General features: G+C 42.3%; 1 protein-coding gene across 1 annotated transcript; it reads left to right on the forward strand.

Annotated features, from left to right (window-relative positions):
• Positions 1–16,704: 16,704 nt before the first annotated feature.
• On the forward strand, positions 16,705–80,950 carry MREG (melanoregulin). The gene is made up of 5 exons (XM_057745306.1): positions 16,705–17,130; positions 36,312–36,471; positions 77,060–77,150; positions 78,357–78,520; positions 79,063–80,950. The coding sequence occupies exons 1-5, from the start codon at positions 17,036–17,038 to the stop codon at positions 79,195–79,197; spliced, it is 645 nt and encodes a 214-aa protein (XP_057601289.1). The 5' UTR covers positions 16,705–17,035; the 3' UTR covers positions 79,198–80,950.
• Positions 80,951–144,179: the final 63,229 nt, after the last annotated feature.

Raw genomic sequence — 144,179 nt, forward strand, 5'->3', positions numbered from 1 at the left:
TGCTGGAGTCCCAACTGCCTGGATTCAAATCCCAGCTTCTACCACTTACTTGCTGTTGTGACAGCTTCGAGATTATTGAGGGATTTGAGTATGGATTGGGTATTAGTAGGTAATGTCAAAGAATTACTGGTCATTTTATTAGATGTGATAATGGAATGGCAGTTACATTTTTTAAAAATGCCTTCACCCATTAGGGAAGAAATGTTGATATTGGGATTTGCCTTAAAATACTCCATTTTAGAAAAACATGGTGGTGGGGGGCGGGGCGGGGAAGTAGGTGAAATACTGTTGGAAGCATAGTAATAATTGTTTAAGCAAGGTGAAAGCTACGTTATATGTAATATGGCTAATCCTACTATTCTCTCTACTTTGGGATAAGTTTAGAAATTTCCCAAATAAAAAATTGTAAAATAAAAATGGTCTCATTAATTACTTGGATAGAGGATAATATGGGCAAGAGTTAGTTGATTATAAATAAAGTTTATTTGGGAGAAACGGGATTTGCACTGGACAGCCAGTGGTGTATGGGAGTACACAGGTGTGGCAGAGGGCGTGGAAGACCAGGTTCAAAGCGGAATATGTATTTAGTGGCATAAAGCCATTGCTTCTTTTTTTTTTTTTTTTTTTTTTTGAGTTGAGCTTTCCTTTATGAAGCCAAAGCTAACTCCAAAGCCATGGCTTCTTAAACTGAATTCTGTCCTGCAGACCCTGGACATAACCCATGTGCTCCTGGCCAGCCTCCCACACTGGCTTAGTGAATATTGCCAGTTAGCTCCAGCACAAGCCAATTGAGTAAACATGGAGGGTTGCAAGAGATGGGCTCTAGTCCAATTATTCTGGTAGCACCTGAGTTCATATATTTGAATGGGGAAATGATATCCAATGGGTAAATGTGGAAAAACTCAAACAAATCAGCAAAGTAAAAACGATATTCCTGGTTTCTTTTGCATATTTTGGATCACTCAGTTTCTTTTTTCATCTGTCTTGACTGAAGCACAAATTTATTTAGAGTTTGTAGTTCTAACTGTGACCCAACAGAAACACCTTTCAAATGCTAATAATTATCATGGCCTTAAATAGCAAAGATTTTAAAAAAGTCGTTTCTATGAATGATTCAGAGTAGATGTTAATCAGTATTCTTTACCCTATAATTTTAACATTCTGAAGTAAGAGCTGTATATCAAAGCTTGTTTTGTTAGATTTCTTCAGCTTGTTTTCAGATGAACCAAGAGGAATAGTCTATTTCTTCCTGGAGGAAGAATCACCTGTGAGGCACTGAGTCTGGATTTGGGGTTGGTGGGATTGACTGTGGAGGGGAGGGAGAAGAGATAGTGCAAACTGCACCTCTCTTGTTGGGATGGAGATTAGGGGACCTGGGAGGGTGGCTGCCTTTATCCGATTCGTTCTAGTTAGTTCTTACTATTTTACTTGGAGAAAGGAAACTATGGTGATCTCAGTGGTATACAGAAAAGTACATTTTGATGAGCAAGCAAAGTGTGTGTGTGTGTGTGTGTGTGTGTGTGTGTGTGTGTGTGTGTAGGAGTGGGTCTTGTAATTGGCTTATGAGTTCAAATTGGAGAGGTTTGAGTTACTAGACCTGGAGCGCCAGCCTCTGGGCAGTGGGACGTGTTTATTACACTTCCTGCCTGGTTTTAATCATTTGCCTTGACTGCCCTAACTTAGCAGCCTCAATCCTTCTTTATATCACCTTCCATGAAACTACCTGCCTTTATTTTAAAAGTAAATTATTAAGAATACAACATGTCCTTCTGATTTTACTACTATTTTTATTGGAATTGCTATTTGTAAATGTTGAGTGGTCTACATAGTTCTATATTCTGATGGGGAAAATAATCAGAAATACCTTTTTCTTTCTCAGATAAATAGATCCTTATTTTTTCCTCTTTTTAAAATGTGGTTGTATATATATATTTATATACATTATAAAAATATATATTTGTATACATTATAAAAAATATATGTATGTACTTTGCCATTTTACCCATTTCTAGGTTATGATCCTTATTTTATTTATAGGCAACCCTAAGGCAGAACTCCAATTTCTCAAATAATGGAGGATAAATTCAAATATGCTATACAAATTCAAATTTTCAAAATTCAAGTATGTTTGAGAAAATATCCAGAATATATCAAGATCAAGTAGAATTAAATTAATACACAATAACTGGGAAAACATAAAGATGTGGCACATTTAAATCCTGCGTAGAAAGATCAAGTGGAAACTTTGCTGTTGATTTGTATATATTTTTGGATGTCTGAGTTTTTTGGAGTCAATTTATAAAAGACATCTTTGGTTTACAAACATAACATACTTAAAATGTAGTTTATTTCAATTTAAAGCAAATGTTTTATATCATATTTACATGAAACTTTAGCTAGTTAGTTTTAGTGCAGGAATACAGATTCTTGAATGGAGTTCAAAATGCCATGCCTCAAATTTAAAATTTTCAGTCTGAAGTAACTGTGCTGAAGAGAGAAAAAGAATATTGCATTCTTGAAAATTTAGGTAAACATTCAAATTTTAAATTTCATTATATAATAGGTTTTAAATGTGTTTTGAAATTTAGAAAGCATTTTATACAAAATCTTCAAATTTGGAATGCTTTAGAAAAACAATGAAATTTATAAATGCTTCTTTTATTGGAGAGGGTGAGGGAGGGGACAGTTGATTTGACCCTCACTTGTCTAGAACATGGACTTGGCTATTAGGCATATTTTAAATCGACACTCGAAGGTCCTGGTATCTTAACTGTTTTGTGGCTTTTGGACTATTCTTTTTACTTCTGAGTTAAATTTCTCTTATGGAATTTCAGACTATGCTGGGTAATAGTGGTGGAGTGAGGGTGGGGGTAAAGGGTGTTATTTGCTTAAATATAGCTTAATTCACACAATGTTCAGCTTCAAACAAATATATTTACACTGTTATTCTGTCTTTCTTGTCACCAAACACCAAACACATTAAAGCAAAGTATCTGGATGCAGTTCTTCATGTTTTACCAATGAAAGATGAATGATTTTCATCAAGTATTTTTAAAAATTGTTTGTTTGGATTGTGCCTTTCCAAATCATTTTCGAGATTCTGAAATCTCTGAAAACTATTTCAACAAATTTTTAAGGCTGTGTTAATCACAGTACTCCAAACTCCTTTTGAAGGAAAATATGCTTTAGTTGTTCTGTTTAGTTGCAAACAGAAATAACTTGCCATGTTTAAATGAGTTGCTTATAGTTATACATAATTTTGTTTCTATTCAGTGTCTACTTGACTAGGATGTTTGATTTTAAATACAAGCAGTTTTACCTGACTTGCCTTATGTAATCTAAATTTACTCTAAGGACGAAGTAACAACATTTTGATAATATCCAGTTACTCAAAAGCAAAGGCTCCTACAGGAAAGGGTTAATTTTTTTTTCTTTTCTTTCTTTCTTTCTTTCTTTTTTTTTTTTTTTGCCTCTGCGTTCCCCAAGCCAGGACTGAACCTGGGCCCTAAGCAGTGAAAGCATGGAATCCTAACCACTGGACTGCCAGGGAATTCCCAGTAGAGGGTTACTTTTAACATTACAGACTGCCTCCAAAGAAGAGGATTTTTTTTAAACTCATTTGAAAAAATTGAGGTGAAATTGACATAACATAAAATTAACCATTTTTAAATGAACAATTCAGTGGCATCTAGTATGTTCACAGTATTCTGCAACCACCACCTCTATCCAGTTCCAAAATATCCCCAAAGGGAAACTCCATATTTATTAAGCAGTTGTTTTCCATCCCCCACGCCCAGCCCTGGCAACAACCAGGCGGGTTTCTATCCCTATGGATTTAGCTACTCTGGATATGTAATCTAAATGGAATCATACAATTCGTGACCTTTTACGTCTGGCTTTTTTCATGTACCATAATGTTTTTGAGGTTCATCCAAATTGTAACGTATTTTTAATCAATTTACGTAGGTGAGACTGCCTTCACTGTTGTGCAGAATTCTCTGAACCTTATTTCTAGAATACACCCTCCTAAGAGCAAAAGGCTTTTGTGATAATGCCTGGAGGACTTAATATATTTTACCACAATAAAATCAAGGAAGGAAAAAAATAAAGCTCTGCCTCTCTTACTTTGAAGTAATCTGATGCAAGAACTCTCGGCATTTCCAGAGGAAGGAAATTCTGAGCTCGTGGAACAACTACAGGGGCTGCCAAGCAGTGGATGCTGTGATGTGCCACGTAGATCCTCCCTCAGCAAGAAAGGAGCTACTGGGCCGCCTAGTAGAAGTGCTGCCAGCAGCCAGCCCTCAGTTGTCAGCCTCCTGCTGGAGAACCTAGGCTGGAGAAAGTTGCCCTAGCCAAGGCCATGTTCCCTTCCCAGGTGGTCCTCATCCAGAGGTTCATTATCATGGAGGTAGAAATGCTCAGCCCTCTCGTACCAGCTCCAAACAGCTCAACCATGAAGTCCCCCCATAGGGCGGGCTGAGGCCCAGCCCTGTGCCCCTTTCTTCCCTTCCCTTACACAGGTGTTAGTTCCATGAGGGCTCCCCGCTAGGCCTCCTGCAAGACCTCCTGTAAGCCCTGAGTGCTCCCCTTTAGATCTCTTATACCCATGAGTGCTCCCCACTAGACCTCCTATAAACCATGTGCTCTTCACTAGGCCTCCTGTAAGCCACGAGTGATTTCTGCTAACCTTCTGTGAGATCATTCCATCTCAGAGTCTGCTTCCCTGGAAATCCAATGCATGATTCCAGATTTCTTGTATGGTTACATGAGGTGTTGCAGTGGAGGAATGAAGGCCTGCACCTCCTTTATCCTGAGAAGCTTTGCTTTTTTCTTACTGGAAACTTGCTATCGTACCAGAGGTCTCCTCTCCAAGTTAAAAAATTTTTTCCTCTCAAGGTCTTTAAAACAACCTCTCTTCTGGGTATCAGGGGTCGGGAGAAATTGCTTTTATTTGTAAGTCATTCTCCCATCTGGCCAAGATGTGCATGTTCAAGTGTTCTTTCATCTTGTCAAGGACATCAATGGTGCCAGGAATCACGAAGGGGATATACTCAAATTTTGGGTTAAATTGTTATACCAGTTCTTCATGTTTATAATACATTTTCTAGAGGTAGGAAATCATCAGTGTTGATCAAAGTACCTATGGACAAAAAAACAGAACACCTCATCTTCTTATGGGGTGTGCAGGAAAGATGTAAGAGCTAAAGAGGGTGGTTCCGTGTAAAATCCCTCCCCGAAGTGACAAAGGCCTTTCTAGATTGCAAACAGCTCAGGCAGAGCTAATGAGGGCTTTAGCAAGGGAAGGGAGTGTGGAGTTTACAGACTTCAGTAGCACACCTTACAGTCATAGGAAAGGACCCTCATGGCATATACTTAAAAGAGCCTCAACTTTGGCCATGTAGAGCATTAAGCGTCTATCACTTTGTTGAGAGTTTGACTCTTTCCCTGTCTAAGTACTGGCATGCACTGTCTCGTGATGGATTCGTGGAGGACCACCTTCCTTCAGATACAGCTCACTGCTGATGCCTCTCTCCTTCCTGCTCCATCTTCTCTGTTCCAGCTTGTCCCCATTCCCTGCTCCTCACACTCACATTCTGCAGAACAATGGAGTTCTCTTTTCCCCCCTCTTTTACCCCATTTAGCAGACGGAATCTTTACACAATCCAAATGGCCTATCAACACCTTTCACCAAATGAAGACAGTTCTTTCCCTGGGAAATTGCACACCCACCTTTGAACTTATGTCATCCAGCTGTTTCCAAGATGGATTTATTTAAGTTGATAAAAAGCAAAATAATAATAATAAAATGTAAAACCCAAAACACTTCCATTTTAATCATTTATATTTAAATTACTCCTTTTAGATAAGTCAAGAAATATATGTAATAGCCTCTGCTCTTTTTCATGGTTTTCAAGCTAATAAATCAAGTAGCAATGCTTAATAAGATCAAATGAAAAAGTAAGACAGTAATCAGTGCTGTTTGGCCCATGCTAGTCAAGAGAAGAGAGGACTTACTGCTCAATTTAGCAACAATAACCTCAACTGATAGGTTTAGAGTTTAACCTCGAGCCAGTTTAAACCTCCAGTTTGAGTATTGCAGTGGCCCTTCAAGATCTAAGTCTGCATAGGCATTGTAGCTGTGGCAACTTTCCCTCTGTTGAGTGAAAGAAAGCTTTCTAACTTATGTCAGATCCTTAGCCCCATCTCCAAAGAAACTGCAGTTCACTTACAAAAGAAGCCCACGAGGTGGCAGCATGGAGAATTACAGGGGGGTTTATACACAACTTTTACATTTGTAGAGCCTACGTGGAAAATTTCCAGGGTTCTGGCCTGTTTATGTATCCCTGTGAGTGTTATGGAGAAAGAAGTAATATAAATGAATGGGAAAATAAAAACCCACTGGCATAAATTTGGTTGTCTATTAACACTTGTATTGGTAGGATCTGGGCTTAGGTTGGGGCAAACCTTTGAGGGGCTTTCATAGCACATGTGAATGGTGGTCATGTTTTCTCCATTATTATAGTTTTTGATGCGTGTCTTCTATTTTATAAGTTGTGTCACCTTGTGTATACCTGATGCTTAATAAATGTTTATTAAGGTGAGGATTATTATTTAATTGGATTAGAAATAAATGTGGCATGATTGATAGGTCCAGGTTTATGTTTAATTTTAGTTAGGTAGAATATAGAGAAACTTTGGAGATATATAGAATTCTTGGGATTATAGGGGGCGTGGTCTTCCAGAGGTGGGAAAAGATCCAAGTCCAGATCATACCTGAAGATGTGAGAATTGAGGCTGTTCTGGGCATCTGAAAAGTGTTTGTTGTAGCAGGATAGTTAGCTCTGACAGTAGAGTCAGGTAAACATATAGTTAGATGTGGGAATATAGTTAGAGTGGGAGTATTGTTAGAGGGAGCAGTATAGTTAGCTGTAGGAGTCTAGTTAGGCATGGCAGGATAGTTAGCTATGAGAGCATAGTTAAGCATAGCAGTATGGTTAAACATGGGAAAGCCGGGAGTGAGGTAAGGAAGGGCATGCTGCAGGAATCAAAATGATGGGTGCATTGGGGCACAGATGAACATTTCGGTTTCATAATTTTCCAGTTTTTTGCTCTAGGTAGTGCCCTGAAGACAAGTACTGCTTATTTTTCATCTTTGATTTCATAAGAGGTTGAGCAGAGTGTCATGTTTATACAGTTGACACCCAATAAGTACTTGTGAAATTAATAATTTTAGGTGGTCACAATTGGTTGTGTAAGGTGGTGGGTTAGGAGCAGACTAAAGTACATATGTTTTATCAACAACAGTGATTATATCTAGCATTTACAGGGTGTTTCCTATTTTTCATGAAACTGTATGAAGTGCTTTCTGTGTATTATCTTACCTAATCCTGACTGCAGCCACAGAGGGGCACTGTGATACCAGAGCCCCTACTCTCAACAGCCTCTCCACGAGGTCTCAAACATGGCTGGTTTGTTGGGGCTGCCATAACAGATAACACATTGGTGGCTTAAGCAACAGAAATGTATTTTCTTATAGTTCTGGGAGCTGGAAGTCCAAGATCAAGGTGTCAGCAGGGTTGATTTTATTCTGAGGCCTCTATTCTAAGCTCTTAGATGGACGTCTTCTCCCTTTGTCTTCATATGGTCTTCAGTCTGTGTCTGTGTCTGTGTCCTAACTTCCTTTTCTTATTAGGAGACTAGTCATGTTGAATAAAAGCCCTCATTTAATCTTTTAAAAAATTTTTTAAAAATTTTTAAAAATTAATTTATTGGCTGTGTTGGGTCTTCATTGCTGCACATGGGCTTTGTCTAGTTGTGGTGAGCGGGGGCTACTCTTCGTTGTGGTGCACAGGCTACTCATTGCCATGGCTTCTCTTGTTGTAGAGCATGGGCTCTAGGTGTGTGGGCTTCAATAGTTGCAGCACATGGGCTCAATAGTTGTGGCACATGGGCTTAGTTGCTCTGTGGCATGTGGAATCTTCCTGGAGCAGGGATTGAACCCCTGTTCCCTGCATTGGCAGGCAGATTCTTAACCACTGCACCACCTAGGAAGTCCCCTCATTTAATCTTAATTACTCTTGATAGGCCCTATCTTCAAGTACAGACACATTCTGAGGTACTCGAGGGTAGAACTTCAACATAGGAATTTTGGAGCAGATACAATTCAGTTTATAACAGTGTGTTTCAGAATTCACAAGCCTTGGGAGCAGGGCCAGGACTAAGGTGAGGGAAGTGAGGTGCTAGGGTGTAACACTTAAGGACCTGCTCACTCTTAGGGTTGCACAGATGCAGGGTCTGCCCCCAGAGTGAGCGCCCCCTTGACTGCTGCACCCCAAGCACCTCGTTAGCCTCACTCTAGTCCCAGCCCTGCTTGGCAGCCTGATAAAATGGCAGATTCTGGGGCCCCAACCCTAGAGCTTACAATTCAGACATCTCAAGAAGGGTCTTGGAATCTGGAGTTTCAGTAAGCACCTCAAGGATTCTAAGGCAGGAGTTTTGTTTTTTCTTTCTCTTTTTAAAAATTAATTAATTAATTATTGGTTGCATTGGGTCTTCGTTGCGTGCAGGCTTCCTCTAGTTGTGGAGAGTGGGGGCTATTCTTTGTTGCAGTGCGCGGGCTTCTCATTGCGGTGGCTTCTCTTGTTACGGAGCATGGGCTCTAGGCTCGCGGGCTTAAGGAGCTATAGCATGTGGGCTCAGTAGTTGTGGCTCACAGGTTCTAGAGCGCAGGCTCAGTAGTTCTGGTGCACAGGCTTAGTTTGGGAAGATCTCCATGTGATCTTCCCGAACCAGGGCTTGAACCCGTGTCGCCTGCATTAGCAGGCCGAGTCTTAACCACTGCGCCACCAGGGAAGTCCCTAATGCAGGAGTTTAAGATCACCTTTGAGAAACTCTGCCTGTACCAGCAGCCTCATGTAAGAGTTTGTTTACAGCCAGTGAAATAATTTCTGTTTTTCTCTTTGGTTTTGGGAGTAGATGTTGCTGAACTTATCACTTACCTACCTGCATTTTTAGGGGCTGCAGTGGGATACTGAAGTCCCTCTGGTATACAGCTCCTGTGCTCTGAGTTCCTAGGCATTGGATTGGATAGAACCATCAGTTGGTTCTTCTTTGTGGAGTCCTTTCTGTCCATCCCATGCGGCACACACAACCATGCTTGGACCAGTGCATCAGCAGCTGCCACTGCTGAGAGTAGTTGGCATATGTTGTTTTTCCTTGCCAGAATCCTTTCCCTTTTTTGGTGGCTCCATCTGATTTTCCTTAGGAAACTCTCCCACTCTTAGTTCAATTGGCTTACTTTTTCTGTCTCCCCCATTCCTCTTCACTTGAGCACTGTAGGGGTATACATGAGACTCAGTAGGTGTATTCCTCCTCTGAAAGAGCAACTGGTTCCATTTCAGGCCAATTAAAGTTGGGCCCAGGCCTGCTGATCAACTGGGAAGGAGCTGTTCTCTTTCTGCTGAGATTTTCAGCAGAAAAGATGGTGAAATCCAGGGCTGCCGGGACCTTGAGAGTGTTACCAACTCAGAGCCCAGAGAAAAAAAGAGAGTGTCTTAGTCTGTTTGGGCTACTATAACAGACATTCTATAGACTGGGTGGCTTATAAACAACAGACATTTATTTCTCACAGTTCTAGAGTCTGGGAAGGCCAAGATTAAGGCACCAATAGATTCAGTGTCTGGTGAGGGCCTGCTTCCTGATTCATATGCAGCTATCTTCTCACTGTGTCCTCACATGGCAGAAGGGATGAGGGAGTTGTTCAGGTTCTCTTTTTATAAGGGCACTAACCATATTCTTATGGGCTCTATCCTCATGACCTAAATCACCTCCTGAAGACCTTACCTTCAAATTCCATCACATTGGGGATTAGGTTTCAATAAATGAATCTGGAAGAGACACAAACATTCCATCTCTAGCAGAAACCAACCCTTATTTTTTCTTTTGAGTGCCTGGATCCATTTATGTCTAAACCTAGCATCACTTCCTGAATTTTCCAGATATTTGAGCCAGGAAATTTCCCTTTACACTTAAACTAGTCTGAGTGATGTTTTTGTCACTCACAATTAGTTGCTGATTAATACCCAGAGAATTATCACAGAGGTCACAAAAATCTAGACAAAAAGAGTATTATATAGAGTTGATACACAGCAGGGTTAGATTCCCTTCATATTGGGACTATAAGAATCCAGTTTTCTTAAAGAACTTCTCCATATGTTTTATACCTCTTCTAGCTTACTTTATGTGCTTTTATTCTCTACAAGGGCATCCTTTTAAAAGGTTAGACTTATTCCTAAATATGAAGTTATTTAGAAAAGATATTCTACTAAATTTTGAGGAGAGTCAAGATGTTTGTTGCTTGGAACTAAAGAAGGAACAAAGACTGATTTTTAAGGTTTTCTCAGAGTATACACTTGCCAGGAGGGAAGGAAGTGAAATTGACGAGCAAACTATACCAAATAAAAATAGTTTGAAAATTTAGAAAGTATTTTGCATTATGGGAAACCACAGAGAGATATAACTGAAGGATTCTCAGATGGCCGACAGTCTCTGTCTCTCTTCAGAGAGAAGCCAAGCAGAGAAACAAATAAAAATCTCACCTGAGTGAATCAAACTAGATTGTCTTGCTTGGCTTGAAAGAGAACTCTTCTTTTTTTTTTTTTTTTGAGATATAATTGACATACAATAAACTGCATGTATTTAAAGTGTACAATTTGATATTTTTTTCTTATTAATAATGTATATGGCAATCCCAATCTCCCAGTTCATCCCATCCCTCCCTGCCCTGCCCCACTTTCCCCACTTGGTGCCCATATGTTTGTTCTCTACGTCTGTGTCTCTATTTCTGCCTTGCAAACTGGTTGAAAGAGAACTCTTCTTTCATAATTCTCTCTCTCTCTCTCTGTCATCACAATTACCCTTTTTGTCCCTTGTAAACCCCTGCAGTGGGACTGTATGGGTTTAGTTCTGAAAGCAACAGAAGCTGATTCTCATTTACTTAAGCAAAAACAAAGAAAGAAAGAGAGAGAGAGAGAAAGAAAGAAAAATGTATTGATCAACAAGTTATGGAGTAAAAATACAGGAACAGGAAAGCTCCAGGTATAAACATGGCCATTGCTGTTGGACCTCCTCTTCAAGATGCTGTCCCCAAAATAATTCATATCTCAACGCAAGCCATTTTCCATCTTTGGGTCCTTGCCCTTAAGTTGCAAATTTCAGGATCAGTGTCTGATTGGTCCATCGTGGTCACATGCCCATCCCTTGTTGGGGGTCAGGGGGAGTACCTTCATTGTCTGCTCAACTCATGGTACCTTCATTGTCTGCTCAACTCATGTAACTGAAGGGGGGGTGTTCCTCAAAGGAAAACAAAGAGCTGTTACCAAAAGGAGGGGTGAAGTGTACTGCAGAGGCAGAAACAAGAGACCCAACGGGAACCCTTGCCTGGCTTCTACCTTGGTGACATCCAGTCTATGGTCTGATGGGACCTTTCCAGAGTCCCATAGGAGGCATGTGAGCTGTCCATCTTGGGCCCCTTGGGGAGAGTGATAATGCTGGCCTTGGCTTGGGGTGCTGGCTTGCTTCAGAAGATGTCTTTTTTCTCTACGGAAAACAATACTTTTTAACTCTCTGCTGGATTTGGTCAGCTCATTAATAGACTATCCAGAAATGGTAATAATGCAAACTCTGTGTTCACTAGCTTTTCTTCTGTTTTCATACACACATTTATTCAACACATTAATTGTCTACCATGTGCCTGCACTGTTCTAAAAGTTGTGATATAGCGTATCTTTCTATTTATTAAGTCTCTGTGATAGTCTATACTATTTTAGATGCTGGAATATTACAAAGAACAAACAAAGTCCCCGTCTTCATGAGTGGAAACTACATTCTAGTTCATCATTGTATTCTAGTACCGGGCTCTATAAATATTTGTTGAATGAATAAGTGAATGACACCAGCTTGTGCTATGTTGCTGCAAGCATAGCTTTTCTGTGGAATGCATTAATGATGTGGTGTTGGAACTTAAGAATTTTGATTTTCTAGTTTTACCCGCCCTGTGTATGCGTTTTCCTCCAGCTCTCAGAAGTCATCAGTATGTTCTTAAAGAAAGAGGACTTCAAACTATACTACTTGTTTTCAAAACAAACTATAGAGTTTCCCCTGCCATGGAGAAATCTGAAACTATAGGCCGGCAGTTCTGCGGTGTAAACAAGCAGCTGATGGATCTGTGAGTCACCAGTTGCCCCAAGGGACTGCCCACTCCCCCGACATCAGGTGCCCAAGGGCTCTTGGTAAATGTCAGATGTTGCTGCCAGTGGTGGGTGGTGTTGGCGTCAACTCAGACAGTAGGAACAATCTAGCATCACTCTAAAAAAGGGAAAGCTTGTTGCTCTCCTGCTAATGAAATCTGAAACAGGAAGTGGGGGTGCCAAAATGTGGTCCCAGCTATCTCCAAGCTGAAGCTGCAGGGTTTGGTAGCATTGTCATTCTCAAGTTTCCAAAAAACAGGACAATCATGAAGGTATTTAACTTCTGGGAAGGCGAATACTTTGAAAACACAGATATAATAATCCTTAGAAAACGAATAAATAGAATACTCACATCAGTTAAAAACAATGAGGTAGTATTATGTGTACTAATAAGGCTAGATCTCCAAGATATATTATTAAGTGGGAAAAGCTTGCAGGTAGATGAATGCATAACTTATGTAGTAAAACCAAACTCACTACCAAAAATTAAAACATAGGGACTCCCCTGGCCGTCCAGTGGTTAAGACTCTGCGCTTCCATTGTTGGGGGGGGTGGGTGGGGGGGGAGTCAAGGGTTTGATCCTTGGTCGGGGAACTAAGATCCTGCATGCCATGTGACACGGCCAAAAAAAATAAATGACAACACACACAATGATGCTATCATCACGGGGCACATATGTGTATGTGTCCAGAAAAAGATTTATAGCATACTGATAATAACGGTTACCCTGAGGAGGCTGGAAAGGAGACAGGACTGTGGATTGTGATCAGGGGGATCTTTAACTGTAATATTTTGATTTTTTAGAGGAACGTTTCATTTAGAAGTTTTAACACAACATTAATTTTAAAAGAAAATATTAATAGTTGTTAGAGCAGGCAAACACTACATGTGATCCTTAGTAAGGCACAGCATTAACCTCCTGATCAAGTTTGTTAAATAGGCATGGTTCTATGGCTTTCCAGAAATATCCTGTCTGAAACCGACCACATGAAAGATGCCCACACACTGCACAGGTACAAATGTGAAAAGAAATATTGTCATATGTAAGCCAAGTGGTACTGGAACTGACATTTGCTCAACAGGCCTACACTATTTGGATTTAGTCAACTGTATTGAGTTCTGCTATTTCTATAGTACCTTAAGGCTTTCAAATGATCTCATTTGAGTCTCACAACTGTGTCTAGTCGGTAGGGTTCGACTCATCATTCCATTTCACAAATTAGAAAATTGAGGTTCAGAAAAATTAAGTGACCTGCCTAAGATCAAGGTTAGTAAAGGGGCAGAGTACCTGTATTTTCCAGGAGCTGAATGCCTTCTCTAATTTCTCCATTCTCAACAAATCCAGCTTCAGTAGTTAATAGAAGCTGTCAGACCCTAGCTTTCAACTTCTCGCTGGCAGTCCCCATGGCCCACTTTCTACTTCAACCTAGGTAGGTGGTCTCAAATCCAAAATCCATTTTCAGAACATAGTACATCCACCAAAGGGACTGTCCGGCTGGGAGGAAGTTTGCTGTCAAGAGCAATACTCAGGGACTTCCCTGGTGGCACAGTGGTTAAGAATCTGCCTGCCAATACAGGGGACACAGGTTTGAGCCCTGGTCCGGGAAGATCCCACATGCCTTGGAGCAACTAAGCCCATGTGCCACAACTACTGAGCCCACGTGCTGCAACTACTGAAGCCTGCGTGCCTAGAGCCTGTGCTCCACAACAAGAGAAGCCGCTGCACTGAGAAGCCTGTGCAGCACAACGAAGAGTAGCCCCCGCTCACCACAACTAGAGAAAGCCTAAACGCAGCAATGAAGACCCAATGCAGCCAATAAATAAATAATATAAATTAATTTAAAAAAAAACGCTTAGAAAAAAGAAAAAAACAATACTCAGCCTCCATCTTGGCACAGTTGCAAGTGATAAATGACATGGTGCTGGTCTTGATACCACAGCCCTGTGCTGCCTGGTGATAGCTGGTACTGTCACGTCCCTTAACTTCTCATGATGGGTCCATATCCTGTCTCCCCAGCTAAGTCAGAGCCCTCAGGAACTTTCTCTTATCCTTCCTTAACTCTCAGTAGCGAGCCTCTCCATGAGTGTGCACTTGATAAGTTCCTTCAGCCTCATAATGTAGCCAGAACAGGATAAACTTAGGTGTCATAACACACTTTTAAATGAACACCCTGCCCATGAGAATTGACACTTCTGAAAATAAACTCTCACTCTTCCCCCTCACCCCTCCAAACCCACCCATCCCACACCCTTCTTTATCACAATCAATGACAGTGTGACTTTCACAGCTTGTAAACATTAAACCTTGGACTCACCTTCTTTTATGCTTTACTTCCAATCTGTTACGTCTTGTTGGCTCTGCCTTCAAATTCCATTCAGAGTGCAACCATTTCTTCCCACCTCTAACTGCTTCCTCCCTGGTCCACGTCATGGTTATCTGTCACCTGGGTCATTAGAATGGCCTCTATTTGCCTCTCCCTAAAACAGCCCTTGACACCCACTTTCTTCTCAAGACAGCAACCAATGGATCCTATGGCCATCTAGGTCGACCACTTCTCTCCCTATAATCAAAACCCTCCAAAAAATTTGCTCAGCTCACATGAAACAAAATCCAGAGTCCTTGCCACACCCTAAAAGGTCCCACATCCTAGTACTCTTCCTCCTGGCCCATTGCTCTCTAGGGTTCCTGGAACCCTGGCTCTTTCTCAGGTACCCTACTGTTTATCCTCGCTCCTCTTGGGTTTTGCACACAGCCTTCACTCTCCCCGAAATACTCTTCCCCTTGAAATTAGGGCTACCTTGCCCATCATCTTTAAGTCTTTACTTAAATGTCACCATATAGGGAGGCCTTCCCTGACCCCCCCATTTAAGACTGCAGCCACCACCCCTCCTCTCAGTACACTCGCCCACACACATGCACAGACACACACAGCTTCCTGGCACTTCCTATCCCCTTTTCCTCCACAGTATATATCACCTTCACAGTACACATCACCTTCTAACACACTCAATAATGTATTATTTCGTTCATCTAACTCCCCTACTAGAATGTTTGCTCCAAGAAAGTAGGGATTTTTGTTCCTTTTGTTCACTGCTGTATACCTAGAGCCTAGAACATGCCTGGCATGTTACAGATGTTCAGTAAGTATTTGTTGAATAAATAAGATTGACAAAGGTCTAAATCCTATAGTATTAGTGGGGGGGGGGTCTAAGGAAAGGTACTTTCATTTGATGCCAATCAGAGTTTAAACTGGAACTACCTCTTTGGAGGGCAATTTGGCAAAATCCATCAAAATTTAAAAAGACATCTTACCTATGACCCAGAAATTCAACTGCCAAATATTTATTCAAGAGATATACTTATCCAGGGACTTCACTGGTGGCACGGTGGTTAAGAATCTGCCTGCTAATGCAGGGGACATGGATTCCATCCCTGGTCTGGGAAGATTCCCACATGCTGCAGAGCAACTAAGCCCATGTGCCACAACTACGGAGCCTGCGCTCTAGAGCTGGCAAGCCACAACTGTTGAAGCCTGTGCATCTAGGGCCTGTGCGCTGCAACAAGAAAAGCCGATGCACTGAGAAGTGCACACACCACAAGGAAGAGTAGTAATCCCGCCCCCCCAACTAGAGAAAGCCTGCGCGGCAGCAACGGAAGACCTAATGCAGCCTAAATAGATAGATAGATAGATAGATAGATAGATAGATAGATAGATAGATAGATAAATAAATAAAGATATACATGCCCAAACACATAGTTCAAGGATATTCACTGCAGCATGATTTTAACAAAAGGCTGGAATGAACTTCAATGTCCATCCATAGGGACATGGTTAAAATAACATAAGGACATCAACTACATAAATGCAACTGTTAAAAATGATAGAGGAAGTTATACATGTACTGGGTGGAACAGCCTCCATGGTAAACTGAGTGAAACAACCTAGGGACAGAAATGTGTGGAGTATGCCACTGTTTGGGTAAAAAGGGAGAGGACTATGGAGCCTATACTCACAAATCTGCACAAGCGTAAGTAAATATATATATATATATATATATATATACATAAACAGCTCTGGAAAATCTCAAAATACTCATGATAGAAGTTGCCTTTTTTGAGGGAATTATTCAAGGACTGAGAGGCTTGAAAACGATTTAAAAAAATGCGTTGCGAATACAGTACTTTAAAAAACTCAGGTCTATAATGCGTCAATGCTTATTCTTTTGCTAACTTTTTACTCTGTCTGGGGCCGACATGCTAAAAATACGCCTGAAGCTCCGCTTTGAAGGCGGGGGCGGGGGTGGGGAGGAGGACTTTCTGTTTCCCGGGGAGCGAAGCTAGGAAAACGTACGGACAGAGCCCGCCCAACCTCGTGCTCCGTGGCTCGAGGGCCAGCCCCTCCCTCCGCCCACCCCGTCGCCGGCGGCGCCCTCGGATCTCGCCGCCTGGCGGCTGGAGTCCCCGCTTCCTCCTCAGAGGGCAGCAGCGGAGCGTCTCGGGGACGCATGCGTCCCAACTTGCGCCCGGGGAATTAGAGAGAAGAAAAGCCCCGACAAAACCCGCGCCCCAAACAAAACCCAAGTGGAAGGAAGCGCGCGGCCCTGCAGCCCCGGGGCCGCGAAGGCGCCTCCCGCCTGGCCCGCGTCCCCGGCCGCGGCGTGATGCGCACGGACCGGCCCGCGACGCCCTGGCCGCCGCTGTCCCCGCACCTGGACGCCGGTCCGGTGGCCGCGCCCCAGCCGACTGCCTCGGAGTCGCCCGGCGCCGGCGGGGCACCTCGCTCTCCATGGGGCTGAGGGACTGGCTGAGGACCGCGTGCTGCTGCTGCCCGTGCAAGTGCCTGGAGGAGCCCGCCGTGCCCGAGAAGGAGCCCCTGGTCAGGTGGGTGCGCGCCCCGGCCGCGATCTGGGGCTCCCTGGCCGCCGCCGGTCGCCGCGGAGTGGGGATGCCCGTGTGCTCGGCTGAGCCGTGAGGGGCGCCTGCTTTGAGGTCACACGGAGGCGCAGACTCAGCCCCTGGGTTCCTTCCAGGAGATCCTGCTTCTTGGGTTTGTTCCTCGGGTAAAATCTCTGCCTGAGAGCACAGATCCTCGGAGGCACCTGAGACTCAAGTGGATGCCTGCGGAAAACGCCAAGAATTCGGCTGCCGTGCCCGGGCAGGGAAGTATACGGGAGAGAAGTTTGCATGGGGGTCGGATTAAATACAGCTGTGACTGTATTTCATAGGCATATTTTAGTGAAATGGGCAACTGTGAATTTCTGTTTCACCCAGGAAAAAAGTTGGATACGTTGCATTCAGTGTTACTACTAAAAGAAGACAATCGCAGTGACTGAGCACAAGGAAATCTTTTTCACGTTAAAAAAGTACATATGTTTCTCAAGGGACAGCCTGTTCAGTGGGATGTTGATTCCTTACAGACTAAGCTGTGAAGTGTGAGGAAACTGAATGCACATTAGCAATGTGCCCAGTGGCTTTGTGAAGGGACCATACAGCACAGCTTTGTTCAGGGCTGTGATTGTAAGCAGTTATTTTATATCTTGACTCTGCTGAAATTAAGGTTTCACTAGGGCATGACTTGGGGTAGATATGATAGAAACAAAATATTAAACATGAAATTAGGAAATAGTAGATGAGGCAGAATTCCAGGATTGGGTAAGCAAATGTGGAAGCCAGTGTTTGTTATGAAGTATGTAACTAACATGATAAAGCTTTCACAACTTTTTTAAAAACATGATTTACCTTTTCTTACTCTATCAAGTCCAAGCACTTCTCTTGACTTTTGAGATCTTACATAACCCCTTCCCTCCTGTCCACTTTTATTTTCTGGTACATTACACACTGTACACTCCTTGATTTAATCAGACAGACATCCTTACTGCTCTAGGAACAATCCAACCTCCTTTTTACCTCCAAGCTTGCTTCAAGTAGTGACCTTTATTCTTTCTGCCCCTTCCTAAATGCTAGTTCTCAAGGTCCCCTCAAGCAGTATTCTTTGATTTTTTTGCCCTTATTCATCTCCTGTGAGGTAGGATTTAGAACTTGCCATCTGCTCCTCACCCTTTTTAAAAAATTAATTAATTTAAATTAAATTAATTAATATTTATTGGCTGCATTGGGTCTTCATTGCTTCACACTGGCTTTCTCTAGTTGCGGCGAGCAGGGGTACTGTTGGTTGTGGTGCACAGGCTTCTCATTGCGGTGGCTTCTCTTATTGCAGAGCATGGGCTCTAGGCACACAGGCTTAGTTGTTCCAAGGCATGTGGGATCTTCCCGGCCTAGGGCTCGAACCCATGTCCCCTGTGTTGGCAAGTGGATTCTTAACCACTGTGCCACCAGGAAAGTCCCTGTCCCTCACTCTTTAGTGAGCACACATATGTAAACATATATGTCCTGTTTGTTTTCTGTGCAGAGTCATACACACAATACCCAATGTTTTTGTTTGCTCTTGCAGTGGTGTTCCCACTTAGATTATTAGATTGTCGTGGGGAGGGAGAAACCCAGTATTCTACCCCTAGTCTTAAAAGTAGTGGATAACAGTCTGGAATTTCATGCTTGAGTTTTACACTCAACTTATCAATATTCATAATAATATGAAATACAGCCCTCAGCTTGGTTTCATTCTCAGAGCCTTGGGTCTTTCCAATATTCTTTCCAGAATTGCTATTTAAGATAATGGGGTTTTTTTGTTTTAAAATCTCAACCTTCTCTTGCCTTGGTTTACACTGTGAGTCGGTGAATTGTGCAAGTGATTTTAAAAAGACAGAGTCAATTGGGGCACAATAGCATAGTGCTCATGAGTCAGATTGCCTGGGGTTAAATTCCAAGTGGGTGATCTGGCACAAGTTATGAAACTTTTTTGTGCCTTAATTTCCTCGTCTGTAAAATGGGAATGATAATAGTATGTACCTCAAAGGGATGCAGTGGGAAACAGAATGAGCGAAGCCATGTAAAGTGCTCAGTATAGTGCCGGACACATAGTAAGCAGTCAATAAATTTTAATTATTAATTAGTATCATTGCTATTCCTCTGAGCATGTGCATATGAGTGGACTGGTCTTTTGTGGTTTAATGTCATTCTGGCATCATTTCAATATAATATTTGGGAAGAACAGCCTATTAATGGATATGTAGAGCAGTGATATGTGCATGTGTGTGTGTGTGTCTGTGTGTATACCTGCATGTTCTTTCCTGCCCAAGTCATTGGAAGGTCTAGTTTGAAATATTTTTTTAAGTGTGAAGTTCAGTGCTTTTTAATACATTCACAGAGCTGTCCGGTCATAACCACTATCTACCTCAGAACATTTTCCTCACTCCAAAGAGAAACACTATGTCCATTGGCAGTCACTTGCCCTCCCCTCCTCTCCCCCCATCCCCCAACCCCCACAGTCAACCGCTAATCTACTTTCTATTTTTACAGATTTGCCTATTCCGCACATTTTGTACAAATGGAATCATTCAATATGTGGCCTTTTGCCTCTCACTTCTTTCACTTAGCATCATGTTTTCAAGTTTCATCCATGTTGTAGGGTGTATCAGCATTTCATTCTTTTTTTTTTATCGTTGGGTAATATTCCATTGTATGACTATATTACATTTTATTTATCAACTGACGGACATTTGATTGGTTTCTACTTTTTGGCTTTTATAAATAATGCTGCTGTGAACACTGGTGTACAAGTTTTTGTGTGGACGTATGTTTTCAGTTCTCTTGGGTATATACCTAGAAATGGAATTGCTGGGTCATGTAGTAAATTCTACATTTAACTTCTTGAGACACTGCCAGGCTGTTTTCCATAGTGGCTGGTTTGAAATCTTGCTTTGGTGAAATCATATGGGCAGATGGTCTTAATTTTTATTTTATTAAAAACTTCATTCTTTATGTCATTTTTTTCATTTATAAAAAAAGGTTTTGTACAGACGCTTCCTCCTCCCAGCTAAATCCTTTATTCTAGGGTAAAACAGTGGTTTTCAAGTTTTATCTCATGCTCCGAGGCAGTAGTGCCTGGAAGGGGTGTGTCAGAGGGAAGACATTTGACATTTGTGTGCCTGACCACCTGTAGTCCTTTTCTACAATGGGCCAGGGACCCTCGTTAGTTCAGGAAAACCAGTTTTTATTTTTGGCTCCTTTGCCAATCGGACATTCCACTTGTGTTTTTGACCTTGTTCCTTTTGCTTTTTCTGGAACCTTGTACCTGCAAGAGGGTAGCGATCCCTTGTCTGGTTCGCATCTCTGTGCCACTAGTTCTTTCTTTGCCTTTTCTCTAGGAATACGCTGGGGCCTCCCCTGACTAAAGGTTTCAACCTGATATTGCCATTTTCTTTAGCTGCCATCCTTTGCAGCAGGTTGCACATGTCTTTAGAGCATAGTCAGCTGCACGCCCACCTGCTTCTTCACCTCCCCCTCATCATGAGATCTGGATCCTTCCCCTGCATGAGTACATGAAAACTGTTCTCTTGACAGTTGCAAGAGGATGAAGTCTGCTGTTCTTTTCTCGGTGTGCACGGAGTACCCCTGTGCTGACCATCCGTGCCTGATTCCCCGTTTGCTCTTTCCCTGGCCTTTGATTTCACGGTCTCTAGTCTCTGTGCCCGTGATCTGTCTAATCATGCGGGTTTCCCTGCTGGTGCCTCTGTCAACGGCGTAATTGTTAGCTAGACATCTTTTTGTTTTCTCTACTGCTGAAGATTCTGCTTGGTTTTTAAAGCCCATTTCAGTTGCCTCCTGTATGATGAAGTCTCCCCAAGGAGTTATGGTGTCTTTTTTCTTTCTTTTTACCCCTCAGGTCACGTACTGCATTCTGCCTGGTATTATTACACTTGTAAGGTGGGTGCTGCAACCCCTGCCAGACTAGAAGGGGGAGGAATGACTCTCACTCCTCTTAGCGTCCCCTGTTGTGTTGCACAGTCCTCCATATGGAGTAAAAACCGAATAAATACTTTTTGATCAATAAAAACCATAATAGCTGTGTATTAACGTCTTCCCATGTGTAAACTTTAAGAAGTGTATTTAAAGCAAAATGTTGTGAAGAATAACAGAACAAAGGCCCACATACCCAGCAGCCACCTTAAGAAAACATGGACAGCAGAGTGGAAGCCCCCCCACGCATCCCTCCATGGCTGCAGCCTCCTCCCCCCGCACAGGTGACCTCTGAATTGAATCTGTGTTTAGCATTCTTAACTTTATAGAAAAGGTGCGTACTGTATGTAGGCGAGTGCGTAAGTTTTTTTCTTTTACATACATTCTGTCATTTAATTGTCACTGTGTCCAAATGAGATAGGTGTTATCCCCATTTTATAAAGAACTCAGGGCTTCGAGTGTTCAAATAATTAATTCAGACTCATAGCTGATAAGTCAGTGAGCCAGAATCTGAATCCATGTCTGTCTGACTTCAGAGTCCATGCCTTGCATTGCAGAAAATTCAGGAAACTACCCAACAGTTTCCAAAATTAAGCTGTAATATTTCTATACTAGACACTGGTGGATAGCACTAGCCTTAGCTCGTGCCCATTGTGGCCTGTGTCTCCCACCCTTCTTCTATGTGCTTCGTTAGTATAATTCTTCTACCTGGCTGTAGGAGCAGCGTGGCCCTGGCAGCCCAGCCCAGGGGGAGTTAGAAGACCTGAGGCCTGAGTCCTTGTCCCACCTATTAACTGCTGTAGGATTTTGGGGCAGTCTCTTAACTTCCTTGAACCTTAGTTTCTTATCCTGTCCAGTGGAGAGATCCGAATTTAAGGCACAATCTTGAAGGGCCATCCCAGGCTTGATGCAGACTGTCCTCTCTCTGTGGGCTGGTGTCAGCTGAAATTCTGTTTGACATGGAATACCAGGGCAGTGAGGCTGTCGGTAGTCCTGGGAAGGAGGCTGAAGGCCCAGGACGTGTGAATCGTGACCATTTGTCAAACTCTTTAGCTGCCAAGGTTTGCTTCACCAGCAAGTAGGTGAATAGTTATTTCTAACTCCAGGAAGCTTAGAACAAGTCTGGGCCTGGAGAAATGACCCACAGCCTGACCTGGGCTTGACACCAGGCTTCGGCCCCAAAGAAAGCCAAAGGTTTCATTCTATCTCACTGTTTTCTCACCATCACCCCAGTTTTAGGCCTGAGCCATCTAATGTTCATCTTGTCCGTCATCTATGTAAGGTTTGAGGTTCTGAACGCCATTCTTCTCTGCACTGACTGTATTTCTAAAGTAGGGTAAATAGTGCTCAAAATGAAAAAAAAAAATCAGTATGCACTGAGGACAGGGCGACAGTGCATGTAGATTGTCTTGGAATGGCTGGATTACTATGTATTTGCCTGTAAAATAGTGAATGACCTTTTGGCTCAAGATTTCATGTTGCTAATTCAAAGGAACATTGGGGTATATGTTATTAGGTTCTAGGGCTGCTGCCAAAAATTACCACAAATTTTGTAGCTTAAAAACAACAGAAGTGTATTCTTTCAGTTCTGGAAGCAAGAAATCTGAAATCAAGGGCTTGGCAGGGCCATGCTCCCTCTAAAGACTCTTGGGAGAATCCTTCCTTACTGATTCCAGCTTTGGGTGGCTCCTGGTTTCCTTGGCTTGTGGCCGCACAACTCCAATCCTTGTCTCCATCGTCTTCCATGTGTCTCAAATCTCCTTTCCTCTTCTCTTGTAAGGATACCAGCTGTTGGATTTAGGGTCCACTCTAAACCCAGGATGATCTCATAAAGTCGCTATTTCCAAATAAGGTCACATTCACAGGAACTGGGGATTAGGACTGAAAGATATCTTTTGAGGGGACACTGTTCAACCACTGCAGGGTACTTTTGGGAAAATGTTTGAGCTCAAACATTTTTTTTCACTTTTACAGCAGAGCTTTCTTCCATCAGTGATGAAAGTGTGCTCTTGCCTTATACAAATCCACACCTAAGCATGAGTGGTGGCCCTTGAATTTATGTGATTCTGGAGGTGCAGCTGCAGTCGCCTTTCCTCAGAGAGACACCCAGGTCCTCTGTCCACTAGAGAGTCTGTCACCAGATGCCATCCAACACAGACATCAGAGGCCTGGAGAAAGCTAAAATGGAAAGAAGTGCAGTGTTAATGTCACTCACTAAAGCATCTTCTACTAGGCTTACTTGGAACTTTTCAGGGAAGCATAATTCTTACTCTCTGATTTATTGGCTATTAATAACTAATAAGCATCCCATGTCCAGTTGTTCAAAAGCAGAAGAAGAAAGGGAGAGAAGGAGCAACCACGGTTGAGTTTTTATTTGTGGCTGTCTCTTCAGCTGTCTGAGTGAACCCAACAATCTTAATCTGTTTTGCTTCCTGCTCTTCTCAGTGTCCACCTGCAGCTTCCATTCCTGATGACAGAATTTACAAACACATCTATGGGCAGCGAACGGAGAACAGATGTCAGTGTTTTATTTTTCTATGGTGCCTGGAATTCCCATTAGGGGAAAAGAAAATAAAACCTCAGTTTGCTCTTGATGGTTGTTTTATGCCCATGAAGAGGGGCTGTTCCGAGGAGGAACTGATTGGGGCCTGTGAGTGCTGGCAACAGAACTGAATTTCCCTGACGATAAAGAAATGGTTCAGCCAGGACTTCCCTGGTGGTCCAGTGGTTAAGACTCCAAGCTTCCACTGCAGGGGACACAGGTTCAAACCCTGGTCGGGGAACTAAGATTCTGTATGCCGCCATGCAGCCGAGTGGCCAAAAAGAAATGGCTTAGTGTGAGTTGCAGAAGTTGTGACATGTGCCTTCCCCGCTGAGCTCTGCGGATCCTTTGGAGGCTGTCTGTAGCACTTACGCCATACCAGGCACTGTCATGAGTGCTTTATATCTATTAACTAAATCCTCACCATAACCCTATGAGGCATGGTCAGTTCTTGTCAGTCATAGTAGTTACGTTCTGTGGTCACCGCAAATACTGAATCATGACTCCAAGGGGAAAATCCAAGGTTAGGTCCCTGAGAGCCCATTCATCAACTAATCAATACATAACCTTGTTTTATGTGTGTGTTTCTGCTTAAAGACACCTTATCAAATATATATTGTTGATTCATTAATATTGAACTGACAGCCAATAGTACAACTTGTGCCAGAACGAAGCTTATCTAACACGTCTTTTTAGCGCTTCAGCACTATGCTTGGGGGCTAAACAGCGAAATCACCAACAAAAAGCACAAAAATGCAAATAACGCGGCACTAATAGACCACAAAAAGGACACGTGTTCCCCAGTACAAGAGTGGAAACGTGAGAACCTGTGCCTTGGATACTGCAGAAGCACCACGAATATTGATTTGGGGATCACAGATAAATTTTAGCAAGTGGGCCAGTTTGCAGATACGAAGTCTGGGAATAGTGAGGCTGGACTGTAATTCATCTGTATTCCCTGTTGACCGTTGAAGCAAGTGAGGCCCAAGAGCTTAAGTAGTTTGCTCAGAGGCACGCACGGCCGAGGTGGAGTTTAAGTCCTATTCTATTTCAGTTCCGTAGAAAGAGTAGAGCCCTCCTAGGGTGCAGGGAGGTGTGGATCTAGCTGCTTATGCGGTATATTTTGGACATAGTGTTTGAAGTCAGAGACTTGCCCTGAATTGTTATAGTCTGGGGCTTATTTTTCTGTATTAAGGCTGTGAAGTCAGGAGCCAGTGGGAAAGAAGGGTGGTGGCTTTAAGACATTTAAGAGGCATCATCACCAGCTTTAGAAGGACAGCAATCTTTCACACATCTAGAGTCTTTCACCGTGTGGACTCACATGACCTCTGAGCTGATCAAATTGTCTTCTGCCTTTGGAAGGCTTTAAAAAATGTTGGCTGATATGCTAGTGTCAGTAGGATCTCTCAGACCGGGGCCCAGATGGTCTGGCTCTTTTCCTGTGATCTGCTGCTGGGTTCCCTAAGCTGACACAACTAACTCACCCATGTCTTTCTGCACTCCCTGTAGTTACAAAGCCCGTAGCCCTGGACCAGGCAGTGACTCACAGGAAGTGACTGCAGAGGCACCAAGGATTCCTACTGCAGGAAGGTGCTCCTGGCTCGGAGAATCCATTCCAAGCATTGTACTTTCACTTTCTTGAAAGACAGAGGAGAGAAAGGGGAGGGTCCCACATGCTGTTCCCAGAAACAGGGCCTTAGGTCCGATAAGTAGGAGGTAAATGCTTTACCAAGAAATCAGCTGCTCAAAATTCACATGAGGATGACTTTTAAAGATTTGCTTCCCCGGCAACCCCCAGCATCCCTCTTCCCTTTTTTGTGAGTTGTGTTAGTCAGTCTTGGTGACATTGGCAGTTCCTGAGATTTTTTTTTTCTTGTACGTATCATGTGATCTAGGTTTCCTGGAACTTTTCATTCTCTAGATATCTTGAAGTGATCTTACCGCTACACCTTTGTTTAAAAAGCAAATCCTGCTGAAATGTTGGGTAAAATAGCTTATTCTGTTGGCAGTGGAAATCCTTTTCAGTCTGGTTAATATGTATTTGTTTTGTGCCAGTCATATGCTATGCACTCTATTCTTTGGTGTCTTTTTTTAGGAAATAATTTTGGTGGGACAGTATGTATTTAAAGAACCCCTGTACTACCTGGAAAAGAATGTTTACGGAATTGCCTCTCACTGATTTTTTTTCTTAACTTTAAAAATTTTTGGTTTGTATATCAAAGACTAAAAACATACAAACGTGTACGGTATAAAGAACAACTTAAAGTGGATACTCCTGTAACCACCACTCAAGGCAAGAGATAGCTATCGGGGCCCCACATCCCCCAGGCCTGATGGTATCTAGACTTTTGTGATAGTCACTTCCTTGCATATCTTTATAGCTTCACCCCCTATGTATGCACCTTAAAAATGTTCTTTAGTTTTGCCTGCTTTTAAACTTTACATACGTAGGAGCAAACTGTGCGTGTTCTCGACTTTGTGAGCTCCGTCCAAGTTGGTGGTTCTCACAACTTTATTTTCCCTTTGGTTCACCCATTCTTCTGTTGGTGGACTTTTGGGTGGTTTCCAGTTTGGGGCTGTTACGCATGGTTTAGATTTTAAAGTCAGTGCCTAAGGGGAAGTTGTTCATCCTTCAGCCACACTGGCCTTCTCCTGTGTCCTCAAATACACCAAGCACATACTGTCTCAGGGCCCTTCCTTTCTATAATGTTGTTTCTCCACTTACCTGTCTGGGAAACTCGCTCACTTGATTCAGGTCTCTGCTCAAAGTCATTTTATCAGAGAATTCTTCCCTAACCACCCTCTTTAAAACAGTACTCTTCGCCCTCACTCTGTCCCTTATTCACCATGTATTCCTTCAGAGCCCTGATCACCACCAGACATAAACATATGTGCTTATTGTCTGCTTCCTCTGGAAGACTCTGAGCCCCACCTTGATGAATTTAAACAGCTCACACATCTTAAGAGCTTGTCTGTGAGTCTGGAGAGTGGATTCCAGCCTCATTTCTACCATTCAGAGCCCTGTGAGGTTGAGAAATTACATTTCATTCATTCAGCAAATTGGGCATCTGCTGAGTGCCAGGTCCTGTTCTAAGCACTCCAGATACATCACTGAGTGAAATAGATACAGATCCTATCCTCGGGGCGGGGGCTTTTATTGTAGTGTGCGTGGGGGGCAAAATAAACAGTAAATATAATAAGGAAATTAGAAGATAAATAAATACAGTTTCCCTTTGGTATCCACAGGGGATGGGTTCCAGAAACCCCACCCCCACCTCCCTCAACCCCCGGAGGCAGAACCTATGGATAAGGAGGTAAAGTAGGGGCAGGGGAACAAGCTTGCAATTTTCAATTGATGGGTCACAGTAGGCCTCATTGAGGAGAGGATGTTTAAACAGAGATTTGAAGGAGGGGAGGGAGTGAGGCATGTGGATATCTGGGGGAAAATATTTCAGGTAGAAGAAGCAGCCAGTGCAGGGTCCCTGAGATGGCAGTGTGACTGGTGGGTTCAGGGAATAGCAGAGAGGCCAGAGAGGCTGGGCTGTTATGTGGGTCCTTATAGACCACCGTGTGACCTTGGCTTATATTCTAAGTCAGTGGGAGCCACTGGAGGGTTTTGAGGGAGGGGTGACAGGATCTGATTTACATATTAAAAGGGTTGCTTTGGTTGTTGTGTTAAAAGAATTGGGGGAGGCAATGGTAGAAAGAGGTAGATCAGTGAAAACAAAAATTGCAGGAATTCTATTGCAAGACAGAGGTGCATTGTCCCCAGATGGTAGTGGCAGAGGTGGGTATTTGTTTACTGCATTGTCAATAGGATTTTCTGTTGGATTAGATGTCAGGGATGAGAGAACCAAGGATGACTTGAAGGGTTTTGGCCTGAGCAATCGGAAGGATGGGTTTCCCATCATCTGGGTAGGGAGACTGCTGGTGGGGAGGTTTGGAGGGAAGGTCAAGGCTTGGTCCACCTTGTTGAGCTTGAGCTGTCCATCAGCCGTCCACATGGAGAAGATGGGAAGAAGGCAGGTAGATGCAAGAGTCTGGCACTTGGGAGTGACGTCTGAGCTGGGAAAACAGGTATGGATTTCAGAATCTTTCTCCAGAAAATGGTGTTTAAAGCCATGATACTGGGATGAAGTGACTGGGAGAGAGTGTAAACAGGGAAGAGACCAAGGGCTGAGGCTCATCTTCCTGAGCCCCAGCGTGTCCTCAGCTAGGAGACATAAACCTCACGCTTCCCCTGCCTGCTTCACAGGCTTCTTGTCGGGACCATCTTCAAGCCATTGAAGCACTTAAGGCAATGAATGAAACGCGTGATCGCATGAGGCTGTGTCTCAGCTGTGGGATGGGCAGGCATGAAGGGGGTGGGAACGTGTCAGGGAGAGGGGCCCCGAAAAGTACCCAGAGTTTTTCTTCGTGCACATTGAGGAAGTTGGTATCTTTGGTGTTGAAGAAAGTCATGAGCCTAGGTGGTTAAACAAGGAGAAAAGCTCTAGAATCTATGGAACAATTTTTAGACTTGGGGTTAAGTAATGTTTAGACATTGAATTAGCTTAGTAAGAGAAAGGAGCCAGAGATCTGTCTTAGAAGCAGTGAAGTAAGGAAGGAAGAAACAAGGGAGGGAGGGAGGAAGGAAGGGAGGAAAGGAGGGAGGGAGAAACGGAGAGAGAGACATAGAATAGAGGAGGAAGGGAGAAAAAGGAGGAGAGGGTAAGGATCTTTGCTTCTTCCGCTCCTTCACCAGGAAGTTGCCACAGAGGGAGGAAGGGAAAGGTCTGGAAGCCAGGGGTGAAGAGGCAGGCCAGTTTCTAGTGGGGAATCAGATAAGGAGGCCTTAGGTAGTCAAGGCGGTCACACCAAACAGACTTTTGGGGTTTGTTTTTGAGACTTTCGTTTGCTGTTTACTGGAGATGTTATCTCTTCATTGTCAAAGCTTCAGTCTTGGACCAGTGAGGGCTGACACCCGGCCTGTCTGTAGGAAGAGCAGTAAAGTCACTGGAACCGCTGCCCTCACCAGCTGGCCTGTGTGCGTGTGTCTTGTTTTGTGGGGCTCTCCAGACGGTTTCACACATGGTCCTCGCTGTCAGTGAGCAGCTTTAATGCCGAGTGGCACTTAGCACGCAGTCCCAGGGCACGGAGTCCAGTGTTTCTAAGCCCAGTCTCCGTTTAGCCCTAGATGGTATTGAAAGAAGAGACTCCCCAGCGATTTGGTCTTGCGACCTAGGTGGCATTGGGGGTGGAACCTGAGACTTTGCTCTTCCTACCTTTTGGGAGTAAAAGCAGCCTCTGCTTCGCTTGTGTGTAACTTCAGAGCAACCTCTCGAATGCCCGAGGCTGATGAAGTATTTATCATCAGCAGATGGTGGCCAGGGCTGAAACGGCCGCTCTCCCTTTCTCAAAACCTTTCAGAGATTATTTTTTGGGGGAGGGAGGGAAAGTGAAGCTCCATTTCAATGCCCTCTTCCCCCTGCCTTCTGTCCTCTCCTGGTGCTTCTGGCTCAGACCCTCAGAGCCTTTGTACGGAGCTGTCTTTACACAGGTCCCATGGTCCTTCACAGTCTCGGGTACACAGACGTTCCCAAGCTGCTTCTTTACTTTATGCTTTTCTTTGCTCTGCTCTCTCCATCCTAAAGATTCAAAGTTTTAAAACAAAATGGATGCTGCCTTGAGTGGGTGGTGGAGCAGGACGAAAGGAACGGGAACCAGGGATCCCAGGAGCCAGGCTGGGCTGACAGGTCCTTCCCAGTGAGTTCAAGCCTTCATTTACTTTCACCTTGACTGGTGTTTTGGTGAAATTATTAACTTAATGATTTACTTAGCAATGAACCCCACCTTGTCTATGCCTTCAAAGAAACCTGACTTGTAACTCTAATGGATAAGAAAAAGGTGGTGGGAGCGAGGTCCAGATGAGGGAGGCCGGGGAGCAGAGTAGGGGGCTGCACGGTAGAGGCGAGCAGCCCAGATGCCAAGCTCGAGAGCATCACCCTGGGTGAGAGTCACTGCTCACCCAGGGGCAGAAGCCCTTAGTACGCTTCCTGTTTTGTCTCGTTCCCCAGGGAGGGGATCAGTGACTAGGCAGCGTCTGAGGCTCATGGGACGTCAGGCGAGCACTGCTCCTAATTAGGGAGAGCTGGGGAGGCACTGCCTGTCTGGAGACATTCACACAGACCCAGGGTTGGTCTGCCTACAGTGTTTGTAGGTTAAGGATGAGAGGCTACTGTTTGACATTGGCTGGAGTCACACGTGTGTGTGTGTGTGTGTGTGTGGTGGGGATGGGGTGACGGGGAGAAGAGAGAAAAAGAGAGAAGACAGAGAGATTGATTGATTGATTGTGAGAAAGTAGGAGCGACTGGCCAGGGAGGCAGCTGTCTTCTCAAAGCATGCAAAGAAGTTGTGGGTTATCAAGCAAAAAGTGACTAGATTATTCACAGTCAAATGTTGTCTATCACTGATTTTTCAGATGAATACTGGCTAATGTTTAAACCTCCTGCTTTAGGGAAGTTTTAATGAGTTCTGTCCGGGCTTTCCTTCAGCACGTTGGGGTGACAGCACAGTTTGCTCCATTTAAGGACTTTTAAAGCAGCTACTCTGTGTTCACCCCGGGCAGGTAATGTAGGATGTGAAAGAAATACTGGGTATGATCCCTGCCCTAGAGGAATGTATCAACTTGTTGAAGAGACAAGATGCGTGCAAATGAAACAAACTTAGGGAAAAATAAGACTGGTTTCAGAACATACTTGTGTTTTAGGACCCAGAAGGGATGTGTGCTACAGTGTCCGCAGCCTGGGCTGCAGCTCCTGGTGAAGGCTGTGCCCCTGGGGTCTGGATGCCTTGAGGAGAGGCCCCAGGGGAATTTGCCGGTTTGCACAGGGGACACTTCACACATGTAGGCGTTGTCTGAGCCTCTGCGTCTGCGGGTGCATTCCTGTCACAGCACTTGGATTCAGTCCCATGACTGTGGCTGCTTGGAGACGCCCCAATGGGGACCTCGTGCTGGGGGAACTCCCCGCTGACTGCCTGTCCTGGGAGAAGTCAAGCAACTCGGCAGTCTTGTCCCTGCCAGCAAAGTGGGGTAGCGTCACCCACCCTTCTCACCTCAGATGGTTGTATAACAGGAGGGATGGAGCGCGGAAGCCCTTGGGTAAAGCACTGTGTGGTTTATCACTGGCCACAAAATCTATTTAGGCAAAAAGAAGTTGGACTTAATACTCTTCATGCTCTGAAACTCTGCAGTGCTGCCTGCTCTTGGGAATTCCTCTTCGTCCAGCGTTCTCTCTCTCTGGGCTCTCACTGCTCTCTCCAGTCTCCCTTCCACCCCTGGTCTTTAGGTCAGCCGTTCCCCTGAGGTCTTTCCTCACTCCCGTTTGTTCCCAGATGCTTCCTCTGATGCCATGGCTTCTGCGGTGATGGAGATGCACGAGCATTTCTCCCAGGTCTAAGATCTCCCGCCCTGTCCTTCCGCCTAAGCCCAGATCCCAACTGCTCTCTGAATGTCCTGCAGGCACGCAGGTCAGCCTTGGCTTCCTCTGTGCCGTCCCAGGTAAAGGCATCGCCCTCACACGGTCAGCACTGACTCCTCTCCTCCTGCCTCTGTGCTGCCGTCACCAGTCACCGGGGCGGCCGCGTCTGAGAGTCTCTGATGCTTCTGGAACCCAGCCCCTCATCACTATTCCCACCGCTGTTTCTCTAGCCCACATCCTCATTCACTCTCACCCCAGCCAGTGTTTCGGAATGTGTAGAATTAACACGTGCTTATTTAGCAATAGAACCCCACCTTTCCTATGCCCCAAAGAGATCTTCCTCGTAACTCTTAACAAGTGAGATGTAGACAGAGCAGCTGTGCTGGTTGTGGTTGGTTTGTGGCTTTCTTTCTCTCCCTGCCCAGGCAGCCCTGCCCATCTCCTGCCCCACTCTTCCCCCACAGTGGCCCCGAGGCCCCCTGACACTAGGAACTCAACATGACGGGAAAGCCACACCTACCCTCTTGTGACAGTTGATTGTGACAGCCTCCTAAGCCATCTCTCTGTTCCTTCTTTATCCAGAGTTGTTTCTGTAAAACCCAGACCTGGTAACTTCTCACCATCCACAGAACAAAGCCTGAACTCTAGCAGGTCCTCAGCCGGACCCCCAATCACCTGTTCTTCCTGTGGCTCCATTTCCCTCCCCGTGGGCCAGCGTGGTTATCCCTGCGTGAATGCTTGGAATTCCCCAACCCTGCAAGCACTTGAAGCCTCCATGCGCTACTGGCCCTGTTCCCTCTGCCAGGAACACCTTTCCCCTTGCTTCTCTTCCTGGAGAAAGGCTGTGTACTCCTCAGGTCTGGGTTAGATGTTGTCGTCTCTGTGAAACCTTTCTTGAATTTCCTTCTCATCACACATAATGTGCCACTCCTTCTCTGTTCCTACAACTTTCTGTTTGCACATAAAAAAAAATCGCTTACCTCCTTACATTATAGTTGCAGTAGCAGCAGGGACAATGTCCTATTTATTTTCGAGGTCCCAAAGCACCCCAGCCCAGCACCAGTATATAGTTGTTGAATAAACAAACAACTGAATGAATGAATGAATGAATGAATGAGTTTGACATGCTCGTTAAAGCCTGTAGGGGCACCAAGGCATCATTTGCCTCCCCTTTCACTGGCTCATCATTCTTTTTTTTTTTTTCTTCTTCTTTTTGTCCTGTTCATCAGCTTTTTGTCAATTTTTTTTATTAGTCCAGCCACAAGAACTCATGAAGGGTAGAGTGGGAAATTTACGCCTCCTGGACACTCTCTTTTTTTTTTTTTTTTTTTTTAGAACTTTTATTGAGATATAGTTAACAGACAATAAACAGCATATATTTAGAGTGTACAATTTGGTATCCCAGTCTCCCAATTCATCCCCCCCAACCCTCCCCGCTTTCCCCACTTGGTGTCCATGTGTTTGTTCTCTACATCTGTGTCTCTATTTTGTCCTTTCTTGTCTCTTGTGACATTTTTTATTTTTTTTATTTTTATATATTTTTTTATTTTTTATTTTTTTGGGGGTACACCAGGTTCAATCATCTGTTTTTATACACATATCCCCGTATTCCCTCCCTTCCTTGACTCCCCCCCTCCATTTTTTATTTTAAAGTCTATTTTATTGGATATGAGTATTGCTACTCCAGCTTTCTTTTGATTTTCATTTGCATAGAATATCTTTTTCCATCCCCTCACTTTCAGTCTGTATGGGTCCCTAGGTCTGAAGTGGGTCTCTTGGAGACAACATATATATGGGTCTTGTTTTTGTATCCATTCAGCCAGTCTGTGTCTTTTGGTCGGTGCATTTAGTCCATTCAAGGTTATTATTGATATGTATGTTCCTATTACCATTTTCTTAATTGTTTTGTTTTTGTTTCTGTAGGTCCTTTCCTTCTCTTATGTTTCCCGCTTAGAGAAGTTCCTTTAGCATTTGTTGTAGGGCTGGTTTGGTGGTGCTGAATTCTCTTAGCTGTTGCTTGTCTGTAAAGCTTTTGATTTCTCCGTCGAATCTGAATGAGATCCTTACTGGGTAGAGTATTCTTGGTTGAAGGTTCTTCTCGGTCATCACTTGAAATATATCATGCCACTCCCTTCTGGCTTGCAGAGTTTCTTTTGAGAAATCAGCTGTTAACCTTATGGGAGTTCCCTTGTATGTTGTCATTTTTCCCTTGTTGCTTTTAATAACTTTTCTCTGTCTTTAATTTTTGTCAGTTTGACTACTATATGTCTTGGCGTGTTTCTCCTTGGGTTTATCCTGCCTGGGACTCTCTGTGCTTCCTGGACTTGGGGAGCTATTTCCTTTCCCATGTGAGGGAAGTTTTCAACTATAATCTCTTCCAGTATTTTCTCAGGTCCTTTCTCTCTTCTCCTTCTGGGACCCCTATAATGCGAATGTTGGTGTGTTTAACATTGTCCCAGAGATATCTTAGGCTGTCTTTAGTTCTTTTCATTCTTTTTTCCTGATTCTTTTCTGCATCAGTGATTATCACCATTCTGTCTTCCAGGTCACTTATTCGCCCTCCTGCCTCAGTTAATCTGCTATTGGTTCCTTCTAGTGTATTTTTCATTTCAGTTATTGTGTTGCATATCTCTGTTTGTTTGCTCTTTAATTCTTCTAGGTCGTTCGTAAACTTTTCAATCTTTGCATGCAGTCTTTTTTCAAAGTCCTGGATCATCTTCACCATCATTATTCTGAATTCTTTTTCCGGAAGAGTGCCTATCTCCTCTTCATTTAGTTGTTTTTCAGGGGTTTTTATCCTGTCCCTTCATCTGGTACAAAGTCCTCTGCTTTTTCATTTTCTCTATCTTTCTGTGGCTGTGGTTTTCAATTCCACAAGACGAAACACTGCTGATACTGCTGTCTGGCTCATCATTCTTAAAAGGAGCGGGTGGTGGGTCCCTCTGTGTTTCAGCCTTTGTGGTGTCAGGCAGCTAAGGAAAAACAGGGCAGTTCTGAGAACACTGTGGCTGAGCTCTGTCTGGTTCCCTGTAAGTTGCTCCTTCTCCATACTTCTGATCACTCTGTCCAGTCCCAGACCCTACACTTCTGAATTGCAGCAGGAGAGATTTAAAGAGCACTCTTCAGCATCCATTCAAGTAGCTGGCTCCTGCCGGCCTTGGTTCCAAGATCCCATCCCGTTTGCCCCAGTTTTCACAAGTGGGCCGTTGTTGGCTCTCCCAAGCCTGAGCTGTACCCCATCACACGAGTGCTGGAGCCCTTCCCCTGCTGGGAGGGTTCCTGTGCTGAACCTCAGTTTGGTGCCCAGGACTCTGCTTTTCGTGGTGAGATCTTCTTAGTGCCAACTTTTGAGTATTTCATGTTTGTTTAAACCTTAACATTTACCTTCAGCCCAGCTGTCAGTTACTCTCACCCCTCCTTCCCAGGTGTGGTCTGTTTGTCTGGTGTCCACTGTCTGTCCTCATTTGCCATTCCCTCATGTCACACCTGCAGGTGTGTTTGCTACCCCATGGCCATGGGGCATCCTTGCTCTGCCTCAGACAAGGGCATTACTCATCATCCAGGTGAGAAGCCAGAGAGCTTCTACCCTCTCCTGCTCCCAGATAATGCACTTTTCTTCAGCTGCACACTGCCATTCTCATCCTCATACCTATCCTGTCTCACCTGAGTTACCTCATTTGCATCTTAATGAATTCCCCAAGTCCACTCTTCACCCCTCTGTAGCATTTTCCACACATTAGCCAGAAAGATCTTTAAAGATGTAAGATTGGACTTCCCTAGTGGTCCAGTGGTTAGGACTCCAAGCTTCCACTGCAAAGGGCACAGGTTTGATTCCTGGTCAGGGAACTAAGATCCCACATGCCACTCAATGTGGCAGAAAAAAAAAAAGATATAATACTGTTCATGTTACATCACAGTCCTGCTTAAAACCCTTCCACATCTTACCTTGTTCTTAGGAATAAAGACTACATTTCTAAAAATGTTAGAAAACACAGCCTACAAAGCCAAGGGTGCTTGGCCCCAACAGCCTCCTTAGCCTCTTTTTCACTCACTAGCCAATGTCCCCCTTCTTCTCATGCATACACCCTGCTTCCTCCCACCCCAGGGCCTTTGAACATGCCATTTCCTTTGTTTGGCACTCTGTTCTTGCTTTCAGCTTAAAGCTCAAGCATCTCTTTTTCACAATGCCTACCTGATGCTACCCCTGCTAGCTCTCACGGCTCCCTGAAGCCCCCTTTATAGCACTTTTCACAGTTTTTAATTGTATAGTCATATGATCATTCATTACTCTGTTTCCTTCCCTAGACTCTAGGGAGGTCCAAGGACAGGGACCACATCTGTGTTGCTCACAATTTTATTGAGTCCTGTGATTAACATGGAGTCAGTCTTGCATACATATTATTAGATGACAGGGATAACCCCAGCATGACCCTACCTGACCCGTCCCACAGAAATTAACCAGGTCTGTGTATAAGCATGTCCTAGGGATGATGCTCAGCCACTCAGCTCCTCATAAGCCCAAGCATGGACACTGCCTCATAACGGGTAAATCGTGAAACAAACGTCCAGCATGGGGCTCCTGAAATCCTTACTCAGCATCCCACATTGTTTATTGAAAGTATTTGGATGTGTGTATTTATTATTTAATTTTCTTGTTGTAAGGATTTGATATTTTATACCATAGCACTCTACATTTATTGTATTTCCTTAAATTCAGAGCCAGTAAAAATTTCATCTCTTCATGTTGTTTTCTTCTTTTAATCACATGAGAATTCTGTTCCCCATTGGATTTCCTTTTTTTTTTTTATTGTCTTAGCTGCTGGGGTTCTCAGTGCTAAATTTCATGTTTAACATTGTAAAATTATCTCTGTCCCGGTATCCTGTTATATCTGTCCTGTGTTGTTTTTAAAGTGATTTCTTTCTTGTTCCATTGTGTTATGCTTAATTATTAAAGACAATTCAGCTTCTTTTCTTAGGAATATATATTTATTTGTTACATTATATAATATATAATACATTTTAATTTATATTATGAAGGTGAATCAAAAATTATCTGCCCTCCAGTTAATTAAAACTTCTGTAAATTCTACAGCCAGAGTGCGGATAATTTTTGACTCACCCTTGTATCTATTGCATACATATGATGTGTATATTTTGTGTAATATATATTACAAAGCCCTTATGCCCCCTTTTTTATCCCATAGTGGTAACAATCCGTATTCTTCGTTTGGAGCCACGCTGGCCAGGGATGATGAAAAGAATTTGTGGAGTATGCCTCACGACGTGTCCCATACGGAGGCAGATGACGACAGGGTCCTTTACAACTTGATTGTCGTTCGTAATCAGCAGGCCAAAGATTCAGAGGTAAGCACCTTTTGAGATCTTGCTGTGTGCAGGTGATAATGTCCAGTGAAAAACAGCAATGATGGAGAAGACCAGCTTGGAATAGAGAGAAGAATGAAGGATGAGATGTGTGAAAGGAAGAACAGGTCTTTTAGCAGCATCTAGTTGCTAATTATAGCTGGTCTTTGTACACCTGCTTAATGCAGGATAAGACTGATTTCTAATTGTTACTTTAATGGTACAAATTACAACTGTGCTGAAACAGCAAGTCAGGGCTGTTCAGAGCCTGAAGATACTTTATGGTCTTAAATGGCTTAACCAGTCCGCCTCTAATCTTTCCAGTTGTTTAGCAAGCCCCTGTTAAAGATTCAGATTGATGGTTTGGGATACTTTGCATCATCACTAATTCTGAATTAATGGGGCTTGAATTATTATTTTTTTTCTTCTGTTTGTATCTTTTTAAATTGTGCTTATTGATCAAACAGCATATCTGCCATATTTGAGATGATTTGTGTGATAAGGCTTGAAACCACTCTTAATGGACTTTTAATCAGTGTTATTGATATGGGAACACTAGACTGTTGAACAACAGACGACCTCATAAATTAAGAGAAAATAGCAAAAGGGATCGTGTTTTATTTTCTCCTTTATTTCAGAAGTAGTATTATATACTGTACATGATACAATATAATACAATATTACGGATGTCATTTCCCATATAATACAACCTAAGTTTTCTAACTTCTGTGTTCATCTGTTATTTCTGAGTAGATACCTATATTAAATATGACTTTATGTTTTCCTTTGTGTCTTATGGTAATTGAGAAAGATGGGACATTTAAAACCTTAGGTGCTGGCTCTGAAGAAAAGCACCAGCGTGTGTGTGTGTGTGTGGGGGGTGGACAGTGGGGGCGGGGGTTTATGGCGAGGGCATCTGTCTGTTCCTTATCTAGGTTTCTTTATTTTTGCTAATTAATTACTAACTATTTTTCCCTGAAAAAGCATGCTTTAGCGGATGATAACTTTTAGAAGAGCTGTGTGTCCTGGTCCGTTTATTCTGGTGTGACTTGGGATACCTTTGGGGGTTTAGAGGTGGGCTTAGAGGGGGTGATCACAATTTCCTCTGGTTCTTGAGGCCTGGGGGAAGGGTGGGCTGGAGAGTCCCCCAGTGGCTTCAATGACCATCCTTTCTTGGGTGTGGGGTGCTGATGAGGACAGCTTCTACTAGATACTGGTCACAGGGCTTAACTAGTGGCTGTGCACCATGATGCCCCTGGTTTCCCATGTCCCCCCTGCAATCCCCTCCTCCACTGGTAACATTTAAAGGGCATCATAGAGGCTGCTCGGGCCAGGAACAGCCGTCCTGGCTGCCCTTCCTGAGCTTATGCACAGGAATGCAAACATGACCTTGTTTTCCCTTTAATGGGAAGAGCTAATTCTTACCCCGCTGTATTGGGCTGACCAGTTACAGTTTCTGTTGGTGAAAATGGAACTAGTTCTTCTCTTGTTTTCCTTTTCTTTCCCCACTCTGCCCAAAGCTGTAACGGCAAGTGGGAAATACATATATAGTGCACCTCTCTCTCCCCAGGGCCTCATGCCAGGTGGAAAAGGGGCTTGACGGGTGTTTGCACTGAGCCTGGCAGCTCTCTCTGGAGGAGCTCCTGCCTCTCTGCCCTCTTTGCCTTTACTTCTGAAAAGTCAGTAGAGGAGGCAACGTGAGCTGCAAAGCACTCTGAGTAAGCACAGCCTGCCTCCAAAGCGGCCGCTCTCTCCTTTCTGTGCTGCTCTGGGAACTTCTGTGAAGGGCCTTCCAGAAGGCTTTTTCTTCTCCTTGCCTAAGAGATGAAGTCAAGTCTAACTCTAGAGGAACTCTGGAACCAAGACAGGCCATCGGGTCAATAACATGAAGATGTGGTGATGTTGATGATTATACATCAACAGAGACTTGAAATGTCTCTGTTTATGGTGCCTCCTTTTTTTTTTAGGTGTAAAAGAAAAAAATATATATATGCATAAAAGTATATATACAACATATATTTTAAGATATGTAGGTATACATACATACACAATATATGCACATAGTTTAAAAAAGTTTCTTATATTTTCTTCCCAAAATTTGAAATGCATATATAAAAGTATATGTTAATATATCTATTCATGTTCCCCATAGATTGGATCGTACATTACATATCATTCTGCACTTTGCTTTTTTCCACTTATTTTGGACATATTTCCATTTCAGCATGTGTAGATTTACCTTATTGTTTTGAGGGGCTCTCTATTCTCTTGCATAGATTTACCATCATTGATTCAGCCAGTTCCTATTGATACTTAGGTTGATTCAGGTGTTTTGCTGTTAGGAGCAGAAGCAGTGCTCCAGTGGGTATCCTTATATACTTGTATGACTCACCATAATTTTTCCAGGAGTAGAATTGCTGGATCACAGAGTATGAGTGTACTTAAAATGTTGGAATTGTCACAGTGCTTCCTTCTTGGAAGAACCTAGGAAAGACACTTAGGGTGCAAAACTGACTAGCATTGGAAATTCATACCGTGTTTATAAATTTATTTATTTATTTATTTAATTGGCTGTGTTGGGTCTTCATTGCTGCACACGGGCTTTCTCTAGTTGCGGTGAGTGGGGGCTGCTATTTATTGTGGTGCACGGGCTTTTCACTGCAGTGGCCTCTCTTGTTGCAGAGCATGGGCTCCAGGCGCGTGGGCTTCAGTAGTTGCGGCACATGGGCTCAACAGTTGTGGCTCATGGGCTCTAGAGTGCAGGCTCAGTATTTGTGGCGCACGGGCTTAGTGCTCTGCGGCATGTGGTATCCTCCTGGGGCAGGGATCAAACCCGTGTCCCCTGCATTGGCAGGCGGATTCTTAACCACTGCGCCACCTAGGAAGACCTCATACCGTGTTTAAAAGCAGCGGCTGCTAGGCTGCCGGGAGCTGTTTTCCATGTGGATCTGGAAGTGCCAGAACTTTGGATTTTTAAGAGAAACTAAAAATCCAAATTTATGTATAAAATGTCCAGATTATTCAATGATAGCTCACATTAAAAAATGTGTCAGCTAAACAAAATATGTTTGTGGGCTACTGATGTGTAAGGAACATTTACAATGCGGACTATGACTACTTAATATTATTATTTTGTTCAATATGACTGAAAAATGAACTCATCATTGATTTAGGAGGTAGAAGTGGGAAGTTGGTGGGGGGTGTTTTAAGTTTGAATATATCTATTCATATTGCTTATTTTCTTTTTCATGCAGTATAAAATTGGTACAAATTTTAATAAAATAGAGGATTTTAATCTTGAAAGAAAACCAAATTCCACCTACTAAGGAACAAGGAACCCTAGATATTTTTGCATGATATAATTTAGAAGCTCAAGCAGGGCATTAAGGAAAACTGAACATTGTATTTTTCCCTTGAGTAGCAATAGCGTGAAAGACCTAGGAATGTCCATGTCTGGAATTCTCTGAAAAATGAAGAGTGGTTTCAAAACAGTGTGTGCACCACCTACATCCCTTACTGAATCTGAAGTTTGTGGAGGAAGGGCTACAAATATACTTAAGGCTAAATTTGCAGTGTTGACCCAAAGTGGAAAAAATTCAGAAAAAAAGATGTATATATAGGAGAGCAAATAATGAAGCAAAGGTGTGAACTTAAAATTAATTGCAATGTCAGAAAATAAAGCACTAAAATTACTTAATACTAATATAATCCATTTTCATTTTCACAAGCCTTCAAAAGCTTGAAGACTGTTAGCAGAACTGATGCATTTACAGACCTCCAAGTAGGGGAAAAGTTTTGCTCTTGTCTTTGTAAAATACTTTTTTAAATAATAAATTTATTTTATTTATTGGCTGCATTGGGTCTTCGTTGCTGCACGTGAGTTTTCTCTGTGGCAAACGGGGGCTATTCTTCGTTGTGGTGCGCGGGCTTCTCAGTGCAGTGGCTTTTCTTGTTGGGGAGCACGGGCTCTAGGTGCACGGGCTTCAGTAGTTGTGGTTCACAGGCACTAGAGCGCAGGCTTAGTAGTTGTGGCACATGGGCTTAGTTGCTCTTCCCGGCCCAGGGTTCGAACTTGTGTCCCCCGCATTGGCAGGCGGATTCTTAACCCCTGCACCACCAGGGAAGTCCCATGTAAAATACCTTGTGTTTAACTAAGAAATAGTAAACAACCTCACAATCATATCACTAAATCATTATCCTTATGTTCATTTTTCTAAGTTCATTAACCTAGTTGTACTTCATATAACACTCCGTTCTAGGGAGCTTAATAATGGTTAATGAAATATCACTGCACCGTATTTACTTATTTTGTATAAATAATTCTAATCATACTGAATGATCGTGTCCTCCAAGATAATAATGTAAACAGTGCCAAACACTGTTCAACAGCTTGACATATATTAATTAAGTCCTCCACACAACAGCTGTGTTGTGGGTGCCATTATTATTTCTATTTGAAGCAGCTTGTCCAAGGCCACACATCTGAAGTATGGGGCCAGAATTCGAATCTGGGCTTTGTAAATCCAGAAACAAAATATATAATGAGCACGGTGATTGAAAGCGTGAGAGGGGCCTAGATATTGTCTGTGGTTCCATGTAGATTTCAAAATGCATGAACAGAATCTGTGTAAAGCCTATTTCTGTGACCTTTTAAAACCAATGACGTGGAAGGGACTCTCACATCAGTGGGATGAGAACTATGTTTGGTTTGGGGATAGTGATTGCAGTTCAGGAAGTGGTCCCAGTCATAATACACCTTTCCCAAATTATGCATTTACACGGTGAGTGCAGCTGGTTAAGACTCCAACCCAGGGGGTTGGGTTGGAGTTAAGATTTGACTCAAGAGTTAACCCTTGAAGTTAAGACTTCAAGATATTTCATCATGTTTCTTTCCATCCCTTCTTCTCTTTGTTTAGTGTTCTCTGATGTGTTATTTGGTGCCTCTTCCGATAGTTCAGTAATAGTTCTTTTAGGAGTTTGTGCATGGCTTCAAGATTTTGTCTTTGCTAAAAATGGCATTTTTGATTAAGAATGTAAATGCTGAAAATCAAATTGTTCTCATAAAACACTTTTGAGGACTATTTTGGTTCAAAATAGGTGATGTTTATTTGGCATAATCGGTGATAGAAATTCTAGGCTTAATTTTAAAGCTGTTAAGCAATTACATGCTCAGAAATGTATGTCGTCCTGATAATGAGTGCCTGTCACTGAGCAAAGTAGTGTTTATGCGCCGGCAGGAACCATGTGAACACCAGATGCTTGTGTGGCTCCAGCCATTCCGTGAAAACCTGAAAACCTCCCTCTGCTGAACCCCTGGGAATGGGAATGGCTACCTGTTATTATTTTTTTTTAAAACAATAGAGGCAAAACCATAAAATGTTCCTGGTCTACAATTTGTTTGCTTTTCCTGTGTGTCAGGACTCCCTGCTGGCGGAGTGTTGCCAGGCATGCAAACAGTTCCTGTAAAATGTTTAAAATGGCAATAGATGTTCCCAGGGGGTTGTTTGCAAGTATCTGGATTGTACGCTTAACCTGTCATTTCCCCGGTACTAAAAGAAAGGATAAAACAGAGTTAACTGGAATGTGTGGTTGGAGGATGTGAGGAGGGGGAGAGAGGGTTGGATTGGTTGGGTACCAGCCACATCACTTTGAAGCGCTTGGAGGCGGGATATTCCGGTTTTGCTCTGCACGACTCTTAGCAAGTCTCCACTTGCTGAACAAGGCTCGCTCTGGTCAGGCCATCTGACTTCTCTGCAAGTGGGTGAACACTGGCTACGGCTGGCGATAGGACTGCAAGTTTTACGCCTAGCGTGAAGGAGCAAAATAACAGTGGAAAATTGAAGCAACTCTCTAGATCATTCTGGGCTTCTCAAAAGGCCTTTTTGTTTGGGGTCCAGATGATCCGGATTGTTGAATGCAACCATTCTTTACTTGACTTTGCTAGTGACTGTTTGGGTTAGAGAAGGAGAGAATAAAAACGCTCATGAGGATCTGAGGCTCAAGCCATCTTGCCCTCTGTGTTGTAGGTAGTAATATTTACGGAGGGTTATTCTGGGTGCTGAGCAGTAGCACACTGCTTAATGCATGTGCTCTAGACAAAAACTCAGCCCTTGCAGTAACCCTGTGAAGGAGGGGTTTTGACACATGAGATCAGAGGCTTTTGATGTGGTACATATATACAATGAAATATTACTCACCTGTAAAAAGGAATGAAATTGGGACATTTGTAGAGACATGGATGGACCTAGAGACTGTCATACAGAGTGAAGTGAGTCAGAAAGAGGAAAACAGATATCGTATATTAACATATATATGCGGAATATAGAAAAATGGTACAAATCAACTGGTCTGCAAGGCAGGGGTTGGGGGAATGAACTGGGAGATTGGGATTGCCATATATACATTACTAGTAAGAAAAAATATCAAATTGTAGACTTTAAATACATGCAGTTTATTGTATCTCAGTAAAAGTTTTTTTTTAATTTATCTATTTATTTATTTATTTTATTTTATTGGCTGTGTTGGGTCTTCGTTGCTGTACATGGGCTTTCTCTAGTTGCAGTGAGTGGGGGCTACTCTTCATTGTGGTGCACAGGCTTCTCATTGTGGTGGCCTCTCTTGTTGCAGAGCACAGGCTCTAGGCGCATGGGCTTCAGTAGTTGCAGCACATGGGCTCAATAGTTGTGGCTTGCAGGCTCTAGAGCGCAGGCTCAGTAGTTGTGGCGCACGGGCTTGTTTGCTCCGCGGCATGTGGTATCTTCCTGGGACAGGGATCGAACCCGTGTCCCCTGCATTGGCAGGTGGATTCTCACCCACTGCACCACCTAGGAAGTCCTCAATAAAAGTTCTTAAAGAAAAAAAAAAAAAAAAAGATCAGAGGCTTTCAGTCATCTGTCCAAGGTGTTGGAGTGGAAGAATAGGGATTGTAGTTCAGTCTGCATGACCCGGAAGCCTGTATGACGGGAAACACTGCCCCCATCTCTCTACTGAGCTTAGAAAGAGTCTCAGTGGAATCTTTTTGGTCAAAGACGAAGTTACCCAATGGATGTTGACTTCCTGCTGAGCAGCCTCTCTAGTCTCTGTAGTTGTCAACCATTGCTCACTTGGTCCAAAGGGATCACAGAGTGGACGACTTTGCTGTTTGTTTAGTATCAACCTGTGTTGGGCAGTGCCTGTAACATCCTCCAGGTGCTGCTGCTTGGGGAATTTTTTAACACCTTGGGCACCATTCTGGATACAAAAATCTGTTGGACTCCACCAGAAGACACTGTGTCTGTCATGTTCTTTTCTATTCTTTGACCACTCCTGACTTTAAAAAAATATCTAAGCATTTTGGATATTAGCATTAAGGAAATTCATGTTTCTTACCAAGTAGGTAATACATCAAAGCTCTGTGTGAGCCAACAGAGTTGAGACAGCAAATACTAGAAAATGATGCAGGCAAGGGGAAAATCATTAGGTATTCAGTGGGATGTGAGGTGGTGAAAAATATACTTTTTGGAATTAGACAGTTGGGGATGAGAGTTGTACCTCTGCTGTGTCCTAAGGTGACACTGAATAGTTATTTAACCTTGGGGTGATCACACTATTTATTGTCTAGTTTGGGACACAGTCACATGGTCTTAATTAAGAAGAAATGGGGGGGGGTGTGCTAATATTGAGTATGCGAGGCCAAAGATATAAATTGGGGCTGCTCTAGACAAGCTGGGATACATGATCACCTTTTTTTTTTTTTTAATTGTGGTAAAATATAAATAACATAAAATTTGCCATTTTAGCCATTTTTAAGTGTCAGTTCAGTGGCATTACGTACATTCACATTGTTGGGCAGCTGTCACCACCATCCATCTCCAGGACTTTTCATCTTCCCAAACTAAAACTCCATGCCCATTAAACAGTAACTCTCTATTACCCCTGTCCCCAGCCCCTGGAAACCACCTTTCTGTCTCTGAATTAGACTACCTTAGATACCTCATGTTAATGGAACCATAATACAATATTTATCTTTTTGTGACTGGCTCACTTCACGTAGCATAATGTCCTCAAGGTTCATCCATGCTGTGGCATGTGTTAGAATTTCCTTCCTTTTTAAAGCTGAGTAATATTCTATTGTATGTGTAAACCACATTTTGCTTATTCATTCTCCTGTCAACAGGCACATGGGTTGCTTCCAACTTTTAGCCAGTGTGCGTAATGCTGCTATGAAGATGGGTGTACAAATATTTGTTTGAGTCCCTGATTCAAATTCTTTCATGTGTATACCCAAAAGTGGAATTGCTGGCTCATATGGTCATTCTGTGTTATTTTTTTGAGGAACCAACATACTGTTTTCCACAATGTCTGCACCATTTTACATTCCCAGTAGCAATGCCAAAGAGTTCTAATTTATACATATCCTCACCAACACGTTATTAAGATCACTTTTCTTAACCTCTAAGCTGATCAGTAAAATAGCTGATGACTTCAAATTAATCAGTTTTCCCTTCCACGTAGAGTAGAAACAATTGAAACTGGCCAGGCACCACCACTGAATATCCGCATCAGTGATGTGAACCCAGAAGAGGCTGATGTCTGGCAGAACCTCCTCCTGAGCTGCTTGCCCATGGAAGGGAAATGGAGAGGTCAGAAAACCGGGGAGAGCTTTCTGTACCTGAATTCTACTCTGTTCTTCCAAACATCCATATGTCATGACCAGGCCCTGTTTGTTTTACTGTTCTTTAGGTTCTGTTCTCATTGGCCCCCTTCCCCTGGAGCCCCAGAAAGACAGCAGATAATACACCGTGGGTGTATTGATGGGTCAGTGACACAGAGGATGGACAGTGTGTTGGGGAGCTCCAGGATGATGCGGTGTCTGTAGGAGAAGGGCAGGGAGCTGGCCCTGTCTTTCCATTACTAGAGCTTCACTGTCTCAGTAACAGGTTGCTGCACCTCTGGGCTTCCTGAGTTACCGTGTTTGTGATGGTGAATTTCCAGAAGGCAGACCACATGTTTTCACACATAACATATGAGACTTTCAGTCATCTGTCCAAGGTGTTGGGGTGGGGCAATTGGGATCGTAGTTCAGTCTGTATGACTTGGAAGCCTGCATGATGGGAGACACCACCCCCGTCTCTCTATTGAGCTTGGAAAGAGCCTCAGTGGAATTTTTTCGGTCAAAGACTTGCTGGATAATTCGCTGATAAGAATTGTATTTCTCCATTCATTTTTTTACAACTCGCATAAACCAGTAGGGCCTGAGAAGAAACAGAAACCATGAAGCTGCCTCAAGAGTTGATTTTTTTTTTGTTGTTGTTTTCTTTAACCAGCAAAATGGGCTTATTCAGGAACAGCAAAGCTTTGCACTTGGAGACCTGCAATCTATAGCAAACCACAGGGAAGCCCCCAGAAGGAAAGAGAGGACCTTCTTTTATAGAGAAGGGGGAGTTGCGAGGGGCTGCTATAAATAGAGTCCATTGGAGGAAACTGGGAGTTCCAAGTGGTGGCTTTTCCTTGGCTGAGATGTGATGGTCTCTCATTGGCTGGGTTATTGCTGAGGAGGAGAAATTCTCCTTTCCTCCTGCTGGGTAGTAAAGAGAGTTGTATTTTTTTTTTTTAAAGTTACAGTTGACTAGTTATACATTTGAAACATCAGGAATTAATACCAGGTTAAGCCTCCAGTGATCTACCTTAGTGATGGCTTTGGTTTTTTTCCTCAGAAAAAGTGAGATCATCAGAAATGCTGCCTGTTGTAGAGTCAGGGTACCTCCTCCATGCATTGCCTGGATTTTCACAGCAGTCTTTTGATGTAGATGAGTTATTTATTAAAAAGAGAGTGAGAGAGAGACCTGAAGAGGTTTTCTCTTCTTGATAGTGTCCAGAAATGGGCTTCTGACTCAGAGTTCGATGCCCGTCCCTCTGGGGTGAAGAAGGAAAGCTACGAGGATCTGAGGATTTAGGGCAGGAAGCTGATGATTTTCTTTGTCTTCTGTTTTAAATGTGAGCAGGGATAATCATGTGCTCAAAGAAGCTTATAGGCCTAGAACTTTATAGAAAAAAAAAAGTAAGACACTTTCCCACTTATTTCCCTCTTTAGAAAGCACCAGTGTGTGATTGATTTTTCAAAGGTATCTATGCTATTTCATATACAGGATTTGTTTCAGCAAAAGTTCAAATTCTGCCTGATGTGTCTATTTATGAATTAATTTTAGTAAAAACAATGTGTCTAATGTTCAGTTAGCAGGCTTGGTTTGAAATGAGTGTTTCCAGTGCTTCGTATCCCTGAGAGTCTAATATTTTTTAGTCTTGATGTTAATTGAGTGTCAGCAATGTAGAAAACTCTTTTCCTTTCTTCCTGCCTCCCCTGCCTCTCAACTCAATATGAGGACAAACTGATTTCTGTTGCCATTAAGTTAGAATTTCTGGTTTCATCGAAGTACGGACCCACCTTCAGTTTCACAGCTGTTCTTAGGTCAACGTGATGGGCATGTACGCGAGGGAGCCTGGCTGGTTTTTCAGGCAAAGCTCACAGGCTTGTGATACTATGGGTGTGTCACTTCTGCCCTAGATCTAGTAATCAGCTTTACAGGTACCTGAACTTGATTTTCTCAGGGCATATGGAACTGTTTTGAACTTAGGGAGCATATTAGTCAGAGAAACAGAACCAACAGGATGTGTATGTGTTTCTATCTCAATAGCTCTGTATCTCTGTACTTATACCTATATCTATCTCTCTCTATTTTGCTATGTTATCTATCTCTGTCATTCTATCATGTCTATCATCTATCTACCTATCTATCTATCTATCTAATTTTATGAAAGGAATTGGCTCACACAACTGTGGAGGCTTGGTGCATCCAGAATCCAATGGGGGAGGTCAGCAGTCTGGAGACTTAGGAAATAGTTGCAGTTCAAGTTCAAAGGCAGAATTCCTTCCTGCAGGGAGGAGGTCAATCTTTGTTTTATTAAAGCCTTCAAGTGGTTAGGTAGGGCCCACCCACATTATAGAGAGTAATCTGCCTTGGTCACAGTGTACTAATTTAAATATTAATTTCATCCACAAAACACCTTCATGGAAACATCCAGCATAATGACTGACCAAATATCTGGGCACCGTGGCACAGCCAAGTTGGAACATAAGATGAACCATCATAGGGGATTTTACTAATGTTAATCAGATTCACAAGAGACTGCCATGTAAACCCAAATGCATGTAACCATTTGATGGGCCATAAACTTGACTGGTCCACCCAGCCTCTCCCCTATGAAGAAATACATAAAGGAAACTAGTGACCAGACTAGAAGGTGACTGGGGAAAAGGGATCAGAGATCGATGGCATATCTATGGAACACTGTGTACCCGGTGCTGCTCTAAGTACGTTACATATATAGTGTTACCTGCTGTTGTCCTCCAGATGTGATAACCTGGTGCTTTCATCTCCAGTATAAAGTTATTCCTGTGATTTGGTTAGGACACCCTGCCCCTTGATGGTGGTAGGTAGAGGTTTCCGAACATCAGCCCCAGGTGAACTGTAGCTTTGGGAACGGGACACAGGCAGGGATTTGGGAGGGCAGGCAGCAGACTATGGAGTCAAGGGAAACCCAGAATAGTGTAATATTGGACAAATCTGCGACTGAGACCAAGGGAGATATTTCGAATAAAAGCTTAAATTGAGGAGGCTAGGCAGATACCCAAACAGAGCCAGCACAATAGCAATGGAAGGTAGAGATCTCTAGACATTGCAGTCAGAGTGAAATATGCATTGCCAAGGCTTGGCAAGTCCTACTGTCCCACTTTCTCCCATGGAACCTCTTGACTATTTTCCCAGTCCAATAATGACATCATCTCTGTTGCCCATGGACAGCTACGCTGCTCTAATTGAAGGCACATTCATTTTCTTGATGTATTATTTAACATGTGAGGGCATAGAAGCCTGTGAGGCTATTGAGTTTTGAGGAATCTCTGCCCAGGCTGTGGCAGCATTCAGTAAAGATCTAGATGTTCCTCTTGCCTGAGACACAAGAGAGCCAGGGGAAGTGGTGGCTTCAGGGTAGTATCTGTTGTGATCAAAATAGCTCCTTTGCATCCCCATCAGTGGTCTTGGTCCCATTCACTGGTTTGAAATTCTTTTAAGGTGGAGTAGCCTAAATATTGAATCTTAAGTTGCGTCAACGCACCCGGCAGTTCTGCTGTCGGCAGTCCATCCTGTGGATCGTCTCAGTTAGGCAAAGATACGTGTTCTCTGCAGTAGTGTTTTGGAAAGTTAAAATCTGGAAGTAAAGATATTTGATGAAGGTACTGGTTAAAAAATAATGAGATAGGATTTATAGATACTGGCTTGGAAAGAGAGTTATGATCTATTGCCAAGTGGGTATGTGCAGTGTTATCCCATTTGTGTAGAAGCATATCCCATTTGTATAAAAGCATGTGTATGCTAATATATAGCAGTACAGTTTCTTCATAGGATGGTTACCTCTGAACTGCTTTTAGCCTTGGGTGACCACTGGGGAGTAGCAGTTGGTGGAAAAGGGATATTTTTTATCTTCTTTTAATTTTATGGTCTTCTGTACTGTTTGAAAGCAGTTTTAGACCGTATGCGTGTATTGCTTCTGTATACATACACTTCGTATAAAAGAATGATTTCACAGCACACTTTGTGGTGGCTATTTCCCTAGGTCTTTCTAATCCGTCTTGTTTTCGTGTGGGTGTGTTGGAGAAAGGGGAAGGGGTGGGAAGAGGGAGGGAGGAAGACAGAGAGAGAAAAAGATTAAGAGAGAGAAAATGAGAGTGAGTTTAGGAGGAGCTGGAGCGCGCTGGGAGGAATCCTGCCAGAACGGGCGGAAGGGCAGAATGTGCCTGAAGCAGTCGGTTGGTATTTATCTTTTTAACATTATAAGATTCATCTGGTAAATCAGGCTCTTTCTCTGCAGCTCGCCTCCCCTCCAACCGCCCGCCCGTGAATTCACATGGTAATTAACAGAGGCGTATTTGTCCGCTTCGTCCCCACCCCCACCCTCTCCACCGCCCCGGCCCCGCCTCTTCCTTTGATTGGTCTTGTCCGTCTTAGAATAACCGAAAATGGCTCTTCATTGCACAGAGTCCCCGAGAGCCCCGGACGCTGGAGCGCTGGGACTCCACGGGTGTGCTCAGCTGGGGGGTCTCGGAAGGCGTACGAGGAGTCCTGCGTAAGAACAGTTTTCTGGTTGGGAGTGGATGCAGAGGGGGAATGGCAGCACCTGCCCCCTTATGTTGGGGGCCCAGATCTGTGGCTTCTCAGCCCTAAAATCCCCAGAAGTGTTCTGGAGGGAGCCCGTACTTTTCTTGATATGAAACCGCCCTTTCATGTAGGTACCCCGTCCCTGGGTACTTGTTGTCACATAATCATTACACGTGACCATGTGGTTCACCGCCCTGGAGGGAGCTGTGCCCTTTGATGGTATTGCAAAAGAAGATGCAGGTCAGGTGGCTTATGAATACCGACTGGGTCTGCCCTCTTGAAATAATCATCCTGTTTAATTAGAAATGAGTTGAGGTAAAGTCACATCCAAGCTTGTTTACCGCGTTGCTGTTGTTGTTGTTATTCTCAAATAACTTGGAGCCTGGACCTAGAGATGGTCATACTAAGTGAAGCAAGTCAGACAGAGACAAATATTGTATAATATCACTCCCATGTAGAATCTAATTTTAAAAAAAGACAAGTGAACTTATTTACAGAACAGAAGCAGACTGCTTACAGTTATCGAAAACAAACTTATGGGTACGAAAGGGGAAACGTGCAGCGGGGGGTAAATCGGGAACTTGGGATGAGCACACACGCTGCTGTAAGATAGATGTCCGACAGGGACCTACTGTGTAGCACAGGGCGCTCTACCCAATATTCTGTGATAACCTATATGAGGAAATCTAGAAAAGAATGAATATATGTATAACTGAATATATGTATATGCACACTTTGCTGTACACCTGAAACTAACACAACATTGTAAATAAACTATACTCTAATAAAATTAAAATATCAAAAAAAAAAAGTAAGCATAGACAAAGCTTAAACAAATAAATAACTTGGAGCAGGTACAATGGACCTGAGTCACAGTTCACCTCATTCCTTCTCCCATGGATGTAGTTTGCGGTAGGAGGCCACGTGCAGGTGGGCAGTGTGTGCTTTGGGGCCCCATGTTGTCATTCCTGGCTGTGGATCAACAACCAGAAGATCCACGTGCTCCTGCCACTTCTCCAGGCCCCGATGCTGGGCAGTCGTCAGGGAGGGGCGAGCAGGGGGAAGGCCTCGCAGAACCACCAAGATACTTTTTGTTTCATGGTGCAGCCAAATGCACTTCAGTCTCTTGGCGCTTACTTTTTTTTCTTACTTTTTCTGCTAGCCTTGGCGAGTTTACCAGGAAGTTTTGAAAACAGGTACAAGTGTTGGCGATACCAGCTCCCCCCCCCCGTCCCCGGGGGTTGAGTTTGTTGTTTAACACAGAACATGCTTCAGGGATGTGGGCTTTTATCTGTTGGTCCCGTCTCTTTGCCAGCAGTCACTTAAAGCATGGGGGGCGGGGGGGCTCAGGAAACTTACAAGTGGGAATGGCAGCAGCTTGTAAGAAGAGAGAGACCTTTAGACCAAGGATGGTCAGGGTGCCTGCTCTTCCAGCCCAGCCTTCACAATCAGCGAAAATACATTTGTTTAAAAAAGCCCTCTGTCGTCTTATACTACACAGACTGTCATCTGTCTAAAGTCAGCAAGGTTTCTGTATTTTTTCTACTGGGAAATGACTGTAGGCCATGTTCTTAAGCCACCATCCATTTGCCTCTCTAGGCAGAAGTCTGGAGCGAAGGGGTGTTGTGTCAGGATGCGGTGGACTGTCTGGAGTAGGACCGAGCTACCCAAAGATGTATTTGTCACCCACAAGATGGGCAGCCTCGTGTGCAGAACCCTTCCCCTGGCCTTTCTGGGGCCCCCATTGACTTCTAGAGGGCCCCCAGGGTTCTTCTCACGTTACCTCATCAAACCTGGCCACCTCCCCACCCCCCAAGTATCCCATCACTAACATTCTTCTTCCCATCTTTCCTCCCAATTGAATGTCCATTTACTCTGTGCAGGCTCAGCTCTACTGGAAGTTAAAAACAAGCAGGTGTTAGGTCAAAGCCAGAGGATTTCGGTGAAGAGTATGAATGACTTGAAGGAGGAACTTGGGAACCCAAACTCATCATCTTTTGTGAAATCTGAGGAAGAGCTCCGTGGTTTCCTGCTGGGCTTCCAGATGTGTTCATGCCCGTTGTCACTGCGGTTTTTGGTCTTCCCTGAATGGGGGTGGGAGCAGCCTCATCACCTTGGAAACACTGCCAGAAATGTGCCACGTGAGATTCCTGGGATAGGGACGGGGTCCTGCGTGAGGGCCCTGAGGGTGGAGGCCAAGGCACTGCATGAGCCAGACTGCTGCTTGTCCCAAAGGATTTTGTGGGGCCCAAGGGCTGAATTGTTGAAAGGGGTGGACCTTGGCATGCGCTGGCAGTCAGCATCAAGCACAACAAGCACACCCTTGAGTTGCACAAGAATGTGGACAGCGAACCGGGGCTGCCCAGATGGCTTAGCCGTCTGACTGAGGGCAGGTAAGGCGGGACATGTGAGAAGTCGTCTCCCTTCCAGGTGGCAGATCAGCTGCTGGTGTTGAAACACTGGCTGCCGTTCATACCACTCACTCTCCCTGTTCCTCTGTCCTAGTTTGGAAAGGTCTTTTCTTCCTCTCTTGTTTCTCCTGCTCCTGACTCTTCCAGCCGAGGGCAGGGCTTTGTAAAACACCCAGGTAGGCAAACAAGCAGAACCTGCTTTGTTCGTCCATCCTTTTCTCCATTTTGCCTGCTCATATTTTCACCTCTGTCTGTGCTTGTCTTTAAAGTCAACGTCTCAGCCGATACTGGGTAAGATTTAGTCATTGAGAGGAACTGGCTCAGGTCCAAATGTATCTAGGCTTTTGATTGCTGAGTGTTCAGGAACATAGCATTTCCTTGATGCCTCAGTCCTCACCTTCATATTTTAATCCATGACATTTATTTTTTACCTGCTTTAAAGTGATGTTTGGGGGACAGAAAGCACCTTTGAACATATAGCAACTAGAAGGCACATACTGAAATGTTTCAGAGTGATGATTTTCTATTGCGTGGACTACAGTTGGCACTGTTGCTTTTTTAAGCAGTCATGGCCACTGACACTGTGCTTCTGGCAAACGTCCCCTTCTTAGAAGGTCACCAGTTATACTGAATTTGGGCTCACCTTAATGACCTCATTTTAATTTGATTGCTTCTATAAAGACCCTGTCTCCAGAACTAGAACAAGAAATCTTATGATTTGTATGGAAACACAAAAGACCCTGAATAGCCAAAGCAATCTTGAGAAGGAAAGATGGAGTTAGTGGAATTAGGCTTCCTGACTTCAAACTATACTGCAAGGCCACAGTGATCAAGACAGTATGGTACTGGCACAAAAATAGAAAGGAAGATCAATGGAACAGAATAGAGAACTCAGAGGTAAACCCAAGCACATATGGGCACCTTATCTTTGACAAGGGAGGCACGAATATACAATGGAAAAAAGACAGCCTCTTCAATGAGTGGTGCTGGGAAAATTGGACAGCAACATGTAAAAGAATGAAATTAGAACACTTCCTAACACCATACACAAAAATAAACTCAAAATGGATTAAAGACCTAAATGTAAGGCCAGACACTATCAGACTCCTAGAGGAAAACAGGCAGAACCCTCTATGACATCCATCAAAGCAAGATCCTTTTTGACCCACCTCCTAGAACAATGGAAATAAAATCAAGAATAAACAAATGGGACCTAATGAAACAAGAGCTTTTGCACAGCGAAAGAAACCATAAACAAGACAAGAAGGCAGCCCTCAGAATGGGAGAAAATACTTGCCAACGAAGCAACCGACAGAGGATTAATCTCCAAAATATACAAGCAGCTCATGCAGCTTAATAGCAAAAAAGCAAATACCCCAATCCACAAATGGGTGGAAGACCTAAATAGACATTTCTCCAAAGAAGACATACAGATGGCCAACAAACACATGAAAAGATGCTCCACATCACTAATCATTAGAGAAATGCAAGTCAAAGCCACAATGAGGTATCACCTCACACCTGTCAGAATGGCCATCATCAAAAAATCTAGAAACAACAAATGTTGGAGAGGGTGTGGAGAAAAGGGAGCTCTCCTGCACTGTTGGTGGGAATGTAAACTGGTACAGCCACCGTGGAAAACAGTTTGGAGGTTCTTTAAAAAACTAAAAATGGAACTACCAGATGATCCAGTAATCTCACTACTGGACATATACCCAGAGAAAACCATAATCCAAAACGAAACATGTACCATAATGTTCATTGCAGCACTATTTACAATAGCCAGGACATGGAAGCAACCTAAATGCCCATCAACAGGTGAATGGATAAAGAAGATGTGGCATATATATACAATGGAATAGTACTCAGCCATAAAAAGGAATGAAATTGAACTGTATGTAATGAGGTGGATGGACCTAAAGACTGTCATACAGAACGAAGTAAGCCAGAAAGAGAAAAACAGATACCGTATGCTAACTCATATATATATGGAATCTAAAAAAATGGTCCTGATGAACCCAGTGACAGGGCAAGAATAAAGATGCAGATGCAGAGAATGGACTTGAGGACACGGGGTTGTGGGGGCAGCGAAGGGGAAGCTGGGACGAAGTGAGAGAGTACCATAGACATATATACACTACCAACTGTAAAATAGATAGCTAGTGGGAAGTTTCTGTATAACAAAGGGAGATCGACTCGATGATGGGTAATGCTTTAGAGGCCCAGGACCGGGAGGGTGGGAGGGAGTCGCGGGCGGCAGGGATATAGGGATATATGTATAAATACAGCTGATTCACTTTGGTGTACCTCCCAAGCTGGTAGGAGAGTGTAAAGCAATTATATTCCAATAAAGAGCTTAAAAAAAAAAAGACCCTGTCTCCCCATAAAGTCACATTCTGAGGCACTGGGGGTTAGGACACCAGCACATACATTTTGGGGGGACACAATTCAACCTGTAATGGTTGGCAAGCCATTGATAGGATTAAAAATAGTTCGTTTGGTAGTCACACCCTGTGGGTGTAGTGGTGTTTGAGTCGGCCCTCAGGGAGCTTGCATTCTACTAACGGGAGACTGGCAACAAATAAATATAATGTAGGTTGTGTAGGAGTGGAAAAATTTTCCCTTCCTCCCTTCTAGGTTCTTTGGCTGGTCTAATATAAATTGGTATAAGACAGGTTAATGGGAAAAAAACAGTTATGTATATAAGGGATTCCCATAAAGATATGTAGACATAATTGAGGCTTATGTAACATCCTGAGTAGAGGATGTTACATAAGAGAAGAGGTAGGTATCCAGGAATAGGAGAAAAGCCATTTATGGGAAGGCAGAGAAGATGTTTGAAAAACAGAAGTTTCCCTGTTATGCAGAGAAGTTTCTTAGATAAAAAATGATTATGGGTACAAGCCCGCTTCTCAATATAAATTTAGGCAGCTGAGGGGGAGGTAAAGAGCTTTTCCTGAACCTGCTGGGGATTTTTTGGTTGGTTTGTTTTTTGGCTGTGTTGGCTCTTTGTTGCTGCACATGGGTTTTCTCTAGTTGTGGCGAGCGCGGGCCACTCTTCATTTCAGTGCGTGGGCTTCTCAGTGTGGTGGCTTCTCTTGTTGCGGAGCATGGGCTCTAGGTGCGAGGGCTTCAGAAGATGCAGCACATGGGCTCAATAGTTGTAGAACACAGGCCTTAAAGTGCAGGCTCGGTAGTTGTGGCGCATGGGCTTGGTTGCTCCGCGGTATGTGGGATCTTCCCGGCCCAGGGCTTAAACCCGTGTCCCCTGCATTGGCAGGCCGATTCTTAACCACTGCACCACCAAGGAAGTCCTGAACCTGCTGGGTTTTGATTGCCTTTAGCTCAAAATAATCTGTATGCTGCAGAGATTTATTTTGGGGTACAAACCAGCTCGGTCTTGTTAAGTACTTCGCGGTTGTGATAAGCACTTTGAAGAAAAATAAGATTCTGTGAGGGGACAGAAAGTGCCTTTGGAGTGGGGAGAAGAGACCTGAATGGGGCGGGAACTGAGCCTTATGAAGGGCCTTCCAAGTAGAGGGAACAGCACACGTGGAGGCTCTGAGGCAGGAATGAGCGTGGTATGTGCTGGGGACAGCAAGGAGGCCACTGTGGCTGCAGCAGAGGGAGTAAGGAAAGGAGCTGTGCTGTGTGACACTGAGCAAACTGGGGAGGACCAGGCCACAGATGCCCGGTAGGCATGGTGATGGTTTTGAATTTTGTTCAAAGAGGGGTGGGGAGTGCTTTCGCACCAATCAAGTAGAAAATGCTTAATTTTTCTGTTTGCAAAATCTGTTCTTCTTCTTTGGCCTCAGTTGCTTCCAAGCTGGGCGCTCACATTCCCTGCAAGTCCTGAGCAGGCCTGGCCCAACACCATGCCTCCCCTCCCTGCTGGCAGACACATCTCCAGGAGTCTCTTGATCTCTGCACACGTTGTGAGCAGAGGCACTGTCTGCCCTTTGGACTGTCTTTTCAAGGGTGTTTTATAGTGAACAGCCTTGGGATGTATAGCTAGTTCTCCCTCTGGAGCAAAGGGCAGGTGGGGCTGTCCCCTTATAGAAGGTCAGCTTCCCTGAGTTTAGGGTTCCTCTCCTGAACGCAGCCTGCCACACGTGCACACATCATCTGGCCCTCTTCCCATTCCTGCGGAGGATCTGGCGTGAGGAGTGCTCATCTGCTGTGGGCAAGTCCTTTGTCTCTGACCCTGAAATCTTTTGCCAGCACCCATGAAACTGTGGCAGGAAGACCATATTAGCTTGTTAGCTTGTTAGTCAAACTCATATGCTTCACAGTTCTTGACACCCTTAAGGTAGCTTTCTTGATAGCATCAAACCTGAGAGCTTGACCATGGATCATGCTTTGGTGTATGTGTGTGCTTTTTAAACTTCTTTCTCTTATTTTTGGAACTCTTCCCGACCCCACCCCCAATGAAATCTACCAGAAGACTGGTCAAATTAAAGCTGTCCTGGTCTAAGTAAAGGCAAGACCTTAGATTCCCCATCTCAGGAAGTTCCCCAGGCATCTTTGGAAAAGCCACCTAACATAATTTCAAAAACACTCTGTTGAACTACTAAAGGCCCCTTTAAAACGCAAATTTTGATATCTGGGAGCAATAATACATTAATTCTCATCAGACAGATCAATTATGTCTTAGCAAAAAATTAACTTCCCAGTCGTTAATAGGTTAGCACAAATTAGTTTTTTTAAGGAATGAGATCCAGGACGAATAAGTTTTGGATGCGGGATATGGAGGGGAAGGTTGGGAGAGAGGGGTGCTGCAGTGGTGGGCCCTGGGCATTTGGGCAGGGCTGTAAGGGAAAGTGCTAGAAACCAGAGGTGCTGAGATGATAGTAGGTGATAAATCACATCACATTTGAACCACTTGGTTTCCTTGACCCTTACGAGCCCTTTGAAGTGCCTCACAAGTTTTGAGTGGGATTTGGCAGAGGGAGAAGGGCACCGTTCCTTTCACATATCTTTTTTTTTTTTATTGGAGTATAGTTGCTTTACAATGTTGTGTTAGTTTCTACTGTACATCAAAGTGAATTGGTTATACATATGCATATATCCCCTCTTTTTTTGGATTTCCTTCCCATTTAGGTCATCGCAGAGCACTGAGTAGAGTTCCCTGTGCTATACAGTAGGTTCTCATTAGTTACCTGTTTTATACATAGTATAAATAGTGTGTATATGCCAATCCCAGTCTCCCACTTCACATACCTTTTATGTTGGGGTTCTGTGTGAAATATCATTTGGAAAAAGGACTCTCCTGCAGAAACAAATTTGAAAGCTCATCTTCTTCACTCTATCTGGAGCTCTGGCAGTGGGTGTTCAAAAGCAAAGCAGATGCTTATTTCATAGAGTCCAAGGAGGAGGGGGGCACAGCAGAAAGGATTCCAGGGGTTCAGGTCCAGCTCCATCATCTCCTAACTCTTCTGCTAATTTGCTGTGTGACCTTCAGCAGGCCACACAACTTCTCTGGGCCTGTTTCCTCATCTAACAGGGGGAGATGTGGAGGACATGGTCTCAAAAGTCTCCATACTTAAAGGCCTGTGAACTGTGGAGCAGTAATGTGGCTTCTCACCCAGGAAACATTAAATGCTGTAGTCCTGGGTGTCTGTGTTTTAAGCATCCAGACCTCATTCATGCCCTTTGAGTGAGATGCATGCACTATGGGAATGGGGGTGGGGGCATTTCTGAGAGTAAGTCGGGTGGCTTTGATTCCTCCAGGCCACATTTCCCTCTGCAGTCTAGACAAGCTGTGGCCCATGGGCCAAATCCAGTTTTATTGGGACACCGACACGCCCACTTATTTATATGTATTTTCTGGATGCTTTGGTGCTACAGTGACAAAGTTGAGTAGTTGTGATGGAGACCTTATGTCTTGTAAACCTTAAAATATTTACTCTCTGGCTTGAGGCCACCCAAGCTTGGCCTTTGGTTTGTTGCTCAGGAGACTTGACTCAAATGCTTGTGTGGGTTTAATTTTTCATACAACAAGGACACACAACCAACCCCACGTCCACTGCTTTATGACACGTTGAAAGAAGACATCCTCTTTGGAAACTGAGAGACTCTTCTAGCCTTTTCATTAATGGATGCAAAACATCTTTCAATTGCTGTTGATTTTTTTCTTTTGAAAAATGCCTCTACAATTATATATCATGTGAGGTTAGTCAAAATTTTGAAAAATACGCTTTAATTTCTAAACATGTAACTGTACCGTGGATTGGTGCCACACCGCTGTTTTCCCTTCACATTCTGGGATTTAAAATTCAGAGGGATTGTTTTAGGGGCTTTGTTAGAATTAATTAAAGCCTGCCATGTTGATAAGGAAACAGGCAGATGACTGACAAGGCAAAGGTCTTGAGAACTGGAAATGGCCGCCGAATTTTGAATGCATGAGACAGCTTCCTCATTGGCTTGGCAGAGGGTCATCCATGTGTCTATAATAGCCAGTAAAGACTGGGGTAATTATGAACCATGCGTTAACCAGTGAGTTTCCATGCAATTACAGGACTGCTTCCACTTAAGCAGTTATTTTGCCTTAAGGCGGCGGCATTACAGCATGCTTGGGGCTTTGTCATAGTAACCTCCAGACACTTGAGTGGGGGCCGGGCAGCATCTGGGGGTTCTGTTGAAGACTGTAGGGGAGTAAAACATGGACAGCAAATGAGATGCTGTCATCGTAAGGAAAAATGTTTTACAAGGCTTGAATCTAAATAATAACTTCCAACTGTTCCAGGAACCCTGTCATCATTGATAGGTGACAGAGAGAGTAAGCATTTTGTGCCCCTTTTGAAAGGGTTAGTGTTGTGTTCATAGGGGTATAATATGTGGGATATGTGCTCGGAGTGATTAGGGAAGTGGTTTAGTTTACAGGTACATGTCTTAAAAAGGATATAGATAGGTCTGGAGTAGACAATGCAAACACGGAAAAATTAGAAAGTAGGACAAGTGATGGGGGAGAGGTGGGGTGAAAGGAACATAGATTGTCAAATTAGATTCACGTGGATCACTGATTTTACCCAGTATCAAGCTTTACTAATACTTTCAAAGACACAGATGATGGAGAGGCAGAGAGAAGCAGAGGTCTGGGACATTGAGAATGCCTCTCTAGGGCCTCCTCCCCCACAAGACATGCACCTCTGACTCAGAATACTAGATGAGTCTCAGTGGAGTTCACTGGGTTACCTCACACAGTGCGAAGTATTTAAATCATGAAAGAACCCTGTTGTATACCCCCTCATTATTTTGTAGACCATGTGGCATTCTCCAGAGGGCCATACACCAAAGATGTTGGGTGTCTTGAGTCCATGTCGTCCTTTGGCGAGAGACTAAGGGCATTCTATAGTCAAGGCTTCTTCCTAGGAAATATCGTTAGTCCAGTTACCTGGAGGTTCATTTGATAAGGAAATTAGATAGGGTCACCTACCTTCTTTCCTTTTTTGAGGGGGGGCTTATCCATCCCTACCCCCAACACACACACACACACACACACACACACACACACACACACACACACACACACACACACACACACAGAGAGAGAGAGAGAGAGAGCCAGTAAATGGACCACAGGCCAGCTGCTTAACTCCTTCCTACTAGGGAGGTGAAGATGAAAAGGACTGGTCAGGGTCAGGCAGAAATAAACAACTTGACAGCTTTCAAATAAAGGGAGAATGATTATAATTTGGGTCCCTGGTGATAAAGTAGGGAGGAAGAGTAATTACAAAAAGAGTTATCACTAGAACCAGAAGTATTTTGGTTAAAAAAATAGCAAACATTCAGATTTAGGGGGTTGTTAGTTTTTAAAAGCAAATGACAACCTCCTCCTTTCTTTCCTTCCTTCCTCTCTCCTGTATCTTTGCCTGGCTCTACTGAGTGTCGCTGCACTATGCCCCCTTCCTGGTTATCATCTTGTCCTTGCTCTGTACCCCTGCTCCTCCTCCTCTGACTGCTGGCAGAGATCCTGAATACAGAGTAAATGCCCCACAGAAGCAACAGTGTTTTCAGCTAAACATTGCGACATGCACAGGAACGTGCAGATGTATTGACAAGCTTTTCAGTTTAACGGAATTCACTGAAACCAGATGAGCTCAGGTCTGTGCATTGCCATCCAGAACACAGTAAATACTTTTAAAATAAATTCAAATGACAGTAATACCCAAAGCTAGACTTTTCTATTTTTGAGGTAATTAGATACTTGTCTGGTTAACAAAGGAAGCCCTTGAAAATAATCCTTCTTGGGGATTTAAAAGTTTCTGTTCTGATTATAAAAGACGTATATTACCACTGTGGAAAATTTGGAAAGTATAGGAGAAAAAGAATCACCTATACATAATCTTACCCTGAGATAAACACTATTATACTATTTTATTGCATTTTTCTAATGCTTTTTTTTGAAACAAATATATATATATACACACAGAAATGTGTGTGTGTATATATACATATGTACACTATACATTTATTATGTATATACACTATTATATATGATATATATTATGTGTATGTGTGTATATATTATGTATATATATACCAATGTGAATATACACACTATTGTTTCTGAAATATGTATGTTACAATAATATATAGTCTGCTTTAACACTGATCTCTAATGTATCATTTGCCTTTTTTTCATCACCTTTTTGTGTTTATAATCAATGCTTTAAAGTACATTATTTGCATTGACTTTTTTTTCATTTGTGATTATTTCCTTAGGATAGATTCTTAGAACTGGAGTTCATGGATTAAAGATTTTACCCATTTTTATACATTCTGCTACGTACTGCCAAAGAGTTTCACTCTCTGTGAAAAAAAATAAAGTAACACCAATTTTATAACTCTCAATCTTAACGCGCAAGAGCCCCTTTCACCATACCCTTCCCAGCACTGGACGATCTCACTTTCTTTTATTTTTAATAGATAATTTGAGTGGACAACAGGACAAAATTCATTGTTTCGCTGAGAATTCTTGAAGGGTGGGTATTATTTCTTAATTGACCTTTTTGTGATTTATCTCCTGATGGCCTCTATTTTTAGTATGATTTTTCTTTCTGTATTCACCCCTTGTTATATTTGTGTCAAACGCTTTTTCCAGTATGTTGCTTTGCCTTTTTATTATGATTGTTTTTTCTTCATGAATAAAAGTTTCAGGTTTTTATTTAGTTACATTATATATTTTTCTGTTGTCTTGGAGGTCTTTTAAAAGTAATATTCATCTAGGTGTAGCTATCAGTTCAATGAGATTATGGGTATGAATGCATTTTTAGACAGTGAAAGACCCACTACCAAGAATAGGAGTAGTGACTCCTCCCTGCCCCACTGTCACCTGGAAAGAACCTGTAGTTCTTAAGGACCTACACCAGAGTGTTTTCTCATGGGGTTTGGGTAAAAGAGGCGTCCCTTTGCAAACGTTGCCACACTTCAGTGTGTTGACATCTGTATAGCGCTTTTCGGTTTGGACGAGCCACCCTTCAGGTGCTGACTCGCCATGTGTGGCCAGCGGCTGCCCTATTGCACCGCCCAGGGCTGGATGTTGAGGGGTAGCCAGACCTCTGAGATGTCCTCTGGATGCTGCATTCGGACAGTCCATCATTGCTTCCAAACTTGCCTCAGTACTTTCAAGAAGCAGCCTTCCTTGACAGTACACACTTAAAGTAATTGGCCGTTTCTTTCTTGCCAGAAATTCAAGCCCCTCTTTCCTCTCCACGAACAGGAATTTAGTCTTCTTATGCTTTGCCTTTAGTGACAGGAACTGATTGTCTCTCTTGCCTGCAGTGGCTGAGCAGCAGAACTGGGAATGGGTTCCAGCGAATTGATTAGGGATAACTGTATCACAGGAAATCATCAAGGCACAGTTCTTCCCCCAGCAGTGTTAGCCAAATCACATCCTGAGTTTGGCCCCTCTCCCACCGCGAAAGCTTGTACGTGGGCTGGAACCCCGCAAATTTGACAACTGATTTGAAATCTCTTTGCTTAACAGCCCCGTCCCTTGGCTTTGCTGGCACATTTCCACAGCCAGAGCTGTGAGCTATCCCTTGGCTTAATCTGGTTAAAACCAGATAAAGAATTAGGTCGGGGCCTCTGGCTGCAAAGCAGTCTGTTTCCAGAGCTCCAGCAGAGCTGTGGAATAAAAATAAGCAGGGAGAGTTGGAAAAGCATGACTTGGTGTTTGCATTTGACTTATTCTAGGTCAAACTCCTAGCTCTGGTTCTCGGTCATAACACAGGAGCTCGCAAAGGGCTGGGGGATGGCATTAGCAACCGGGGAGGAGGTGCCTTTCTTCCCAAGGGACCTCAAGCAGGAACTGCAGGAGGATATCCGGGGTTCGGGGCTTCACATGGCGTGCTGTGTCAGACGGCCCAAACTGCCAGACCTTAGTCTTTTCACTTTATTATCTTTTGAGTATTAGAGCATCTGGGGGTGGGGGGGTCTCAGAGCCTAGTGGTCAGTGCAGCAGGCTCACCCCACTAAGGTCCAGCTTTCCCTGGGATTCAGAGAAAAGGCAAGAACATAGCTCTGGAAGGTCAGTAGGGAGGAGACCCAGAGGCAAACGTGTAACCAGAGGCTTGTTCTTGTCTCACTGGATTGGTGGGTCTGAGGAGGCTAGGAGAACCACATCAGAGTTCAACCCTCCCAACTGAAAAGGTTCCTTTCCTAGTTACTGACAGACAGGCCTTTTGTAGAGCGAGTTGTTCCAGAGTGCTGAGATGCCCGGACTGAATCGAAAGTGAAACCGCACACCTCACATTGGGACTCGAACCCAGTCGCATCTCAGTTGGGACTGAAACCCACAATCTTCTAACCGCACTCCTTTGGATGGGACTCGAACCCAGCCGTACTTCAGATGGGACTTGAGCCCACAATCTCTGGCTTAGGAGGGGACTCGAACCCACAATCTCCCAGCTGAAACCATACACCTGGTCACAGCACTTCATGAAGCTCAGGTTCTTTATGTCTCAGCACAGAAGGAATTCAGTGAGAGGCAAAGTGATGGACAAGGAGTAGATTTATTAACATAGGATGCTTGTGAAGGATACAAGAGGGCAGGCAAGGGGGCTCTGCCCGGAGAACTAAGTGGGAAAGCAGTTTATTTAGGGAGATACACTCCATAGACAGAGTGTGGGCCGTCTCAGAAGGCGAGAGGCCCCTGGGTGTGGGGATGGTTAGCTTTTATGGGCTGGGTAATTTCATAGGCTAACAAGTGGGAGGATTATTCCAACTATTTTGGAAAAGGGGTGGAGATTTCCAGGAATTGGGCTGCCACCCACTTTTTGGCCTTTTATGGTCAGCCGTGGAACTGTCATGATGCTGGTGGGTGTGTCATTTAGCATATGCTAATGTATTACAATGAACATATAATGAGGCTCAAGGTCTAGTGGAAGTTGAATCTTCTGCTGTCTGGGGCTTAATAGGTTCTAACCAGTTTATGTTGTTTCCTCAACAGCTGTGTCATTCTTTTAAAGGTTGTGCCCTGCCCCCTTCCCTCCTGTCTCAATAAGGCCAAGCCTTCTTGGGAGCTGTTGGAGGGTCCTCCGAATTCTGGAGCCCCCGAGGACTCAGTGCCAGACCCCAGGGCGCTGGCTTCTCCTTGGCCTCCACTCCCTACACCCCTTCCTCCAAGGTTCACCTGGTCTGTGGTTTATCCTCTAATACACTGAGTTTCTCAGTCTCCTGACCTGTGCCCTTTGGGCCGAGGTGGAAGCAGACGGCTAATGAGTCGAGCGGCTGTCCAGGAACAGTGAAATCCAATCCTGGCTTTCCCACTCACACACCATGTGTGGTGGACAGAGAGAATGGCTTTTATCGTCCTGACAGAGGTTGCCTTTCCTGGGTGGGTGGCCTTGACACTGTCCAGACGCGCTCTGAGCTTCCCCTGCATAATCACTCTCTCCTCCTTTCCCCACCAGCCCCTCACCCTGGGATCTGGTTGCTGGGCAGTGAGGGGTGTGTAGCCAGGGGTAGCTGGAGAGAAGGGCGGGGCCCATCTGTCCTCTGGACCCGAGTGGCTGTGCCAGGGCTGCTTTTGGAATGAAAGTCCCTGCACGTGATGTTCCATTTCTTTCTTTGTGTCCCAGTTTCCACATTGGTGGCAGACAATGGAACGGGCTAAATTTGGGCCTAATTGGTGCAGCTTAGGGTACTGGGAGAAGCACAGGTTATGGAGTCAGACAGACTTGAGTTTAAATTTTAGGTTCCCCACTGAAGAGCTGTGAGGTCGCAGCTGAGGTGTGTAACCTCCTAGGGTCTCTAGAAAGGCGTCCATAAACCCATCTCATCAGGTTTTCTCACGAAAGGAAGGACCACGTAGACTGCCCGGGATGCTGCCTGCCTCGCAGTGCAGCCTCAGTATCTATGAGTATTTGAAGAGACATATGTGAAAAGTACTTGTCAAATATCAGATGCTTGATCAGCACAGAGCAGGAGAGGTGAATGGATTATTTTGTTTCATGTCATCTTTCTTGAATTTATTGTTTCCCAAAAATATGGGGATCAAAATATCTTGATTGTAAAAACCTGTCTTGTTCAGAATACAGTGGGTTAGAACTCACGTGGCTTTTTCTGATAAAATTTAGTGCTGCTTTCTAGATTCAAAACAGGCACTCAGTCACCAGCAGGAGGTGGCCTTTCTGTGAATTATCATATTCATTTGAGCTCAGCCAACCCATGGGGACACCTGCGGTGTGCAGAGGACTGTGTATGACATGGATGAATCCAGCTTCTGTTATCCACGGAGCCCACAGTCTAGTAGTGAAAGAGACATCACAAATGCCCGTATGACAGTATCTCAACAGTAAATGACTCTACAGCAGTTCCCATAAAGGGGCTAAGGAATTTCAAAAGCAGCAGCAGTTACTTTCAACTGGTAAGAAAGGCGGAGGCTTCTCAAGGGAGTGGCATTTAAGCTGAGCCTAGAAGAGTGAGTAGGATTCAGATGGCAGTGGAATGAGGGCAGGAGTGAACGTGGTCAGAGGCACACAGGGTCAAGGTGGAAAACCTGTCTGGGACTGAAACTTTTTTCAGTAAGAGGTGGGAACCACCGGAGTTCTCTGGGAAAGAAATGACCCAATCAGACCTTTAGGAAGATCGCTGGTTGGGAGGAGACTGGAGGAGTTAGCTTCTGAGAGCAGAGGGACCATTACTGCAGCTGTTCAGACCAACGAAGGCTGAAGCAGTGGAGACAGAAAAGAGGGGCATCTTGTGACAGTGGCAGGAGCAACAGGACCGAGTGGCTGCTTTGATGTGGAAGGTGGGATGGAAGGGGAGTGAACAGCAGATGACCACGTCGGAAGTGCCAGAGGGTGGGCGCTGGTTTGGTGGGGGCCGGTGTGCAGTCACAGTGGGCTCTGCCGAGTGACCTGGTCCGCCGCCCATCCTCGTGGAGGCATCCCAGAGGAAGGGGGCAGTGGAGACCTGGAGCTGAGGCTTGGGGTCAGGGCAACGGAAGGAGACTTGGGAGTCAGCCGCAGGGAATTAGTGACAACAGAAGCTGGGGCCTCAGGGGAAATTATCCAGGCAGGTGGAGATGAGGAGACCCAAGAGGCCGAGGAAGAAGAGGATCCTGCACAGGGAAGGAGGAGAGCGAGGGAGACGAGCTGGAGGAGGCGCTTTAGAGGCAGCGGGTCCGAATCTCAGACCTCCTGCTGGCTGACTCCAGGCAAGAACCAGACCTTTCCTCTGCTGTATGGGGGGACTAATGTCCACCCCACCCCACCCCACCCCACTGATTGTCCTGAGAGGTACTTAGTAGACACTCACTCCTTTTCCCCTTTCCTGCAGAAGCCTGGGGAGGCACGGGGAGAAGGGGAGACATGAGCATTCAAGGCTTCGGGAAGGGACACCCCTGCTGGGTCCCTAGTGAGCTGAGAAGGTGGGAAGGTACTGTGGCACTTGCCTTGGGTAGCAGATCTGAAAGACTGATCGCCTGGGGCTGGTGAGTAAGGCGACGAGGAGGAGGTGAGAACCGCTGTGGACGCTCCCTTCGAAGCCACGTGGCCGAGAAGGGAGGGCAGAGAACGCATGGCGTTTGAGGAAGCAGCGGGGGAAAGGCAAGGGCGTCCTGGCTGCTGCGACAGTGAAACCCGCTGTCCTCTCAGGAGGAGGGAGCTAGGTCCGATCTCTTTTCCTTGCATTGAGCGTCTGAGGTTCAAGCTTTCGGGTGTTTGTTCAAAGATGCCAGCTGATTAACTCTGGAAGGAGGAAGCCTGTCACGTGGGCCAGGGAAACTGCAGCTGGTCCCGTGCGCCTGGAGGGGCCTTGGCTGGGTTTCTAAATCAGGTGTCCTGTGACCCTGTCATCTCACGAGCCTGGAAGGAGAGGGCCGCCAGCTCTCCGGAGACTTTTCCAGGGAAGGGAGACCGTGTGGCCGGCCTCCTTCTGAAATGAGCGGTGGGGCACCGAGGGGAGGAGCAGAGGAAGCACCAGGTAGGTAGGTGAGTCTAAGGAGCCCAGGGTTTTTCTCAGTCTTGAAGTCAGGAAAGTATGGGCAGTTCGCCAGCTCTCTCTGTTGCAGACAAGCACAACCCAGTCCCAGACAGTCACCTTTTCTCCTCTGTCCTCAGAATCTCAGACCCCGCCTCACTGCCCACTCCCTCTGCATCATGAAGGGCGTGGTTTGGCCTTTGTCTCACCCCTCAGAGATGATGTGGAGCCGGGGGGACAGGAGGCCGTGTCGGGGGAGGAGGGGGAAGTGGGTGGGCGTGGGGGATCCTTCCACCTGCTCCAAGGAGGGGAGGCAGAACTGAAGGCCCAGAGGAAGGACTGGAGCACAGCGTCCCAGGGATTCAACCGTTGAGAAGGACGTTCTTGGATCTGACTGCATTCTTGGCTAGAGCCTGGGAATACTTTGCTTCCAGAAAAGTTCTTTTTTCTTCCAACGTTTCAATTGTGTTTTTTCAGTTCCTCCTTCAGGTTGGTCTCTGCTCTAATCACCTGCTCTTCCATCCTTCCCTCCCTTCCTACCTTGCTGACACCCCCCCTCCCTTCCTGTTTGTAGAGGCAGTGTGGACAGTGGCTAAGTGTGTTGGCCCTACAGCCAGACTGCCTGGGTCCGAAATCCCAGTTCCTGACGTGTGCACACGTGGGCTAGTACGTCACGTCTCTGAGCCTCAGTTTCCTCATTCTTCAGATGTTATAATAACATCCATCTCATAGAGTAACACATCATGATGAGAATTAACTAAGTAAATACGTGTAAAGAGCTTAGAGTGGTACCTGGGAAGTAGTAAGTGCTCTGTAAATATCATCTATCTGTCTGTCTGTTGTCTGTCTGTCTCTTTTTTTGTAAATGCCTTCAAATCCTTTTTGGATTTTGCCAGGTGACACAGAAAGAATATATTATGTTGAAAGAACCTATAGAAATTATATTTCTAGAAATTATAATGAATTATATAGTATATTTATACTAAAGTACAGAGATTATAATTTAAGAGTCCCAGTGATGGAGAGCTCATCATCTTATAAAACCTTCATTCTGGATATAAAGTTCCTTCTAACATTGATCTTCATTCTGTGGCTTTTACTAACATTAACAGTCTTAGCAGAATAAAGGATAAATAAATTTATTCTTGTTATTAGGAGCAAATAAAAATACATCTGATTCTTAGGTTGAAAAAAGTCAACACAGCCTAAGGACCAGATGCAGGGATATGTCTTTCACATGAACTGCTGCTGATAAATTTCAACCTGTAGATTTTATGTCACAGGCCTTATTTGTTATATGTTTCAAACTTTGACACTCACCTTCCATGTGTTAGTTATCTCTGCTACTTTTGTGACCTTTGACCTCACGAAGACACTGTTAAGAATGATGACTAGGCCCCCAAACCTCTTGCGTTACTAAAAACTTTCCTCTAGGCCGGCATCAGTGGTTTTGAGTACTCCTCAGTAGCTGCAAAGCTACCCTAGTCTGCATTATCCATTTCACTTTTCTCTTTGAATAGCAAACATGAGAGAATCTGTTAGAGGCTTGTTAAGATCCTGATACATCCCCCACCCCACATGTATTACATCTTTCCCTTACTGATCTGATATGTCCCGCTACCTACAAAATGAAAGAAAACTAAATGGGAGAAGCAGTCAGTATGATTTTTCTCTCTTTTAGGGAATCTCTCTTCATTTTAAATAGAAAGTAGCATAAGATGATATGAATTGGTGAAAGTTGAAAGGAAAGAGATAAGAGGTAACAGTTACAATGTTCAAAGAATTCATTTTACCAAAAAGGTAAAAGTATTTGGCTATTCTTCAGTTTGTAGCTCCCTGATTTAGATATTTAATTTTTGTAACACAATGTTATCATAGCCATAATTGTATGTCATCTTCTTTTACTGTCAATGTTGAGTTGAAGTAGAAATTCCCAAAGGGATGTGTATAGTGCATGATCCAGGTGGGTACTTGGTGCTTTCCAACGGTGATGTTAGAAAACGTGACTAGGCAGCAAGAAGTCTCAAGGCATTTTCTACCTTTAAGGCACATTTAGGGAAATACTGTAATTTTTTAGGAGACCGTTTTCTCTAAAACAAATATATGTTTGTTATAATTTTGTTTCTGTCTATACCAGATGGTCAAAAAAATCAAGTTAAAGAAGGATCTGGAACCTTGTATTCTGGTACAGAATGATTGCTAAAATATACTATTAAGTGAAAAGGACAGGGTATAATTTGCTACCATTTATGAGAAAAAAATGGAAGAGTACAGGAGAAATTGGTTAACATTTATTCCTTGTAGAGAGGACACTGGTGGTTGAGGGACAGTCTTTAGTGCTTTTTGAATAGTGAATCATGTGAATGTATTACTTGACAAATAAACAAACAATAAATGCATAAGAAAAAAGAAGCTGGGTTAGGGAAGCAACAATAAGTAGTTATTTCCTTTTTTTTAAAGGTGTATGGGCTTTGGAATTAGCTGCACTTAGATTTGAATTTTGGCTTGACTGCTGCTGGCAGTTGAGCATGGGGAAAGTTACATCACTTCATGTAAAATCTGGGCAAGACCTTCTTGGCTGGGTTTTTATGCAGATCAAATATAATAAGGATCATTTCTGAAAGTTGAGTTTGTGGTGATCTGATCTTAGGATATGAAATGAAGGAGATGAAGCAGATTTCAGCCTGGGTTTGAGCATCTTCCTCTGAAGATGGCTTTTCTTTTTCTTTTTTTTTTTAAGAATTTTTATTCAGATATAATTGACATACAATAAATAACCTGCATATATTTAAAATGTACAATTTGATTTTTTTTCTTATTAGTAATGTCTATATGGCAATCCCAGTCTCCCAATTCATCACACCCTAACCTCCCTCCCCTTTTCCCCCTTGGTGTCCATATGTTTGTTCTCTACATCTGTGTCTCTATTTCTGCCTTACAAACCGTTTAATCTGTACCATTTTTCTAGATTCCACATGTGTTAATATATGATATTTGTTTTTCTCTTTCTGATTTACTTCACTCTGTATGACAGTCTCTAGGTCCATCCATGTCTCTACATGAAGATGGCTTTTCGCTGTCCAAGAAATACAAAAGACAAGACATATTAATGCTTGGGTTCCAACTGGTGAATAGATTTGGGCTGACAGTTATAAGTTAACTTTGAACAGATCATTAGATCCAGCCAAAAGGGTTCAACATGTCTTTGCAATGAAGGAAATTGAGTGGTTAAGCCAGTGATAGACCCTTCTCCTCTGGATTTATAGAAGAAATTAGCCAGTGAGATATAAGCCATCTCCTTTCCCCTGTTATAACCACTGTCTTACGAGAGTTCAGAAGCTCTCTTCTGATAGACAGAATTCAAAGGAGGCACCGTAAAGCAATCCCTGGATGCAGAAAAGGACTCCTGTTACATCTGTGTCATTGCCTAAGTCACTCCTGGGACAGAAAGATTGGGACGAGGTAGAGCCATTAACATTGCATTCTCTGTAAGGCATATCCATTCCCAGCTAAATAGGTCTACATGCTGAACATTTTTCCCCAGGGCCTAGATGTGGGAAAATATGAGACTAATATTTCGTGCAGTAATTATAGTTACCTTTTTGTCTATGTACTCAATGAGTAGGCTTTGTAACATGAATCTTTCAGATGCAGGGACCATAAAAGAGAACTCCAGTTGTCTAAACCAGAATGGAATTAACTTAGATAACAGAGTTCCAGAAATAGGACTGACTTCAGGGGAGGGGAGGTTTGATCCTGAGGCCCAGGATGGCCTTATGCTCTACCTCTCTGTGATTCTTTCATCTTTGTCCTCTTTTGAGCATTGACTTCTTCGTTAAGCTGGCTCTTCCCAGGGTAGTAAAAGTGATGGGAGCATTTCTAGGTTTTGCACCCTCACACCCCATCCTCCAGGGGAAGAGAGAACACCACTCCTGATTATTCACAGAAAACCTATGGATTTCGTTGCATCTCCTTGGCTTGAGTTGGGTTATGCACCCATCCCAGTGGGATATGCTGATTGGTTTAAGTTATTGGATTTCAAGCCTGGCACCCCTTCAAAGGACTCTAATTTCATTGCTCAGAGAAGTGGATTACATGCATTGGCATTTTAAAATATTCCCTTGTTGGTTCTAATATATAGCCAGAGTTGAGTTTATTAGCTTAAGCCAATCAGTGTCTGCTCTTAGAGCTGAGAATGCAACAGTTCTCTAAAGGAAAATCAGGATAAACTTGACAGATTGATGAGAGAAGGGGAAAACAGATCTTGGGGAAGCAAACGTTAAATATTTGCTTGTGGCGGACAGATCAGTTGCCCCAGTGTCTGTATTACATCTTTCTATTTTGCTACTAGAACCCAGATTTTGTTTGGGGCTGCAATGTGCCAGCCCCAGGGGATAGATTGTGATCTGTGTCCCCACTTGTCCTGCCTCTCTTACAGTGAGAGAGAGAGAGAGAGATGGAAGAGCTAATTGCTCTCTCTGTCCATAAAAGAGAGTACAAAGTTTAAAGTTAATACATAAGAAATTGGAAGTGTAAACATAATATTTAGAGTTATGAAAGTAGCTACCAGAGGAAAAGAAGAAGAGAAAGGAAGAGGAGGAGAAGGAGGAAGAAAAATAGGGAATAAGACAAGAAAGAGGATGGGAAAGCAAACTTTTAGTTTTCATTTTTTACCCTCTGTTCTCTTTGAATTTTAATTTCTACATGATTTTATTATTTTTAAAATTAAAAATAATCTCTTTTGAACTTGTTCCTAAGAGTATAAGATGATTTTAAAATACATGTCACCTATTGTTAGAGTACATTTCTTTAAATGTATAAATCACCTTTTTAACAAGAAATAAGAAGTATTTTTTATCCGTGCCAGGTATCCACAACCTCACAATAATTTAGTGTAGATATGAATAAAATGTTTTAATTTTATGTGTGAGAAAATCATCCCAGGAGTTTAAATCAGAACTCAAGGTCAAGGCCAGCTCATGGGATTGAAAGCTGCAGGAGAGCTAGCTCCTGATGGTAGCAGGAGGTTGAGCTTTGTTCTCCTTTCTTGCTTGGCCTTAGCCTTCTTATCTAGCAGCCCTAATCTGATTTGGCCAACAACTAGAGAGGAGAAAAACCTCAAGAATTCAGCTAAGCATCTTCAGTTATTCATTTTCAATCAAATGTTTTTCAGTTTGACCTGGTTCCCAGCTAAGTTATGAAGTTAAATATGCGTGATTTCTTTTATTACACCTTTGCTCATGTACTCATTGTTAAAGTTTCAGGCCACTGCATCACAATGACCACAGTGTATCATTTCAGAAATGATGAGTAAACAGATTATTTTAGAAAATAAGACTTTAACTTTTGACGTCTAATAGATTTGAGTGTTAAGTTACTTGTGAAGAATATTTAACTTGTTATTTTCAAATTATTTGTCTAAAGAAAAGTGGTACAATTTAAAAAAATGTCAAAGGGCATCGTAAGACTTGTTTTTCTCTAATACTAGGGAGCAAAGGAGTTAGTTTCTTTAGCTGCGGGTAAGATTTTGTTCATCATCGTTTCTCATTTGCCACATTTAGGTTCTGTTCTTTGGGCTCATATGTTAAAGAGGAAGTCAGATTCCCCTCTTATCATTTATTTTTTCAAAAGCCGATTCTTAGGTTAAAACTCTGCCCAAGCCTTTTCTGGTTTTAGAGCTTTAAATTGTGCACGAAACTTTCAGATGCTGTTATACATGATTATCCATGACTATTCTGTCCAAAGAAGACAGTAATAATGGGGATTTGTGAAGTGCAGAGCTTCATTCTGTTAGTCTTAACAGGCACCTGTCACGAGCAAAGGCAGCCGACGGCATCATGTGTGGATCCATCCTTAGCAGATTTTAAAATGTGACCTTAGGATGATCAATGGAATAGAATAGAGAACTCAGAAGTAAGCCCAAACACATATGGACACCTTATCTTTGACAAAGGAGGCACGAGTATACAATGGAAAAAAGACAGCCTCTTCAATAAGTGGTGCTGGGAAAACTGGACAGCAACATGTAAAAGAATGAAATTAGAACACTTCCTAACACCATACACAAAAATAAACTCCAAATGGATTAAAGACCTACATGTAAGGCCAGACACTATAAAACTCCTAGAGGAAAACATAGGCAGAACACTCTATGACATACATCAAAGCAACATCCTTTTTGACCCACCTCCTAGAATCATGGAAATAAAATCAAGAATAAACGAATGGGACCTCATGAAACTTAAAAGCTTTTGCATAGCAAAAGAAACCATAAACAAGACTAAAAGGCAACCCTCAGAATGGGAAAAAATAATTGCCTATGAAACAACGGACAAAGGATTAACCTCCAAAATATACAAGCAGCTCATGCAGCTTAATACCAAAAAAGCAAATAACCCAATCCACAAATGGGCAGAAGACCTAAATAGACATTTCTCCAAAGAAGACATACAGATGGCCAACAAACACATGAAAAGATGCTCAACATCACTAATCATCAGAGAAATGCAAGCCAAAGCCACAATGAGGTATCACCTCACACCAATCAGAATGGCCATCATCACAAAGTCTGGAAACCACAAATGTTGGAGAGGGTGTGGAGAAAAGGGAACTCTCCTGCACTGTTGGTGGGACTGTAAGTTGGTACAGCCACTATGGAAAACAATTTGGAGGTTCCTTAAAAAACTACAAATAGAACTACCATATGATCCAGTAATCCCACTCCTGGGCATATACCCAAAGAAAACCATAATCCCAAAAGAAACGTGTACCATAATGTTTATTGCAGCACTATTTACAATAGCCAGAACATGGAAGCAACCTAAATGCCCATCAACAAATGAATGGATACAGAAGATGTGGCATATATATACAATGGAATACTACTCAGCTATAAAAAGGGATGAGATGGAGGTATATGTAATGAGGTGGATAGAACTACAATCTGTCATACAGAGTGAAGTAAGTCAGAAAGAGAAGGACAAATATTGTATGCTAACTCACATATACGGAATCTAAAAATGGTACTGATGAACTCAGTGACAAGAACAAGGATGCAGATACAGAGAATGGACTGGAGAACTCGAGGTATGGGAGGGGGCGGGGGGTGAAGGGGAAGCTGAGACGAAGCGAGAGAGTAGCACAGACATATATATACTACCAACTGTAAAATAGTCAGTGGGAAGTTGTTGTATAACAAAGGGAGTCCAACTCGAGGTTGGAAGATGCCTTAGAGGACTGGGGCAGGGAGGGTTGGGGGGACTCGAGGGGGGGGAGTCAAGGAAGGGAGGGAATACGGGGGTATGTGTATAAAAACAGATGATTGAACCTTGTGTACTCCCCCCAAAAAAAAAAATGTGACCTTGTTGCTTCTCCATCAGTTTATCAGAGGAACAGACACTGAAACAGAAATAATTTGTTTCACATTCTGTGTTGGTATTTAGGAATAGCAAAATAACTGATAGATGGACAGCAAGAAGGGAAAGGTTAAAAAAAGGCTGAAGCCAGGATGACCAATGATGAATGATTGGTCTCTGAAGAATAGAGGTTTGACTACATTTGTTCAGGACACAAGTTCTAAGGCATGCGCCTAAGGAGCTAAAGGAAAACTCAGCAGAGACCTTGAATCGCAAGTTAATGAAGCCACCTAGTGGTTTGTTGCATAATTTCAGGTTGTGTAAACAGGAAGCATCTCATCTGAGATGCGATTGTGTGGGTCTGGAATCAAGTGTGAGTAGGAGTCTGATCACTTTTCATTTAGTCCAGCAAGGAGGGTCAGTTTAATTGAGAGTAAGCACAGCGCTGCTCTGTGTAATCTTTTATTTACTTATAGTCTTCTTTTTTTTTTAATCAAAAAAGACTTAAGGTAACTTACATGAAAATACAATGAGAGAGCACAAACTAGAAGAGGAGAAAAGAGAAAAAACATGAATAAAGGCATAATAAAAAGCAGTTTAAAAACTTTTGATAATTCAGAAGTGCTTTCAAAATCCTGTACATTTTCCATGAAGGGACTATGCATTTTCAGGTAAGTGTGGAAACCAATCAGTTGTAAAATTCACAATGTTCAGAACGGTGAAACAATTTTTAGGAAAAGTAAAATCGCAGCCGACGTCAAGAGCAGAGAAAACCTTTTCTGAGCATCCTCACAAATGACATACCACATAATGTCCTGTATGTTGTCCTCAATCCTCATAATAGAAATCATCCTGATTCTTGGAAGGTTGCTTCTTGTGCCTGCACTGCTTTGGAGGAGAATGTGCACCAAGCTCCATTTTCAGGGCTTGCATTAAAGCATTTGATCCATACAATAAACCTGTGAGGTAGGTAGTGTTATTATCTCCATGTTACCCATGAGGCCACTGACACACAGTGAGGTTACGAACTCGCCCAAAGTTAGGCTGTTAATAAATAACGGAGCGAGGATTCAAGCCTGGGACGTCTGGCTCTAGCACCTGTGCTCTTTTCCAAGATGCTGTATATACTGAATGACCCATCCAGTGAAAATGGCCATACCGGACACAGTCTGTGGGGGGGTTAGATAGGAGTGCTTTAACGTGGTGCTGAAGATGAGGTCAGGATTGCGCATTTCTAAGATGACACCGTTCACGTTGCCCTCCAGTGTCACAGACTTTATCCCTGACCCCAGTCCCTGCACACGCATGCACACGCATGTGCATACATGCCTTTGGTCAGAAACGGAGGACCAGGGAAGATTACTCAGATTCACCGCTTCCTGACTTCTAGAAGACAGCTGAAATCCATGACCTTGTAAAAATATTTACTTTATTGAAGTTTAGTTGATTTACATTGTTGTGTACATGATGGTTTAGTTTTACATTATATATACATTCTTTTTCATATTCTTTTCCGTTATGGTTTATCACAGGATTTTGAATATAGTTCCCTGTGCTCTACAGTAGGTCCTTGTTGTTTATCTATTCTGTATGTCATAGTTTGTGTCTGCTAACCCCAAACTCCCAGTCCGTCTCTCTCCCACCCCCCTCCACCCCCTTGGCAACCACAAGTCTGTTCTCTGTGTCTGTGAGTTTGTTTCTGTTTCATAGGTACGTTCATTTGTGTCATATTTTAGATTCCACATATAAGTGATATCGTACGGTATTTGTCTTTCTCCTTCTGACTTACTTCACTTAGTGTGATAGTCTCTAGGTCCATCAGTGTATGGCTGAGAAGTATTCCATTGTATATATGCACCACATCATCTTTATCCAGTCATCTGTTGACAGACGTTTAGGTTGTTTCCATGTCTTGGCTATTGTGAATAGTCCTGCCATGAACATAGGAGTGTATGTATCTTTCTGGTTAGAGTTTTGTGAAATCCATGACCTTAGATGCCTTTGTATTGTCAGATACAAGATCTGAAATGCAGTCCTAAAAAGCGCTTTATTTTGCTAGCTTTCCTTTCTCAAGGTGGTATTTATAAATGTTTGGGAATGGCAGCTAAATGGATTTTTCTTAACCAGGTATGAAAGTTGATTAGGGATGAGCAAGGCAAGCCTTGAAAAGAACTTGGTAGGAAATAATGGCATCATTGAAACATTTCCAGTTAGAGGAGTTAAAATATCATATAACTTGAGTCTTAAATGGAGCATTTAGAATGATGTTCTTTTAGGCTGTGCATTAAGATAGTTGTGTGGTTAATGTTATTGCTAAGAGGAAAAGGTATGCTCTATAAAATGACTCTTCTATATAGGTAAGTCTCTTTGAAAACAAATTTCCATGGCATTTAAAACAAATGCTTAGCTCAATAAAGATTCTAATGCTTCTGAAAGATTCAGATTCTGTTTGGAGACCAACATGATGGCTTACTACTCATAAGATTGAAGTTTTCAGAATGATAATCTTTTAATAGTTCTGCTGTATGCTTGAAAGTTTCATCCTATCATGGGAACATAAATGAAAGGGAGCAATGCTGAGATACGGTGAAAGAAATACGGCTGGAAATCAAGAAACTTGGGATTCCCAGGTCTACTTTATTCTGATAACAAAGAAAGACACACATTCTTTGTGTGTCATTTTTCTTATGAACTTTGGAGTGAAATCTGAATTCAAATACCAGTTCTGATACCTGTTAGCTGGATGATACTGGATTAGCCAGTTAACCTTTTGGGGCTTCAGTTTCATTGTCTATAAAATGGCTTCAGTAATGCATGGATTTTATCAGGTGCTCACTGTGTGCAGGTATGTTATATTTAAAGAGTTTTTATACCTTCAATCTTTATAACAATTTTAAATGGACTCTTCACCATGGTTATCCCCACTTCACAGGTACTGTCACTGCAGTTGGAAGAATAGGTAATGTGAAGAATTTAATTAGGATAATTTAGGTAGTGGGTCATATAACCTGGTATAAAGCAGATTCTCCAGACGTGGAGCTGATGTATTCCTGTTGACTTCATCTCACCCATCTCCTTTTCTTCTTTGGGGATATGTTTTGAAGATTAGTGAAGAGGAGAACCACAGGCTTCAACAGCTTAGCTTTGGGAACTAGAGATTTAGGTCAAAATGTAAAAATAAAACTGAATTTTTATTTTCCTACAGGAGTGGCAAAAACTCAACTATGATATCTACACCCTGCGACAGATTCGAAGGGAAGTGAGAAATAGATGGAAACGCATTTTAGAAGATTTAGGTGAGTCTGAAAGTGATTAAGAAATGATAAAATTAACCAGCTGTGATCATTCCTCCTCACTTTCTCCAGAATGGTTTTTATAAAAGGAATGTCAGTAACTGGCTGATTAAGGCTACTGTGTACTAATTATTTCCCAGTCCTGTCCTCCCTGTAGCCTCAAGCATAAACATCTGATGTGTCTGTCATCACCAGCCCCTGTCTTGAGGACGTATTTTGCCATGTGTTACTCCATCTGTCCTCAGTATCAGGTAGCACAGGGCAGTGGAATCACGTGGGCACCACCATTGAATTTCGGGGCATTGTACATTGATTGTATTAGATGGGAGTGATTGGCCAATTAGTCATAGCCTTATAAGATACGGCAGATAGGGAGAAATATTATTTGTAAGAGAGACAGCAAAATCAATACCTGTGGTATTGGAGTAGATATTGGGTATTGATTTTTCTTAAATCTGCCAGGGTTGTGATACAAGAAACATGGTCCTCACATTGTCAAGTAAGCTTGTGTCCGTGTTTTAAAAAATGAGTTTATCAACTTTGAAGTCCTTAGTCCTTCTGCTTTGGAAGCGAACATGACGCTTTGGCATCATAAGCTTTCAAAAGCAGGGTGCTAAGTTGCTAGCCCCTGTTGCCTTAGTTGGGATACAAGGGGATGGGGTGGACCTCTGCCCTCCTTACTCATCCAGTATGGTGGTGACTTAATAGTCTCCTTTTTGCAATGTAAATTATCCCAGGAAGGTTCAGTCTATGAGTCTTTTAGACCTTTGGGTAAATAATTTAACCAGTCAACCATATTGCCCCAGGGAAGGGACTCTGGGTTAGGAGAAGTAGGGCCTGAAGGTGACCATTGTGCACCTTGGGGGGCAAGTAAGAATTCTGGGGACTGGGGAGGAGATGAAGAGTAGGGAGTGGGAGGAGGGTTTCCAAACCAAAAAAGGGGGCAGCTGGCAGTCAGTGGGTGCGGATCAGAGGGAAAAGTTAACAAAGAAAATTTGATAAGAAGAAACCTCAAAAAAATTGTAATTCAAGACCCCACCAACCTCACTGAGGTGGGAAGCAGCACAGGGAGTAGTGCCTTGGGCTTCAGTTTTCTTGTATTTGTTTTGAATCCACTGTTGGATCCCTTAATCTCCTGCAGGAACTGTACTGCAGGACCATCATTTCCTTGTGACTGCTTTACACGAGCGTTCAATTTCTTTACCTTAGGTTTTCAAAAGGAAGCAGACTCTTTGCTGTCAGTGACAAAACTCAGCACCATCAGTGATTCTAAAAACACAAGGAAAGCTCGGGAGATATTGTTGAGACTGGCTGAAGAGACCAGTATTTTCCCAACCAGTTGGGAGCTCTCGGAGAGATATCTCTTTGTTGTGGTAAGTGGACGCCTTTGTCCATCTGCCCTGATTTTGCTTTAGCGTTTGCTTCTCTCGTTAGTCCACATACTCATCACACTGACACCACCAGCTCCGCCACGGCATGAGGTGCGGTGGCTGATGCTGGCATCTTATGCATTGGTACCCAGTGCCCAGCACATCATCATCACTTGGAGGGCTTTAAAAATTCAGGTTTCTGGATTGCACTTAGACCGGCTGAGACTTGGGTTGTGGCTCAAGAACCTAGCTGTATTTTTCAGCCAATTTTGCTGTGCAGTCAGTTTTTTGAACCATCTGTAGGTCAAAGAGATGTGAGAAATGTTGTGTATATAATAATGATTTGAAAGGACTCTAAGAGTAGTGGAATGTTTCTTGGATAATGTAAGTAAGGGATTAAGGAGTGTCTCTAAAGTTGTTGAGAAAAATTTAATAAATTTTCATCCTTATTTCTAGGGTGGATATTGTGGTTTTTAGGTTGGTTTTCCCAAGAACGTGGCTTGGTTCTCATCTTGACGACATTTTTATTTTTAATTTTTTGGCAGGACCGTCTCATTGCACTTGATGCTGCAGAAGAGTTCTTTAAAATTGCCAGTCGAACTTACCCCAGGAAACCTGGGGTCCCATGCCTGGCAGATGGCCAGAAAGAACTGCACTACCTTCCCTTTCCAAGTCCCTAAAGGAAAGGCTTCAAGGCAGAATGGGAATTCTTCCACTGGACCTCAACAGCCAACCAAAGTTGGACAAATGCATGTAAAAGAGAATGAGCAAGAAGAGGGCTGGCTCAGAGAGAAAGGATTCTGAATCCAACAAAAATCTAAGGGTTTGGATATCTGGTCCTCATGAGGACTTGAGTCTATGAAATATGTTGAGGTTGCATTGAAACACTCTGATCATCTTGCATCAGAGAGTTGGTCAGTGGGGTATTTCATCATGGGTGATTAGATTCCAAGAACCCATTGCCCCTGTTTTGGTTTTGGTTGTACAGTAGCTCTAACCACTAATCCTGTGGGGAGAATAGGATGTTCTAGTTAATAAAATAAGATTAATAGAACTATCATTGGGCTCAAAATATGGATTACCCATTTTTAAATAATTGTTATATAATAAAGGCTAACACCAGAATAATACCAGGCATGATGTGACCTTTCTTTGATTTGGAAGTACCTACGGAACCTAGGAAGTGTTTGAGGCACCATTTTGAGATTATTCAGAAGTTTAGATGTACCAAATAAGAGAAATATCTAGGAGTGCTGCTCAGAAGTGAGTCCTAAATAGAGAATGATCCTGAGAAGAACTTCCTGCAGCTAAGCCTAAAAGCCTCTGTCTTCAGGTGTGGTACAAGCATCTTATTGATATATTCTCAACATTATTGATCTCTGGTTACCTCATTTTTGCATATTGTCCAGCTCTAGTCCACAAACTCTTGATATTTTTGGGGGGATAGCATCTATTTGACCTTCACTGTCCTCAGCCTGTTTTAACCAGCTTATTGGCCGAGAGTTGCACCGGCCCACGGACCTCTGATGCAGATTTTCAGCTCCGCAGGCTGTGTTGCATTGAGGAAGGTCATTGCTGGACTTTCTTCCATCCTGGAGATGATTTTCAAAGTGGAGCAATTCTGTCAGTGTAGTTTGTGTCTGTCCACAGAGTGAGCAGCCCAGCTTCAAAAGTTAACTGTCACTTAGGCAAGGAGCTTGCCATGAAATCAGGGTTCATTTTATTGAAAAGACTTCCAGAGCTTGTCAGATTTATCAGTAGAGTGCTGAGGACAATAGCAATATTTTTCCTTTTACAGATTTTACTTTTCTGACTTCAGGTTAAAAAGTAACTTGTATTTAGTCTGTGCAGGGGTTTGTGACTTGAACATTTCCCTACCCTGATTAGCTCTCTTGGTAGCGAACGTAATGTTTAAAATATTTGTTAGAGGAGATACAGGTTCTTCGTTTATGAGCGCGTTGCAATTTAACTGACATGTTTCTGGAAAATTCTTCCTAGTTAAATAAGTAAACTAAGAGTTTTATTTTTTAAAATAAAAAATACATTTTTATTTTGTTTTATTTAGTACTTAATAACTCTCTTACGTTGTTTAAAATTAGTCTGCAAATATTTCCGCTCACATCTGTAGGCTCTTGCAAGATAAACATTACAAACAGTGAGACAAACAACAAAAACAAACAATAAATTAAACCAAAAGAATCTTTGAAAATCATATTGTTTTCATCTTTGTCCTTGGAATTTGTGTTTTGTCTTTCTGCCTTTTTTGATGTCAAAATAGATGAGATTGTTTGCATCTATGGAGAATAAATTGTAACCATAGTCTTTATTTTTGGTAATGAGTAAGTAAGGATAAAATTGTCTCTATGACTATAAAAACTCACGAAATTATCCAGGAAATTTTCCTTGCAAAGAATTAAAAGGTTTCTATATTTACTTCAGTTGAATGTGTGTTATATTTCCAAGAATTAAGGAAACAGATACTCTTCCCGTAATCCCTTTAAATTAAATGGGCATATGGGCTTAAGTACCAAGTCTTGTGATACTAAAGCCAGTCAAGGGGCAGATCTGTGGTCAAGTCCATTGAGGAGTACGTGGGCGAGGCTTGAGGGTGACTGAAGTGACTACTTCAGAAGTCATAAGGTGCTCAGCAGGACCAGGACCCAAATGTTCATATGTGTAAGCAGGGTAGTTTCAGGTGGTAGATAGATGGCAATTTTTATATTGAGTTATTTATTTTAATGCACACTGGGGGAAAACCCTGTAATTTAGCAGATAGAACACCTGTCTTCCTATTCCATGGATATTATTGCAACCAACAATAGAGTATTTATGTTCTCTTAAAGGGGGCCCCAGGGAGGCACAGTGGGCACACTGACCAAAGTGATAAAGAATGCTTTGGTGAGGAGTCACCAGCATCACTGAAAACTCAGTAGTATCCCTGTAGGCCAGAGGCTACTCCAGAGGCGGGCTCACTGGTAGCAATGGGGATGGAAGAATAGGGGCCCAGTAGCAGTACTTCACTGTCAGAAGCCAAGTGGGCACAGTTACCATAGCAAGTGGCCAGATCTGAGGGGTACCTGAAGAGAGATTTGGAGATGGTTGATGGAACATGGCATATAGATGAGTAGCCAATAAGACTATTGCTCGAGCTATACCATCAAAAGATCTCAAGGATGGATGATCACGAGATAGGTAGGCCACAGCCACCTTAATAAAAAGTTCTGATCTCTTGTCAAGTTTCCAGACTTTGGCTGTTTTCCAGACCCAGGAACTACTGACTGAAGGAAAGGCTGAATCCCCAAGAAGGAAGACTTTGAAACACCACTGCAAGTATACATGGCAGTGCTTCCCCTAGTCCTTCCTCAAAAGAACCTGTGGTTATTTATTGGGATAAGTGTACACAGGGGAAAGGAGTACACACAAACACTCTGAGGACATGGGACACAAGGTCCACATCGACTCCAATACCCAGGGAGAAGAGCACCATTATAGTGTGCCACTTAGAGTAGGGTACATGGAATTCAAATAATAAATGGAGTCCTATCCCAGGTCTAACTCACAGTAGGTCCACTGAGTTCATGGATCTACCCAGTGGTCATCTCCCCACTTCCAGAATAAATTATTGAACTGAACATACTTGAGACTTGGCAGAACCAAGATTCATTTTTTGGCCTGTGAGTTTAAAACCATCGTAATGAGAAAGCTGAGTGGAAGGCTCTGAAACTGCTTCATCCCCTGGCCAAGACAGTGAACCAAAATCAATATTTCATTCCAGAAAGATGACAGAGATTAGTACCCTTAAAGACCAAAAGGATGCAGGAGTGTTAGTCCTGATTATAATTCCATTTAATTCACCACTCTGGCCCTAAAACTAGATGGACACTGGAGAATGAAAGTGAATTATTGAAAATTCAACCAAGTGGTAGCCCTAATTGCAGCTGCTGAGCTAGATGTGGGATCTTTCTGAGGATAAATTAACAACTTTCAGCTACAGTGTGTCCGTTGATCCGGCAAATGTGTTCTTTCCATACCCATCAGAAAGGTAGGTCAGAAAGTGTTTGCATTCCCTTGAGATGGACAACAATATACATTTATGGTATTGCTGCAGCGCCATCTAAACTCTCCCAGCCTCTGTCATAGCCCGTAAGGATCTGGACCATCTGGACTCTATAGAATATCACATTGGTTGCTACATCAGTAACATTCGATCTGAGGAGTTCAAAGTGGCAAATGCATTGGAGGCCTTGAAGAAAGACAAGCACTTCAGAGGATGAGGGAGAAATTCTACAAAGTCTCAGGGACCTGCCACATTGGTGAAGTTTTCAGGGGTCAGCGGTCTGCGGCATGCTGAAACATCCCCTCAAAAGAAAGGTTGAGTTATTTCATCTTATACCTCCCACCTCTAAGGAGCCAGCAGAGTGCTTGATAGGCTTTTTATGTTGTCACCTGGAAATACCGCTCCATCTCACTGAACTGGGTGACATGTAAAGCTGCCATCTCTGAATGAGGTCCAGGGCAGGAAAGGGCTACAGAGCAGGTCCAGGCTATGGCCAAGTGGCTTGACACTTGTATCACAGGGCCCTACAGACCCTTTAGTATTAAAAGTCGGTGATAAGAAAAGCTGCCACATGGAATTTATGGAAAACTTATTAGGAGAATGACGCATAGACTCTTGGGGTTCTGGAGTGAAGCCATGCCATTTGCAAGGGATAATTACACATTACTTGAAAAACCCAAATCATGAGTTTGGTTTTTGTCAGACTCACGAAGGCATAAGCGCAAAATCTAGCAACAATCTACTTTTTTCCCCTTAATTTTTTTTTTTTTAATTGGCTGTGTTGGGTCTTCTTTGCTGCACGGGCTTTCTCTAGTTGCGTCAAGTGGGGGCTATCGTTTGTTGCGTTGCATGGGGTTCTCATTGCGGTGGCTTCTCTTGTTGTGGAGCATGGGCTCTAGGCATGTGCGGGCTTCAGTAGTTGTAGGGGATGGGCTCAGTAGTTGTGCCACATGGGCTTAGTTGCTCTGTGGCATGTGGGATCTTCCTGGACCAGGGATCAAACTCATGTCCCCTGCATTGCAGGCAGGTTTTTAACCACTGCGCCACCAGGGAAGTCCCATTTCCTGTTATTTTTAACAGAAACTATTAGTTTTAGGATAGTTTTAGATTTACAGAAAAGTTGCAAAGGTAATACAGAGCGCTCCCATATGCCTCATATCAAGTTTCTATTATTAACATCGTACCTTAGAATGGTCCATTTGTCACATCTAATGAACCAACATTGATGCATTATTATGAACTGAAATAGTTTATTCAGATACCTTAGTCTTCACGTAATGTCTTTTTCTGTTGCAGGATCCCATCTGGATCACTGTATTGCCTTTAGTTACCACGTTCTCTTAGGCTCCTCTTGGCTGTGATAGCTTCTTAGACTTGCCTTGCTTTTGATGACCTCGACAGTTTTGAGGAGTACTGTTCGGGAATCTAGAAAAGAGAGATGATAAGTGAGAGTGTGGCTTTGAGACCAGCTGTAGCATTTCTTTTCCTAAGGACTCCCGGAGGACTCTGGACTCCCAGGGCGTGTCACGAAAAGAAGCACGGGGATGCACTGTAGTGGATGATGTGGAGCACTGCTCGCGTCTGCCGGCTTTGGGACTGAAATACAGTGAAACCTTAGTTTGCAAGCAAAATTCGTTCCGGAAATATGCCTGTAATCCAAAGCACTTGTATATCAAAGCAAATTTCCCCATAAGAAACAATGGAAACTCAGATGATTCGTTCCACAGCCCAAAAATATAAAAATGATTACAATACTGTCATATAATAAAAAATAATATAGAAAATACAAAATATAAAGAAAAATAAATTAACCTGCACTTACCTTTTAAAACCTTCATGATTGGTGTGAGGGAGACAAGAGAGAGGAGGGTTATTGTGTAGATGACTCTCACTATCACTAACGGAATGGAATCTTTTTCTTTTCGTGCAACTTTAACAAGGAATCTATCCAATGACACTTGCTTTTGCCTCCTTTTGAGGATTTCACAGAAATGTGACATCGCATTGTTGTTAATGCGATGTCACATTTCGCACTGCTACAGCCTTATTTGGGTGGTGATTTTCCACAAAATTTTGCACTGTTTCCTGCATTTTACACATCTCCCTAATCTCATTTGAAGTGAGGGATTCCTCTGCCTTTTTCTCCTCCTCCTCTGCAGACACGATCTCCTCCATAACCTCTTGCTGTTGCTGGCGATGCAGATCCATCAGTTCGTTGGTGGTCAGCTCCTGGCCATGTTCCTCCACCAGCTCTTGAATGCCATCCTCATTCACCTCCAGTCCCATGGTCTTCCCCAAGGGTACAATTGCGTCGACCACTGGTGGCTCCTGCTCATAAGCAAGCCCCTCTAAGGCACGTCCAAGAACGCAATCAGGCCACAGTTTTCTCCAAGCAGAACTGGAGAAATCCCGCAGCGAGAGAGAGAAAATAACCATTGGCTCAGTTGTGATCATGTGACATTCGGCATCACGTACTACTCGTATTGCAAGATATCACTTGTTTATCAAGTTAAAACTTATTAGACATGTTTGCTCGTCTTGCGGAACACTCACAGAACAAGTTACTCGCAGTCCAAGGTTTTACTTTATTCACTCCCTTAGCTGCCGGCAGAATTGGTGTCTGAGATCTCAGTCGGGTCTCTCTGTAGGAATTTGCCATCAGCCAGTGAGAACTGCCTTGTCCAAGGTCACTCCCCTGGTAGGGGCATCCTGCCTCTACTGACTAGTTAGTTGGTGCAGGGGTAGGAAGGGTTATTCTAGCTCTAGAGCTCCCCATTAGATTGGCTGAGGTCTTTGTTTTGACTACATCTCAGTTAAATTTTTCCCAATTCTGCCTTTCCTCTCTCTTCGTTAGGTATTTGCTAATAAACTTCTTGCATGCCACTCTCCATTTCAGAATCTTTTCCCCAGGGACCCCATCATGAAATTATCTGAGTCAACAATACAATATCCAAATCTGCATTTGTAACTGACACATTCATAGTGATTCTACATTAGTTTTAGTATAACTAGGGTGGAGCATTTATCTATTGAAATACATATTATTTCATTATGAGTCACTAAAAAATGTATTTGTCTTTGGTATTAGGGCATTATCTTAAAAATGTTAGGTAAGTGTTATTATTTGTAAACTCATTTAACATAAGTGGTTAAATCATTTTTAAAGACTATCATAAAAGTTACTTTTCTTTAGCTAAGACATTAAAGTCAGTAACTTCTGGAAGAGGATCACATTGACAGCAGTAGAAACGAGTTTATGTGATTACTCTCCAATGATCAAAGAGGGATCGTGGCACAAACCTGGCTTCTTTTCCATTGGATTAATGCATTTATCCATTCCCTCAGATCACTGTATTATTAATATCACAAAAAAATCTGAATTTGATTAAGGTGCATTGAAAGGAGTACACTCATAATTTCCAAATCACTACTCTGTACAGAGTGAATATGGTTAGCCACTTTGAGCTTTCTTTTATAATGTTTCAAAGTCTTATTATTAGCTTCCAGAGTATGATTATATATTTTGCTTTGACAAGCTACAATTGGACATATGGCATTCCAATTTTCAACTCCTTTAATGGGTTTAGATCTCTGGGCTGTGGAGAACTAAATCAGGAAAGCTAGTCTTAACCTCATTCTCATCCTTTGACCATTTAGTAACTAAATGGGATTTATTTGATTTTGCTACTCATCTATATTATAAGTATTTCATGAGATTAAATTTAGAAAGAAGTCTTTTGTATATATGCATATACATATATTTGTATATTATATAAGAAAAAAATAAAATTATGAGATTTATAAGAGCTAAATAAAGCACAGATCTATAGATCAGTACTCTTTCAAAAACCAACAGCTGTAGTTTTTAGGTAGCAATTTACTTTAAAAATTCTTCCACATTAGTAGTGTGAAATGTGTAAGTAAACTTTATCGTATATGCTAGAGACATGTATTTAGCATTTGAAATATCCTAATCAGGAAGCTACTTTCCAAGATGGATGTTTAATCATTTCAATCACCTTTATCAAAATTTACACCCCCAAATCCCATTAAGTTGCATAAAGTGTGTTAGGAATAATTTTCCATTTGTGAAGTTTGGAGTAGTCAGAATAAGAGGTTAACTAGAAAGACTGCCTGGCCTGCATCATCTTTGCAGGATGAAGGTGTTAAGAATCCGTTATAACGGGCAGTGCTGCAGGGCTAGAACACCCTTTGTCCTTCGTCTGCCTGCTTCAAAGACCTGACACCAAGCTGTCTGATTTGGTTATCAGAATACTGTTGTGTCTGCCTAAGAATGAAACTTTCACTCAAGTTTCTTTCAAACCTTTATTTCAATATTGTGGGTCCTGAGAAAAAAAGGAAAAGGGGGACTGCTTTGGGATTGCAGGAAGCAAATGTGTAATTCCTGGTTAATGAGTGTTCTGTATTTAGAATAATTTGGGCTAAGATTTGCTTTCACTTGGTTGCAAAAGACGAGACCTATGGCCTTCACCTTCTTCTTGTAATTGCTGGAGATCACTGATATTCACTAAAAGACTGAACATCTGCTGAAAAGTGACAGTGACTTAGGTCAATTTCTACTCTCTTTTAAAAATATAAAAGTAATGCAGAAAATTTTAAAATAGTAAAAAACCAATCATAATACTAGAATCTAATATAACCATTCATAACATTTTGAGAGGGTTAACTTTTTATATTTGAAATTTGTATGTACAATTTTATATCCTGATTATTGAATTTAGGTCAGTGGTCATGAGCTCAAATGTCTCCAAGGGTAACGGGTAGGGACTGCAGATCAAAGAGGGTTATGTGTTCCTTGCTCCAAAGGGAACAGTTACTACTTAGCTCCAAATGATATTGCATGCAAAAGGGCTCAGTTCTGCCAGTTATTCTGATTTTTTGGCAAGAGCCAAACAAACATGATTTTCATGTAAATTTTATCCGTTTTAAAATGTTGGTTACTAAATTTAAAATTTAAAAATATTGTGTAAGTCAAAGACATACTTGTGAGCAGTTTACCATGTTTCACAGATCGTAAACATTTTCTGTTACTAAGCACACTCTGAAAGCATCATTTTTACAAAGCTGCATGTTAAATTGAGTAGGTATAACAAACTTTACAATCTTTTACCTATTTTTGGACATTTAAGAGTTGTTTCAAATTTTTCTCTGCAATGAACATCATGCACGTTGCTTTCTCCTGGATTCTTAGTGGAATTACAGAATCAAAACATGAATATCTAAATCATACTTGATGTACATCATTAAATATTTTCCAAAAGGTTTGTACCAATTTGTGCTTTTTCTAGCAATGATGTATGAGAACACGGTTTCACCATATCTTTGTCATCATTCAGGTATATACCAGGAAAAAATTGGCAAAGAAAAAAAATGGTACCTCTTTGTTGATTTAATTTGCATGTCTGTTTATTAGTTAGGGTGAGCATTATTCCATATGCTTGTTTACCACTTTTTTAAAATTAATTAATTAATTAATTTTATTGGCTGTTTTTTTGGGTCTTTGTTGCTGCACATGGGCTTTCTCTAGTTGCGGCGAGCGGGGGCTACTCTTCATTGTGGTGCATGGCCTTCTCATTGCGGTAGCTTCTCTTGTTGCAGCGTGGGCTTCAGTAGCATGTGGGCTCAACAGTTGTGGCTCACGGGCTCTAGAGTGCAGGCTCAATAGTTGTGGCACACAGGCTTAGTTGCTCCAGGGCATGTGGTATCTTCCTGGGCAGGGATCGAACCCGTGTCCCCTGCATTGGCAGGAAGATTCTTAGCCACTGCGCCACCTAGGAAGTCCTTGTTTACCACTTTTTATTTCTTTTGTGGCTGGTCTATTTGTTTCCTTTGTCCTTTGTCTAGGGGGACAACTCCTACTTTGAAATTGTAACAATGTCAGTCTATAAAGCAACCAGGTATAAATAAACATCAACACCTGCTTCATGTTTAAAACATCTGTTTTATGGGCTCTTCTTTTCTCTACTTGTTGTCAGCTTTCATTCTGGGGGCTTTCACTGTCTCATGTGGCAGCATCCATAACAGTGGCAAAACAAATTGGAAAGCATCTTTAAACAGGCTTTGATACTGGCTGTGTCTCTTTAATTCATTGTATGGGATATAATTCTCAAGCGTTAGGACTGCTGAAGTTTTCACACCTCTATTTTGTGATTGGATTCTGAATTATTAGTTATGAATTATTTTGAGTTTATGAATACAAGTCCTAATACTGTGTTATTAGGTGTAAGGCTAACTCCTGGCTTTGAGATTCTGACTCAAAAAATTCCAGAGCTCAGAGGGGTCTTAAACGTCATCCATTCCAAACTGCTCATTTTTTTTTTTTTTTTTTGCTAATGTGAAATTGAGTCCAGGTTACTTCTCTAAAGCCACACAGCTAGCAAGTAACTGCACCACCATCTACTACCTGGGCCTCTGATGTCTGATTTAATTTTCTTTCCATTTCACCATGCTGACTTCCTCCCCTGCTGCATGTGTTGCTACATTTTGCAATATAATTTGATCCTGATATATCTGAATTCAACTAATGAATGACTGCATTTCTATATATTCATGTCAGAAATCCATTAGAGAAAATAATTATTTTGCTCTTTCAAGCCTGATGAAAAATTTTCATAGAGCCATGGAAAACCTTTATAAATATTGGTTTTGTTACTCTTTTACTCCAAGAGGTTATGGTGGTAGCAGTGGGAGACAAGAAGTAAGAAAAATTAAATCACCAAATGCTTTATTCTATTAATGATAGAAGCACAAAAGTGCAGTCCAGGTATTTTATTAGAGGTAACTCTATTAGCATCATTATTGCAGAGGTTCAGAGTCAATTTGGGGGCAAAACACTGAACTGGTTATTTCTATCCAAAGGCATTTGATGTTAATAAAATATACACAGCAAAGGAATTGCCTGCTTTGTTCTAGAAGCTGGACATTTACTCCTGGATATTCTGAACATCCCTGTCTATTGAGGGGTCTGCATCTTTCTTTGTGGCAGCCAAGAAGGTGGCCTACAGGGTCTTGCCTTTCAAATGTAGCAGGGCTCTCAGCTTAGGCCTAAACTAGTAATTTTCAAACTTGAGGGTCTTGTTAGGTATGAAGGTGCCTGAGTTCTACTCATGATATTAATGTAGGATTAACACGGAGACTGGGAATATTCATTTTAATAGATTTTAATTTAATTATATATATATTTATTTATTTATGGCTGCTTTGGCTCTTCATTGCTTTACTTGGCGAGTGGGGGCTACTCTTTGTTGTGGTGAGTGGTCTTCTCATTGCAGTGGCTTCTCTTGTGGAGCATGGACTCTAGGTGTGTGGGCTTCGGTAGTTGTGGCACGTGGGCTCAGTAATTGTTGAGCACGGGCTTAGTTGCTCTGTGACATGTGGGATCTTCCTGGATCAGGGATCGAACCTGTGTCCCCTTCATTGGCAGGCAGATTCTTAATGACTGCGCCACCAGGGAAGTCTCTAGACTTTTAATTTCAGAATGGTGGTGATCCAGTGGTTAAGACTCCTCGCTCCCAATGCAGGGGGCCAGGGTTTGATCCTTGGTCAGGGAACTAGATCCTGCATGCCACAACTAAAAAGATCACTCATGCTGCAACGAAGATCTCGCATGCAGCAACAAAGATCCTGCATGCTGCAACTAAGATCCAGGGCATGCAGATCTTAAATAGTAAATAAATAAATAAATATTTAAAAAATGGAATAGTTTTAGATTTACAGAAAAATTTTAAAGATAATACAGAATGTTTCCATATACCCCACTCCCAGTTTTCCATTTTATTAACATCTGACACGAGTTATGGTACATTTATCACATCTAGTGAACCAAGACTGATACATTACTATCAACTAAAGTCCATGCATTATCCACATGTGCTTTATTTTTACCTAATGCCCCAGCTGTGAGTCATAGAGAACACTACACATAAGGTCTTATTTGTCTTATGCAGCAAGAAGTCTGGGGCGGGGCAGTTCGTGGATCCAGCCACAGTTCGTAGTCTGTGGCTTACTTCCTGCTCCTCATCCTTAACTTGTGACTTAATCCTCATGGCTCCAAGAGAGCTGCTACCTCCAGACTTAGCATCTATATCCAGGAAGGAGAAGGTACTAGAGCAAAGGAAGAAAGGGCATGTTAGCTGTGCCTGTCACTCTAAGAAAAAGTTCTGCTTATAAAATACGGTTGTCCAGAACAGGGTTAGTGGGCCAGCTATGAATACAAGGGAGTCTGAAAGATAATTTTAACAGGTTACCTTGAACAAAAGTAGAATCCTGTGAGTTAATAAGAACCGGAGTATAGCTATTAAGTGTGCAACCAGCAATATCTGCTTTAGGAGAGCTGCCACCAATGATGTGTTTATATTCTGCAAATAGTTCATACTCTTTCTTCATCCTTCCTTTCTATTCTTTCATAGTAAAATGGTCTTCAAAAAATGCAAATAGTTTCATGTCCTTTCCTGCTTAAAGCAATATCCTTAGGAAAAAGTTCAAAATCCTAAACATGCCCATAAGGCTCTGTAGTTTTGGACCTTGCTTGCATCTTTAGCTTTACCCTGCAAGCCGGCTGCAACAGCCCCCTCCTAGGTAGACTACTTTGCTCCCTTTTCCCACTTCTCAGCCTGTGCACATGGTGTTCTTTATTTGGAACACTCTCCAGCTTCCTGCACTCAGTCTCCCTCTTAGCTCATTACTGCTCCTACATTCCATCCTTCAGATCTTCATGTTTCAGTTCAATACAAGTTCATCAATGAAGCCTTTCCCAACCCTGCAGATTAGCTTAGACCCCACTGTAAAATACGTCATCTTAGAGCAGCATGCACTTTTCTTCCATGGGTTGTTTTTTGTTTTTAAAGATTTTTTTGATGTGGATCATTATAAAGTCTTTATTGAATTTGTTACAATATTGCTTCTGTTTTATGTTTTTGGTTTTTTGGCTGTGAGGCATGTAGGATCTTAGCTCCCCGACCAGGGATCAAACCTGTGCCCCCTGCATCGGAAGATGAAGTCTTAACCACTGGACCACCAGGGAAGTCCCTCTTCCATGGTTCTTTACACAGCCATAATCTTGAACTTGGCTATGTGATTATTAGATTAATGGTTGCCTACTCCATAAACTGCTAGCTCCATAAAACTGGCAGGTACCACATCTATCTTTACTCATTGATCTATTCCCTGTGCCTAGTAGAGTGGCTGGCGAATGGAAGATATTAAGTAAATATTTGTTGAGAGAATGGATAAAGGAAAGCTGAATCTCAAGGGAAGAGAGAGTCAAGAGGCAGAGTTTTTTTTTTAATTAATTAATTAATTATTTTATTGTCTGCGTTGGGTCTTTTTTTGCTGTGTGCGGGCTTTCTTTTTAGTTGCGGTGCGCGGGCTTCTCATTGCCATGGCGTCTCTTGTTGCAGAGCACGGGCTCTAGGCACGTGGGCTTCAGTAGTTGCAGCTCATGGGCTCAATAGTTGTGGCTCAGGGGCTCTAAAGCACAGGCTCAATAGTTGTGGCACACGGGCTTAGCTGCTCCACGCATGTGGGATCTTTCTGGAGCAGGGATCGAACCCGTGTCCCCTGCACTGGCAGGCGGATTCTCAGCCACTGCGCCACCTAGGAAGCCCAAGAGGCAGAGTTTGATTCAAGAACAAAGGACCAATGACAGAGGGGAGGCATTCTGAGCCTCGCTCTGTTTGCCACTGACATTTTCCTTCTCCTTTCCCACTCTGGGCTCATACCTGAATTTTAAAGTGAGGAGACACAAAAAGAGGAGGAAAAGACTAAACAAGCTACTTTCTGTTCCTTCCGTGGGACACTGGGAAATGCTTGCTGTGTTGGCCCCAGTGGCATTGACTGCTCTTAAGAATGAGCTTTCTGTGCAAGGTCGGTGCCTTCTACAGCCGTGGCATTAGTCTTAGCACAGTGGTCGTGGCTGCTGCATAGCGGAAGGGGTTGGGGGGGAGCTGCAATTTCACCACAAAAATTGGTGACACCGTAGGTGGCCCAGGGGACAACCACATCTTAAGGGTTAAAAGCACAGGCTTTGACATTCAGATCTCAGTTCTGTCACTAACAAGGTACATGACCTTGGACACATTACTGAACTGCTCTAATTCTCAATTTTCTCTACAGGAAATTGGTAAAATGCTTGTTATGCCGTTTTAATGAGCTCATGCAGGGAACCTGATCAACACAGACAGCATCTACTAAGATCCCACTTGTGGTGGCTCCAGCTGTGGTTGCGGAGCCGGAAGATTCTGGAAGGCATTTAAATGTGGTGGTGGAATTCCACAGTAAGTTGAGTTGAAGGTAGAGAAATCTTGTTTTGTGACCACTCTTGTAACCTTGTAGTAACCTCTAAGCTGACATGGCCTGAGGAGTAGAGTTTTGCACGTTATAACAAACCTGAAGGTGATCAAATTTAACTTTTGTCTTTCTTTTCACTGCACAGGCCTCTGGAAGGGCCAGCAAGTCCTTACAAGACTGCAACAGCACCAGGGAAATTACTGACTCTTCTAGGAGTTTTGTTGATCCTGGACAGGAAGCAGGCTAGGAATTTTGAGGAGGATGTAACAGAGTGGTTGGGAGCATGCACTCGGGAGTTGGATTCCTGGGCTCTAAACTGTGTCCAGTTGTGTAAAGCTGGGGAATTTATGCAAATTTTGGTTTTCTCACCTGTAAAATAGGAGAAGTAAGACTATCTAATTCATAGGGATTTTTGCAAGAATTGTATAATTAATCCATATAAGGTGGTGGTTCTCAGTGGGGAGGGGGGCAATTTTGTCCCCCAGGGAACATTTGGCCACATCTGCAGACACTGTTTGGTTGTCCTAATTAGACAATGTGCATTTGACACCTCATGGATAGAGGCCAGGGATGCTGCTAAACATCTACAATGCACAGGGCAGCCCGCACAGTTATGGCAATTGTGCTGAGGTTGTGAAATCCTAAGATAAGGTATTGAGAAGAAATCATGTCTCATAGAAATTAGTGTCAACTCTCATTAATAAACTTTGAGTAGAAATGACAATGCAATTGTCACATAGAGCTTACCAAGGGCTCATGCTTGTTTTGACCAAGTGAAGAGGACTGAGAGGAACTTTTCTCCTTTTATTTTCTGATGAAACCATACACATGACATTTCAGCCGTAAAAGATATGGCTGTCAGTTTTGCGTTAAGAAGATGTTTTTAATATCATTATCAAGAAAAATGAATGACTCCCGACCGTAAAAATGCTGATTTTTTGACTTGGATGGTTTGGAAGATGCTCCGGTATACTTTCTTAGTGAATGAAGAAGTGAATGAATTGATAATTATATAGAAAGCTCAACGCTACAAAGTTTTAGGAATATGCTGCAGATGGGCCTAGAGCAATGGGTCTGTTAGAGGCGTGTTGCCCCTGGAAAACTGACCTTGGGATGCCGACCCTTGGCTCTCCTTCCAGTGAACTTTGGGAATTTTGCTTGCATTGTCACTAGTTACTGGCTCCTATGAGAAGACATGCAGATAGCCCTGGGCAGGAAACAGAAGGGTGTGAAAGCTCCCAGAAGGCTGGCAAGGGAGAGTTTCTCGATGGATCTGATGGCATCCTCACCCAAAGGCGAGGTGCCATCAGCAAAAGGGTGAGGATGAGGGTGGGACCTCTTCGTGGACATGCAAAGAAAGGGAAGCTTATCTTTTCAGCTGGAAAAATGCTGCCCAGCCTCCTTCATAGTTTTCTGTGTTAAGTAAATTCCATTTTCACCTGTATTAAAGTACCTTGTCGCTTTTGTGAGGTCTGTAGGTACATTTCTGTCAATTGTTACCTAAGGAAAATAGATCCAAGTTTAAAGGGCTTGTGTTGGGAGGATCTAGGGCTCTGCAGAAAAGCCCCAGAAGCTGGGGGTGGGGTGGGCCTGGAATAACAGGTTGTGGGCAGAGTGGCAGAGAGAAGGGTGGAGTTTGGGAAGCCTGAGAACTGGGGATCCTGTTCTTCCACCTAACCTTGCTTTAAGTAGAGCAGCTATATCTTATCTCTTTTTATCTAAATTTATCTATGCTTTGTAAATTGTCATTCCAAACAATATTTCACTTTTTCCCCTAAAGAGTTCCACTGCTAGTAAAAAAATAATGTTGAAAATCACTGGACTCATTGTAAGGAAAAAAAAATTTTTTTTCTGTGTCTTTAATGTTGTGTCTGTATGAGATGATAGGTGTTTTCTAAACCTATTATGGTAATCATTTCGATGCTGGATGTCAATAATATCTCAACAAAACTGGAATAAAGAAGAAAACCACTGGCATGTATAGGTAAAAAATAGCCCTTTATTTATAGAATGTAACAGGTTAAGTAGTTTCCCCCAGAATCTGCTATTCATTGAGGAGTTCAGGATGTCAAGGAAATGTTAATAGAAAACTATTTCCCAAAGTTAATAAGACCTATTCAATTTACTTCAAGGGAGGGCTATTAAACCATCACCCTGGGCTCTCACCGCTGGGACTCTCAGACTTACCATCCAGTCTCTGAACAAGGGATAGAGAGGAGGCTGAGGCAGAGGGGAAGGACCAACTCCTTAGCTCGAGGTGTGCTCCATGGCTTCGAGATGTTGGGTGTCTCTGGAATTAGGACAACCTGTGACCTTTCCCTGTGAACATTTGTAGAAACAGCAGTTTAAATGCTCAAGTGAGTGCCTCTCAATGATCTTAGTTGTTCAGTTAAAAGTAACAGATTTGCATCTTCATTTAACACGTGGATTCTCCTGTCTCTGTCCAGAGGCTTTGCAGAAAGAATCTGATTGAACACTAGATGCCACTGTTGGCTCACTCTGCTGTCTGTTAGCATCAGGACTTCCCCGGTCTCTACGAGGAGATGCAACTAAAGAAAAAAAGAAAATCTGAGTAAATATGCAATGTTCTGTTAAGTTTCCTCTCTTTTAATGACTGGTTTAGAGGTGTTTGTTTGTTTGTTTTTTTAAATAATTTCCAGAAGTTGTCTTTTTCTAAAGAACATTTGACAATTGGCAGAAAATGGAAAGATGAAGAGGTATGAATGTCAACGAACTCACACTTGGGGTTTGTAAATAGGATCACTTTTGTACCTAACAATATCTGCCAGAGAAAAGACTCCAGCTCCCCTCAAGCCTACTTGTTTCTTTCTTTCTTCTTAAGCTCTTTATTGGAATAAGCTTACTTGTTTCTTTATCTAGTTCTGTAACATACGAGACTGTTTCCACCTTCGGCATTTGTTTGACTATTATAATCAGATATATGCCTAGTGGTTGCCTTTATTAATCAGTAGGCCAGGTTGTTGGTGGCATTATGGATTTTTTTCCTTTTTATAGACTATTTTTTAGTGCGGTTTTAGATTCAGCAAAACAGAGCCGAGGGTGGAGAGATTGCCCACATGCTCCTTCCTCCCCACCACACATGACCTCCCACGTCATCAGCAGCCCCCACCGGAGTGGTACCTTTGTTACCACTGATGAACCTACAGTGACATGTCATTATCACCTAAAGTCCACAGTTTACATGAGGGTTCACTCTTGGGGTTGTGCGGTTAGTTTACGTGTTTGGACAAATTTACAATGACATGGATCCACTATTGTAGAACCACACAGAGTATTTTCACTGCCCTAAAAATCCTCTGTACTTTTCATCCCTCTCTCCTCCCTAAGGCCTGACAACCACTGATCTTTTTTTTTTTTTTTTTAAGTGTGTTCGTTTGCTGAATTTACTGAGGTCCATCCGTCAATGAGAGACTTCACGGATGGTTGGGGTTGAAGGCTGATGTAAGGCTTAAGTTTTCTGGGCCTTTTTTTTTTTTTTTTTTGGCCATGCCGAGAGAAATGTAGGATCTTAATTCCCCAACCAGGGATTGAACCAGTGCCCCCTGCAGTGGAAGCACGGAGTCTTTTTTTTTTTAATTTTATTTATTTATTTATTATTTTTTTGGGGGGTACACCAAGTTCAATCAACTGTTTTTATACACATATCCCCATATTCCCTCCCTTCCTTGACTCCCCCCCACTCGAGTCCCCCCCACCCTCCCCGCCCCAGTCCTCTAAGGCATCTTCCATCCTCGAGTTGGACTCCCTTTGTTATACAACAACTTCCCACTGACTATCTATTTTACAGTTGGAAGCACAGAGTCTTAACCACTGGACCACTGGGAAGTCCCATCACTGATCTTTTTACTGCCTCCATAGTTTTGTCTCCATTACTTGTTTTGTCTCCATCACTTAAAAAACCCAAAACTTAAAAAAAAAAAAACCCAAACTTTTCACTTTAAAAAAGTTTTAACACAAAAGTAGAAAGGCTAGTAAAGCAAACACCATGAACTATCTCATAACTTTAAAAACTACCAAACTTTACATAATTATCTACTTAATCTTCCTCTTAGGCAGGTTTTACTCTCTCCATTTTATAGATAGTGAAATTGAAGATCAGAGAGGCTAGGGAACTGCCCACATTGATACAGCTAATTGATGGTACAGTCCAGTTCAAATGCAATTCTATTTCCAAAAAGTATTTCTGTGGCAGTACTCTTCAACTTGGCTTCTGCTTGCATATCTGAATAGCTAATTCTCTTTTGAAGACGAGCCCTGCATATACATTTTCAAAAGCTTTTAAAGTACATTTGCAGAAATCTTCTAGAGCGAGAACAACTTACTGTTAAATTTAAAGATAGATTTATGATAGCTGTGTATATCATAAATGTATATATATTTTTAGGCATTTTATTCTATAAAAAAAATTCAAAACTACCAGGATATACTTGCAGTCCCTTGGAAGCTATAAATTGGCACACAATTGCAGGTTGCCAATGTCAAGGACCGTACAAGGTCCCCTCCAGCTTGCATTCCCAACCTGAAAGTACCCCTGTAAGAATTTCCCTAGACATCTCACTACATTCACAGAACCCAAATATTTTTAAACGAAAGCTGTGCTAACTCTTATTGTCTATAGTTGGTCATCTTCCATCTTCAAAACTACCTATCAACTCCTTACTTTTAATAATGTCTCTGATTCCTCCTGTAGCAACCCCAGGCAACCCCACACACCAACCGTGGCAAGTCGGTTTCCTTTCACATAGTGCATAGTCTGGGATGTCATTTAACAAAAGTTGCCAGGTTCTTTTAGCTTCCTTTCACTGTTATTATAATTTTAGCAAACTGAGCACTAAAGGTACATGGGCCCGTTAAGACGAGTTTCAAACTCTCTATGATCTGTCGATGGGTGGTAAAGAGGGTGTCTCTCTCAAAAGGCAGATCACTAAAAGTTATTTGGAAACATAGAAAATTACAAATAACATTGGAGAGCCCTTGTTCCATATGAGTCCTCAAAATTTCCTCATTCTTCAGAACAAATATGACTCAGACTCGGAGACAGCTCTCCCTCTGTACTTTCGTAGCAATGTGTTCAGAATATTTATCATCTTGCATTGAAATACTTGTCTATGAAACTGTTGCTCCCAGAAGAGAATTCTCTAGGATAGCACCCAATCCTGGCCACCTTTGTACTTCTGTGACTTGATTTTTTCACAGTGCTTGGCTTACAACGATGGTGTTTTCCAACCTTGACTTCATGTCAGAATATCTTTGGAGTTACAAACGTACAGATCTGTAAAGCTCCCTGCAGATCTCTTGAGTCAGAATCTTGAGACAGTGTGGTTCCGCGTGGTTCAGCACGGAGGAGGGATAAGGAACAGGGACTTGGGCAGTCGTAGATCTGCATCTTCTGGGACATCTGCCCAACCACTTCCTTTCCTCCATCATTCATTCCTTGCCTCTCATTGAATTGAAGTATGGACAACCTTTCTCATGGCTACAATATTCTTTTTCTGTGACAGTGAGGATTTTGGAAGAATATACATGCATTGCTAGCCCCTGTGAGACATAACTTGGGAAAAGTGACTCAATGACTCTGAGGTCGCCAATATTAGAAAACCATCCAAACTTTGGATGGAGAACAACACCTGGAAGAAAAGTGCTTCTTTAATTCCTGTTATCTTCACACCAAGCAGAACACATTTATAAGTATCTCTTTAGAACTATGTGAGGGAAATCCCAAAAAGTTGAATTCAAACTAGAATAATAAGTGGGGAAATTAATTATGCCATACCCAATATTATGAATTTCAGTTCTGCAAAATGTTACTGATAATCTCTTTGCTGTGTATGCTATTGTTATTGTTTTAGTTCAGTACAATATAAAAAGACCTTTGTAAGGTTTTTCACAGCTTCACTGGGATCCTATAATCCTGTTTTTCCCATTAATTTTTTTGCTTTCTGGAGATGTTTTCAGGAACACAGCTCTTTTTCAGTCTCCTTTGCCGTATCCCTTTCTAACCAGTCTCAAAATGTTGGGATTTCTATGGGTTCTCATTCACTCTTTCATTAAAAACAAACATTTAATTAATTATATATTATAAAGAAAACATTAAACCTAGTCTCTAAGAGGAAGACAAGAGTAGACAAATAAACAAGGTAACTACAAATTACAATGAGAACTGTAAAAATGAACAGGGATGAGATAGAGTTGAACTTAGGTGAGACCCCCCCCCCCCCCCCGCACATAAGGCAATTGAAGACATCTTCTCTGAGAGAGCACTTTTGAGACCTAAAGGATGAGTGACAGCCAGTCATGCAAAGATTTGAAGAATAACTGGTCCTGACAGAAGGAACAGCAAGAGCAGAGTCTTGTTGAGCTGTTGTTATGAGTAAATCAGGCAAGGCTGAGCACCATCCTGGCACAGAGTAACCACTCACAACTGATATTATTATTATTGTTATTAGTATTATTAGTATTATTATGCAGTCACCTCTCTGTGGGCTACTGGTAATATAATATGACTTTTCCCCCTGCTAGGTCTGGTATTACCAAGTCTGCTTAATATCAATTTTTGCATCAATAATACAGGGATAGTAATACATATCTTATAGGTCATTACCAAGATGACATGGGATAAGAATGGTAAAGGACTTGACATAAACTATGTCATCAATAAACGACAGCTATGACCATTTCTTTGGTAAGCGTATACCTTTTAAGCACCCTCTATGAACCACTGTTCTAGTCTTGAGAATATAGCAGTGAGTGCAATCACGCCTGTGCCCTTGTGAAATCTACATCATCACCATCATTACTATTATTGCAAATCTGGTCTAGGTTGCTGTGTACAAAGGGGAAAGGAGAGGGAGGCGTGTTTCAGGTGATGGACCACATTTCTACCTTACCCGGAAACGTGGGCTCACGACTTTTGATCTTTTCTTCTCATAGGATCAGACAAACAAAAACCTCTAAAGACCTCAAGCTGTTACAATCAGAGCCTGTTGACTCTCCCTGGGCTTTTCCCACCTTCCCTGTGCTGGTCCCTCCAGAGTCCTGCCACTCCAGGCTGCCTGCTCACAGGCCACAGGGTTGAATTCTGCTCTGTTTGTATGGTTTTAAGTCAGATTGCCTGCAAACCTGGAAATTATTATTGATATTCTCAACTGTTTCCTAATATGGCAACGACTGTGGTTTGTGCTTTAATCTTTTTTTCAAAGCCCATTTACTCTGCAAGTGCAGTTCTGAAGTGCTCAGGCAGATTCCCGAGGGGTAGATGCTAATGGACGCGTGTGCTGGACATGTCATCAGAAGGTGGCAGCAGAGACACATTGTGCAGGTCCCCATGCAGGGAAGCAGACCTCTTCGGCAGGGCTCCTGACTGGTGCAGTAGCAAAAACTGAATTCGTTGTTGCTCTTGTGACATTGTTGTTGTTGTCTCCTTTCGCATAAGCATCGCAGATAAATCCCACAAATGGGACATTGTAAAGGATGCATTTGGAAAAGTGAACAAGATTATTTGTGGACAGGATCTTCCATCCCTCTCACAGCTGCTCAGTAAATGGCTGCTGATGGACCTATGGGAGTAGACTAAAGGCAATTAATAAGAAGCAAAGCCATGGTTCTTATCTCACTGGGGTTTTTAACAGGGCATTTTAAGCATATTCACAGGTTTGTTAACAATGGAGAACATGATATGTTATATAACTCACAAGAAGAGGATAGATGTGCAAGCTGATTTTGATTACAGGTATTGAGATACTTGTCCAGGACTGTTTTTATCCTCTCTGCAAGGGTTATTGGAGCAGAACCCTACTGCCCTTGCAGGAAAGAACAACCCCTCTAGTCCCTCCAGCTTCTTTTCCTTGAGAAAATGCCTGCTTATGTCACACAATTCACTTCCTGTCCCTTGGTGCCTTGTGTGGATTTCCTAGACAGTCTGATGGGAAAGAGGGGCACTTGCAGGCATTCTGAAATCCATGACCTGGGTATATTTCCAGCTTCAACTCCGCCATAAGCCAAGAAGGGGTTTTAAAAACTGAACAATAACATGCACTGCTATGTTAAAGTGGAATGTTGAGGGTGAAAAAGGGGTGCCGTGGAGAACATATGGTTCTGCTGCAGTGCAAGTCTGCATCTCCTTGGTGCAAATGTACTTGCACGCAGTACTGGCTGCATAGCTTGTGGACTCAGGGTAAAATGAAAATGCGGGGCCTCATTCAAAATTAGTAAGACTTTCAAGATGGCAACAGAGAATTCTATCAAGGGTGGGGACTCTTCTGAATATGGGGGCCTGTGCATCTTCACATGTGTGAAGCCAGGTTTGTGTGTGTGTGTGTGTGAGAGAGAGAGAGGGAATGAGGAAGCTTTTTAAAAATCCTATTTTCACTGCTTAGTCTGAGGCAGAGTTTCTCAACCTTAGCACTATTGACACATGGACCAGATCATTCTTGGTTGTGGCGGCTGCCCTGTGCATTAAAGGGTGTTTAACTGCATCCTCTTTGTGGTCTACCCTCTAGATGCCAGGAGCACCTCCCACCCCGTTTTGACAATCAATAATATCTTGAGACATTGCCGAATGTTTCCCTGGGGGGCAAAATCACCCCAGTTGAGAATTACTGCTCTAAGATAAGGTTTTACAACTCATCCAGAGAGCGTGATGGCTTATCTTTCTTTTTTTTAAAGTTTTCCTTTCTTCCTATCCAGGCATGAAGGAAAATATGAACTGTGCTTTTTGGTCTGTTGCTGGCGGGTGCAGAAAACCAAACTTTCACGCCAGGCTAATCCGGCATGGAGACTCCTGCAGAGCTGCAGGCACTCCCTGGTTCTGCAGATGCATAATTTGTCCTGGTTGCCTTCGGTGAATATATAGTTCACAGAGTCTCTTCTCTGAGCCCTGAAAATGTATCCTTTAATCTTCAACTCAGAAAAGCCCTTGACTCTGGGAGGAGACACCAAAGGCCCTCTCTGGCAGGCAGGGAGAGGGCTGTTTGGATTGCTAATTTGTTTTCCCTCCTTAGTCTGTTTTCCCTTCATGCTGATGTTCCTCTTTAGACCCTTAGTATGAATAATTCTGCATAGCCTGAGGGGGGAAGCGGGAGGCCAGCTGGTAGAGTTGTTTGTACTGTAATGAAATAGAAAGTTTAAAAGCCTAGTGAAGCCCCAGTGGTTGGAAAGGGAGGGAGGTCTAGAATGTACTTTAAAAATAACTTATAAAACATGACAAACTCTGGAAGCCTCTTTGGAGGTCAGGGGAATCAATTGCCCACTCATTTTAGAAAGACATCCCCAACCTGTCTCAAGGCTGAGTGTCCCGATCGCTCACGTGCCCTGCGAGAGAGCTCTCTTAACCCTGTATTTCGTGAACTGTCATCTTGAAAGGCAAACTAAGCAGTGGCATTTTCTGGATCATGAGTAGAAACTTGATAATTAGCCATCTGACTTGCCTGATCTCTAGTATTCTGTATTCTGATAGGTTCTGGTCTGAGATGGTTAGGTTTATTCAAATTTATGCCAAAGAAGTCAAGGACCTCAGGCTCAAAAGAATCTGAAAAAGGATAGGTATGTGTATAGGTATAATTGAATCACTTTGCTGTACACCTGAAACTAACACAATGCTGTAAATCGACTATACTCCAATTTAAAGTAAAAATTAAAAAAAAAAGGAACCTTAGGCTTGAGTGTTCTGCTGAGACTTTAGTTGGGTGAATTTGCAACAGGCTGGACATTTTCTTCATGACAGACACCCTGAAAGCATACAGGTTTATTAAATACCACACAGCTGCTTGTGCTATGACTCTTCATTCATGTGGAGGTGATTCTCTCAAAACTGTGAGCCCTTGGAGATCTGTGAATCTCCAGCAAATAGAACAATGTCTGCCTTATAGCAAACGCTCAGTTACTGTTTCATAGAATGAGAGCCATGAAAGAAACAGGATGAAAGAGTAGAGTGGAGCCACAGAAGCCATCTTCATTAGTGGAGAGACAAATTAACAACATACGTTTATTGTCCCTGTTTTTATTGCAGTATAGTTGATTTACAATGGCTTGTTTTTTTTTAATGTATATCTAAATCTTTTTTAAAAAATTTTTATTTATTTATTTTTAGGCTGCATTGGGTCTTCATTGCTGCATGCAGGCTTTCTCTAGCTGCAGAGAATGGAGGCTATTCTTCCGTGCGGTGTGCAGGCTTCTCATTGCGGTGGCTTCTCTTGTTGCAGAGCTCTCACTCTAGGTGCACAGGCTTCAGTAGTTGCAGCACATGGGCTCAGTAGTTGCGGCTCACGGACTCTAGAGTGCAGGCTCAGTAGTTGTGGCACACGGGCTTAGTTGCTCCGTGGCATGTGGGATCTTCCTGCACCAGAGATTGAACCCATGTCCTCTGCATTGGCAGGTGGATTTTTAATCACTGCGCCAGCAGGGAAGTCCCAATTTACAATGTTATGTTAGTTTCAGATGTTAGTTTCAAAGTGATTCAGCTAAAAATATATATTCTTTTTCAGATTCTTCTCCCTTATAGGTTGTTATAGCAGCATACTTTTTAACAGGAAAATAAAGTTAGTTTTAGGCCCTTCTTTCCCGCCCTCTCTCTTGGAGGGGATTTTTGAAAATTGAAATTAGTATAATGCACTGGAGTTTGGGTCTCATTAACACCAGCAGTAGAAAAGTTTATTGTTCTCTGTAGCTGTTATATGCTGAGGGAAACCGAAGAATCAGAACATGCTTCTCTCCTCCCTTCAGATGGAAGTGGCTAGCTGGGAGCCCATCGTGGGGGTAAATGACTAAAAATAATGAGAAGACTTTAGGGGGGAGGGTGGCAGAGAACAAGGATAGAGACCTGAGGAGGAGGCGCTCATTGTTGCCCACCTGAAGTGGACTGTGTGGATTCCTCAGTGAAGAAAGTAAAGAGCAGTTCTGTACTGTCCTCTAGGTTTCTTGTGTTAAAGGATACTTTTCAAAATAGAATATCATCATGAACCTCAGATACAGAATGTACATGGGTTAGCAAGATTATTTAAATCATTAATGAATGAGGACACCAGTAAGATGTTACAACTGGTTCAAAGGAGGGTTCAAAGACTGGGCAATAATGCAATACATTTACAAGTAGATGCCAAACCGGCTCATTCCACAGCAGGAGAGAATAATCGTGTTTCCAGGGAAGAAAATTTGTTTGCATATCTACGGACAAGAATCCTTCGCATTACCGTCAGTTATCTATACCTTACAGTTATAAAATAGCTCAAAGTCAATGAAAGGCACAGAGGCTTCATGCGGTCAGATAACCTAGAAGTGTACACTTCCACAATGCCAAGTTTCCCACTGAAGACAACCCGTAAGTGTTTGGAACCATTTCAAAGTCTTTCATGATTTTTTTTCTACACCTATATGTGTTTGATTATCTAATAGTGACATTTTGCTTTAGGAAACAGACTGTACTTTCAGGAAAAGGAACTGATCAGTAACTTCCTCTTCAAACAACTCCAACAAGCCAGGATGAAACGTCTGTGTGTAGCCTTTAGGATGAGCAGGGAAGGGTGAGAAGAAGGCCATTGTTTAACCACAGGGTGTGCGCGGGCATACCTCCTCAGAATAGAGTTACAGCTAAGCTTTAGACCAAGTGTTATTAACCTAAGTGTCATCTTATTTAGCCTCTGCCTTACCTTGAGCTTCATCCTGCAGATACATGAAAGCCTTGAAAGGTAATGACTCAGAGCTCCCTCAAGAGCAGAAAAGCATGGCATCACCCTTCCACAATTCTTTGAGTGCGCATGTGGAGTTGGCTTTTTGCTATGTGCTAGGGAAAGAAGTGTCATTAGAACAGTCCTTCATGTGATTTGGAGGGTGGGAAGGACTTGGACATGTGGAGGGGGGCAAGTAGGACCTTCTAAGTGAAAGGAGCACTCCTAGAAGAGGGCATTGAAAACCCTGTACCATAGTGGTTTTCTGAGGCCATGTGTTCTTTCCTTTCATCATAGCATTCTCACAAAGACAGAAGAAAAAAAAAACAACATCTGAAAAGTCAGTTCTGACTGGTTTTTGTTGATCTCATAGCTCAGACCGAAAGAGGCTGGTTGAAGTTGAGTGGTAAAAATAGGAAAGAAATTTATGCTTTTTAAAGATGGAGACATAGATATTGGTAGGGGAAGCAATGTGCCCAGGGTGGGCTGGTATTTCTGAGTCATGAGATCATGAATTCCATGAGTAGACACACACAAAATCAACCTCTAGTCTTGGGGTTGAAAGGTGACCCTTGAGAATTTACCTGTTTATGAGGAGTTTAGCACAAGCCATTGCTCTGAATCATAAAGCTCCGTCTGCTTACTCATTTTTCTCTTCCTTCAATAGGCAAACATTGGTGGAGAGTTCTTTATTCTCTCCTTGCACTTGAATTTTTGAAAATCCATTATGAATAATAGTAGTTCACTTAACTTCAGGTCTTAGCACCATAGAGCTTGAACAAGTGAGTCTGAAGAAAAATGAGGAAGAAGAAACAAACCTTACTTTAAAAACCATTAAAACTTGGGACTTCCCTGGTGGTGCAGTGGTTGAAAGTCTGCCTGCCAATGCAGGGGACACAGGTTCGATCCCTGGTCCTGGGAAGATCCCACATGCTGCAGAGCAACTAAGCCCCATGTGCCACAACTACTGAGCCTGTGCTCTAGAGCCCGCAAGCCACAACTACTGAGCCCACATTCCACAACTACTGAAGCCCATGTGCCTAGAGCCTGTGCTCCGTCACAAGAGAAGCCACTGCAATGAGAAGCCCGCACACCACAATGAAGAGTAGCCCCACTTGCCGCAACTAGAGAAAGCCCGAGCGCAGCAGCAAATAAAAACAAGCAAACAAAATAAAAAGCCCGAGTGCAGACAGTAAATAAAAATAAAAATAAATATAAATAAATAAATTAAAAAAAACACACAAAAAACCCCCTTTAAAACTCTTTTAACACAAAGTGTGGCTAAATTATATCTGTGCATGAGACAGAGTTTAAAAGCCAGACGTAATTTGTGGTTATAACTAGTTTTCATAATTTTAGCTTTAATTCAGAATAACTGGGATTTTTGGATTGGCTTGGGCCCTTCCTCTTGCTGTTAATTTAAAATGTGAAAATGTAACTGTAGGCTTGGACTTCTTTCTGAGTAAACATACAGACAAAAATATGTCTGTGAAACTTGAGAGCATTTGAGGGTTTTTTTTTTCTTATGTGAATAGTTAGCACAATAACAAAGTGAAGCCAGAATGGAGAATGACTTCTTACTGCATTTTATCTACAGCGAATCTAACATCTCAAAAAGAAGTTGGCTCTGAAGCATTAACTTAAAATAGTTTGTCAGTGAATTAATAGAACCCAACACCCCCAAATTCTCAGCTGAATTAAGTAAACAACCCAGTCAGGGCCCATGGTAGCTACAAATGTCTAGTTTAGATCTCCCAAGTTACTAAGAGAGTGATTACTGAACGAGGGAAAAAGGGCAGAGTTTGACACATATAGTGATTTATAAATCTCTGTTCCTAGAAAAATCAGTCTAAAATCAATTCAGGTTTTACTTGCATTATGTTCTCTTTCCTAGTGCACGAGGATTCAGGCATAGTCAGTATATCAGATGTGGAAAGATATAAATTCATACCGTGTGCTTGCACGTATTTCTCCTCCCACAGGTGCGTTTTGATGGCACCTAACAAGATTGAGGAGGGCAAATGAGGTGGTCTCCTTTTCTTGATCGATGCCAGAAGCTCAAGTTGAGAAGGAAGAGTGGGTTTTTAAAAGCGTCTTAGCATTCTAAGATTGCCTGGTGCCCAGAGAAAGTGTAAGTTATAGTTTCTGAGAACTATGCATTCAGATTTGCCACACCTACAGGAAAGCTGTAAAGAAAGGCTAGTGAGAAAAACAGAGACACAGAGAAGGTTCTCCATCCCTTGGTGGTCGCTCACTCACAGGCTACCTGGCAATGGCCAGGCCCTCAACTGCTGTTGGTTCTCAAGTCCACTGCTGCTTGTAAGAGATTAAGGGTTGAAGCGTTCCCCGGTGGGGTGGAAACATCAATTTTGGCTTGAACCGATAAAACTTTAAGACTGGAATATCCCTGGATGGCTGTTCCAGAAGAGCCAAAGTATCAATCCACTGCTGCTATTGTTAAAAATTTATTTCCACTTGACAACAGTGGCTGCTATAAAATCACCTCTCTGATAAAAGCTCTTAAGAGGACCAGAATTGCCGGAGGTCCCAGGATGTCTGCTAATGGCTGTCTTCCAGTGCATCCTAGATGGCTGAGGGGATCCTGGTCCCCAGAATTTCCCCTTCTCTCCTGGGGTGTGAGGTTGACTGCTGAGAAGATGTCAGATTAGGGGGACTCCTGAGGGACGATAGCAGAGTTATTCTGAGCCAGAAATGGAAGGTCTGGACTTGCCCTGGTGCCATAAACTTGCAATTGAGTAGTGGGAATAGAGAGCTTGAGGGGATATCTGAAATGATGGAGTGATATTGACTTAAGTGTTATTGACCCGCAGATGCCTCCTTCTACCTGCTGTAGAGACACACTGGACTGTGGCTGGTGAATGTTATTGCTTTCATTCTGAGACCTGGAACCTGTAAGATGGAAACATATTTCATAGAGCAATGAGATTGTCCCTAGAAACATCTCCCAAGTATAGCCGATGACCATTGTATGACCAAAGAGACATGAATATCAACCAATGAGACTGGCTCTCGTGTCTGGATTAAGTAATTTGTGCCTTTTTATAGCAACACTTCATTTAAAAGTTCTGAAAACAGCAAAACTCAAAACCAGTGGGAGGCAACAGAAAATTCTCTTTCATCCTAGGTCTGTGGCTGATACACCTCAGTTCAGAGTTGGCCCATGCATGCCTTTCAAATCTTACAGCAACTCTTTACACTTAACTGAAAATGTTTAAATTACAGCTATTCTTAACATTTAATTGGGAAAAAAGATGTTCAAGTTAACACAAGCTTTAAAAAATTTTTTTGTTTAAAAGTTAAAAAAAATTTTTTTTTAATGCTTGCACAAAGAAAAATTTTAAGTCAGCACATAAAAATGGAGAGGGGAAGAAAGTTTCCTTCCCACCCCAGGTCTCCAGTTCCTAATTCCTCTCCCCAAAGACAAGCGCTTAGAGAATATTCTGGTATAAGCTGCCAGAGATAGTCTTTTCAAGTCCAAATGTGTATGTGTGTGTGTTTATGGGTTTATAGTCTTTTCAAATGCAACTCTGTGTGTGTGTGTGTGTGTGTATGTGTGTGTGTTTGTGTCCTACCTTCACAAACATTAGCACATTATACACGTTGTTCTGCATATTCCTTTTTTATGTATCTTGGGGACCATTTCATATAATATTAAGCTGCCTCATTTTTTAAATGCTGCAATATTACAACACACCTTTCTTTGTGCAGAGATATGAGTAAATCTGTGGGATTAGTTCTAAAAGAGTAAATTGCTGGGTCAATGAGTATATGCATTTTTTATCTTGATATATATTAATACATATTCCTTCCAAAATATCTTACCAATTTACACTCACACCAGCAATGCATCAGAGTGTTTTTTTCCCCCAAATTCCTGCTAACACAGTTAACTTAAGTTTTTAACAGAGCTAACGATTTCTTCTTTCCAAAACTCCTCCAGCTATGGAAAGTGGGGCTTCTATGTAAACTAAGCCAACTTGCAAAAAAATGGTTGTTTCCTAAATCGCATTGCTCTTCTTACTTCTGTTCTCTGAAGTTATGAAAGCTTTGGTATTTGAACAAGTGCAGTTGATTTTGTTTTGTAGAAGTGGTTTGGATTCTATTTCTTATTTGAGTCTAATTTGATTGCATGCATGTCCTGAGGCCCACTACTGGAAATAGGAGGACATAGTTCTTACTTCTAGGTAGCTTGAATTGTTTAACAATTAAAAGGAAAACAAAAGACCTGGGAAAATATTTAGTAAATTGCTTTAAATAATTTGTGGATAAGCATGTGTATCTGGGTATATATCTCCTTTCGGCATACAAACCAGCATATGCTTGTTTGGCTGAGATCTGGGTGGAATCAGAACATGGCAAAAATTAAGGAAAAGACCAGCAGTGCAATGAAGCTTTTTGGCGGGCAATTTCAAGGGAGTGAACCGCAGATAAGAATTGAGCAGTGGGAAGAGTGTGTTTGGCTTTTCAGGAATACGGCTGCTATAGGAAAGGAGACAGAGGGACTCAGTGGAAAGGAGAAAACACGAGATGCAGGGAAAACAGGTCCTGGAGGAGCCGGGAGATGCTGGGCTTCCAGACATGGATGGAAAGTAGAGAGGACACTTCCTGCAGAGAGGAGAGTGACTCGTGATGCTAGTCAAGGTAGTTCAGAGCAGAGGGAAGAGGAGCTGAAGGAGTTCTTTACTGAATGGGCAGTGCGCGGGACTTGGAGAAGACCGGGATGTAAGCTCTGGCTCAACCACTGCAAGCTCTGTTACCTCTATCTGCCTGGGTTTTCCTGCTTATGAAATGGGGGCATTCTGCTTATCTTAAAGCTTTGGGGATCAAATGCGGGAGTGCATGGGAAGATGTCTGACACAGCACCTGAAGCAACATCTCTAGTAAATAAAGGTGGATTGAATCTAAAGGCCGAAGATTTGAGGAACAGGATACTGTCTGGGCCCATAGCTGGGGAACATTAAACAGAGTAGTATAAAGGGGGTGTGGGATGGATGATAAAGTGAGTGATATTGGGAGATGTGGGGAGGAAAGGCCATACTTTTTTTTTCTTTTAGATTTCCTTAAAATGGACATATAGTTCATTTACAACACATTTACAGTTGTGTTAATTTCTGCTGTACAGCAAAGTGACTCAGTTTTACACATATATACATTCTTTTTTTAAAATATTCTTTTCCATTATGGTTTATCCCAGGAGATTGGATATAGTTCCCTGTGCTACACAGTAGGACCTTGCTGTTTATCCATTCTCTATGTAATAGTTTGCATCTGCTAATCCAAACTCCCAGTCCTTCCCTCCCCCACTTCCCCTCCCCTTGGCAACTACAAGTCTGTTCTCTATGTCTGTGAGTGTGAGTGAGTCTGTTTCTATTTTGTAGATAGGTTTGTGTCATATTTTAGATTCCACATACAAGCATTATCATATGGTATTTTTTTTTTCTCTTTCTGATTTACTTCACTTGGTATGATAATCTCTAGTTGCATCCATGCTGCTGCAAATGGCATTATTTTGTTCTTTTTTATGCCTGAGTAGTATTCTGTTGTATATATACAGGTCACATTTTGAAGCCAATCTTAAAAATATGCTTTTAATATATCCAAGCAATAAAAGGGGCGATTGAAGAGGAATTCTCAAGCAGTTAAATGAATACAGTTGTTTACAGTCAACCAGGACCATTAAAAAAAGTGATCTGTTCTTGTGGGATGGGTAATGGAGGTGGCTGAAGACAATTCCAGGCAGGACCTGACTGTAAGCAGGGAGCTGCATCAGACACATGGTACCTTGTGTGCAATCCCTTTCAGGAGGGAATGTAAGCTTGTTCTCTTGACCCATTTTCCATTTGTACCACTATCCTGTGAGGTGTTATCAAACCATGAAGTCCCCCTTGTCACTACATGAAAAAGCTGTGATTGGCAGCGTCTGGGCTATCTGTGTTGATGCAGCTGCAACATGTTTTGAATCCCCTTTAACAAGCTCTGGTCTTCAAAATACAATCCGGATTGTTTCAGGAAAAGAGTTGCTTTCTTTCCATGTTAGGAGGCTCTGGTTTGGCCGATGGAGGCACAGGGATAAGCCAGGGGGGATTTAGGAGATGTTTCCTCTGTGTTTATCTTGCCTCTTTCACAATGATCAGTTATCAGGTGAAGTTCTCTCTTACACTGAGATGTGTTCCTCACCGTGCAAATGGATACAGGACTCAGAAGAAATCCTTTGATACTAAAGCGTTGTTAGAATCAGCTAGGAGACCCTAAAAAGTCATCTGTGATATCAGGATTTCACTGATTCATCACAGATAACTCTTCCTGCCAGAATATCAAAATACTCCACGAGCATTGCCTTCCTTATTCTCATTTTGCATGGATAATGAGAGGAGCAGAAAGGAGCAGTGATCAGACCCTTTTGCACACTCACAGGCTCCATCTAGAAAACACATTCCTCCCAGGGTGAGGACTCAAGGAATGTTTAACTTGTGGGAGCTCCCAAAGAAGGAAAAATAAAAGTTCCCTCATTGAGGTTTATCCTCATATCCGTCTTTCCAGTTGGCCACAGCTCCAACCTGGCTGAAAATGTGAGAATGCAACCTTCTTCAGCCCTGCCTGCTACCTTCAAAACAAATGTCATGGCCGTTGATTGAGGGTAATGATGCCCAGCTGCAGTGTTTCCCTCCCCACCATCTCTTGTGGGGGAAATGGGGCTATAAACCAGACCCCTCTTGAGGCAATGAGAGAAGAAATTGTCTGGGTCCTCGCCTGACACCTGGACCTCACCGTGGTGCAAAGTGAAACTCATCAACTCAGGTGGCCAAGAAAAGCAGATGTTTAGCACGGCAACGTGTAAAGTGTGGGGGAAATGGCTTTATGGGCCTTTGGCTGAGATGCTCACATTAGAATGTTATACACAGGAAGTCATCAGGTAGTGGAATAATATAAACAGACCTCATTTCATGAAGTAATTTATTTTGGATTGGCGGCAGCAGCAACAACCTCTAAAGCACAAAGGAACATAAGGATCTACGTTCTATTTGAAAGACTTTCCAACCAATGAGGGCTGCTTGTAGTGAAAAAGTAGGGGCACAATTTCCTTAATTTTAAATATGTTTCGTCATCAGAGGGGAGGATGGCCATAATGGTTCCTGAAGCACTTGCAGTGGTATGATTTCTTTCTAAAACCAGTGGTGAGAGAAGTAGCGATTCCTGTCTATGGTCACCATGTGGAGACACTGAGGCTTAGACGGTTCAGAAAATTTACTCAAGGCCACACAGCAGGTAAGTAGTGCAAAAGAACTTGAAGTTAAGTCTTTTCCTCTGAGTCCAGAGTTCTTTTCCACTCAGCTGATGTTTCTCCAAGTGTGGTAGGTAACACTGGATAGTCCATGAGATGATTTTAGGCAGTATATGAATCAAAATGAAAACATTTTAATAGTTTAAAAAAAATCTATATTAAAAATAGATATAACCGAATAGCGCAGTGGATAACTCAGTTAAACTTAGGTGAAACTCAGGTTCTAGACTCTCCTACCTGGATTCCAATCCCATTTCTACTAATTACTGTGTGATTCCCTCCTCATCAATCTAAACCTCAATTTCCTCCCTCTGTCAAATGGGAATCATAGCAGCCCCTACCTGAGAGGATTCTTGTGAGGATTCAATGGGCTTATATTTGTAAAGCACTTAGTGTGGGACCTGATGAACTTACTATAAGAATTCTCTAAGTGTTTGTTAAGGACATAATACAAATAGCACATTACACTTAGTATTGCATGGATCTTTTTGAATTTGGAGAGAGTAAGAATTAATGTTTAAAAAGGGATAGAAATAATCGTGAAATAAAATAGGTAACTAAGAGAACAGGTAGCTATCTCTATCCTGAGGTTCTGTATCCACAGATTCAACCAACTTCTGATCAAAAATATCTGGGAAAAAAAGTTCCAGAAAGTTCTCCAGAACAGAACTTGAATTTGCTGTGCACTTGCAGCTATTTACATAGCATTTACATTGTATTTACAACTATCTAAATAACATGTATATTGTATGGGTGTTATAAGTAATCTAAAGACGATTTCAAGTATAGAGGAGGATGTGTGTAAGTTATATGCAAATACTATGAGGTTTTATAGAAGTGACTTGAGCATCCATGGATTTTGGTACCTGCCCAGGGGTCCTGGAACAAATCCCCTATGGATACTGAAGGACAACTGTACGAAGAAAATGATTGGCACTTGGGAAGCACCAGTCTATACCAGGAAGGACAGCAGCACAAAGAAGTTTGAGCCCAATGGGTGGGCTGCACAAGTAGGCTGCACCTGGTTGATTTTCTTCTGAAGGGAAAGGTGGCAGTGGAGACTCATTCTGTGTCAAGACATGTGCTAGTTTTCTGCATCCTTTATCCTCTCACCTTTTCTAAATAAGTCATCTTCTCAGGCAATATTCCTTAGACTCAAAGAGCAGGCATGAAAACTTGCTTTAATAAGAAATACAGTTACTGTCACCCAACCAGACCCAGGACAGAAAGCCACCTTGGTTTCTCACTCTGCTTGTTTGAATCAGAGTGGCAGAAGCAGGAAGATGGAAGCCAGACCCGACACAGGGTGTTGAAGGTAAGGGACTTGGGGAAGCTGGGACCAGGGTGGGGGAATTATCAATCAAAACCCAGACACCATGACCATAAAACGGAGACAGGAGGAGAAATGCCTTCAAGTGAGTCATCCTGCTGTGTACCAGACAGTTACCTCAGTGAAATGGAGGGGTGCAGATCTGCTGATGTCTTCATTCCTGTCCTCTGAATGGCGGGAGAAAGAAATGAACATGGCATTTGCGGTGCGTCTCCTTTAGGGACAGATTTATGGTAACTGACTCCTCCCTGGACTGAGGTCTGTGCTTGGCAGACCGTCACCCAGGGTCAGCATCCTGGTCTCCTTTACCTGAGTTTTCACTTCCTGCTCCCTAATGAGCTGCTCCAACAACTCACCCTCCCTGAGCAACTCTCCCCTGAGACCTGTGCTCTCTGACAACATTCTGCCCTCGAGTCACTAAGAAACACAGTGACCTGAAATCTCAGAGGGAGTAAAGCCCCGTAATACGCTTTTTCCCTTTTTCACCCTTGGCGACAAAGGCATCTTAGGCTCTGGTTCCACGTCAGTCTGATCCAGAAGGACATTCAGTGTTTCAGGCTCTCATGTGGTCATTTAAGAAATCTGGCACATAGGAGAGGGTGTGAGAGCCAGGTCACATTAGACCACCTGGGTCATATAGGCTCCTTTTTGTCTGGCTTATCTGGGGTAACCAGGGTTGATCAGTCACAATAGAAAGGTACTCTGATCAACAGAAGCAAAAGTTTAGCTTACTGGAAGGATTACTGGTGGTTAAGAGAAGGAAAATAAAAGGGAATAATCTTGTTTTGGAAAGGAGAGAAACCCAGGCAGCTCTTGAAATCTACAATAACAGTAGCATTTGTTGAGGGCTTACTATGTTCCAGCCCTTGTGCTAAGCCCCAGACAGGTGTTAATTCATCTGATCCCCACAGCAATGCTGTGAGGTGGGTACCGTTATTATCCTGTGGGTGAAAGGGTTCACAAAACTCAATTCCCCTGCAGCATGAAAAGCTGACCTTTGGGTGACTGCCTAACTGCCACTCTGGAGACCAGATATAATGATTTCTGTTAACCCTAATGTCAGGCAACATCGCTTCTGATAAAAATGACCTGTGATTGGTAAGTGGCCCCAGACTGGGAGCACTATACGTACCTGTTAAGTAGCTATCGTTTAGGGTTTCTCTGACTCTTGTAACTGGCATGTCTTTATGTGGAGACTTGCAAGCTATGCTATGGAATTGTTACAGGAACTACTAGCTACTTATGATGGGAGGTCATAAGTTTTTTAAGCCAGAGCAATTCCTGCTTGGTATGGATCTTGGCTCCTTGTACTTGAAACATACTATGTGGATTACTGCAAGGGCTCTTGACCTGAAGAAGAAACTGTTGCTAAATGTCCAGACCAGTGCTGTTTTGTGAGTCTGCATCTTTATTTGTACCTAAGAAGACCACCATGGGCATTGCATGTTGTTTTTATACAGAAAAGGAAACTGAGGCAGTGAGGAGTTAAGTAACTCTAATCCAAAGACACATGGATCATAAATGGTAGATGCCTGTTTGATCCAGGGCACATGGTGCCACCCTACCTATTAAACAATTGGCTGGTCTCTGAAGGGCACAGCCTTCTGGAGGAATTTACTCCAATTATTTCCATTCTTGGGTTACTCAATGCAGGAGGCAAATCCCTGGAGGGGGGAGGCTTGCGCAGCCTCGCTGGACCACCAGCTTATCTCTTGGTCACGGAGCCTTGACTCCACTCCTGAGGAAAATCAGAAGAAAGGGAATAGATGCCAACTGGACAAAAACAGTGAATGTTGTAGTTCCTGGAGTCAGGGCTCCAAGCACAGCTACATGAAGGACGTTAACCCCATAAGATGTTTTCTGTTGGTGGTGTTACTGTTGAACACGTGTGTTACTCAAGGGAAACTCTGTTTGGTAGTTTTCACAATATCCCGCCCCCCCCCCCCGATCTTATAAAGCATTCATTCATTCATTCACACGTTTATTCTCATGTTTTTTCTCATTTACTCATAATTCATTTATTCACTCACTCACTGAACCCATTTAGAGAACGCTGGGAATGAAAGGATTCAGCAGTGGGGTTTCATGGTGCTGGGCAGGGAAAGCAACCCTGGGTAAACTGTTCCATACCTAAAGTCCGTAGGAGGTGGGGGACACGAGATCTTGTGATGGGGAGCAATTAGAGACACGTGAGAGAGGACGAGGGCTTGTCGAGGGGAAAGTCTCTGGAGAGCCAGAGCTTACTGGGCCATGGGCACATTCTGGGTTGGGTCATGACGAGGCCCTGGAGCCCACCAGGAGATGAGAGGTGCAGCATGTGGGAACAGAAGACAGAGCAGGGATAACAGGATGGAGGTGGTGTTTGGAACCAGGTGGACCAGCTGGCAAGTAGGGTTGTTCGAGGAGAAAAGAGTTGGTGAGTTAGCTGAAACATTTGCTGAGGATGTGCCCCCAGGAAGTTCTTCACTCTGAAAGCACACCTGGTATAGCCACTGTGGAAAACAGGATGGAGCTTTCTCAAAAAACTACAAATAGAACTACCATATGACCTAGAAATTTCACCCTTGGGTATACATCTGAAGAAAACATTAATTAAAAAACAAAACGAAAACATTAATTAAAAAAGATACATGTACTCCAATATTCATAACAGCCTGATTTACAATTACCAAGATATGGAAGCAACCCAAGTGTCCATCGACAGATGAATGGATAAAAAAGATGTGGAACATATACACAAGCCATAAAAAAGAATGAAATGATGCCATTTGTAGCAACATGGGTGGACGTGGAGGGCATTATGCTAAGTGAAGTAAGTCAGACAGAGGAAGACAAATACTGTATGATACCACTTATATATGGAGTCTAAAAAAATACAACAAACTAGTGAATATAACAAAAAAGAAGCAGACTCACATATGTAGAGAATAAACCGGTGGTTACCAGTGTGGCGGGGAGGGAGAGGGGCAGTAAAGGGATGGAGAAATAGGAGGGGCAAACTATTGAATGTAAAATAGGCTCAAGGATATATTGGACAACATGAGGAATACAGCTGATATTTTGTAATAACTGTAAATAGAAAGTAACCTTTAAAAATTGTATAAAAAAATTAAAAAAACGAAAAATCAAAAAGTACACCTGGATCTACAGTATGGACTAATAATGAGAGCTGAAGGCTTCCTGGGTGGTCCTGTCCGGTGGGTCAGGGACTGTTACTCCGGGGGCTGGGGCTTGGGCCGGGGTCCCTCACACTGTCTTTCTGGATCTGTCCTTTCCCACTGCTCCAGGCCCTCCTGCACTCGGCTGTGTGTTCTCTGTGGGCCTTGCCTCCTGGTCACCTCACACTTTGGAACCTTTTCCTTCTTCATGCCTCACAGAACGCCTCAAGGTAGGGCTGCTTGCCTGGCTGGCTAATTTGAGGACTGAGTTCAAAGAATGAGGTTGGTGTCAGTGACTGAAGCGTTTACCCATTTTAGGGGACATGTTTATATTTAACCAGTCTTTGGGAAGTCAATGTGGGACCTTCAGACTTGAGACATTTCTGCTGGTTGATGGAGAGAAATATTTTTAAGCAGAAGCACCTTTGGCCAGACCTCAAGCCCTGCCAAAAATCTGGCTCAGGAAGACCTTTCATAAATAAAAACTGGCCCCAAATTATGCATATTGCTTTGTGAAGTAATAAACTCCTGGTCGCTGAATGTATAGAGGCAGCATGCTTACCAATTAGAGTTTTCTCAGAGGCTCCATTTAGAATGGACTGGATCAGTGGCATCCTTTTAAAAATGAATTTTTCTGTGGGACCTACAAACAACAAAGAAAAAAAAAAACCCCCACTGTATTAGAATTCATAGTCTGTCTCCATTTTCCCTGCCTTGTAAGGAAGAAGGATTCATACTCACTGCACTAGTGTCTGGGCTTTCCTGTATGGGGCAAGGGGGGAAAACCCCCACACTCCAGTCACTGGAGCCAGAGAGACTAAGCTGAGATACAGAATGGAGAACAAAGCCAGACAGGGGAGGGGTGGGGTGGGGGTGGGGGGGACCATGCAGGCTGCATGTCATGGAAAGTTTTCGGTGCGCCTTTGGGAGTAGGAAGGAGAGTAGGATTTCAGGAAGCAGCTGCCATCTGTGTAGAGGATACTGAGAACGGCAGACATGGGGAGTAATGGATTGTAAAGATATCTTGGTGCTCATTAAGAATGCAGTTTACCCCTTTGGTTTTTTCTTTAGAGGCTGAGTAGAGATTCCAATTGCTTTGGATTGTATATTTTTGATGGACAGCTGTTTCTCTGAACGTGACTCCATGCCAAGGTTGGACCACAAGGCAGCCTGGCATCCACAGGGAAGAAGTTAGATAGAAAATAGGTACATACGGAAGCACTCTTGATAAAGCCAAAACGGGCAGCCCCGAGCGCCCCTCAGCCTCACCCTTGTCCCCTGAGATGCCGGCTCTGACTCCTGGGGCTCTGCGAAGCCCAGTTTGAAATCTCCCATTGAATCCACCCCATAGTCACGTCCAACTGCAAGTCATTGTGCAATGCCAGTCTCGCCCCCTTCGCAGTCCCAGACACTGACCACAGGAAAGGCAGACTCTTTGGTTACATGTCTGAGTTGCCACATTTTGGAAAAGGTGCCCTCAGCACGGAGCCTCGGGCCGTGGGGTGTGGCTTTGTGAATGGGGGCCCCTGTGGTTCTGTGGAGCCCAGGTAACACAGCCCTGCTCCCCGCCTGGCCTCGGGGCAGACGTCTAGCTCCACACCACAGCCAGCCTCTGGAGGAAGCTGCTTCTATTACCCACATTTTCCTCTTGCTTCCAGACACCTTCTCATAAATCGCTTTGCTATATCCCATTGGAACAAGGCTTGAGGGTTTAAACCAGTTTGTTCAGCAGAACTGTGAGTGCCCTGCAAACAAGGGATCATTTGAGATAGACTGGGAGTAGCCCTGGTTCCGGGCAGGCCGACTTGCAGGGGACAGAGCAGGCTGCCTTCTGGGGTAGAAATGTTTGAGGAGTGGACATGGACACGGCTCGTAGAGTCTAAAGAGGCACAGGAGGATCGCAGGTGTGGAGGCCAGTTTGAGAGGTGAGACTCTGGTTCCCGGGATGACGTGGCTCTCGGGTCCCCGAGCGGATGAGATATGTGTTTTCCATGCTTCCCACCGGAGCAGGCTGGAGCTGCCTCTCACTGAGAGTTTCCATACGGTCATGGCACATGTCTGCTTTCATCCTCCAATACAGAACTCCTAAAAAAGAGACTTATGATTGGTTTTTTTTTTTAATGACAAAAGTAATACAAGCTTGGCCTATTTATCCTCATCCTGACAACCTCCACCCTAATACATGCTTGTTTTGACACATTTATAAAATTCAGAAGTGCACGAGTTTAAAAGCAGCCCCTCTGCGACTTCTATGAACTCTTGTCTCAGAGGGGACTGCTGTTAATGACTGAGTATATGCCCTTCTGGAATTTTTCCCACAAGCGGTTGCCTTCCATCTCAGAAGGCGGGAGGATCCTAAGTGCAGAGGCTACTGTTTTAGATTTTAGGAGACAAGTAGGACTTGAGTGATTGGGGCTGACTAAGGCCTAGTGAAATGCAGAGGCCAAACCCAGTCTCTTGTTCTGAGCCGATGATTTTTCCAGCCACCCTACTCTTGTCTCAGGGGCTCCATTTGCTCATATGTATTGTTTTCAATGCAGTTTTAATGGCCCCGAACCTGCTGGATTTATCTGCTTTATGGCAGGTGGTGATGGACTCCTGAGCTGCATCCAGGCCTGCTGCAGGGCCCTGGGTGAGCAGACAGCAGCTCCCCGGGGCTTCCCAATCAAGAGCTGCGTGGAGTTTCTGAACACCTCCTAGGTTTTCCTAATGAACTGAGGATGGAGTGGTGGAGGGAGGCACATAGGGTGTGAGTCCACTGGGTCAGCATTTCTTTTTCCCTGTAGGAATTTCCAGGAGTCTTAGGGAGGACGTGTTGAATATGTTTTAGCGCTCCTGTTCGCTGCTACCCAGGCCAAGTTTTAGGACTGACTGTTAACGTCGGGTCTTATCAGGTAAAGGTCCTAGTTCTAGAAACCCTGTGGAGATGGGGAGCTCTATATTAATAAACATGGATGCCTATGCCATGCCCAGCACAGGGCCAGTCCTCCCTGCCCCTTCACCTCTGCAGTTAACAACTGTGCTTTAAAAATATACTTATTAGCCATCAACAACATATAATCATTATTATTATTATTAATAACATAAGTTATATCATTACAGTTGACCCTTGAACAATGCGGTGGTTGGGTACCGAGCATCCATGCAGTCAAAAATCTGTGTATAATTTATAGTCACCCCTCTGTATCCAAGGTTCTACACCCAAGGATTCATCCAACCACGGATGGTGTAGTGCTACGGTGTTTGCGATTGAAAAAAATCTGTGTATACGTAAACCCACGCAGTTCAAACCTGTGTTATTCAAGGCTCAAATGTAATTCAATCTATTTATGTAATTATATTATTATTTAATTATATTATATCTATTTTATCATTAGTATTAATAGCAACTATTTATTGAGTACCTACTAAATGTCAGGCACACTTGGCATACATTGATCAACAAAATAAATATTCCTGCCCTCATGAAGCTTACAACCAGTGGGAGAAGAAAGATGTGAACTATAGACAAAATAAGAAAGTAGATTTTTTCTGTAACTTGAGTCTTGAAAGAGGTGTGGGAATTAAGGAAATCCCCAGGGGGTAAGAAAGTGTGGTCATTGTCCCTGGGTAAGTCCATTGTCCCTTATGTTCTCCGTGCTTCCCTTCCCCGTGCCAGGCTCAATGTGTTTATGTCATTCTTATTAATTTTAGGAAGGCAAAAGAGTTCTTCATCAGGAAACAACTGGCGGGCAGAGGTGGGAGGGCTCCAGGGAAGATGGTGAGTTTTGACTCTTCCTGAAGCAAGAAGTGACCGGGGTCAACGATGACTGAGCCAAGCCTGGCTCGGTAGCACCACAGGGAGACTACGTGCCAAGCATGGCCAGGGGGTGAGCCTGGAACAGCACGGCTCTGCGTTCTGGGGTTGTGAACACAGTGACTCACCGATGTGATTGGGGGCCATCTCTCCCCTTGCCCCACTCCCAGAAATTCCCTCCTGAGATTCCATCATGAGGAATCCAAATGGTCCACAACTTATGATGGTACAACTTTTTCTACTTTATGATGGTGTGAAAGCACTACTCGTTCAGTAGAGACCATACTTCAAATTTTGAATTTTGATCTTTTCCAGGGTTAGCCATATGTGGTACCATCTTGTGATGCTGAGCAGGGCAGCTGCCAAGGCTCCCAGTCAGCCATGTGATCACCAGGATAAACAGACAATAACTTACAACCATTCTCTACCTGTACAACTATTCTGTTTTTCACTTTAAGTACAGTGTTCAATAAATTACGAGCTATTCAACAATTTATTATAAAGTAGGCTTTGCGTTAGATGATTCTGTCCACCTGTAAGCTAGTGTAAGTGTTCTGAACACGTTTAAGTTAGGCTAGGCTAAGCTAGGATGTTCAGTAGGTTAAGTATATTGAAGGCACTTTCGACTTACCATCTTTTCCATTTATGATGGGTTTATAGGACATAACCCCATCATAAGTCAAGGAAAATGTGTATATTCTTTTGGTTTCTTCTTTTAAATCACACACAACACTATAAGGAGTAACAGAGTAAACTAAACCAAAGTCATATTGGTGATTTATGAGTTTTCTCCCTCTGCTACCAGAGACTCAGGATATAGGGTTTTGAGAAAAGGGAGAAGGAGAGGTGGGAAAGGGTATGGAAATGGGAGGTCTGGGCACTGCGGCGAACCAAGCAGGCCTCTCTGAGTTCACCCTGCTCAGTTATATCCACTTTCCAATGGAGAACCAGAGGAAAATCACGTCACTAGTACAGATTGGTTCCTGATAAATAGAAATAGAGTTGACCTTTGAAGAACAAGGGTTTAAATTGCGTGGGTCCAATTTATACATGGATTTTTTCAATAAATATATGCCACATTACTACACAATCCTCAGGTTGTTTGAATCCACTGATGCAGAACTGGTGATACGGAGAAACCACATGCAGCGAGGGCTGGCTACAAGTTCAGATTTTTGACTCTGCGAAGGAGCAGCACCCCAACCCCTGCATTGTTTAAGGGTCAACTGTACAAGGCAGTTTTTGAAAAGTCAAGAAAAATCTGCCAGTTGAGAACTGATGAGGAGAGAGTGCCTTCTTTTAAATCCCTAAACCAAGGAGGGACAAATACTCTCTTTTTCTAGTCACTTGCTGATTTAAAAGCTGGAACCCAGACTTCCCTGGTGGCGCAGTGGTTCAGAATCCACCTGCCAATGCAGGGGACACAGGTTGGATCCCTGGTTAGGGAAGATCCCACATGCCTCGGAGCAACGAAGCTGGTGAGCCACAACTACTGAGCCCGTGTGCCACAGCTACTGAAGCCTGCAAGCCTACTAAGCTAGTGTGCCACAACTGCTGAGCCCGTGTGCCACAACTACTGAAGCCTGTGAGCCTAGAGCCCGTGCTCCTCAACAAGAGAAGCCGCCACCACAATGAGAAGCCCATGCACTGCAAGGAAGAGCAGCCCCTGCTTGCTGCAACTAGAGAAAGCCCGGGTGCAGCGACGAAGACCCAACGCAGCCAATAAATAAATAAATAAATAAATAAAACATTAAAAAAAAAAAGCTGGATCCCTCTAAGTCTCAACAAGTAGAGGTCCTGACCCAGGATTTTCTGTAGGATTCTGTGTCCTGAGGCTAAGTGATTTGGGGAGACTGATTATCCTCTATTGACTGTCCTCCCATGGGATGCACAGAGAAAACACAGCATTCAATTTTTCCCTCTCTCAGCTCAGCAATTCTTTCTATTGTCCTTTTCAAAAACCCCTTTGGATGGAGAAGCCCTCCCTGCCTGCCACAGTCATGTAAATACTGCATTTGATTTATTTGAATGACAAAGCCCAGCGCCTACCAGCACAGAGTCTGCGTGCAGTAGGTGCTTGGTATTAGTTCCACGGCTGAATGCTGCTGAATGAATGGATAATTATAACAATTTATGTTCAACTGGTGTTCAGCAGATTTCAAAAGTTTTTTTCATATGGTGCTTTACTTACTCCTCACGACATCCTGGTAGTTATTTTCCTTTTTCAAAATTTAAACAGGAAGAACATGCTCAGAAAGTTTAGGTGACCCACCTAAAGCCACGCAGCTGAGCAGTGAAACTTGAGCCCTGTCTAGACTCTTGCTAGTCCTCGCTGATCTGAGTGAGGATTTGAGTCTCTCCACAGTAGGCAACATGAATGTGCCCTTGAATATTTGAATAGTTGTTTGAATATATACTATACTACACTACAGGTAGTCAGTACAAATGATGGTCAGTTCCTCCTATGAACACGAACTCTAACCTGGATGACTGAGAGAGTAGGACAAGAAGTCTACCTAGAAGACAGGGAGTTAGGGAGAATCTCTGACCCTGGCTAACCCTCAAACCTTACTCCCAGCTTCCCACTAACTTTTATAGATCTAAGAGATGTGATTGAAAATGATTTTTACACAGACGTTACATAAAGGAAAAATGATAGGCTTTTGCTTCTGCTGTTGGGCATGTTGCTATCTGTAATAACACTCACTGTTCAAGCCTGGTCTAATATAATGTTCCTCAAATTTTAATGGTCATGAGAAGTCACTCAGGGGGCTCATTAAAAGTGTGGGTTCCTTAGTCATGCTTACCATTCTAATTTAGGGAGTCCGTATTCAGCATCACCTCTAGGTGGTTCTGATGCAGGTGGCCTAGTAGACATAGCTGCATGGACATTGGCTTGGACTCAGAAAACTGTGTTCTTTGCGTGCCTTGAGACTTTGAAAACACCAACTAGGAGCTCCAAAAGTCAACACCTTGTGGATTCTCACCTGAAGTCTGTCTTTAGGACACTTTGAGGGTTTACTTGAGTTACTTACCTTGGCTAGTGGCCGAGGTTTCTCACCACAGACTTACCGTGGTGTGTGGATTTTGTATTTGGTTGGAACTCTGGGGCTGGGGCCAGGGATGGGTCTCCTCTTAAAACGCCTTCTACTTTTTATAATCATCAAAAGCACTATCTGTGTCTGAAGGTCATTGACCTAAATGTCTCACCGATGACTCAAAATGGTGCGAGGAGTCCTCACTGATGGCCCCGATTCTGCACCTGCTTCTCTTCTTTCCTTGTTAAATATTTGCTGTCTGTCTGAATTGGGAAAGGATATTTCACACCAAAAGCAAATGGGGATGGTTTTGGCTAATGCCTCTTTGTACTTCTATGCGGTTTCATTTTCTTGAGAAATGCACAGTGGTTAGAAGCATCGTCTATGCCTCTTCCTAAAGGGCTATTCATAAAAGTGCCCCTCAGGTCAATCAACTTGTTTTGTCTATTCTGTGGCTTTATGGAGGCTCTGTTTGCTCACCTGTAGCAGATGTTCTTGGATCCCAGATGTTTTTAAGAATCTTTCTGTGTGGGCCTGTGTAATGCCATATAGCAGCAGTAACCCTGTTAAAGGCGTGCGACTTTGTAAGAAGTTCTGATTGCTTATTGTTTGGAAAGTGTTTGTGGTTCCTAATTAAGCTGCCAAGATCTTTTGGTCTATAAATTGACTCTATTGAGTTGAATTGTTTTCCCTAAATAATTCAATATTGTTTCATGTCTATGTTTGGTGATATGTGAATTTTGTTAAATTGAGACCCACACATGAGGCACTTAGTAAAGAACTCATAAGACTGTGCTTATATTTTTAAAGAAACTTGGGAAAGGCAAAATCTAAGAGACCTAGGCGTGAAGGAATCTTAATCTTTAAAAAAGCATTTAAAGAAAAATTTCTAACAAATACAAAAGTAGACAATTAATATGTTAATCTCCTATGTATCTATCACTGAACTTCAACAAGTGTCAGTTTATGATCAATCTTATTTTTCTATAGCTCCTCTTATTACTCCTACCCCTGATGATTTTGAAGCAAATCCTAGGCATATCAGTGATATAATTTCATATGTAAATATTTTAGAATGTATTTCTAAAAGACAAAGACTGTTATTAAAATGCAATCACAACACACAAAATAATACACAATAATCACAGAGTAGAAATTCCTTAATAACATCTGACATTCAGTCAGTATTTGTTTCCTTAATTGTCCTAGGAAAACATTCTCTTTTCTTTCTTTCCATTTTTTTTTTGGTATGAAACAGGATCTAAAAAAGTTCATACAGTGAGATTATTTAAATGTTTTATATCTCTTTTAAACAATAGATATCCTACACCATTTCTTTTTATTTATCTTGTGATTTTGTTGTGATTATTTTTGTGGAAGAAATTGTAGTTTGCCCTAGAGTTTCCAGAGTTGGATTTTGCTGATTCCTCTCCTATGATTATATTAGATACAAATAAAATTATGCATTCATGTTTATATTTCCAACTGAAATTCAGTACTAAGAGTTTTTAGCTTAATCTCTTATATTTTTGTCTTCTTTCTCCCACTCTCCAAAATCCCAGTTCTTAACAATAGCAGCATAATTACTCATTTGTTTATCCTGTACTACACACGAGACAATCTCAGAATACCAATAGCAACACTATTACAAACACCGTGATTGCTGAAACTAATTTGTGGTGATTCTGTTTTATTTTTGTCTCTAAGTAGGTACAGTTAAATTCAGTTGCTCTCTGGTAAATGTTCAATAATCATATTCTGAAAACAAAGAAACAACAAGAACAAAACCAAAATAAGCAAAACCCTGATTCGTAGCATTTGCTGATGTCCATGGTGCAAATATGTCCATGGGGGCTGCTTTGAGGCCACTGAATGCAGATTTGGGGTGAGGTGTGCACAGCTTGTGAGAATCGGTGCTGGCGGGCTCCCACTCACCCTCGGCGGATGCCTCTGCCTTGAAGTCACTCAAAGGGGCCCCTCGCTGTGTGTTGTGCCACCAACTGGACACACAGGCTCATTCGTCCCATTTCATGTTAAAGTTTTAGGGATTGCATTTTAAATTTAAATTTTGTTTTATAATTATACAAAATATGTATGGTTTCAAAGTCAAATCCACAAACATTCAAATAAATCTGACTTCTATTCCTATCACCTTCACCCTACGTCTTCCCATAGATATAACCAATTATTTAAAAATATTATTACATATATTTATATACATATTATATTTACCTATGTTTATATATATACATATTTATGTATATATTACATATGTTTATATATATAAATATATTCACCTTCTTAATATATATTTAAATATTAGTATATGTAATTTTATACACACACACACACACACACACACACACATATATATTCCCCTTCTTAGACACTTTCACCTAAGCACACTTTTCTACACTTTGCTGTTTTCCTTTCACAAACTATCCTGGAGGTCATTTCATAGCAGTGTATAAAAATACTCCTTGTTCCTTTTCCAACTGAATAGGACACCATTTTCTGAATGGACCATGGTTTATTTAACCAGTTTCCTATTGATAAATAGTTGATTTCCTTCCAATATTTTTTAAAAATTTATTTATTTTTGATGTGGACTAGATAGCACCTTCAATAATTCAACATTTAGGTGGTACAAAAGAGTATGCTGTAAAAATATCCTTTTCTCCAGATGCCTATTTCCCATCTCCAGAGGCAACCTGGTATTTCATATGTGTTTAGCTTGCAAGGTGAGGACTGTTATTATCAATTTTATTTAGTAAGGGGGATACATAAGAAGGAGAGAGCTCAAATATTTCAATCAATTTCAGTCAAAGACATGTCATTGGAAATGGGACTAGGCATTAGGTTTCCAATTGCAGTTGGCTTTTCTATTACATGCATTTGCATTCCTCTTTCCAACTTCCACATCAAAATAGGAGAGTTACACATTTGTTAAATTACCTTTCTCTGGATTGGTTATAATAAGGGAGTAATAATCTAAGAGGAGTAGCTGCTTCTATCGTTATCATCAAATGATGAATTTTCTCTATTATCTTCTCATATGGACAGAGATGGTGACATGCTGAGAATTAATCATTTTCTAAAGTAAATGAAATTGATTCAGACATATCTTTGAAAATAAACAAAAGACACACATTTTGTTTTACGAGAGGCAGTGTAACAAGGGCCTGGCATTAAAAATCCAGGCATATCACAATTAGCAACAGCCAATATTACGCAGTACACATAGTGGTGAGAGTTCATGGGCACCTTACAGGGAGAAAAGTTACAGACTGAGTTTCTTCAGTGCCCCACATGGTCCGTGCCTCCCACTATTGTGGCCCCAGTGTGGTCTCCTCTCACACTGAATCAGGGCTGACTCCATGAGACTAATAGAATATGGTGGGCGTGACAGCTTGTGACTTCTGAGGCTGGGTCATAAAAGGCACTGCAACTTCTGTTTTGTTCTCTTAGATTCCTTGCCCTGGGGGAAGCCAGCCATCAGCCTGGGAGTATAGTCAAGTAGTTCCGTGGAAAGATCCAGAAAAGGAGGAACTGACTAGCAGCCAGCACCCACTTGCCAGCCATGTGAGTGAGCCACCTTGGAAGCGCATCCTCCAGCCCCAGTCGGACAACTGCAGATGATGCAGCGCTGGCTGTATTTGACTGCAGCCCCATGAGAGACCTGCGCCAGAACCGTCCAGCTGTGCCCCTCAGGAATGCCAGAGCCACACAAAGATCAGCAATACTGCTGCTCTTTTACATCACCAGGTTTTGGGGGGTAGTTTGTTACTCACCACTAGATAATTAACATACTACCTGAATCATAAGTTAGTAGAAAACGATAATTTTCACAACTTTGCAAAATAGTCATTTTAAAAAATAATACTGTTCTTTTCTGATTTAAAAAATTGTACAATAAAATTGTTAGAAAACATAGAAAGCACCTTCAAGCTACTATGAAACAGAATATATTATCCCAATTACATAGTTTAAAAACCCAAGATGCAGAGAAGGAAGAAACTTCCCCAGTTTTACAGCTATTAAGTGGTATGAGCAGTACTTGAACACAAGCCTGTTTAACTCCACTGTATATTTCTTTATATTCTGCTAATCTTAAAAAAAAAATCTAAAAAAGAATGAATATACGTATAACTGAATCACTTTGCTGTACACCTGAAACTAACACAACATTGTAAATCAACTATACTCCAATAAAATCAAAATAAAAAAATAAAGGAAATAAATACTAGTACCTTTTAAATGAAAACTCTCTGAATAGCAAAAATATCACTAAGCCTTGGTGTCTGCTCATTTATTCATCCACACAGTGAACAAATAGCTCTTGAGCACCTGTTGTGTATTAGGGTCTGTGCTGGAGAAACAGAGGTGAACCAGAGAGACATTCCTGGTTCCTGCTCTCATGGACATTACAGTATAATGGAAGACATTGACAATAAAAAGGTAAACACACAATGAATACGGTAGATTTGAATTGCTGTAAGTGCAAAGAATTAAGTCCATGCATTGAGAAAGAATACCATAATTGAAAATAATTTTGGTTGATGGGCCAGGAAAGACTGCATATTTTAGTTGAGAGCTATAAGAGGTAGGAATTAGCCAGACGAAGACCAGATACCAGAGCATTTCAGGCAAAGGGAACAGTATATGCTAAGAACTTGAGGTGGGAAATTGATTGGTATACTGATGGAATCAAAGATAGTGTCTCTGGAGAGTGAAGAAAGGTATGAGGTGAAGCTGGAGAAGGGGCTGGGACCAGATCACATGCGTGACTTAGCCTAGGACATGTTATGTGGCATGGTTTCATTTTAGGGGCAAAGGGAAAGCTCAGAGGGGCCTGTAATTCCTTTTTTTTTGTTTTATTTTTTGTTTTTTGTTTTTGTATTTTTTGAGGTACACCAAAGTGAATCAGCTGTATTTATACATATATCCCCATATCCCCTCCCTCCCTCGACTCCCTCCCACCCTCCCCGTGCCGGCCCTCTAAGGCATCACCCATCATTGAGTTGATCTCCCTTTGTTATACAGCAACTTCCCACTAGCTATCTGTTTTACGATTGGTAGTGTCTATATGTCTATGCTACTCTCTCATTTCGTCCCAGCTTCCCCTTTGCCCCTCACCCCTAACCCCGTGGGACTTGTAATTTCTGATGTGCGTTTAAAGATCATTCTAGCTGCTATGTTGGAGAAAGATAGAGAAGGTAAGAGTAGAGGTGGGGGTACCAGCGGGGAGGCGCTCGCAGCTCTGCAGTTGGTATGATAACTTGCTGTAGTGAACTAGGGTGATTCAAGTGGTTTGAGATTATGAGACGGATTGGAGACCTTACCAGGACTGAATGTGAAGATGAAGGAATGCTTGCAGAAATGAGCAGCAGGGTGCTCAAAGAGACATTTATGAAGGTGGGAAATACTAGAGGAAGAACAGATTTGGCTGGGGTATTAAGAATTCAGTTTTATGTATTGTGATTGTCAATATCATAGTGTTTGGACAAGATAAAAGAATGTGGCCATTCCTTGGGAAATAATTTGACTTATATCCAGTCTAGTTTTGACAACAACCAGCTGCATACAGCTACCATTTATCAACTATTATCTAGGTACCTCCCCATGCTTTTCTTCTTTTAATGAACTTATGTTTGAAGATCTCAAACTGCAGATAAGGAAACGCTCTAGCTGGACAACCTCTAGGATTAAATGAGCTGTGCTAACCATGTTTGAGCAGTCACCTGGAGGTCTCCTTTGAAGAAAATACCCCTGCACTTTTCCTTTTTGGTCACTGCCAAGGGAGTAGGGGATTTTGTTCTTAAGGATTATGCGTTTGCGATAAAAATCTTTACTATTTATTCCTCTTTGGCACGCTGTCTCTGGATGTTTTCTGAGTAAAACACTGAGTTAACTGGTGAAACACAGAACTGTTTCATTACAGTGCATGCACATTTAAGGTAGATATAACACTTATCTATTTAGCTATTTTATTTTATTTATTTTAAAATTTTAATTTTTTTGGCTGTGTTGGGTCTTCGTTGATGTGTGAGGGCTATTCTCTAGTTGTGGAGAGTGGGGACTACGCTTCTTTGCAGCATGCGGGCTTCTCATTGCGGTGGCTTCGCTTGTTGTGGAACATGGGCTCTAGGTGTGCAACCTCAGTAGTTGTGGCACACGGGCTTAGTTGCTCCATGGTATGCGGGATCTTCCTGGACCAGGGATTGAACTCGTGGCCCCTGCATTGGCAGGTGGATTCTTAACCACTGTGCTACTAGGGAAGTCCCTATTGAGCTATTTTAATATTGCTTGTTCCAAAGAGATATAGTTATGGAGATTCCCCCTTTCAGAATTTGAGAGGGTAATTCATCTTTTATGTATCTACTAGATGTTCTTGGGATAGTAAGATATATATATATATATATATATATATATACACACATATCTTTGAGTGAAATCAAATCACATCGTTGCGTGAAAATAGGCCCTAGCTATGGAAATACAGAAAAAAAATAATTAATATTTAAAAAATTGAAGAAAATCCTCAAAATAAACATCTCTCATGTAAGTCTTTGGTTATTTAACTTTTCTAAAAATGGCTCTCACAGTGGTAGTGTTTTGTGAGCAACAGAAAGAACTATTTTTTTCCTTGAGAATTTCCCTTCCTTAACTTGGTCCCCTTGCCAGCGGGATTTCTCTCAAAACACATGTGTTTTCTCTGAGCACAGTTAGCAGTTTCGAAGACATAAGCTGCAGGCATTGCGATACAGAGGAAAGAGGCCTGGCCTGGGCATGTGGCGTCTCCCTGAGAAGCAACTGCTGACCTGAGTCCACAACCTGGAGTCTGTTTCTTTTTACTTTATTTCATTTTAATTAATTAATTAAAATGTTATTGGAATATAGTTGATTTACAATATTGTGTTAGTTTCAGGTGTACAACAAAGTGAATCAGTTATACATATACATATATCCACTCTTTTTTTTTTTTTTTTTTAAGATTCTTTCCCCGTACAGGCAATTACAGAGTACTGAGCAGAGTTGCCTGTGCACTACAGCTGGTTCTTATCAGTTATCTATTTTATATATAGTAATGTGTATATGTCAATCCCAATCTCCCAATTCATCCCCCTCCCCCTCCCCTGGTAACCGTTTTTGTTTTTTGCATCTGTGACTCTACTTCTGTTTTGTAAACAGAACAGAAATGAACCGTAAACAGTTCATTTGTACCTTTTTTTAGAAGATTCCACATATCAAGTGATATATATTTGTTTTTCTGTGTCTTACTTCACTCAGTATAACAATCTCTAGGTCCATTCATGTTGCTGCAAATGGCATTATTTTGTTCTTTTTTATGGCTGAATAATATTCTACTGTATATATGTACCACATCTTCTTTATCCATTCTTCTGTTGATGGACATTTAGGTTGCTTCCATGTTCTGGCTATTGTAAATAGTGCTGCAATGAACATTGGGGTGCATATATCTTTTCGATTAATAGTTTTCTCTGGGTATATGCATAGGAGTGGGATTACTGGGTCACATGGTAGCTCTATTTTTAGTTTTTTAAGGAAGCTCCATACTGTTCTCCATAGTGGCTGTATCACCAACAGTGTAGGGGGGTTCCCTTTCTCTTCAGAGGAGTAAAACTCTATTGGTGATCCTCGCCTGAGTGGGTTTATGCGAGGATTGATGAGTTGGGTGTGAGTGCAGAAACCACTGAGGACTACACAAGGTGAGATATGGCTCTGGTTCCTCTTGCTTGGAGGTAGTTTTCAACAGCCCTTCTTCCCAACGCTGTAGTCACTGCCTTGACAAAGCCCACCTTCCTGGCTGCCATGTAGGGCTGAACAGACTCCCTGACTCAGGCCTCGTCCTCCTCCAGTCTCTGCTCCACTGAACTGCCAGTGCAATCTTTCCCAATGCAAATCTCGAGAGGCTGAGTTGCTACTTAAACCTGGTAGTGCCCCCTGAGGCTTACAGAAAACCCCAGGTTTTATGATATGGATCTCAAGGTGCACCGCCCCCCGGCCCCCCGGCCCTCGCCCCCAGCTGTCCTGGCATCTCTGCCCCAGCTACGCTGACCCACCTTCCATTCTCCAAATGCACCTGTGGTAGCATTCCTCTGGGCCTTTGCAGAAGCTGCTGTCTCTTCCTGGAATCCCCTTGCCTTGCTTGGCATCGCAAACTACTCTTACTCACCCTTCTTGTCTTCGTTTAAGTCTCCTCACCTCTTCCCTGAGTCCCCACCCCCCTGTTTTTTCTCACCTCATGTATTTATTCTATTTCCTGGTTGTTTGGGCACTCTATTCCACGTATAGCCCCTATGCTGTTTTGTAATTCCACATTTTGTGGACCAAGGCGTTCCAGGCTTCAGCAGTCTGAGGAAAAATGCAACCACCTTCCGCTCAGTGCCCCAACCAAAGGGCTCTCTTCCCTTTCCTGTTCATACAGGCTTCTCTTCTTGAAGAATTTCTGGGAGTTCCAGGGTGGGGGAGCTGATAGCTCCCTTTTGCTATGTGGCCTGCGAGGCAGCTGCTGACTGACTGACTGACTCCCTTTCCTCTGAAGCTTCAGTTTGAGCCACCCTGGAGGTTGGCCTGTGGGGAGGAGGGATGTGGGAGGCCTGAGGTGAGCTGTGCTGCTCTCCCTGCCCCCACCAGCTGCGGTCCAGATTCCTGCCTGGTCTCCCTTGGTGCCTTTTCTTAAAAAAAATTTTCATTTTATTTATTTATTTATTTTTGGCTGCATTGCGTCTTCATTGCTGCATGCTGGCTTTCTCTAGTTGGGGTGAGTGGGGGCTACTCTTTGTTGTTGTGCGCGGGCTTCTCATGGCGGTGCTTTCTCTTGTTGTGGAGCACAGGCTCTAGGCGCACAGGCTTCAGTAGTTGTGGCACATGGGCTCACTAGTTGTGGCTCTCGGGCTCTAGAGCACAGGTTGTAGTAGTTGTGGCTCACGGGCTTAGTTACTCTGCGGCATGTGGGATCTTCCCGGACCAGGGATCGAACCCTGTCCCCTGCATTGGCTTGCAGATTCCTAACCACTGCCCAACCAGGGAAGCCCCCTCGGTACCTTTTTGAGTTATAAGAATGTTCCTTCCTTTTGTGGAATGTCCATCCGGGGCTCGAGAGTGACAGAGGTGAAGATGATGATACTGTCGGTTCACACTTTCACACTGCTCTCTCCCCAGACACATGATGCCGTGGATCTGAGCTGGGGAATTGGTCAGTGGAAAGCTGTATTGATGGTCCCCACAAGAAGGGTGATAGGAAATGGTTAATATGAATTCAAGGATCCTGGCTTGTCTGAAATATATATTACCGGGAGCAGGGGGAGATGTAGAGCCTGTTGAGTATCATTTTTACATTTATACTTGTTTTTAAATCCCAGGGACTATGAGAGCAGGCATCCTACAATTTCCAGAAGTCACAGTCTAGACTAGAGATAAGACACTCTAGTCTCTCCGGCCAGTCTTCTTTCCTTCCACCCCCCTCATCGAAGGAGGAACTCTTTACAGTTCTGAAGTCTCTGGGGACATTATTCTGCCTGATGGAAAAGGATTCCTTAGATGAAAGAAAAAAAAAGAGATGACTATTTCAGATGGAGAGCTAGGCATGTGTCTGAAAATTTCTGGCATAGATGGGGAAGAAGTTCCAATATGTTTTTGTGGTTATACAACCAAAAAGTATGTTCACTACATGAGTGATGTGACTTGACTGGGAAAAGGCAGCCTGAGAGTATTTTAAGATTCCTTGGTTATGTAATTATATATCCAGAAGGTACCATATCTAGCAGAGTGATAGATTAAAAATTATAATGGGTGTTCTTAAGCATATAATTAGCATATTGAACATCTACAGTTCAGATCCTAATTAAGTACACAGTGTGCTAACAGAGGGCGTTCTCATTTTTATAGTTACTTAGGAGCCTTACTCTCCACTGAAGGAAAATTTTATCTAATCAAGTAACGTTTCTCTTCCACACCTCTTGAAGCAAGAAATCAAAATTTCCCTTTTATGCTCTTACATCTGAGTAAAAGAGTGAGCATTGGGAGTGTAGAAGGGAATTCTGTTGCTCTGTCAGAAAGGTAAATTGAATGTTTATCATCACAATTTCAGCCTATATCTGAAATAATTTTATATGTGACTCTTTGGAGCATTATGGGTAACCTTTGAAATATTTACTGCTTTGTCTTATACCACTGAAATAAGAAATCAATCCCCCTCCCTTTCCTTTCCTTTCCTTGCCTTGCCTTGCCTTGCCTTGCCTTGCCTTGCCTTGCCTTTCCTTTCCTTTCCTTTCCTTTCCTTTCCTTTCCTTTCCTTTCCTTTCCTTTCCTTTCCTTTCCTTTCCTTTCCTTTCCTTTCCTTTCCTTTCCTCTTTCTTCCTTCCTCTCTTTCTTTCCTCTCTTCCCCCTTCCTTCCTCCCTCCCTCCCTTCCTTCTTCTTTCTATTTACAAGTAAATTTGCCTTATAACCAAATGTAATCTCATCACTGAGCAATGCTTCTATTTATATGTCTGTCTCTCAGAGTCTGTCTGTATCTTAAAGAAATCTCCAATGCAGGAGGCAGGATATAAAATTGAATGCCATCATGTAATATCCCCAAGGGGACTTGTTTAGTGTTTTCTTATCCAGTTACCCATGACTACAGGGAAAAATTTTTCAAAATTCAATACAAATTGTGTTAGCTTGTTTTTCTTCTTGACATCCTTAAGTCTTCTTTGATCACAGTAGATTTAGAGGAAAGGAAAAAAATTTCCTTTAGCTCTCTTGATGTCAAGGGGAACCCAGATAGTTACTCCACTGCCCCTGCTCAGAGCTGTTAATTGTATGGAAAGACAAAGATATCTCAGAGTAAGCATTTGGGGATCTCAATAAAAGCTGTTCGCTCTGCTCAGTGTCAGAAGGGCCTTGGGCACTAGCCAAAGGGAATTAATTATTGAAGGACTTTATCAGGAGGTAGTTTTCTCTGAAAGACAATTGCATTTGCCGCATCACTGATCAAGCATTAATCAACAGATATTTAATTATTGAGAAACTATTATGTTTTGTGTGCTTTCATCTATTCTGTAAAACAGTGTTGGTCAAACGCTTGGACTTCTTCGAGTTCATAAACTATAGTCACTCCACAGGAGCCAGAGACTCCAGAATTTGAAGGAAAGGATAGAAAACAGCATCCTTATGGTTCATTGGGTGTTGAATTCCTCAAATCTCACTGAGGACATTATAATGCAGTTAATATAAAAGACTAAGTGCTTCTCATTCGTTTTGATTTCCCTGAAGCAATTTTTTAAAAATTAATTAATTAATTTTTATTTTTGGCTCCGTTGGGTCTTCATTGCATGGACTTCTCAGCGTGGTGGCTTTTCTTGTGGCAGAGCACGGGCTCTACGCATGTGGGCTTCAGTAGTTGTGGCACACAGCCTCAATAGTTGCAGCTAATAGGCTCTAGAGCACAGGATCAGTAGTTGTGGTGCATGGGTTTAGTTGCTCCGCGGAGTGTGGGAAGACATTCAGGAGCCTTTCTGAAACCTTGAAAATGTTAAAGTATGCGGGCCGAGCGATGGAATTCAGAATGTCCTGCTTGAGCAGTGGAGGAGCTGAGGGTGCGGGGCGTGGAGACTATGGGGGCATAGGCAGAGGGTTGGCCATCTCTGGGGGTGCAGCCCCTTTCTCACTGCACACCTCATATCACCCTGTTTGGCCCTGGAGGATGGCTGGTTAGCCAAAGACGGGTAAGATTCCTCAGGGGAGGAACAACCTAAGACAGGCACAGTCGCAGAGGGGCCAACAGGGGTGGTGCATAGAGCCTTCCTTATATCACCCTGTTTGGCCCTGGAGGATGACTGGTTAGCCAGAGACGGGTAAGATTCCTCAAGGGAGGAACAACCTAAGACAGGCACAGTTGCAGAGGGGCCAACAGGGGTGGGGCACAGACCCCTAATATCTGAAAGAGGTCTCCTGCCCCCAGGGCTATTTTGCTCTCCACGCCCAGCTCAAATCCACACCTGCTCAACTGGACCCAGGAGGCAAACAAAGATAATTGCCCGAGTCATGTGAGGCCTTTGATTGTTTATGGGTGTAACCTGAGAATGTTAGCAGAAGAACTCAATAAAAGCAACGTGGGATGAGTCAGCAAGGCTCTTGATCCGAGAGGTCTTGAGTCCCCCGGTCCCACTTTTCTCTTCAGTCTGTGTCTGTGTTTTCTTCAAGCTTGCGGCACCCGTCACTCACCTCGAGTCGCCGAGCTGGTCTCGGCAGTGGAGTGTGGAATCTTCCCGGACCAGGGATTGAACTCGTGTCCCCTGCTTTGGCAGGTGGATTTTTAACCACTGCTCCACTTGGGAAGTCCCCTGAAATGATTTTATAATAGAAGGAATCAGTCTCCATACAGTTTAGAAAGAGAAGCCCATAAAAGTGAAGCATGTTTGTGTTTGTCCTGCTGAGAGAAGAGCTCATGGTTTTCAGCATACTGAGAAAGCCGCTCAGTAAAGCAGACATGGTTAGCCCCACTCCCTCCTAGTTTGAGGGAAATTTGTCATGGAACCATCCAATTCCCTTGGCTGTGATTCTATGTTCAACACACAACCTTGGGAATGCATATTTTTTCCCCAGGGGCAGGAGGATCGCAGTGGGTGAGTCAGGATTTGCCAAAATTAGGGACCCTTCCCCTGCCTGCTCTAGAGGATACAGGCATATCCTGAAGATATTGCAGGTTGGGTTCTAGAACACCACAATAAAGTGAGTATTGCAAATAAAGCAAGTCATACATATTTTTTTGGTTTCCCAGTACATAGATTTATACCATATTGCAGGCTATTAAGTGTGCAATAACATTATATCTAAAAAAATGCACATACCTTAATTAAAAGATACTTTATTGCTAAAAAAAATGCTAACCATCTGAGTCATCAGCGAGTTATAATCTCTTTGTTGGTCTTGCCTGGATGTTGATGGCTGCTCACCAATCAGGATGGTGGTTGCTGAAGATGCGAGTGACTGTGGCAATTTCTTGAAATAAGACACCATGTGAAGTTTGCTACTTGGATTGACTCTTCCTTTCATGAACAATTTCTCTGTAGCATGTAATGCTGTTTCATAGTATTTTATCCACTTCTTTCAAAGAACTTCTTTCAAAAGTGGAGTCAGTCCTCTCAAACCCTGCTGCTGCTTTATCATCTAAGTTTAGGTAATATTCTAAATCATTTCAACAATCATTACAGCATCTTCACCAGGAGTAGTTTCCATCTCAAGAAACCACTTTCTTTGCTCATCCATAAGAAGCAATTCCTCATTTGTTAAAGTGTCTTCATGCGATTGCAGCAATTCAGTCACATCTTCAGGCTCCACTTCTAATTCTAGTTCTCTTGCTATTTTCACCACATCTGCAGTTACTTCCTCCACTGAAATCTTTTTTTTTTCCAAGTGAAGTATAATTGACTTACAATATTATATTAGTGTCAGGTGTACAACATAGTGATTCAATATTTTTATACCTTACAAAACTAGACCAATAAGTCGTTACTGCTGTCACCAAAGTGATTACAATATTATTGACTATATGCCCTATGCAGTACATTACATCCCTGTGACTTATTTATTTTATAACTAGAAGTTTGTACCTCTTAACCTCCCTCACCTATTTCACTCATCCCCCTCCTCCCATTTCCTCTGGAAACCACAGTTTATTCTCTGTATCTATGACTCTATTTCTATTTTGACATTTTGCTCATTTGCTTTTTTTAGATTCCACATAAGTGAAATCATATTGTATTTGTCTTTCTCTGCCTGATGTATTTCACTTAATATAATGCTTCTAGGTTCATCCATGTTGTTGCAAACAGCAAGATTTCATTATTTTTCATTGCCGAGTAATATTCCATTGTATACATATGTATACCACATCTTTACCCATTCATCTATCAATGGATGCTTAGGTTTCTTCCCTATCTTGGCTGTTATAAATAATGCTGCAATAAACACAGGGGTACATATATCTTTTCAAATTAGTGGGGGTTTTTTTGTTTGGAAAAATACCCAGAAGTGAAATTGCTGGATTATTTGGTAGTAATATGTTTAATTTTTTTGAAGAAACTCCATACTGTTTTCTGTAGTGGCTATATCAATCTACACTCTTACCAACGGTTCACAAGGGTTTCCTTTTCTCCACATTCTTGGCAATACTTGTTATTTGTTGTCTGTTTGATAATAGCCATTCTGACAGATGTGAGGTGATATCTTATTGTGGCTTTGATTTGCATTTCCCTGATGATTAATGATGTTGAGGATATTTTCATGTGTTTGTTAGCCATCTGTATGTCTTCTTTGGAAGAAGGTCTATTCAGGTCCTCTGCCCATTTTTAAAGAAGTTTTTTTTAAAGGTCAAGCTGTAGGGTTTTTTTTGGTATATTTTGAATATTAACTACGTGTCACTCCACTGAAATCTTGAGCCCATCAAAGTCATCTGTGGGAGATGGAAACAACTTCTTCCAAACTCCTGTTAATATTGATATTTTGACCACTTCCCATGAGTCATGAATAGTATTAATGGCATTTAGAGTGGTTAATCCTTTCCAGAACATTTCAATTTACTTTGCTTAGATCCGTTAGAGGAATCACTATCTATGGCAGCTTTAGCCTTATGAAAGGTATTTCTTAAGTAATAATACTTTAAAGTTGGGCTTCCCTGGTGGCACAGTGGTTGGGAGTCTGCCTGCCAATGCACATGACATGGATTCGAGCCCTGGTCTGGGAAGATTGCAGATGCCACAGAACAACTAAGCCCATGTACCGTGGCTACTGAGCCTGTGCTTAGAGCAGCAAGACACAACAGGAGAGGCCACTGCACTGAGAGTCTCATGCACTGGAGTGAAGAGAGGCCCCCGCTCTCCGCAACTATAGAAAGCCTGTGTGTAGCAATGAAGACCCAATGCAGCCAATAAATAAATGAATAAATAAATAAATAAACAAAATAAAATAAAATAAAAATAAATTAGGTATCTTTAAAAAAAAAGAAGACTTGAAAGTTGAAATTACTCCTTGATTCATGGGCTGCAAAATGAATGTTGTGTTAGGAGGCATGGAAACAAAATGAATCTCATACATCTCTGTAAGAGCTCTTGGGTGATAACATGCATCATGTATGAGCAGTAATACTTTGAAAGGAGTCTTTTTCTGAGCAGTAGATTTCAGCAATGGACTTAAAATATTCAAAAAACTATGTTGTAAACAGACATATTGTCATCCAGGGCTTGTGTTCCATTTACAGAGCATAGGCAGAATAGATTTGGCATAATTCTTAAGGGCCCCAGGATTTTTTGGAATGGTAAATGAGCATTGGCTTCAACTTAAAGTCACCAGCTGCATTAGCCCCTTACAAGAGGGTCAGCCTGTCCTTTGATGCTTTGAAGCCAGGCTTTGACTTCTCCTCTCTAGCTATGAAGATCTTGGATGGCATCTTCTTCCACTAGAAGGCTATTTTCCTACATTGCAAATCAATTGTTTATGTAGCCACCTTCATTAATTATCTTAGCTAGATTTTCTGGATAACTTGCCACAGCTTCTATGTCAGCACTTGCTGCTCCACCTTAAACTTTTATGTCATGGAGATGGCTTCTTTCCTTAAACCTCATGAACCAACCTCTGCTAGCATCAAACTTTTCTTCTGCAGCTTCCTCACCTCTCTCAGCCTTCACAGAAGAGAGTTAGGATCTTCCTCTGGTTTAAACTTTGGCTTAAGGAAATGTTGTGGCTGTTTTTTTCTTGTATCCAAATCACTTAAATTTCCTCCATATCAGCAATAGGGATGTTTTTCTCTCTTATCATTTGTGTGTTCCCTGGAGTAATACTTCTAATATTCTTCAAGAACTTTTCACTTGCATTCACAACTTGTCTGGATTCTTCTCATCATTATTAGTTCTACTGGGTCTTATCACATCTAAAACTAAAACATAAAAATAGTGTGTTAGGGAGAATTTTGGTAAGTTATTTCACAAGTATACAGTAATGTGTCTATAGATATTTATAGGTATCACAGACATTTTCAAAATGAGAAATATATATTTGTGTTAGTTATCTATTACTACATAAAAAATTACCCTAACACTTAATGACATACAATAACATACTTGTATTATCTCAGAATTTATTTAGGTCAGGAATCTGGGCACACATTTGGTAGGTCCTTTGCTTCATGGACTTTCACAGAGATCCAGTCAAAGTGTTTTCCAGTGTTAAGGTCTCGGCCGAAGGTTCAAATGGGGAGCTACCTACTTCCAAGGTTGTGGGCACTTTCAGTTCTCAAGTGCTGTTAGACTTGAATGCCTCAGTTCCTAGCTGGCTGCTGGACAGAGGGCACGCTCTATCCCTTGCAATGTGGGCAAGAACACTCTACTCCCTGCAACATGGCAGTTGCTTCATCAAAGTCAGCAAAAGAGAGTCTATTGATTAGAATCAAATTACTCAAGGGGAGGAGATTACTTGGGAAATACTAAGGAAAAGGGATCATTAGAGTCATTAAGAGGCAAAGTATATTCAAAGATATTATGAAGTAGACAAAAAATTCCATTTTATAGCACAGCTACTTAGGGAACTGCAATTGCATAGGCATGTTTAGTAGTGAGGTCTGTCTTAAATCAAATACAATTTCCTTAATTAATGCATTGTTTTATTCTTCAAACATTCTGCAAACTTCCTAATCTAATCTTTGGAATCTTTGAAGCCATTATCAAATGCTTTCAAACTTTTGCTAAATATTTTCCTCTTTTTTGTCCCCCCACATGAAATTTCTCTTCTAGGTCATTAAAGAAAAAGCTCTATAGAAAGACCACTGTGAGCGGGTGTACTTTGAATTGTGGGCAAGGGATTGTGTTTATGAAGGTAAATAAAGCAGTTTCTGAAATCTTATGAACAAGATCCAGCCCTCAGTTAAGCTAAACAGATTGTATTCCATCTGCAGTTCTCAGCATGGTGTATCTGTTAATGGCTGAAGAAAAGAACTCTTTATTTTGAAAACATACGGAGACAGAAAAACTCTCATATGAGAAAGGAAAAAGGAGGAAAAAAGATGGCATGAGTTGCATTGAGATAGTTTATTTGTGGAATTTATAAAAATGTGTCACAAAGCTCACTTTAAGTTTCCTAATTGCCAGCTGTGGACCTGATAAATGTGGAATGGGTCTTAATTTCCATGTCATGAGATTTTTCTCTACAGCTGTCCTGATTGCCTAGTTGCAATATGAGTGCATTAAAAAAATAAAAAGGTGAATTATCTGGTTTTTTTCTCTTTTGCTCTTGAATTCTTGATAAAATCAGAGCATTGTCCTTTCTATCTATCTGTAGCAAAAGAAGAAGCAAATGGAAGGTGAGGGGAAGGCGAGAATTTACACAGATTAAGTAGTGAGATTTGAAGAATCACAAATACCTTACCTACTATACAATGTCTGATAGTCCCTGTATCATAAGAAAGATGCCTTTGAAGAATTGTGTCATTTTTAATTTTCTGATTTAAATCACAGCTAGCGAGTAGAAGAAACCTAGTGATAGCACAATAGGGAGTGCTCTGGGTAGTTAAGAACCAGAAAGAAGACATGCTCCTGGAAGATCGGTTCAGTGCTACGAGAGAGAGGAGATCCAAAGGGGAAGCAAGTGTGCCAAGATAAACCTTAATTGTCATGTCCCAAGTTTATCTATGATTGATCCTGGTAGAGGTTGGTTAATTTTTCAAAATGATCATACTCTTGGAGATATGCTTTGTCTTCTGAACCTCATCGGCTAAAAAATTATTTTAAAGGGCATTCATTAATTTGTTCTAAATATAGAAGTAATAAAAATTTTGAAGTATAGAAAATTTGAATGTACATGAAGCTGAGTGTTTGATGAAGATAATACTTTAAAGGATCTTTTATTGAGATAACTACCGTTTGGAGAGTCCTCCACTTTTGGTTGCTGGAGATAGTGGGGTTAATAGTTCACACTTGAAGCAACTTTGACTTGCCTTATCATTAGAATGAGTGTAAGGCAGACACTTACCTAGAATTCTTAAAAAATATTTGCAGTCACTATGGATCTGACTATAGGTGCTGGAATTGGAGATTTAAGTGTTCAATTCAGTAGTATAAACTGAATGCAGTTTGAGATGGACAGCTATATGCTTGGAAGAGTTAAAGAAAAAAATTTTTTACCTACATACAGATTTAGATGGACGTTTAGTAACCCTGACATGATGCTATCCAACAAATTTTGAGAAGCATACCACTGGCTATTGTGATTGTTGTCTACTGAAAGAAACAAATCATTCCGCTGCCAGTTATCCTGTGGCACGAGATGAGTGTATCTCAGATTGAGGTAGAGGAGGATCTCTACCTGTGGTTGAGGCTAAAGCTTTTATGGGGCTAAGAATGGGAGATACCTAGAGGTTCTGGGTGGTGAGGGACAAGTTGGCTTTGTCTCATGAAAGACAATTAAGAGTAAGATAGAGAACTTAAGAGTAGAGTTGTGGTGACCACTTTTTGTAGCAGTAAAAGGCACTCTCCAAACTCTACTTTTACTATTATTCAATCACTCATAAAGTTTTATTTGAAACCACATTCTGGTCCCAGCTCTTCTTTGGATTGGAAAGGGAAGGAACTGAATCTGGGCTTTGAGTGAAAGGATGAAAGGCAGAGAAACCAATCCAGAGGAGCCACTAATGTGAGGGATCAAATGACTTGAGAGATTGGGAGTGTGAGGTCCTCTCCTGCACCCCTGACAACACTGGGTAGTATCACACTTTCTAATTTTTGCTCATTGGACTGGAACAAAATAACACTTCACTATTGTTTTGACGTGCATTTCTTTAGTTATCAATGAAGTTGAACATCTGAATATCTTTTCAAATAATTTATTGAATATTTGTATTTATATTTTTGGTAAACTTTTAATGTCTATCTCCATTTTTCTATTTCATTGCTCTTTTCCTTTTTAAAACATATGAAATTTTTTCTTTCTGCTATGTGTTCTTTTTAAACAAAGGAAATTAGCCTTTTATTGGGTGTAAGATAGGGTCAAGGATGTATTGTACAACATGGGGAATATAGCCAATATTTTATAATAACTGTAAATGAAAGTAAACTTTTAAAATTGTATTAAAAATTAAAAAAATAAAGATCTTAGGGGAGTTTTCTATTAAAAAAAAAGAAATTAGCCTTTGTGCTTCAAATGTGGTTGTATGTATGTGTTCCAATATTTTTTATTGGTCTGTCAACTTTGTTTATTATGTATTTTTTCTATGAAAAAGCTTTACATTTTAATGTAGTCATTTTTGTCACTCTTTTTTTTTTTTTTTTTATGGCTTTTAGGTTTTCCATTCTGTGCTTTGAGACTTTCCTCAAACATGTTTCAACATCATTAAAAAAAAAATCCTTCTTTTCCTTAATAAATTGAAATGCACTTTTATTAAAATTATCATATATATTTAGGTCTGTTTCTCAACTCTTTTTTTCCATTGTTCCAGTATTTCTCCAGTATCAAAGGGCTTTAATTATTGTAGCTTTATTATATGTTTTAATATCTTGTGAGGCAGATGCCTCCTTTTCCTTTTGAGAATTTTCCTGACTATTCTCACATTTTTATTTTTACAGGTGAAATTTACTAATACATCTGACAGTGTTGTCCCCACAAAATCCTGTTGGTATTGAATTTATAAATTAGTTTAGGTGAAATTGACATCTTTACAGCAGGGAATCTTTTTGTTTTTGTTTTTGTTTTACCAAATGCTTTATATTTATTACATGTTTATAACAAGTGCAACTGGCGTAAACAGGTTTGGGAACAAAGTCAAGAACCTTTGGTAAACATGCACTGCAATTTTGAGGTGCTGAAGAAGAGAGAGCAACCTACTAGCATGCCCTGCTTTACAATGCTAAGTCTGCTTTATAATAGGAGGAGAGGGTAGTGGTTAATCTGATGATTTTGTTATATGGTGGTTGGGTAAAAGAGTCTTTTTTTTTTTTTAATTTTGCTTTTATTTTATATTGGAGTATAGTTAATTTACAATGTTGTGTTAGTTTCAGGTGTATAGCAAAGTGATTCCGTTATACATATACATGTATCCTTTCTTTTTCAGATTCTTTTCCCACATAGGTTGTTGCAGAATATTGACTAGAGTTCCCTGTGCTATACAGCAGGTCTAAAGGAGTCTTTATATTCAAGGGCACAATGCATCTTTCTGTAGAAGTTTTACTCATTGACTTGGCTTTGTTTTCTGGAATCTTCTTCCTTGTGTACTTCCAGGTTGGAGTTCACCAAAAGAGAAACTTTTCTGAGATTTGCAAGGCAGATGTGAAGCAGCAGTCCTTAGCTCCAATGGTTGTCTTGGACAGAGGTGATGAGAGGCAGATGCACAGGGGCAAGTGGGTTCCAATGGATCCTTACTCTTCCCCACTCCACGTCTTGCTTTCCTTCCTGACGCTGACCCTACTGACCAAGAGCAAACCAGTCCCATGAACTGCTATTTGGCTGTGAAGTCATGGAGATGGTACCTATGCAGAGGCAGTAGTCTCCCCAGGCTCATTTGCTCATCTCTCTTTGCATATCACCTTTGGCAGCTGCATGTACCTTTTTTCCTGCTTCTCCTGCAACTTCTGACTGTTCCATCTGGGCCAGTGCTCAGGAGAGCTGGTGACTTTTTGCTGATCTTAAGGTTTCCCATTTTGGACCTTTTCTTCCTCAGCTCCTTCAACAATTGAGTAAAGTCTAATTCTGTAATCAATTCCTTATTTCATAACACTCTTAGTGACTCTGCTTCCTTTGTGGAACTCTAGTGGATACACTGCCCATTTACTTAACTTTTCTTTTATTTCTTACTACAGTGTGAATGTTTTCTTCATGTAGATGTCACATACTTCTTTAGTATTTGTTCTTATATGTCTTCTCTTTTTGCTTGCTTATTGTGAATGGAATTTTCTTTCCATGATGTTTTCTAATTGGATCCCATTTCAAGGCCTTTGTACTTG

This window comes from Hippopotamus amphibius, chromosome 8, assembly GCF_030028045.1.
Source record: "Hippopotamus amphibius kiboko isolate mHipAmp2 chromosome 8, mHipAmp2.hap2, whole genome shotgun sequence".
In the NCBI taxonomy this organism is placed as follows: Eukaryota; Metazoa; Chordata; class Mammalia; order Artiodactyla; family Hippopotamidae; genus Hippopotamus; species Hippopotamus amphibius.

Coding starts and splice junctions, on each gene's coding strand:
- MREG (XM_057745306.1), top strand. CDS start 17,036: ATGGGGCTGAGGGACTGGCTGAGGACCGCGTGCTGCTGCTGCCCGTGC. Junction 36,472..77,059: donor AGCAGGCCAAAGATTCAGAG/GTAAGCACCTTT, acceptor ATTTTCCTACAG/GAGTGGCAAAAACTCAACTA. Junction 77,151..78,356: donor ACGCATTTTAGAAGATTTAG/GTGAGTCTGAAA, acceptor TCTTTACCTTAG/GTTTTCAAAAGGAAGCAGAC.